The sequence below is a fragment of the Tenrec ecaudatus genome, chromosome 1 (assembly GCF_050624435.1).
Source record: "Tenrec ecaudatus isolate mTenEca1 chromosome 1, mTenEca1.hap1, whole genome shotgun sequence".
Lineage (NCBI taxonomy): Eukaryota > Metazoa > Chordata > Mammalia > Afrosoricida > Tenrecidae > Tenrec > Tenrec ecaudatus.
The window spans coordinates 71571404-71715582 of NC_134530.1; the positions used below are offsets into that span (position 1 = coordinate 71571404).

The 144179-nt window shown below is 44.5% G+C and overlaps 3 protein-coding genes and 1 pseudogene across 5 annotated transcripts; 1 reads left to right on the forward strand and 3 right to left on the reverse strand.

Annotated features, from left to right (window-relative positions):
* Positions 1–1337: 1337 nt before the first annotated feature.
* Positions 1338–51457, reverse strand: ATPAF1 (ATP synthase mitochondrial F1 complex assembly factor 1). 2 transcript variants are annotated; one of them, XM_075555768.1, is made up of 9 exons: positions 51132–51457; positions 48008–48116; positions 43880–43930; positions 42613–42675; positions 40870–40920; positions 39966–40013; positions 36002–36097; positions 32523–32630; positions 1338–1474 (listed from the first exon to the last, which is right to left on the reverse strand). In XM_075555768.1, exons 1-9 carry the CDS (start codon positions 51455–51457, stop codon positions 1439–1441), a joined length of 888 nt encoding a protein of 295 aa, XP_075411883.1. In that variant the 3' UTR covers positions 1338–1438. The 2 variants fall into 2 exon arrangements, with proteins under 2 accessions (XP_075411883.1, XP_075411878.1); XM_075555763.1 differs by lacking the exon at positions 1338–1474 and adding an exon at positions 11495–14289.
* A 6068-nt stretch (positions 51458–57525) lies between these two features.
* TEX38 (testis expressed 38) lies at positions 57526–58339 on the forward strand. Its single transcript, XM_075539718.1, has one exon. The coding sequence runs from the start codon at positions 57647–57649 to the stop codon at positions 58124–58126; it is 480 nt and encodes a 159-aa protein (XP_075395833.1). The 5' UTR covers positions 57526–57646; the 3' UTR covers positions 58127–58339.
* A 3101-nt stretch (positions 58340–61440) lies between these two features.
* EFCAB14 (EF-hand calcium binding domain 14) lies at positions 61441–106839 on the reverse strand. 2 transcript variants are annotated; one of them, XM_075555772.1, is made up of 11 exons: positions 105647–106839; positions 102373–102521; positions 96510–96655; positions 83770–83868; positions 80164–80274; positions 78196–78300; positions 76984–77175; positions 75229–75282; positions 72247–72358; positions 70902–71027; positions 61441–64875 (listed from the first exon to the last, which is right to left on the reverse strand). In XM_075555772.1, the coding sequence occupies exons 1-11, from the start codon at positions 105826–105828 to the stop codon at positions 64700–64702; spliced, it is 1452 nt and encodes a 483-aa protein (XP_075411887.1). In that variant the 5' UTR covers positions 105829–106839; the 3' UTR covers positions 61441–64699. The 2 variants fall into 2 exon arrangements, with proteins under 2 accessions (XP_075411887.1, XP_075411893.1); XM_075555778.1 differs by lacking the exon at positions 75229–75282 and having other exon boundaries at positions 105647–106838.
* A 30631-nt stretch (positions 106840–137470) lies between these two features.
* Positions 137471–139561, reverse strand: LOC142426422 (peptidyl-prolyl cis-trans isomerase FKBP3 pseudogene; annotated as a pseudogene).
* Positions 139562–144179: the final 4618 nt, after the last annotated feature.

Genomic DNA, 144179 nt, shown 5'->3' on the forward strand with positions numbered 1-144179 from the left:
TAGACCACCACTGAGAGATCCAAGGTTTCTCTGGCCTTGACTGCGACTCTTTCCCGGCAGGAACTGCTCGGAGGACATAGTGCTGGCTATGAGACAAACTGAGAAGGGTGAGCAAGTTACAGCACATCAACAACGCCAGCTCCCATGGAGTGAGTCGACCAACTGCGCTGAGGCTGAGTTCCCATCCACCCCCCTGCGCCCTGCCGGTCCGCCCTCCACCCCCAGAGTGCTCAGCACAGGCGAAAACGAGTGCACACAGGACAGATGGAGAACTTCAGTCTGCACAGGCAGCTCACAATTCTCCAGGCAGCTGAAGGGGCCGGGCACAGATCATCCGGAGTAACAAATAATCCATCATTTGGCTCCGGGGGGCCATGAATTTGGGGAAGGTTCACTCCTCAAAATCAAACAAGGAAGTCTTCCCAGAACCCAGGAACCTGGGAAGGGCTGTGCTTTCTTTTGGCCCACAGAAGGCCCCACCCAAAACAAGCTAGGAATTTGGCAATATCATCCCAGAAGACTTGCCTAGAGCCAGGAAACAATTAAACAAAGAAAACAAACCAAACTGTTGCCATAGAGTAATTCTGACTCAAGGCTGTCGACTGCACGTGTTAGAGTAGAACTATGCTCCACGGGGCTGCTTGTCCTGTAATCATTATAGAAGCAGATGACCAGGACTTTCTTCTGCAGTGCTGTTGAGTAAATTCACACTGCCAACTTCTAAGTGAGGCAGGCAGTCCCTCGATCTCAGTCCCTGAGACCTGTTCCTGTGTCTTTTTGGGAAATGGGTAGGTGAGTCAAAACAGGTGCATACAGTTCTTATTTAGCCTTTCCACATGAACAAGGGGAGGTGATTGTGGTGCAGAATTTGTTGTGAGGGGCTGGTCTGTGAACCTGCTCGGTTGGGATCCCAAATGTCAGCAGTTCGAAACCACCAGCTGCTCCACAGGAGAAAGACGGGGCTTTGTACTCCTATAAACAGTCTTGGAAACTCCAAGGGTCAGCTCTACCTTGCCCTAGCCTAGAGGGTCACTCTGAGTCAGTGTCTACTCGACGGCAGTGAGTTTGGCTTTCGAGAGGGGCAAGTTTCCCTAACATTAAAGGACAAGTAGGAATTGTCCCTAACCGGAGACTGCCTGTAGTTGAGCATAAAACAATCTGTGTTCCTCAGGGCCCAGACAATCAACAGATCATTCCTGGTGTCTACCTGTGGGATTGCCTGGGATCAATGTGCGAAGAGAAGTTGGAACAATAACAAAAATAATGTGGCCACCAATACTATGTGACCTCAGGGAGGTCACTTTAGCTGGTTTGGGGACTTTTCCTCAGTCGCAAAATAAAAGCAAAACCAGTAATTTATTGCAGGGATTCCAAGGCCAGGACAAGCCCCAGAATTACCTGGAGAGATCTTTCTTTTTTTAAAATAGTTTTCCAGACTTCATCCAGCTCCAACAGAATCCTCAGTGGTAGGGTCCTAGAATGAACAATTTGGCCATCTCAGGTATTTCTGGTGACCATTGGTGTTGGTCTATTTAAGCTTAAAATTTTTATCTCTAATGAGCTAATGAGGAACAAAATAAGTTGAGGTCTGTATTGAGGGCGACTTTCTTTCAGCTAAAACAAAACAAACACAAAACTCAAGTTCACTGCCAGAGTGGATGTCGGCCAAGTAAAACTGCTCCTTTGAGTTTCAAGGCTGTCACTCTCTCTGGGAGTGCACACCTTGCAGTCAGCGGCCCAATGCATTACCTCTATGCTACTAAGGCTCCTCTATCACGGTTAAGGTGCCCACAAACTATCAGGGGGGTATTACACCTTGTCTCAGACCCAGCTGTCAGCTCCTCAGCTCCCTGAGGTGTGGGCACAGGGACCCGTCACTGGTGACTGAGAAGAGAGATGGTGCTCAGTCCAAATTTATGATTGAGTCTGGGCTCATTCCAGCCTACCCCTCCTCACTCCCATCTCTAGTTTGTGAAACCAGTCTTGAGACTTCCACACTGCTAATCCCTAACCCAGCGCTTCTCAATCTGTGGGTCGCAACCCCTTTGGGGTTCAATGACCCTTTCACAGGTGTCACCTAATATATCCTGCATATCAGATATTTACATTATGATTCATAACAATAGCAAAATTACAGTTATGAAGTAGCAATGAAAATAATTTTATGGTTGGGGGTCACCACAAAATGAAGAACTGTATTAAAGGGTCTTGGCATTAGGAAGGTTGAGAACCACTGACCTAACCGATGGTCTGGCAGGATCACTCCCATTTAAGCTGCCTTAAATTCCTGTCAGAGAATTTCTGAAAATGGCAACTTTGCGCAGAAAAGTATCAACATAAAAACCTGTGTTCTAATGATCGCTGAAGACAAAGCAGGCTCATAAGCAAATGTGGTGAAGAAAGCTGATGGTACCCGGCTATCAAAAGACATAGCGTCTGGGGTCTTAAAGGCTTGAAGGCAAACAAGCGGCCATCTAGCTCAGAAGCAACAAAGCCCACATAGAAGAAGCAAGGTGTCGAAGGGATCAAGTATCAGGCATCAAAGAACAAAAATCTTATCATTGTAAATGAGGGGGAGTGCAGAGTGGACACCCACAGCCCATCTGTAGACAACTGGACACCCCCTTACAGAAGGGTCACGGGAGGAGACGAGCCAGTCAGGGTGCAGTGTAGCAACGATGAAACATACAACTTTCCTCTAGTTCTTAAATGCTTCCTCCCCACCACTATCATGATCCCAATTCTACCTTAAAAATCCGACTAGACCAGAGCTGTACACTGGTACAGATAGGAACTGGAAACACAGGGAATCTAGGACAGGCGATCCCTCCAGGACCAGTGGTGAGAGTGGCGATACCGGGAGGGTGGAGGGAAGGTCGGGTTGAAAGGGGGAAACGATAATAAGGATCTACATATCATCTCCTCCTTGGGGGATGGACAACAGGGAAATGGGTGAAGGGAGATGGCGGACAGTGTAAGAGATGACAAAATAATAATAGTTTATAAATTATCAAGGGTTCATGAGGGAGTGGGAACGGGGAGGGAAGGGTGAAAATGAGGAGCTGATACCAAGGGCTCAAGTAGAAAGCAAATGTTTTGAGAATGATGAAGGCAACAAATGTACAAATGTGCTTGACATACAATGAATGGATGTATGCATTGTGATGAGTTATATGAGCCCCCCCAAAATTGATTAAAAAAAACCCCCAAAACCTGTGTTGTAGAAGGTCCTCATTTGAGTCCCACCTCCACTTAAGCTTTGTGCACCTTGAAAAGGTACTTAAACTGTTTGGTCTTTTATTATGTATGAGGCATAGTGCTGAACAGGCTAGATAACATTTCATCCTTAACTTTTGAGATAGGACTATTCCTATTTTATTTAAAGATGAGAATATAGAGACTGAGATATTAAATTAACTTGTCCAAATCAAAAAGAAAAGCATTGGAATTCTAATTTAGATTTTGCTTTTATTTTATTTATTTAATCATTTTATTGGAAGCTCTTTTAAAAAAGTCATTTTATTGGGGCTCGTACAACTCTTATCACAATCCATCCATACATCCATTGTGTCAAGCACATTGGTACATTTGTTGCCATCGTCATTCTCAAAACATTTTCTTGCTACTTGAGCCCTTGTATCAGCTCTTTATTTTTCCTCCCTCCCTCCTCAATGGAAGCTCTTACAGATATAACATTCCATAGTTTAATCACATCAAGGAATGTTGTAAAATTGCTACCACAATCAGTTTCAAAACATTTTCTTTCTTCTTGAACTCCTTGATATCCGCTCCCCTTTGTCCCCTCCCTCCCCGACCATAGCCCCCAGGAACCCCTATTATTTATTTATTTTTGCCATATCTTACACATCCAAGATATTCATTCAATCCCATAGAGTGGAGATATACAGTCATTAATACTATCAGCTTCCTATTCCCCCCTTCTCTTCCCGGAAGCTCAGGGAACTGTTACTCCTGTTACTGTTTCTGAGGGGTTATCTCTCTTGGCTTTCATGTATTTAATGATCTTAAATATACAGATGAACTTACACAAATCTGACATGAGTAATGAGATAAAGCAAATAAAAATCATAATAGTAAGGGGAGGAAATATTAAAGAACTAGAGGATAGTTATGTGGTTCATCAGTGTTATACCACACCCTGGAATTATCATCCCTTCTGTGTGGCCTTTCTGATAGGGACAGTCCAATTATCTTACAGGTGTGTTTTGGGTCTCCACATCAATGCCCCTTTACACCAATTTGGTTGCTTGGTTCTGAATTTCTGAAAGCCTTTCCCGTCAACACCTTATCACACAGGCTGGCATTGCTTCTTCCATGAGGGCTTTATTGATTCCCTGTTAGATGGCCACTTGTCAGACTATAAGCCTTTAAGATCCCAGATGCTATATCTTTTAATAGCTGGGTACCATCAGCTTTCTTTACCACATTTGCTTATGGACCCATTTTGTCTGCAGCGATCATGTCAGGAATGTATCATCATACAATGCCATATTATTAGAATAAAGTCCATCTGCTTCCTTGTTGTATTTGCATATATAGCCATATATATATTTTTTTCTTTCCTCATTTTTCCCCTCCTGCCTCTCAATCATGTTTACTCATCATTTACCTATCAGTAATTCCTTTCAGATATAATTTGATTGATCAACCATGACCAGAAAATCTGCACCCTCCTTGCTATCAATTTTAGAATCCTTGCTATTCCCCTGTACCTGTCATTTTGGCTCACTGCCCACCTCCCCCCACTTTCTCCTTTCCCATGCCCCCCTAGACTTGGCTTTTAAAATCAACTATGCTGTCCACCTCCCACCCATCTGTCAGAGCGTCAGAAGGCGTGGTGGTGCACATGGATTACAATATGCTGGAAGAGATGACACCAAGATTCCAAGCACCTGCAGGGTTACCATGGTGGGTAGGTGTCAGTGGAGCTTCCAGACTAAGATAGACTAGGAAGAAAGCCCTTTTCCTGAACATGAAAAAGCTATAGATAACAAGGGGAGTCCTAGTGGCACACTGCTACCTGAAAGGTCAGTGGTTCAAACCCACCAGTTGCTCTACAGGAGGAAGAAGTGGCTCTCTGCTTTTGCAAAGATTTTAGCTTCAGAAGGCCTCTGGGTCAGTCCTAGTCTGTCCAACAGGGATGATATGAGCTGGAATCAAGCTAATGGCAATGGGTTTTATTTTTATAGTTCACAATACGGTCTGTTAGGCTGCAGAAGATGAGTCTCCAGTGGCCGAGATCATGGCTACCAACGCTCACAACTAGGGCACTGGCCCAGGGAGGGTCTCATTCTGATATCCAGGAAGCCAACCTCAGTTGGAGCCAACTTGACAATAACTAACAACATGCCTCCTCCCCAGTGTCCTCATCTGTCAAATTGCCCTCATGGTATGGCTATAAAGATACATAGTGGAAGTGAACATCTCAGAATCTGCTGGGGGTCTTACACTGAGTGAGGCTCAGTAAAACACCTCTCTATTGCCGCCCTTTGCAAAACCAGCGTCAAGATATAAGCTCTGCCAGCCACTTCACAAGGCCAGAGGCCATCAAAACTGGGAGAATGGATGTGAGTTGAAGGAATGAGAATGCAAAGTGGGGATGCATGCCAAATCATGAATGGAGTAACACTAACAAAAAGTGATTTAAGTCAAACATGAACCAGAAGTAATGTTTCACCACGCCACAAGGCAGGGAGTTTTACTTTTCTTTAGGGGAACACGAGCTTGAAGGGGGATCATTTTCCTTCAAAGGAACAAAGTTCCTCTGGCTACTGTCATGGCAGATGTAGAAGTAAAAGAAGTAAAAACCCCATCCATGGGGAGTGATACGAGTTCTGGGCAACAGAGTCACGATTCAAGTCACAATGTGAGAATACTGGGCTGAAACCAGCCCGATGGAAGAGAATAGGGATACATGTAGAGCCCCAAATTGTAAAATTCCTCATAAAAATAATTAAATTAAAAGTTTGGAAACAGATCATGGGAAGATGGCATTTGAGAACAAGTAAAATAACCACTGCTTCGGGCCGAGACATAATCATCATGTGTTTGCCAGGCTGGATCAGGTTGTGTAAGGAAGGGATGCTTGCAGACTAATGTGGTCTGCGTTAAATAGCTCATCTCTCTGTCGGGCTTCATGCTGCACACTGGGAACGCAGTGTCTGATAAGAGAGGACTCTTGTCTCCAAAGAGTGTCTAGTCCTGTGGGGAAAATAGCTTTGGTGCTTCCTTAAGCCTTAGCCCAAGATGCTATGGAAAATGAGAAGGGGGCATGGCCCCAGCAAGAACAGTGGGGAGGGAGAGCCACGTAGGTGTCAGAATGCTTTCGGCAGAGATGTTTCAGGAGATCTTTGAAGGGCAAATGAGCACTAACTTGTTGAATGGGGATGTGTCAGGGGAAGCCAGCCCCTAACACATCATTACGGGTCCGGTAGGCACAATTGTACAGCGATAATAAGTAAAGATCATAGTAAAGTCATAGAGAGCATGAGAGATAGAAGAGAAGTATTGTAATAAATGGAGTCAGACACGATTCATGGTAGCATGCTCACCTCAGTCCCGCTTGGTGGTCCACGTGGAGGGAGAGAGAGCGATCTTTAATGTTAGCCCAGGCTTTTTATATTCTCTGGGGACATGCAAGCCCCCTAATTACAGGTGAGGACATACATCACAGGAAGGGGTTGTGCCATAGGTAATACAGTAATGAGAGGGGGTGGTTTAGGGACATACATGCAATAGGAAGAGGAGGGATTGGGGGTATACATGTGACAAGATGGGCGGATTCTAGATATAGGATGGCAACTTTGGATGTCACAGAGCCAGCTTTGCCTGTTCCCTGGCTCAACTGATAGAGACCATTATTGGTAGGGTGTGAATGCTTGTTCGTGGGCCTCAGGGAGGAATAGTTTATTGTCCCCGCAGCAGGGAGAGGCCTACCCTATAGTCTGGTGACTAACTGCCCTCGGGGAGGATGTCTGTAAGCCTCTGACCTCCCCCCACAGGGGCAGGCCAAAATAGCTGAAAAGGTAGCAACAGAGATAGGAAGAGCCTGCGATTGTGAAGTGTTGAAGGAATCAGGTATTAGGCATCATCAGAACAAAAAATCCTATCATAGTGCATGAGGGGGGAGAGCAGAGTGGAGACCCAAAGCCCATTTGTGGGCCACAGGACATCCCCTTAGAGAACGGTCTCGGGGAGGAGACGAGCCAGTCAGGGTGCAGTGTAGCAATGATGAAAAATACAACTTTCCTCCAGTTCCTAAATGCTTCCTACCCCGCCACTATCATGATCCCAATTCTACCTTATAAATCTGGCTAGACCAGAGGATGTACACTGGTACAGATAGGAACTGGAAACGCAGGGAATTAAGGGTAGATGATCCCTTCAGGACCAGTGGTGAGAGTGGCAATACTGGGAGGGTGGGGTTAGAAAGGGGAAACCCATTACAAGGATCTATATGTGACCTCCTCCCTGGGGGATGGACAACAGAAAAGAAGCTAAAGGGAGACATTGGACAGGGCAAGATATGACGAAATAATAATTTATAAATTATCAAGGGTTCATGAGGGAGGCGGGAGCAGGGAGGGAGGGGCAAAAATGAGGAGCTGATGCCAGGGGCTTAAGTGGAGAGCAAATGTTTTGAGACTGATGAGGGCAATGAATGTACAAATGTGCTTTACATAATTGATGTATGTATGGATTGTGAGAAGAGTTGTATGAGCCCCTAATAAACCAGGTAACTACTGCCGGTCATCCAGATGCCTAGAACCGAGGAGGGGAAGGCGGGTAGCATGAGCTGCTACCTGAAGCTCTTGTGAGGTGATGAAAAGGTTCTGATTCTGTCGTAGTCCGAGTGCTCTGGCAACCCACACGTGGTTTGAACCAACTTTTCTGGTAAGCACTCCAGTTCCTGAGGCCCGAAGAGCGCAGCCGTAGCTGTGGCAGTGAACGTGAGGGATGGGCCCACGTATTTATTATACTTGGTTCTAGGAAGTCTAGAACTTGAAGTTGCCTCCTGTTCCTGACCTGGCTTCCGATCCAAGTAGCAGCCTTCATCAAGCCATCTCTCCCCTTTGAGTGTTCCAGGTCTTTCCTTTGACAGAACAGTGATAAAAACATGGACGCAACCCACCGACTCATTCCAGCGGAGTGGCCAAGACCCACATGCTCCCAGTGCCATAACACACGGAGTGCAGCCGCCGTTCCTCACTAGAATGTGATGCCTTTCGAACGAATGTTTGGAGGCATCAGAAATGGGTGAAGCATATATTTTGTTCTCTAAATGCCAGAAAGAAAATGGGCAGACGTGTCTCCCAGAGCAAGGGCTAGTTCAAAACATGTGTCTTTTTAAGGCTTGGGAGCTGGGGTATAGGCCGACTCTGAGAGCAGGGCTGCGTTGAGCACAGGTCTCACCCGATTCTTCCTGACCTCAGAGGGGTGTTGGAAGGACTCCGTGAGACCATGCACGTCATGAACTTAGCCCGGCGCCTGGCATATGGCAACCCCTCAGTAAATGTTCATGGATGATTAACGTGCATATTGTGAAGCCTACTGCGAACCTGCATGGGACACTAACCCTTGAGGCTTTAGTACAGGTTATTATTTGACCTTTGCCTCGCTGAACTGCAGGTTTCTCCAGGGTAAGAAAGAACCCTTAAAGCTGCCCAGAAACGGCATGCATAGCTTGGCCTTGCCTTACAGCTTTTGCACTTGCTGTTCCCCTTGTGACAGCTAGGTTTTGTCAACTTGGCTGGGTCAGGATTCTAAGTGGGTTGGCAGTTAAAACTGCGTAACCCCACGTGTGACAGAATACAATGCAATCCAGAACAATTCTTTTTCTTTTTTTTCTTACAGATAAACCCTTCAGGACCAACAGGAGAGCAGCAATACTGGGAGGATAAGGGTGGGGGGTGGTGTAAGGGGGACCCACAATGATCGACGTATGGTCCCCGTCCCAGGGGGATGGACAGCAGAAAAGTGGGTGAAATGAGACAGCAGTTGGTATAAGGCAGGGGGGTAAAAAAACCCAATATTTTATAAAATATCATGGGAGCATGGAGGAGGAGGGGTAAAAAATGAGGAGCTGGTGCCAGGGGCTCATGAGAAAGGTGATGACAATATATGTACAGAAGTGTTTGACAAAATGAATCTATGTATGGATTGTGGTAAGAGCTGTACGAGGCCCCCAATAAAAAATAAATAAAATGAAAACCTTTACCAAAAAAGTAAAAAAAAAAAACCAAACCAATGTAATCAACTCCATAATGGGATCGGCTGTGAGCAATCAGTTGTGAGATTGGGATGAGGGCCAGAGCGCAGGTCACAGCCCTGAAGCAAGTGAAAAGGAAGGTTCTTGGAGGTGTGGTCGAATTCCTAACTAAGTGGAGAGGCCAGCTTGCTTCTTCCTGGGTGTGGATCCTGGAGCTGGCTCTCTGTCCTCTGGTTCTTTGCACTTGAGCCAACCGCCTGCCATATTGCCTCACATCTGGCCTGCCGACCTTGGATTCCTTAGACTCTGCAGCCACAAGTCTGACCTGCTGACCTTGGGTTCATCCACCTCTGCATCAACCAGCCTATGGTCTTCCTGATTCATTTCCTTGCTTGTCTGACCCTGAAGCCACAAGCCTCCATGAAATTGAACTGGACTCAGCCACTTATGCCACTATGTGGGCCATTTTCTTGATATAAATTTCTCTTTATGTATATGTGTGTGATACATGCACGTGGGAGCAGACTGTCTTAAGATGGACTCTTAAGGAAAGGAATTCCCAGACTTCCGAGTAACAGAGTGCATTTCCGGGACAGTTTGAACTTCATTTCCTTCTTCACGTAAGACAGGACCACCGCATTGCACGGTTTAGGCAAGGCTGTGGGAGACAGCTGACAGCTCAACACAAGATGCTGAGGCCCTGGATGGTCTGACCTTCAACTAAGATCCGGCCGACTGTCTCTCCTGTCCCCCGAGAAATCGCTGAAACACAGCATTCTGTAGGTGGGTTATCTCCCCCTCTGGACCACAGACAGATGACTGAAATGTTCTTCCTTCTTTGTTTTGCCTTCAAAGAAATTGTCAACAGTCAATCCCTTGTGTGAGAACTTGCCACGGAATGTAGGTACTAGTCTTTCCACCTTGAGCCCTCTGTGCCTCGAGGTCTCGTTTTTGCTTTCAATTCTATTTTCTCAACTGCAACCATGTCCCTCTTGATCCTGGTTTGATTTGCGTGTGCGCACCCCACCCCCACCCCGCTCCACCCACGCACGCCCACACACACACCACTGGTTTTGCTTCTCTAGAAAACTCAGTCCAACACCCTCCTTTCCTTGGGACTTCTACCTTTGCTCACGTTTTACCCCTTCAGGGGCAGGTGTCCTGACCATCAAATTATCGTCTCTGTTCCACAAACTGTCACATTATGTCCCCAGCCCCTCTGACAGCCTCACCGGTATGTGGAGTACGCATTGATTTATATTTGTTGTAGCCACAAGGATTTGGTCTCCATGAGTTCAAGGGCCTTAACTGTCCTGTTCACTGCTGCATTCCTCATCTGCCTCTAACGATGGGCGAGCAGCTACTGGGTGCTCAGTAGATGTAAACCGAAGGATGCCGGCATAATAATCAAATCATCGGGGGACTAGGTACTTGTATCCCTTCTCTAAGACCGAGCAGAGGGTTAGTACTGCAAAAGAATGCAGCAAAAGCAAAACAAGACAAAGCAGAACATGTGGCTCTTATCTCCAAGCTGGCTAAAGAAAGAACTTCCAGCAAACGCACCCTGCGAACAAGACAAGGCAAAATGACTCTGAGGCAGAGTGAGAAGCCAGAGACAAGTGGGAGCCGAGAGCCTGAGGGCAGGGATCATGTGAGCCAACTCATCAAGGTAACGCCACCGTGCTAGCTGAAATATACTTTGTGTATAATTCTGTATTTTGTTAGCAGGAATATTTGCAAACCAAATGTTGAATCTATGTGAAAGAAGAGATTCTTCCCCCTCATGGAATCGCTACTCCCACTACTGTTCCTGAGTGTTTATCTGTCCTGGATTCCCTGTGTTGAGAGCTCTTCTCTGTACTATGTGCGTACTTGGTCTAGCCAGATTTGTAAGGTAGAAGTGGGTCATGATAGTGGGGGGGTGGGGGGTGGGGGAACCGTGAGGAATTAGAGGAATGTTGTGTGTTTTTGGTGCTGTACTGCACCCTGGCTGACTCGCCCCTTCCTGGTGGCCCTTTTGTGAGGGAATGTCCAACTATCTACAGATGGGCTTTGGGTCTCCACTCCGACCCCCCTCGTTCACATCCATATAGTTTTTTGTTTGGGATCTGTTAATATATGTTTGTGGACAAAATTTTGAGGTGGAGGGCATGTCATCCGAGTTTTGTATTCATAAACACTAAAATGCAATAAAACCATGAAAAAAAGAGAGATTCTCTTAAACCCAAAGTATTTAAATATAACCACACATACAAGAACTCAATAATGTTTTGGCTAAAACTCATGCCATTTATTTACTCAGCCAACAGTTGAACAGTTTTCTAAGTTCCAGGCCATGCCTTTGGCACTAGAGGGTGGAGCTAGACCCTGACTCTCAGGGAGCTCACAATCTAGTGGGGGAGAAGACATAAACAAACACAATGTCCTTGGATTCTGCAATCACATGGGAGGTACAGAGCAGAGAAACTGCAATCCTAGACACTGCCGGGAAGAAAGACCTGGTCACTGGGCATTTCTGTGAAACAAATAAGGCAAGGATTCTCAAGGGCTGGCTACATTACCCGCACCAGACACAGCTGGGGTGCAGGCTACACTGCAGGCTCCCAGCACACTCTTTAGAGATTCTGATTCAGTAGGTTAGGAGTGAGGCCTGAGGATCTGTATTTTAAAGTCTATGAGGTGATTCTACTGCAAGCTAAAGTCTGAGAACTAGTGGGAGAAGTGTTCTCTTGGAAGTGGAATGAAGGAGGGCCTGCACATCTGAGATGCTAATCTGTGTTGGTCTTTAATAGAAGATGCAGGGGACCGGCGAGAAGAGCATGTTAACAGTGATTGAGCATTACTTTAATCTCAGTTGATTTAAGTCTCACAAAAGTCCTATGAGGTAGACACTATCATCCCTGTGTTGTAGGTGAAGACCCAGAATGGGAGTTTATATAACTTTTCAATCCAGTAGCGCTAATGAATAGCCATGCTGTCATTTGAACCAAGATTTACTTAACTTTAAGGACTGTCTATTTTCCATAACACTGTGCTGACACCAGGGGACAAGTACGCTGAAGCTACAGTTTTCAGTTCTTTGCCAGATCTCTCTAAACAAATATAAACAACAGCCAGAAGGTACTCTGGTCATGATCTATAGATATACTCCCCCCTCTTTTTTTGCATATAGGGACTTAGGGCAAAGCTGGGACAAACAATGACATGAATGACCACTTCATTTACTCACCCTTTGGTGGACGTGTCATAGATGGAGGTTTCCCTCCATCTGGAGGGAAAAGCAAACAGATTGGAAAATCACGAAAGCAACCCCACCTGCTATCAAAGATTCATGGGCCTCAAAGAATTAGGACGGTCAGTGGGCATTTAAGGAAGATGGCATGACTGATAGGACCAAAATGTCTGAAAAGACGAACTGCCACGTTCAGAGGTAGGTCCAGAATTTTCATTAGCAATTACCTCAACCTTTACAGAAATGATGAAAGGTTAGCAGCTTCTCCAGGCTAAACACTGTCTTTCTCTACAGACGCAGGGGTACAACAAAACAGATATTTCTCAGAATATAAAGGCAAATCCAATTCCATCGAAAGAGCTTGGAGACCAGCACCGACTCTAAAAACTCCTCTCTTAACAAGCACACACACACACAAACTGCAAACACTGGTTGCACCCCATGCACCACATGTGGTGCCACCAACCAGAACCTGGACAGGAGGCGCCCTTGAGGAGGAGCATGCTGCCCCCAAACAAGAACGGCAGACAATAATGTGATGGGCCCCGGGGGCCTGGGTTCAGAAGGCTGGATGTAACCAGCATCCTTTTCTATCGCTGAGCTTTTAGTCACAGCAGTGAAATTATGGACCAAACGTGGACTCCAACTCTGGAGAGCTCCCTTCTCATTCTTAGCATTTCAAGAATCTGCTCTGAGTCTCAAGCCTGGTCTTGATGAAATCAGCCCACAGACTGACACCTGGGACAGCACAGGCTTCGATTTCACGGTTTTGTGTAACAAAGATTGTAAGCTAGGCTTGATTTTATTGCTATATTTCCCCCATGCTCAGTCTGGGAACATTTGCTTCCACCTACTATTTTATGTAACAATGGCACTGCTTGGAATTGCTTTAAATAAAATCATGCAAATCGGGATTGATCTTCCCCTTACAAAGCTGTTGATTTATTTACACTATTGATGTATCCCCTTCAGACACACCGTTTCTAAGCGGCTGAGTTAGAGGAGCAAGTGCCACCTGATACATGATAATAACATGCAGGCACGGTCCTCGGGCATCTAATTATACCAGAAGTCTGTTGACACCTCACACCAGCTACACTAAAGGCCAAGCTGGGGACATCTGGATGGAATCTTTATCCCAATGGGAATATCCGGTTATTCTAGACTCTAAATAAGGATATCCAGGTTATATCTTTGGATGGCCCAGGAGGGTAGGGAAGAGGACCTACTAGCTTACATCTGACTAGAGCTGGACTCTCAGCTCATGATTCTGTCACAAGTTCACACGGCAGAAAGCTGATAGTGTGGGTGCTGGGAGGTCAAAGGGACAACACATGACACGCACTGGTGCATTAGGTCGAGCCAGGTAAACACCCTGTGGCTCCTTCACTAGCTCTTGCGTTGACTAGTCTCTTAGAAGGAAGTCTCCAGTACGCTGGCAAGTCTTATCAGAAAGTTTGGGTTCCTTGGCTCGGAATATCAAGAAGCGGGGCTCACCTCCTGCAGCAAGCACACAGGGCGACTCATTAGAGACCACTCAGGATTACAAACTGCGTTCTTTGTAGTTCAAGTGGGTGGGCTATAGATTACCCAGGGTTAATCAGACCCTGCGTGGAGCCAATGCTTAGAAGTTCTAAGTCTTATCCTGGTTCTGGGCACATTTCAGTTTTGCTGCAAGTCCACTTTGCTCCAATTCAGCGATGACAGACATGTATTTGAACTCATTTGGTCTGAGGTTAAAGGTCTCCACTAACCCGTAGGTTTCTTTCCGGTCAGTGGCGTAGAAGAGCTGAACTTGGTTGGCAATGCACTGTGCTTCAGCAACATTCTGAAAGGCAAAAAGAGCAGTGAGGTCTTTCTTTGCTCACAACATTTGCGTCCTGGTGCCAGCGGGGTTGACACGTGGAAGTCACTACCCCAGAGAGCTCCCGGATCATCTGAGCTAGGTAAGGCGCCCTTGTCTGTCTATCCAAACTGTGATGCCTACCCGTACACTGATCCCATTATCCTCTACGATCTTTTTCTTCCTTACGACCAGCTTTTCAAATATTCATCATTGCTTGTTTTGAATATAGTGTCTACAGCAGTATCTGCAAATGGGATGTGGCACATTTTTATGCACATATTCACCATTTCCCTCTTTGTTCAGTTCTTTAATAACTATTAGATATATCTCACGAAGGAAAAAAAGACCTATATTCACCCAGCTTTAAGAACCAGTCTATGAGGAGCTCTATGGACTAACCATATATATATATATATATAATCGGCTGCTCATTTTCCCCCCTCCCTCCCCACTCCTTCAGGAACCCTTCATAATTCATAATTATTATTTTGTCATATGTCACACTGTCCGACATCTCCCCCCGCCCTCTTCTCTCTGTCCATTCCCCAGGGAGGAGGCTATATGTAGATTCTTGTAATCGGTTCCCCCTTTCCACCCCACATTCCCTCCACCCTCCAGGCATTGGCACTCTCACCACTGGTTCTGGAGGAGTCATCTGTCCTGGATTCCCTGTGTTTCCAGTTGCTACCTGTACCAATGTACATCCTCTGGACTAGCCAGATTTGTAAGGTAGAATTGGGATCATGATAGTGGGGAGGGGAAGGGGAGAGAAAGCATTTAAGAACTAGAGGAAAGTTGAAGTTGTATGTTTCATCGTTGTTACCCTGCACTCTGACTTGCTCGTCTCCTTCCCAAGACCCTTCAGTAAGGGGGTATCCAGTTACCTACCGATGGACTTTGAGCCTCCACTCTGCACTCACCCTTTACAATGATTTGATTTTTTGTTCTTTGATGCTTGATACCTGATCTCTTTGACACCTCGTGGCCACACAGGCTGGTGTACTTCTTCCATGTGGGCTTTGTTGCTTCTGAACTAGATGGCCACTTGTTTACCTTCAAGCCTTTAAGACCCCAGACGCTATATCTTTTGATAGATGGGCACCATCAGCTTTCTTCACCACATTTGCTTATGCACACGTTTGTCTTCAGTGATCTTATCAGAGAGGTGGGCACCCACTGATATGATTTTTAGTTCTTTGATGTCTGATAACTAGTCCCTTCTACACCTCGTGGTCAGACAGACTGGTGTGCTTCTTTCATGTGGGTTTTGATGCTTCTCAGCTAGATGGTCGCTTGTTTATCTTCGAGCCTTCAAGACCCCAGACACTGTATCTTTTGATAGCCGGGCACCATTAGCTTTCTTTACCACATTTGCTTATGCACACATTTTTCTTCAGCAATCGTGTCAGGAAGGTGTGCATCCTGGAATGGCAATTTAATAGAACGACATGTTCTTGCATTGAGTAACTGCTTGAGTGGAGGCCCAATGTCCATCTGCTGCCTTAATACTAAACCTATAAATATATGCATGTAGATGTTTCCCCACACTTATATAAATATATTTACATATGTACATTCCAGTCCTTAGACCTCTATAAATACCCTTTGTCACCAAGTTCTTTCCTCTATTTCCTTCTACTTTCCTCTTGTCCCACTATTATGCTCTGTCTTCATTTGGGTTTCAGTAATTTCTCTTGGTTACATTGCCCTTGCTGAATCCCTACCAGGCCTCTCACAACCTCCTCGACACTGACTTTGGATCATTTATTGCTCCTCTGTCCCTGGGTTGGTCAGCACCACCTCCTTACCCCCTCCTCCCTCTCTCCCATGTCCTCCCGGAACCATTGGTCCCGTTATTTTCTCCTCCAGACTATTCATCCAGTCTGTCTTATCTAGATAGGAATTACTGTATATACTCGTGTGTAAGCTGAGTTTGGGGTTCGGCTTATACACAGCTCAGTGGTACCCCAGCAAAGTGCAACATCTCGCGGGTGACTGCCGTTCCTCCGCTGTTCATTCAAAGCCCTGCTGACACTGCAGGGCTTTCAATGTTTGTTTACTCACATCTAGCCAATCAGAGCCGTCCTATGACGTATATCTTTGAATAAGCCTTTTAAGGACCGTGTGCAAAGGATGTGGCATGAATGGATGTCATCTGGTCAAGCCTGACTAACAAAAGTAATGAAGCCTGACATAGAGTTAATAGTAAAGTGGGTTCGAGGTTCATGGGAAGACATTCCAGAAGACACGGTGTGATGTGCCTTCTAGAAATGTAGTCTTAGTAATGCCCTTCAAGCTACAACAAGGCAGTGCTCTGGGCCCTGAGGTGGCGGGCCCTCCACCTCCGGCTTTCGCACGTTAAGACTGCATTGAAGGGCTCATCTCATTATCATTTTCCTTTTTCTGAGTTCAGCTTTGGAGTTAATTTCTTTTTATTATTATTTAAAAAATCATTTTACTGGGGGCTTGTACAACTCTTTTTTTTTTAGCTTGTACAACTCTTATCACAATCCATACATCCATCCATTGTGTCAAGCACATTTGTACATTTGTGGCTCTCATCAAAACATTTGCTTTTTACTTGAGTCCTTGGTATCAGCTCATTTCCCCTCCCTCCCTGTACCCCCCCATGAACCCTTGATAACTTTATTTTGAACCCTTGATAATTTATAAATTATTATTTTGTCATGTCTTACACTGTCCTCCTTTCACCCACTTTTCTATTGTCCGTTCCCCTGGGAGACAGTTATATGTAGGCACTTATAATCGGTTCCCCTTTCTATCCCCCTTTCCCTCCACCCTCCCGGTATCACCCCTCTCACCACTGGTCTTGAGGGGTTCATCTGTTCTGGATTCCATGTGTTTCCAGTTGCTATCTGTACCAGTGTACATGCTCTGGTCTAGCCAGATTTGTAAGGTAGAATAGGGATCATGATAGTGGGCGGAGAGGAATCATTTAAGAACTAAAGGAAAGTTGTATGTTTCATTGTTGCTACCCTGCACCCTGACTGGCTCATCTCCTCCCTGTGACCCTTCTGTAAAGGAATGTCCAGTTGTCTACAGACGAGCTTGGGGTCTCCACTCTGTACTCCCCCTCATTCACAATGATATATTTTGTTCTTTGATGCCTGATACCTGATCTCATCGACACCTTGTGATCACATCATCTCATTATTTTAAAAAGAAGTCTGAAGACTGCTAGTTTGGTGGCTGGGGAGTTTCAACACAAGAAATATGCCCATCTACCCGGCTCTCCTGGAGGACAAGGTCCCTCTCCTCACTCCCTGCCTTTTGTTCTCTTGACTCAACATGGAACAGTAGTCTCGTCTCTTTCCCAAACTTAAGGAGATAAACACACTAGTTTCCCACATTGCTTGATCAAGTCTATTAACAAACCTAGCTCCTTCCTCTATTTCAATCTTCAGATCTACGACCAATTTCCTAATCCCGGCCTATTTCCCCTCCATGTTGCTGGCATCATTCTCGCCCCTGTTCCTGTTCTCCCTGCTTTTGTCAGGTCAACTCTCTTGCCTAGACAATTGCAAGATCACACCGGCCAGGCTGGAACTGCTGAATGAATAAGAAGCAAAATTAATTAAGGATAATGATTTTAAAATCCAACTGACTGGGTCATCCTTGTTCAAAATCCTTTAATGATTCTTTTGTGCCCTCAGGATAAATAAAGTAAAACCTTTAAACACAACCCACAAAACCTTTTTTCTTTTTTAAAGCACAACGACACCTAAGTCATTTCATGCCCTCTATGGGGCAGTGTTTCATTCCATTGCACATAAAGTCACTATGAGTCAGAACAGCACCTAGCCCAGCACCACTTACTCACACAGCCTTGCACTACCCTACCCAGCAACTTGGCAACATGCTTCTCTAATACTAAGAGCGCCCCCCCACCCCCCAGGAGGCTATTCTGTCATATGGGGTTGATGTGAGTTGAAATTCAACTGAGTGGCACCCAATAAGAAAGCATTGACCGAAGCTATTTCCTCTGCCTGACACATTCTTTCCCTCTTTCCCTGGCTAACCTCCTGCTCGTCTTGAAAGGTTCAGCCCAGGTATCCTCTCTAGTATACCTTCTCCTTCCTTTGGGCAAGACCCTTCTTCAAAACATGCATGCAAGTCACCACCTCAGCACTAACCCTAGCATTCCAGTGAGTCCTCTGCTGACACAGACGCAGAACCAAGCAAAGCTTGGCTTTGGACTATTCTACCAAATCTCCAGCATTACAGCTCATTAGTTCAGAAGAAGCCTCTCGCTTTAGCTCTCTCTACCCATTTGAGACCAATGCTCTGCTGTATTTGGATATCCTATGCTCAAAGTGCACATTTCAGCATGATAATGAGTGGGGTGGGGAGGTGTCATATGTTAATATGACCCTTCTGGGTTTCCCACTTCTCCATCTGACAGAAATGTGCAGGGTTTTCTTCTGTACCACAGGAAAGCTCACAACCTTGTTGAGTTATACAAGGCAGAAGTATTTTGTCTGGTATGCTGCAGAACATTCGAAGACTAGGAAGCACATTTTAATGACGACCAGGACTATGCAGCGATTGGAGACCACTGCAGTGAGGTGGTAAACAAGACAAAGGAAAAATCACTCTTCTGACCTCTAGAGTCCACCTTTACCACGGTTACATGCTGTGCAGAAGTACAGTCGTTCACTCCCGTGGTCCAGCCTTAACCTTGTCGTTATTGGTAACTATACCCCCAAACACCAAACCCGTTGCCCTCAAAAGGGGTCTGCGTCACGGATACCCCACAGGAAAGGGCAGAACTGCCCCGCAGCATTTCCAGGTTGTAAAGCTTTATGGACGACGACGGCCACCTCTTTCTTGTGCACTCGTGTACTGGTGGGTGCGAACCACTGACCTATCAGTCAGTCAACCAAGCCCTCTTTACCACTGCACCGCCACCCCTCCAAATTCCAACTTCGGACAGTCGCAGTTTCTACCTGTTTAGCTCACGCCCAACTCCAGCAATCTTTCAACCCCACTCATTCAACCCATTCCTTTTACTGTCCTCTAACTTCTTAGGTTTCATGTCTCTGCTCTGCTTCCCTTCCAGGGTCGATAATTATAATCACTCCTTTGCATTCACATCTAACTTTCTGGCGCTTCTCTCCCCTCCTTATGCCACTTGGCTAAAATATAACTCTAGTGAAATCCCACCCTCTGTCTTTCTACCTGCACAGCCATTTTCTCGATGGTTTGGCAAATATTTTTTGTAAAGGGCCAGGCAGTAAGTCCTTTAGGCTCTGGGGGCCATCTAGTCTTGGTTGCAACTACTCAGCTCGGCTGCGGTAGTGTAAAAATACAGACAATACGTAAAAGAATGAGTGTAGCTGTGTTCCATAAATTTTTATCTGCAGACACTGGAACTTGTATTTCATACACTTTTCCTGTATCACAAAATAGTACTTAGGTTTTTCCCCCAACTACTTAAAAATGTAGAAAACATTCTTAACTCAAGGCCATATAAAACTGACAGAGGGCTAAATTTGACCCACGGGGTGTAATATGCCAACCCCTGAACTAAAAAAATTCCATACATTCTCTTTAACAACTTAAATGTCCAGCACCTATTTTTACATCCTCACTCTCAGCTGATGATCTTACTTTCTTTCCTTTAAGCAACCAGAAGAGAACATCCACAAGTTACTACCATCTCTCTCCATTTAGCTGTATCTGTGTCCTGTTACCAAGATTTTTCTCCTGAAAACGGAAAACTATTTAGACACCTGGCAAAGGTCAACATTTAGGCCTGGACTTGTTGGCTCAAAATGATTGGTTGGTTGGTTCTCCCTCATTTTTTCCTGCATTATATTTCCTTCTTTATTGGATCTTTCCATCAGTATACAAATATAATGTTGTTCCCCCATATTTCATGGGGGAACAAAGAGTACTCTTGCCCCAATTCTCCCTCTCTAGCTAATACCTCAATCTCTCTTCCTTCATAGAAACATCCCTTGAAAAGGTTATGCTTACTCTCCCTAATTTATTTCCATTATCTCTTAAATCCATGTAATTGTGCATTGCTCCATCATTTCTTTGAAACTGTTCTTAGAAATGTCCATCCGCCTCTCCCCTTGCACAAGGATTTCTTGTGAAATTAAATAAAATTTCAGTCTTCATCTCATTTGCACCACTGGCAAACGAGATCTGCCTGATTCAGCACTCCTGAAACAGCCTTTCCCCCTAGCTTCCAGGCAGTCTACCACCTTATTTTCCTACCTACACCATTGGTTTTCTTAATATCTTTTTTTAAAAAACATTTTATTAGGGGCTCATACAACTCTTATCACAATCCATACATATACATATATCAATTGAATAAAGCACATCTGTACATTCTTTGCCCTAATCATTTTCTTTTTTTCACATTTTATTAGGGGCTCATACAACTCTTATCACAATCCATACATATACATACATCAATTGTATAAGGCACATCTGTACATTCTTTGCCCTCATTATTTTCAAAGCATTTTCTCTCCACTTAAGCCCTTTGCATCAGGTTCTCTTTTTTCCCCTCCCTCCCTGCTCCCCCCTCTTAATATCTTTTGCTGATTCTTTGCCGTCTCTTCAATGGTCAGAACTTAAGACAGTAGGATGTTTCTAACTTCACCACTATCTTAGTGCTAACCCTCAGCTCCATGGTTCTACACATAGTTTACACATTGACAACTCCAATAGTTTTACCACCAGCTTGGATCTTGCCCTGGAACTCCAGGCACCTAGACCTAATGGCCTACTACTCTGACGTTTCAGAATTCCTTGTCCAAAATTGAACTTCCGATCTTCCCTTTAAAGCCGTTCCTTCCACAATCTGTTTGTCTCACTTAATGTCCATTTCACTCTTCTGGATAATTTTGGGTGACTCCCAGTTGAGTGTGATGGATGGAAAGTTTTAAGAGAAAGAAAAATGAGAAATGAAACTAAACAGTTTCATAAATAACATACCGGGAAGTAATCTCTCCACTGTGCTCTAAGTTGGGGCCTACTCAGATACTAGCTGAATGCTATCACTTTGCCCTTCCCTTGATGTCGCTGGTAAGAAGGGGAGGGAAAAGAAGTGGGTACAATAATGGAGAACCTCAGGGGAAGAGGCACTAAATGCGCAACTATTCTGAGGACAACATGAACTTAAACCTTGCCAGATAAGTAAGACGGAAATGAGCAAGGCCTAGACAAACAAGGGCATACAGTAATCATGAAATGCGCCTGGCACTTGATATACTGAGAAAACAAATATGATTCACGTCATTAGCTATGTACATATGGCATGTTCTCTACCTCAGGATTCTCAGCTGGGGAAGTGAACTCTGGAAAAAGATAAGAGATTATGAACTAGTCTACAGCTCTTGATCCAAGGGTTTTAAGAAAAAAAAAATAAACCCCCAAAACCAAAAAAAGAAAAACCCAAACAAAAAGAATTAGTCTAGACCTTGAACACTGCTCTACAGTGAAGAGGCCATTTACACCTCCATAATCTCTTACCTAAAACCTCTAGGGACAAATGTGTCTTGGATTCAGACTTAGTTTTAGAGAAGTGCAGAGTAGCTAACTGTCTGTTATGCACAATCAAGTACATTGTTATTTCTTAGTAAAGTGCATCCATCACTTGTCTGTCAGTTTGTCATACTGTACTGGCTTGCATGGTATGCTGCAATGCTAAAAGGGTATCCACCAGTATTTCAAATACCAGCAGGGTCTTCCTGGATGGACAAGTTTCAGCAGAATTTCTAGACCAAGAAGCTCTAAGACTAAGACTAGGAAGAAAGACCTGGTGATTTAATTAAGAAAAAAAAGGGCCAGTGAAAACCTTCAGAATAACAGTGGAATACTGTCAGATATAAACCCCACAGGTTGGAAGGCACTCAAAGTACAACTGGGGAAAACCTGCCTCTTCAAAGCAGCGTTGACCTTAATGACTATCCAATTTAATGGAGTGAGGGAGCATTCTCGGACCTACATTTGTAGATGTGGCAAGACTCAAAATGAGAAGACACAGGGGGAAACACGCACTACTAATCAAAATAGGGCATGCATGATGTATGAATGAGATGGAATGCAGAAGGATCAATATCCTAGGCACCAGCAGAGAGCTCAAGTGGACTGGTGTGGGCCATTCTGAATCAGACAATCTGATGGTTTACTACGGCAGGACTGAAACATTGAAGAGCAACAGTATTGCATTCCTTGTCAAAAAGAAAACGTCAAGATTTATCCTGAAGCACAATGTTGTCAGCGATGGGGTAACATCCATACCCCAACAAGGGCTCAAAATATCAGCAGCTAAAATGAGACCCACGGACAACTATGGAACAGACTCACAGCCAACTATGGAATCGCTCATATGCAAGTTCAGGTTGAAGCTCAAGAAAATTAACAAATCCACAGAATAAAATATGACCTTGAGTCTATCCTAGCTGAATTTTGTGAACATCTCGAACACTAACAACAGAAAATTTATTGAGCTGTGGAACGAGATCAAGAACATCATACACAAAGAAAGCAAAAAATGGTCATTAAAAAGAAATTAAAAAAATCAAAGTAGATGTCAAAGAGACACTGAACTTTTCTCTTAATCATAGAGTAGTTAAAACAAATGGAAGATGGGATAAGAGTTGTATGAGCCCCTAATAAAATGTTTAAAAAAAATGGAAGAAATAATGAAGTCCAAGAGCTGCACAGAAAATTTCAAAGGGCAGCTCGATAAGATAAAGTAAAATATAGTAATGAAATGTGCAAAGACCTAGAGTGAGAAAACCAAAAGGGAAGAGCATGCTCAGCATATCTTAAACTGAAAGAACTCAGGAAAAAATTCAAGCCTTAATTTGAAATACTGAAAGATTCTATAGTCAAAATACCTAATCATGTAGGAAGCATCGGAAGAATATGGAATGAACACATAGAGTCACTGTAACAAAAGAACCTGTCAACATTCAACCATTTCAAGAGAGGTAGCACATGCTCAAGAACCAATGTCACTGAAAGAAGGCGTCTACACCAACATAAAGAAGGCGAAAAGAGGGGCTGGGGAGACAAGGAAAAAAAGGGAGGGGTGAGAGAAGAAAGCATTGCAGGGAACAGGGCACTAATCCACCACGGGGAGGGTACTGTTTATGTCACCACAGGAATGGGAGGGAGGGACTGGACCTCAATCTGGTGTGCCAAGCCTTCAGGGCAATATACTGGCACGAAGCAGTGAACTAACAGAGCTCTGCAATGCCGGCCTGGCCCCTATTCCACCTATGTCAACCCCCCTTGTGTTAGTCTGGGTACTTTAGAAAAACAAATCCACAGAAACACATGTATAAAAGAGAGTTTTATATGAAGGTTGAGTGCACATCAAGAAAACATCTCAACCCAGTGCTGCCCAAGCCCACAAGTCCAACATTAACCCATATGTCCAACACCAATCCACAAAGTCCTCCTCCAGCTCACAAAACACATGCAATGACGTTGACTGCAGGACGAAAGCCCAGTCAGTGAATGTGTAAGCATCTCAGCGCTGGCAGGGGTCTCCACACGGCTGCTTCAGCACCCAGGGCTGCATCGGGGTAGGTCCATGCGGCTTCTCCTCAGGGATCTCTTGCAGGAAGTGAGCCTTGCCAGCTGAAGCAGGGAACTGACTAAGGCAGCTGCACCCTGGTCTAACCATCAGAAAGCAAGAGACCCGAGAACTAGAAAGGCGAGGCTCACCGAGCCATTTATCTCTCTACCCTTCAATTAACCCCACATGTGTTTATCAGACAGGTTGGCACAATAAACCTTCACTCTCTCACCCTTCCCCAGAGGAATGCACTGAAGAGGACAGCACTGAAGATACAGCCTGTGGAGAGTGGCAGGTCTGCCCAGACCACGGGAACAAACTAAGAGGGAGAGAGAAAGAGAACAGCAGCATCCTGGTCCACCAAGCTCGAAGATGACATTCCTGCTTGGAGCAGCCAATGCACAGAGAGGATCATGGGGTTGGCCTCACCGCAAGACACTACGTCCCCTTACTCACCCATCACACTATAGGGGGCAGCACCAGAGATACAGTGAGGGAATTGTGTTTGGTCTGACCCCTGCCACACCAGGGCGTAAAACGAAGGGAGCGTAACAGAGCAGCAAGGGGAGCACAGCAACAAAGTCCCCGGGGAATTCTGAAAATGGACTTGGGACTCAGGGGACAGGGCTTGGCACTGCATCAGACCCGATCGGAAAACATTCATGAGGGTTAGCAGACAGACCCAGAACTCTTCATAGGCTATTTTCCTTTTTTTCATGTCTATCTATATAAGATAAACAATCCCAAGGAGAAAACAATGGAACAAGGAAACAACAAGAGATCTAAAATCGATGTCTGGTGGGGTTCAATCAAGTGTAATGTAGCTGAGAGGAAGTACAGAGCTGAATGAAGGTCGACCATGATAGTGGAGCAGGAGGAAAGTAAAAGTAAATAGAGGAAAGAACTAGGAGGCAAAGGACATTTATAGAGGTATAAACATAGGCATGTACATATGTAAATATATTAATATATAACTATAGGTCTATCTATGTACATATATTAAATATTAAGGTAACAGACGGACATTAGGCCTCTACTCAAGTCCTCCCTAAACACAAGAACACTTTGTTTTAATAACCTGGCATTCCGTGGTGCTCATCTTCTGGACACGATTGCTTTAGATAAAATGGGTGCATAAGCTAATGTGATGAAGAAAGCTGATGGTGCCCCGCTATTATTAGATAGAGCATCTGGGGTCTTAAAGGCTTGAAGTTAAACAAGCAGCCATCTAGCAGGGAAGCAGCAAACCCCACATGGAAGAAGCACACCAATCCGTGTGATCATGAGATGTTGATGGCATCAGGTATCAGAAGACCCAAAACAACCATTTCAATGTGAATGAGAATGAGGGGCATTGGAATGGAGTTCCAAAGTCCATCTGTAGACAATTGGGCATCCCCTCACAGAAGGGTCACAGGGAAGAGATGAGTTAGCCAGGTTGCAGTATAGCACCTAGTTCTTCAATGCTTCCTCCCCCCACTATCATGGTCCCAGCTCTATTTTACAAATCTGGCTAGACCAGAGCATGTACACTGGTACAGAGAAGAGCTCTCAACACACAGAATCCAGAACAGATAAATCCCTCAGGACCAATAATGAGAGTAGCAATACCTGAGGGTAGGGGGAAGGTGGAGGAATAGAGGGGGAACCAATTACAATGATCGACATATAACCCCCTCCTAGGGGGACGGACAACAGAAAAGTGGGTGAAGGGAGATCACGGTCAATATAAGACATGAAAAAATAATTTATAATAATTTATAAATTATCAAGGATTCATGAGGGAGGGAGCGGGAGGGGAGAAAATGAGCTGATACCAAGGACTCATGTAGAAAGAAAATGTTTTTAAAATGATGAGGGCAACAGATGTACAAATGTGCTTGACACAATGGATGGATGTATGGATTGTGAAAAGAACTGTAAGAGCCCCAATAAAATGATTAAAAGAAAATGTTTTAGAAGTGATGATGGTGATATATGTACAAATGTGCTTGATTTAACTGATATATGGATATTATAAGAGCTATAAGAGCTCCTGATAAAATGACTTATTGAAATTTTAAAAAAGGAATTACTGTATATACTTGTGTATACGCCGAGTTTTTCAGCACAAAAAATGTGCTGAAAAACTGGGATTCAGCTTATACACAGGTCAGTGGTACCCCAGCGAGGTATAACATCTCGCGGGTGATTGCCATTTCTCTGCTGTTCATTCAAAGCCCCGCTGACACTGCAGGGCTTTGAATGTTTGTTTACTCACATCTAACCAATCAGAGCCATCCTATGACATGGACGGCTCCAATTCTCAGAAGCACCCATAGTGATTCACTTACGCCAGCAGCTGAACTGGTAAGGATGTGTCTGTGGCTGCGCTCTTCTCTCCCCTCTGGTCTCTGTGTTAATTCACATTCTGCATTTCCCACCCTAGGCTTATACTCGAGTCAATGAGTTTTCCTGGTTTCCCAAGTAATAATTAGGTACCTCGGCTTATACTCGGGTTGTCTTATATTTGAGTATATAGGGTAGTAAAAAACAAGGCTTCAGGAATTGATGGAATGCCAATGGAAATGTTTCAACAAATTGACTATGCACTGGAAGCATTCACTTGAAATTTGAAAAACAGCTGCCTGGCCAGTTGCCTGGAAGAGATCTGTATTTGTAGCCATTCCAAAGAAAGGGGACCCGACAGAATGCTCACATTACAGAACAGTATCACATGTAAGTAAAATTTTGCTGAAGATCATTCAACAATGCTTGCAACAGTACATTGACCGGGAGCTACTAGAAATTCAGGGTTCAGAAGAGAAAGTGGAAGAAGAGATGTCATTGCTGATGTCAGATGGAGCTTAGCTCAAAGCAAAGATAGCAGCAAGATGTTTTCTTGCATGTCATTGACTGTGCCAAGGCATCTGACTGTGTGGACCATCATAAACTATGGGTGGCCTTGAGAAGAGTGGGAATTCCAGAACACTTCATTGTGCTCACGTGGAATCTGGATTTCTATCAAGAGGCAGTTGTTTGAACAGAACAAAGGAATATTACATGACTTAAGATAAAGAAAGGTGGAAACAACTAGGGATCTAAAATCGATGGTGAAGGAGTAGAAATCCTGGTGGTGGTGGAGTAGCCATAATCTAGCTGGAGGAATTACTGAGAGGCAAATGAGGGTGACCACGATAGTCGGACAGGGAGAAGGTAAAAGGGAATAGAGGAAAGAACTAGGAAGCAAAACTATTCATCAAGGTACAAACATAGATGTGTACATATGTAAACATATTAATGCATAACAATAGGGATATTGGCCTATGTACACATATACGTGTGTGGCAATATTTTGAGGCAGTGGGAGGTCTCTGGGCCTCTACTTAAGTATTCCCTCAACACGAGCACTTGGTTATAATAATGTGGCACTGGGTGATGCCCACTGCCCCAACACAATTGCTTAAGACAAACTACGTGCATAAACAAACGTGGTGAAGAAAGCAGATGGTGCCAGGCTATTAAAAGATATAGCAAAGGAGGAGCTAATACCAAGGGCTAACGATGGCAAGATATGTACAAATGAGTTTGATACAAGTGATGTATTGATTGTTATAAGAGCTGCAAGAGCCCCCAATAAAATGATTTTAAAAAAAAGATACAGCGCCTGGGGTCTTAAAAGCTTGAGGCCAAACATGCGGCCATTTAACAAGGTAGCAACAAAGCCCACATGGAAGAAGCACATCAGCATGTGTGATCATGAGGTGTTGACGGGAACAGATATTAGAATTCTAAAAATAAACCACCTCATTGAGGTGATGGAGAGGGGTCAAGCTAGAGACCCAGAGCCCATTGTGGATGATTGGACATCCCTGTGCAGAAGGGCTGCACAGAGGGGAAAATGCATCCAGGGGGCAGCCTAGCACCGATGAAATACACAAAACTCCTCTAGTTCTTTAATTCTTCCTCCCCCCACCATCATGACTACTTCAGTCTAATCTCACAATTCCCGCTAGACTGGTTTGGAGACAGTGGCATAGATGAGAGCCTTCAATATATGGAATTCAGGAAAGACACCCCTCAGAAACAGCAATGGAAGCAACAATTGCAGGAAGATAGGGGAAGGGAAGGGGGAAGGAGAGGGAAGAGAAAATGGATAGCAATGAGGGCAGACCAACCCCCGCAGGGGAAGAATAACAGGATAGCAGGGGAAGGGATAGTTTGGGCAGTGTGAGATAGATATAAATAATAACAACAATACATAATACATTAAGGGTTGAGGGGGTGGCAGGGGAGGGGAGGGAGGGAAAAAAGGAGTTGATATCAAAGGGTTCAAGAAGAAAGATAATGTTTAGAAAGCATTGATGACAATAATTGAACAGGTCTGCTTAAGATAATGGATATATGGTTTGTTATAATATATGTAAGAGCCCCTAATAAAATTCTTTATTAAAATTATAAATATTTATAATATAAATATATTGTTTATAATATTTATATTATATTATAAAGTGTATATCAGGGTTGTAGCCTCTCATCATACTTGTTAAATCAATATACTGAGCAAATCATCAGAGAAACTGAATTATACAAAGACCCTGGCATCAGAACTGGAGGACAGATGACACAATTTTGCTTGCTGAAAGTGAGGACTTGAAGCACTTGCTGAAGATCAAGGGCTGCAGACTTCAATATGGGTTATAAGTCAATGTAAAGAAGATCCAAATTCTCACAAGTGGACCAGTAGGTATCATGATAAACAGAGAAAAGATTGAAGTTGCTAAGAATTTTGTCTTGCTTGTATCCACAATCAATGCTCATGGAATGTGTTTGCACTGGGAGAATCTGTTGCACAAGACCATTTTGAAGTGTTGAAAGCAAGGAGGTTACTTTGAGGACTAAAGCGTGCCTGCCCCAAGTCATGGTATCTTCAATTGCCTCATATGCATGGACACTGAATAAGGAAGACCAAAGAAGAATCAACACATTTCAATTATCGTGCTGCTGCGCAAAGGATATGGAAAGTACCACGGACTGCCCAAAGCACAGATAAATGTGTCGTAGAAGAGGCACAGCCAGCATGCTCCGTAGAGGCAAGGGTGGTAAGTCCTTGTCTTATGTACATTAGATAGGATGTCAGCAGAGACCAGTTCCTGGAAAAGGGCATAACGTCACAGAGTGGAGGGGAAGCGAAAAGAGGAAGACCTTTGACATGCTAGAGTGATAAAGTGGCTGCAATAATGGGCTCAAATATGCCAATAATTGTGAGGACAGTGCAGGACTGTATAGTGTTTCACTGTATTGTACAAAATCAGAACCAACTTGATAGCACCTAACAACAATGACAAGAAAGACCAGTTAATATGAAAATGCCTGTAATCTATAAGCCAACCACCAATGCTAAAGATGAAGAAATGGAAGATTTCAACAACTTCTGCAGTCTGAAATTGAGCAAACATGCCATCAAGATGCATAGATAATTACTGATGACTCAGAAGTTGAAAATTATGGCCTTGGTAATAGAAATGATGCTGGAGATTGAATGACGGAATTTTGTAAGACCAATGACTTGTTCGTTGAAAACAACAAATGCACAGTGACTCAGCCCCTTAAGGTATTTGATTCTGCGTACAGAAGGGCAGAGTTACAGCAACGTTTCAGTCAGAATCAAAAACCTCAGGGACAGAGTCTCTGTGCTTGCGGGCTTAGGACTATGGTTTTGGAGGACAGGTAGGTCAATTGGCATAACATAGTCCATAAAGACAACATTCTCTATCCTACTTTGGTGAGTCATGACTAGGGTCTTAAAAATTTGTGAGAGGCCAACTAAGACAGAACTATTGATTTGGTCTCTTCTTACCTAGAGCAAAGAACACTGAAGCCAATCAAAGACTCTTGGAAACAATTAATCCAATGGGTTAATGGACCCCATGAACCACATAGCTTGGTTATCACTACTGAACCCTCTGATAGGGGTCACAATTAATTACAAGGTCCTAGAAAGAAAGGGAGAAATAGATAGAAAACATTTAAAATTAGATTTCAGTCAAATAGGTCTATACAGTGAATAAAAAACCTATGTGTAATATGCTTCTCAGAACAATGACCCATATAAGACCCAAATGGCAGCATTTGATGACATAGTTCAGAACCTAGGAAGTGGCAGAAAGACGGGCAGGTGAAAACAGAGAACACAGGGAGAATGTGGGAAGAATGTTGTTACACTGAGGGGACTGTAGCTAATGTCACCAAACAAAATGTGTACACATTTCTGAAAAGGAAACTGATTTGATTTCTAAAGTTTTACCCAAAAAAGAGCAAAAAGTTAAAAAAAACAGGGCAGAAGGAGCACACAGAGACTGTCCCAAAAATAAATGGTTGGCGTTCAACCGTTTCAGGAGGTGGCGGATGATCAAGAGCTGATGGTAATGAAGGAAGAGTCTAGGCTGCACTGAAGTCACTGGTGAAAAACAAGGGTCCAGGAACTGCTGAAATATCAATTGAGAGGTTTCAACAAAGGGATCCAATATTAGAAGTGCTCAATTATTTATGCCAAGAAATCTGGGTGATAGCTACCTGACCAACTAATGGGAGGAAATTTATATCTGTACTTCATTTTGAAGAAAGGTGATCCAACAGAATGAGGAAATTATCAAACGGTACCATATGTAAGTAAAATTTTGCTGAAGGGACCAGTGGTGAAAGAGGTGATACTGGGAGGGTGGAGGGAGGGTGGGGTAGAAAGGGGGAATCGATTATAAGGATTTACATATAACCTCCTCCCTGGGGGACGGACAACAGAAAAGTGGGTGAAGGGAGATGTTGAACAGTGTAAGATATGACAAAATAATAATTTATAAATTATCAATGGTTCATGAAGGAGTGGGTAGCAGGGAGGGAGGGGGAAAAATGAAGAACTGATGCCAGGGGCTTACGTGGAGAGCAAATGTTTTGAGAATGATGAGGGTAACGAATGTACAAATATGCTTTACACAACTGATGTATGTATGGATTATGATAAGAGTTGTAATGTGCCCCTAATTAAACGATTAAAAAAATGTTGCTGAAGGCAATTCAAAATGGAGCAGGACATCAACAGGGAGCTGCCAAAAATTCAAGCCAGATTCGGGAGAGGGTGTTGATGCCAGATGAGATCTTAGCTTGGCAGCAGAGTACCAGAAATATGTTACCTGTGTTTTATGGATTATGCAAATGTAGTTGTCTATGTGGATCATAGTAAATTATGGATAACATTGCTAAAATGGGAATTCCAGAACACTTGTGCTCCAATTGAACTTAAACCAAATGAGAATATTACATGTCTTAAAATGAGGAAAGTTGTGTATTAGGGGTATCCTTTCACTATTATTTGTATACTCTGTTGAGCAAATAAGCTATGAGGCTGGACCAGATGCAGAAAAACATGGCCCCAGGATTTGGGGAAGACTCATTAACAATCTTTCATTATGCAGAGGACACAGTTTTGCTTATCGAAAGTGAAGACTTGAAGCACTTACTGATGACCATCAGAGACTATGGCCTTCGGTATGGATTATACGACGATATAAAGCAACACTCCTCACAACTGGATCAATAAGCAACATCATGAGAAGCAGAGGTCAATGATTCTTTTTACTTGGATTCGCAATCAACACCCGTGCGAAGAGCAGCAAGCAAGGTGCTGCGTTGGGAAAGCATGCTCCTGAAGTGTGACAAAGTAAAGCTGTAGCCGTGAGGACTATGATGCTCCTGACCAACCTGTGCATTTCCAATGACCTCCTATGCATGCAAAAACTGGACAACACACAATCAATACGGAAGCCGGAAGCAAACCGGATGCCTTTGGATTATGGTGTTGGTAAAGAATCTTGACCACACATCGACTGCAGAGAAGAAGCACATCTGTCTTGGAAGCACAGCCAGATGTTCGTTAAGAGCATGGACTTTGGACATGTAAAAGAAGGGGCCAGGACCTGGTAAAGCAGCGGTTCTCAACTTCCTCGTGCCATGACCCTTTCACACAGCTCCTCATGTGGTGGTGACCCCCCAGCCATAACATGATTTTCGTTGCTACTTCATCACTGTCATTGTGCTACTGCTATGAATCGGGGGACCCCAGATCGAGCCCACTGTGGTCAAGTAAATGATCAGTGAAAAGAAGACCCTCAGCGTGCTGGACCGTCAGGTGGTTACAACCCTGGGCTCAAACAGGAACACACGTGAGGACGGGGCGGGACGGGCAGGGTTTGTTCTGCATCAAGGTGAGCTGCAAGGTGGGACAGACTCAGCAGCACTGAGCAACCATGGAGAAATGCACGCATAGCTCACATCAAGTGGGATTCATAAAGACTCCAAGTGGCTTCACCTGAATTTAAATGAAATTTTAATTACCAAATGAGTTCAGGTCAGACAGGTTTTGTGGCCAAATGAGTTAGGGGGAAAAAAAGTTTCTTAGGGCTCTTTAGATTCGATGAATGTGAAAACGCAGCCGAGGATCCATACTAAAATCAACCTGGAAGAACTTCAGCAAGACAAAATGATAGCTCACTTGAGAGTATGTAAGAAACTAGAATTTTCTGCAATTTTACCACTTGTAAGGTTTGGTAGAAAAATGGGACCTTCAGGGCCACCAGGTAAAACCACAGAGACGAAGGCCAATTCTTACCAGAAACGTGGAGTCCATTTCTGCCGTGAGCAGCACTATTCCCTTTTCTTCCTTCAGTTCAGGGTAGTGGTACAAGACCAGCTGGCTGGCCGCAGCTGCCCCTCGGGTCTGCCAAGAGGAGCACAGAGCAAACTCAGTAAGGTGCACCGCACAACGAAGTGTAATTCCAGAGCAGTAGAGTCCAGGGGAAGTTGTGGCTCCTGACAGCCCCGGGGTGGCTCGGGAGTCAGAGGATTGTTATGTGGAGGGAAGATCATGGCTATCAAAGTGTGGTGCAACTGACAGCTTGCATGGTGTTATTTGTGTCTTCAATTGCAAAAGGCTTGGCTTTCTTCCCAGAAAATGTTTACAGTAGGCAGTGAATCCTTCATCATAGCCATACATTTAAAAACAAAACGGCACAAGCAGCTACCAAATCAAGTGCTAAAGAAAGCACTGTACCTGTGCAATTGCCACTTTTATGGGCCAGTGCATTTCACCGTTGAATCTACTCCCCTTGGCTAGCTCTGAGGACAGAGTACTTCTAAGCTGTAGCAAACAGCTGGAGAGTTTGCACATGGGCCAGATTTGTAATGTGCAGCTTTAAAATATAATCTGGGGAGAGGTGGTAAAGAACTAGACATCATAATTTCTGGTAGAATGGACAGGTTAATAGACCTCCAGTCTAGACTAGAAGAGCATGGCGTCAGATGCCCAGGATCAAAGCTAAAGGCCTCACACAGCTAAGGAAGATAAACCATACATTCCGAGAGAGACAGAGACAGAGACAGAGACAGAGACAGAGACAGAGACAGAGAGAGACAGAGAGAGACAGAGAGAGAGAGAGAGAGAGAGAGAGAGAGAGAGAGAGAGAGAGAGAGAGACAGAGACAGACAGAGAGAGACAGAGAGAGAGAGAGAGAGAGAGAGAGAGAGAGAGAGAGAGAGAGAGAGAGACAGAGACAGAGACAGAGACAGAGAGAGAGAGAGAGAGAGAGAGAGAGAGAGAGAGAGAGAGAGAGAGACAGAGACAGACAGAGAGAGACAGAGAGAGAGAGACAGAGAGAGAGAGAGAGAGAGAGAGAGAGAGAGAGAGAGACAGAGACAGAGAGAGACAGAGAGAGAGAGAGAGAGAGAGAGAGAGAGAGAGAGAGAGACAGAGACAGAGAGAGACAGAGAGAGAGAGAGAGAGAGAGAGAGAGAGAGAGAGAGAGAGAGAGACAGAGACAGAGAGAGACAGAGAGAGAGAGAGAGAGAGAGAGAGAGAGAGAGAGAGAGAGAGAGAGAGAGAGAGAGAGAGAGAGAGAGAGAGAGAGAGAGAGAGAGAGAGAGAGAGAGAGAGAGAGAGAGACAGAGAGAGAGAGAGAGAGAGAGAGAGAGAGAGAGAGAGAGAGAGAGAGACAGAGACAGAGAGAGACAGAGAGAGACAGAGAGAGAGAGAGAGAGAGAGAGAGAGAGAGAGAGAGAGAGAGAGAGAGAGAGAGAACGAGAGAGAACGACCCAACTGTAGATGGGGTATTCTTAGTTACTTCAGCCTCTCGGGTCTCTAACGCATACTTCCAAAACTATGCTGATGACTTTGATCAGTGATGTGTCTGGCTATTTCTCCTGTACTTGAGCGTACAGGACAGGGACCTTGTCTGACAGATCTTCAGGTTCCTAGCACAATGGTTTAAGTAGCAAGCCCACAGGATTTGGAGTCCGATGACTGAGGCTTGACCCAGCACTAGCACTTTCTTTTCTGTAAACAGAAATAATAGTAAGTATCGCAAAGGACCCTTGTGAGGATTAAAGGACATAATGAATATAAAACATCTGTCATTTAATACAGTACGTACATCGAATGTTGGTTACAAGGGCTGAATAACGGATTGTTAAACACACTATAAAATAACAAACCGAAGTTGCTCCCTTATTATTTTGTACCCTCTTTCCCTCAGTGTCAATATCATCATACAGGGTTGATTTTGCTATATTTGGTCCCCTGAAATAAAAGACCAATTTCAACCATGATCTGATTTTTTGTATTTTTATTTAAAAGGTGAGACTACTTTGAACCTAGTTTATTCTTCTAAATATTTAATTTTTGGTGAAAGGAACTAATCCGTTAATCTAGTATTTGGAATGAATAAAAAAGAAGGAAGTTAATACAACAGCATCTATTGAATGAAACTATGCATTTAGCAGATTGGAAAGTGTTGCCTTGGTTAATAAAACATGTAGGATATTAGGCCTTCCTCTGGCAGCTACTTTGTCACTTTGAAGATGTATGAAAGCGTGGGGTGGAATCCAACCTGTCAATCAAGTCACAGCCTGATGATGGCCTGGTTCCTGATCTCTGTCCCTCCACCTTCCTACCTGCTGGAACTCTGCCTGCTCCCGGGTTCACCCCGTGTGGGCTGCCTGACCCTGAGAGCTGTCGGAGGCCCTGCCATGTTTCCACTGATCGTGGATCCACTTGACCCTGCACTCATCAGCTTGTGATCTTCCTGCTTCACTTTTCTGTGTCACCAGTCTGCAGCCACCTGAGTGTGATGAAGGACTTATGGACCAGCATCGGACGTACGGACTTGAGTTGAGCTGCGATACCTTCTTGGTAGATAATTATTTCTCTACATAAAGCTCCTTCTTATACAGAGATGAGTATCCCTGGTTTTATTTTTCTAGACAACCGGCTGGCCTAACACACTTTGTTAAGGCGCGTATAGCTTGGGCAAGAAACCGATCACAACTCTTTTACGTTTGGTAAGTGAGGCGCAGGAGTAAGCACCAGGAAAAGGCGTCTGGGGAAGAGACAAGAAAGAGCCAGAAGTAATCAGCGGTGATTTGGGGTCTTTTTCAACGTCTAGGCAATAAGCCAGCAGTGCAGCCAGAATGCTCCTGGAAGGCAAGGCTAGTGGAACTTTGTATCACACACTGTGGACATGTTGTCGGGAGAGACCAGTTCCTGGAGAAGGGCATCGTGCTTGGTAAAGTCGAGGGGCAGGGAAAGAGGAAGGGCCTCGACAAGAGGGACTGACAGTGGCTGCCACGATGAGCTCAGGCACAAGGGCCACGAGGAGGGCGCAGGACTGGGCAATGCTTCATTCTGTTGCACACAGAGGCGCTGTGAGTCAGAACCGACTCTGAGGCACCTAACAAGAACAAGAGGAAAGCTAGAAGCCTGACAACAAGTCCACACACAGAGATGCCCACTCACTGGTGCCACAGCAAGTCCTGCTGGGCTTGGTAGAAAGTCTGTGCCCCTCGTCAGGGCTTCCTCTAAGGGTAGTAATTTCCCAAAGTGGGCAATACCGCCCCCTGGAGGGAGTGCTGGGGTGATGGGGGTGGTGGGGCTGGGTTAGCAAAAGAAGAGAGCTGCACTTTATCCTGGATTATGGACGATGGTACAAAAGTTTTTAATTGCCAGGGGGTGCTGAGTAATCTTTTTTCTGAAAAAGGGGCAGTAAGCCAAAAAAATCTGGGAAACCATGTTCTAGGGGAAGAGCACAAGCTACCTACCTGAATATTTATCAGTGCAGTGAAGTGGAGTTCAGTACCTGTCCACTGTCCTACAAAGAATTCATAACCTTCCCTTCTTGGTAGAGCACACAGAAACTGGAAAAGAGACACACAGTGAGACAGATGAGTAGCTGAAATCATTTGCTTTGTGCCAGATCACATGCATCAATCCCTCTATTTCTTCAATGCTTGATTTAATTTTTTTTTTAACGTTATGAAATTCTTAAGCGATAACAAACACTCAAGTACTGCCTAACCTGCCTAGGAAAGCACGAGACACGACCCAAGCTTCCTCTGGTCTCTGTCACTCCACCCATAGTACTTATAGGTGGAATGACGGTGGCCAAAGGAACCAGAGGTACCTTTGCGCATAACCACAAATAAGAAGCAATACTGTTAGAATGCTTAAAACCAAATAAATACTATTAAACTGCATGTATCCTTTTGCAACTTATTTTTTTCACTTCACAATATGCTTTGAAATTTACTCATGCTGATAAATTTACCTCTAACACATTTATTCGGTTGTCTGGAATTCTATTGTGGACCTACACCGTAATTTATCTACTGTTGCTCATCATCTCTTGGGAAACATTCGGATCTTTTCCAATTTCTAAACTTTCTAATGCTGCCGAGTTAACTTTTGTTCCAATGATCTTAATTACTTCATATTCTGTCAGCTGGGACTGACACTGGAGCATGGCTCTAGACTTAACAGCAAGATATGATTAGTTTTTATGCTTGAGTTTTATAAATTGAAGATGAATGAAGATAATAGAATCCAAAGTACAGTAGTCCAATGTACATTAGACATGGAATTGTCTTCTTATTGCCAGACACACAGGCTCTGTTTTTTCCATCATTTGATGAGGTAACCTTAGTGCCTCTCTAACAGCTGAAGCCTTGACAAGGTAAAGATATATTTTTTAGAATCTTATTGAGGTATACCTGAAGTGCAAGACATTGCACACATACTAAGTGTGTAATTTGATGTTTCTGTGAAATCATCCCTGCTGTGAGGTGCTGCCGAGTAGGTTCCAACTCATAGTGGCCCGTGCACAACAGAACAAACCGCCGCTCATTCCCGTGCCATCTGCGCAGTACCGCTGCTCTCAACACAGCCCCCCTCCCCCAAATATTCACTTTCCCCTCTGTCATTCACTCTGCTCTCCCCAACCTTCCTCAGGCAACCAGTGATTTGCTTGCTAATCAGCCTGCATTTTCTAGAATTTTATGTAAATGGAACCATAGAATATATATATATATGTCTGGCCTTTTTCACTCAGCATAATTACTTAGTGATTTACTCATGTTGTTTGTTGCATGTCCACTTGTTTTTCATTGCTGAATGTCATTGCATTGCATGCGCATATATGTGTAAATGCACGCATTACTTCCCTCTTCATTCACCTATGATAGGCATTTTCAGGTCTCCACAGGTTTGGATATCACACATAAAGCTGCTATAAACGTACAAGGAATTATATGGAGGTATGTTTTCATTTCTCTTAGGAAAAAACTTAGGATGAAATGGTTGGACAGTATGGTTGGTACATCACTTAACTTTTAAAGAAAACAACAAACCGTTCTCTAAAGCGACTATATCGTTTTACATTTACCACTGTGTTTGAGACTTTCAGTGGCTCGACATCTTAGCAGCACTTAGCATGACTCGTCCTTTGAAGCGGAGCCACTGGAGTGGCAGTGTAACCATGGAGACACCCCTAACTCCATGGTGACCCTGGTGACCCTGTAAGGCAGAGTGGAACTGCTCCACAGGACTCCAGGGTCATCAATCTGTATGGAAGCAGATGGCCTTAGCTATCTCCCAGGAATGGCCTGCTGGGTTCAAACCACTGATCTTTTGGTTAGCAGATGAGTGCTTAACCACTGCACTACCAGGGATCCTTAGTGACACTACAGGAATAGCTTAAGGCGCCTGGTAGCACAAAAGGTCAGCAGTTGAAATCCACCAGCAACTCTGCAGGAGAAAGACATGCTCTATAAAGATTACAGCCTAGAAAACCACATGGGGCAGGTCTACTCATCAAATGGGGTCACTATAAGGTGAAATGGACTCAACGGTCGGTATTTGACGAGAGTGTCATGGCGTGGCTTAGTTTGCATTTCCCTTATGACTACTGACACTGAATATCTTTTCATGTGCTTAGATGCCAGCCCACTTCTCTGGTGAAACGTCTGTTCATAGTTTCACCCATTTAAATTGGGCTATCTCATTATTATTGAGGTATAGATGTCTTCATGTATTCTAGATTCAAGTCCTTTGTGAATATGCTTTGCAAGTATTTTCTTCCAGTGTATGGCCTTTTTTATAAAAATGCCTTTTGAAAAACAAACTTTTCATTTTGATGAAATTAGATTTTTCTTCTTTTACAGTTACATTTAGATTGTGTGATGCATGCTGAGTTGATGTTCTTGTTTTTAGGTCTCATTTTATAATTCACTGTTCAAGCAATACTGTATACAAGAAGAAAGAAATGCTGGGAAAGAAGAAATAATAAGGAAAAGGAAGCAAACAAGTTGTTAAGTGTTTGTTGTTCTTTTTTGCAGTGAAAGGATCATCTAAACCAGTGGTTCTCAACCTTTCTAATGCTGCGACCCTTTAATACAGTTCCTCATTGTGGTGACCCCCCAACCATAAAATTATTTCATTGCTACTTCATAACTGTAAATTTGCTACTGTTATGAATCAGGCGAGACCCCTGTGAAAGGGTCGTTCAACCCCCAAAGGGATCGCGGCCCACAGGTTGAGAACCGCTGAAAACTAACGAGGGGCTTCAGTTACTGGGAAATATGTGTCCATACACTGATCGACCTGCTAAAAAGGGAGGCAAAATAAAGGAAGGAAAAAAAGAAAAGGATCGTAGACATGGCTCACTGATTTTCTCATGGACTAGAAATGCCAATCCTTATTGCTAGGGACAATCCAAAAGCGGGGTTATACTGCAGGTGACAAAATGCCAATGTCATCTTCCTCTTCTTCACTGTACGAGTAATTTCTTTGATTTGTGTATTTCTGTAATGCATGTATTAACCTGTAAGTTTATATGTAATGTTTCCAGCCCCCAAAGTTGAAGATTGAATTTATAAAGATTCAATAAAGGGGATTAATAAAGAGGATTAATAATAAATACAAGAACAACAGAAAAATGGGAGGGGGAAAAAAGAGGACTTGATGCAAAGGGCTTAAGTGGAGAGCAAATGCTTTGGGCAAAGAATGTACAGATGTGCTTTATACAATTGATGTATGTATATGTATGGATTGTGATAAGAGTTGTATGAGTTCCTAATAAAATGTTAAAAAAAAAGGAACAGAAAAATGAAGTTCTAATTTACATCGGAAGAAAAATGGCAAGCCGTCCTACGTTGGGGGGGAAGAAGGGAAATGCGACCACTTGCCTTTGCGTTGACTTTGACTCAGGGCAAGCGCGGGTGTGCCAGAGCACACCTATGCCCCAGAGCGAGTTCAACGGTAGGACTTGGGGAAGCAGCTTACCAGGCCTTTCTTCTGAGGAACCTCTGGGCAAGTTCAAATTTGAACATTTAGTTAACAGCAGAGCCAATAAACCACTTCCTGTGAGACATCCCTGAGGAGAAACCACATGGCCCTATCCTGATGCAGCCCTGGTGCTGGAGCAGCCGCGTGGAGACCCCTGCAGCGCTGAGATGCTTACAAGCTCACTGACTTGGCTTTCCTCCTGCAGTCGGCGTCACTGTGTGTTCTTTGTGAGATGGAGGAGGACTTTGTGGATCAGTGGCGGACATACGGACTAATGTCGGACTTGTGGGCTTGAACAGCACTGGGTTCGGATGCTTTCTTAGTGTGCACTTACCCTTTATAGAAAACGCTCTCTTCCATACATAGGAGTTTCTGTGGACTTGTTTTTCTAGTCTACCCAGACAACCTTGATAACCAATCCTCATACAGTCACTGGGTACTTACTGTTGGGCAGGACTGAGCACGGTTCCAGATCAAATCAAACTTTTCTCCCTGTAGGGCAGAAAATAATAGACTCAACTCACAAACAACAACAACAAAAATACAAAAGGTCACCAACCCAAACCAAATCCATTCTCACCAAGTCAATTTCAAGTCATAGGAACCCCATAGAGCATGTATGCCCAGTATATATTTGTGGTTGATATATACATAACTTAAGCTCCAATATAACAGTAATTGTGAGGAGGTACAGAACTGGGTAGTGTTACCTTCTGGTGAACAGAGGGCTGATATGAATCAGAACCGACTCAACAATCGCAAGCTACTTCTTTAGGGAAGATCTAGCTAATAAGCTATAACTTCCGATGCCTTACGATGCTGGAGGTCAGCAGAGGGAAAGCCAGTGGCAGCCCTTCCCAGTTACAGCTCTCAGTGGTCAAGCAATGGCTAGTGCCTCTGAGACAGTAATTTTAGGAAAAACCAAGAGAATCCCACTTGCTCACAGGAAAGGCCAGAAAAATACTAATAGGCTCCGAGTCAGTTCAGGCCTAAGTCACTCAGAGGGAAAAAAAGCCATGCGAGAGGCCATCTCTTTTGGAAACCACCACAAAGCAATAAAAGACATCTGGAAATTGCTCGGTAACAAGAACTTACACCATGCTCCCTTGTCAGAGACTTGACTCAAAGAGACATTTCTAAACCAGAAAGAGGAAAAACAAGAGCCATAAATATACCATATGGGGCTTCCAGTCTTTGGTGCTGAGGGCATAATAAAACCCCTCAGAGCTGTAATATACAAGCTCTCAGGAGGCAATAAACCTAGGAAAAGTAAAGGCAACTGCCTGCTAGGGTTACAGTATTGACCCTCCTATTACAACACTTTCATTTTCCTCTCCAAACTACTTACAGGAATAACTGCGTAGACTGTATCTTTTGCTGCAAAATATTGCTGCCAAATCTGTACAAAAAAGAGAGAAGGTGTCTGTGACATATGGGTAATCTTGCAACCTATGCTATTACAAGTCTATGATTATAATAAAGATTTAATATCATCCATTCTTTCTGTATGATTACTGTAATTCTTGACAACAAACTCCTGCCAGAGAATTTGATTCTAAGACCTTGTTAATCATTCTGCTTAAGATATGCCTTGCGTACGACAATCTTTTTTTCCCCTCCCATATCTTTTCACTTCCTTCTCGAAACTCAAACTTCCCCAGCATCTTAGAGACCTCAGAGACCAAGCCAGCAGACAGAGGCCAGAGTCTGACGTCAGGTGGAGCTGGGTATAAATCTCAGTTCCAATCATTGGTTGGAAAATCACCCAAACTCTCTAAATCAGTGGTTCTCAACTCGCCTCATGCCGTGACCTTTAATACAATCATGTAGTGGTGACCCCCAACCATGAAATTATTTTCCTTGCTACTTCATAACTGTCATTTTGCCACTGTTATGAATCGGAAGACCCCTGTGAAAGGGTCGTTTGACCCCCAACGCTTGAGAACCGCTGCTCTAAACCACACCAGAAAATGGCAATAATGACCTCATGGGATTATTGTGAGGACTAACCTACAGTACATAGGTTATTCTAGGCACAGGGTAAGCACTAAAAATAGATGGCAGCTTTTATCCGCTAGCACTGCCTTTGTGCAGGCAGTTCTTAAACTCCTGTGTCCAGAGAGTCTTCCACGGGAAGAATAGACTCTGTTGGACCAGACGTTCTACCTCAGCTTCGTATCCAAGAATCACAGTTGATCTTCATCATGAAAATACCAAAAGGTAGGAAACATCCTCAATCAATTATTCACCAATCAGCATACATTCTTCTAAGCATTTTTTGGGTTACAAAGAATTGGGGACAAAACAGAGAGAGGCTCTGTTTGCAGGGGACTTGCTAACTAGTGAAAGAGATAAAGCCCTAAGTAAACATTACTATGAAGCAATGTAGCCTGGGCATCTTGTAAGAGGCAAAGTGTAAAAGCAGTTTCTAGGATAACTTGAGTGATATAAATGGTCATGGGAGACTACATGGAAGAAGAAGCATATAAACTCATCCTTAGAAGACAGGCAGTGTTCTGGGACAACCAGATGGGAAGATAACAACTTCCTGGTCAGACATAATAGCACATGTGATGCTGTGTCTTGCTTTTTCATCATTTCCGCATCCCATCTATCACATGCATGCTGTGCTCATGGTTTTCATGGCCATCGCTCCTATCGTCCTCCATGCCTTTGCACATGCGGCTTTACCGTCCGTCTTCCCAGCAATAGGCTATGCTTCCCCACAATGACAGAAAGCAGAACTTTTAATGGGATGTGAGTGATGAGGAGTTGATGTAAGTGGAGCGGGAGCAGGGAACCCGATTTAGAGCTAGTGCTGTAATTCAGGATGGCAGTCTGATGGTTTTAAACAAGATGCAGGCAGTAGGGATAAAGAAGGCGAGGGGAAACGTGAGTGGTCAGGTGTACACGGGTGAGACCACAAAAAGACGTTTTCTTATGCCACTATTCATGTAATTCTTCAGCTTGGCTTTTCTGACATTTTGTCCAGAAAGAGGTGTCAAGAAATGGATGCTCCCTTTTACACTCAGATTTGGCTCAAAGAGCACCTATTTTCTGAAAGCCTGCCAATCCATTTTCATTCATTTACCTGTTTTATTTCTTCTGCAGTCTTATCTTTCACCATTTCAATGTTAAAGATTGAACTGAGAGTCTGAAAGAAAATAAAAAGCAACTAACATCCAGAATTTAAACAAACAATTAACTTGATTTTCACTCTCAAGAAGCACGGTGTCAGGAAAGTGAAGCAGGGGTGCATTAAGTAGAAAACAAGTGTAAGAAAACTTGCCTCCTCAGAGGGAGTGAGCAGTCAAGCCCAGCGGGTTTTGCACAGTTCTATTCCTGGAGAGTATTTATAGGTCACGATGTGGTTTCCACCACCGCCCACCTGTCAGGTTGCTGTACTGTGGCGGCTTTCATGTGGCTGCGATGCTGGGAGTTATGCCAACAGTAAATATCAGCATGGTCACCAAGGTGGGCAGGGTTTGGCAGAAAGACCTAGCATTCTACCTCTGAAAACCAGCTAACACAAACCCTAAGGATCACAAGAGATTACTGTCCCATGTGGTATTGCCAGGTGAGCCCATGAGCTTGGAAGCCATCAAAACACAGAGTGGCCACATTAATGGACTCAGCACCCTGTGATCATGAAAATGACACAGGACAGGAACGTTTCATTCTGTTGTACTTGGGGCCCCAAGGAATCAAAACGGACTCAATGGCAATGAACATCACCTAATACATTAGAAACTTCACAAGCCAAGGACTTCACCGTTTGCCGTACCCTCACCAGTCACCACCCTGCTGCTGCAAGAGGAGAAAACTTGGATGTTTCTTGTTTTTTTTAAAACCATTTTGAATGGGGAGGCTTACAGCTCTTCTCACAATGCATCCATCCATCCATTGTGTCAAGCACATTTGTACATATGTGACCACCATATGGTAACATCATTTTTTAAGAAATCATTTTATTGGCAGCTCATACAACTCATCACAATCCATACATACACTTGGATGTTACTTTTGTTTTTTTGGATGTTACTTTTAATTTAACTGCTATTCTATCAAGAGTGGCTCCTTTTTACAAATTATTCACAGAGAAAATATATTTTTATTTGGTGTTAAGGCTACTCCCCAAAGAAACAAAGGGTGTCATGCCATTTTCTTCACATTTCTTCTACTGCCCCAGGACTCAAACTATTCTAGGGGTCATGTCAACAACAAGTCTAAGAAAGACCTCTCATCGCTACAGCTGGAAACAAAACACCACGGTATGTTCACACAGTATGTTCACATTTGCAGCCTGTGGGAATACTCCACGTGACTTCAGAATCAGAGCTGTTTAATTGAAAACCTACCTTGTCCTTAGTGAAGCCTCTGCTCAAAGACTGTTTCCCCACGGTGTCGGTCTGAAACACACGATGAGACAAGGGCATGACTTTCCAGTACACTAGTGGGGCACCCCGCTTCTCCCGCAGTGATTTTACACCTGAGAACTCAGTTCTCCCCACTCTGGCTATCTGGTACACACTGCTCTAAGAATGCTGACTTGGGGCTCACTCTCCTTTAGAGTATTTTCTACCGGTGACTGAGATTCTGAGACACAGAGATAAGAAAGCCATCCATCTCCCGGTACTGAAAGTCATTCCCCCATCCACCAGGACTGAGAGCCCATCCCATATTTGTCACTGTGGGCCCGGAGCCGCCTCTCCGGAGTGAGCTCCGGCTGCCCTCTGGTGCGCTCGCCACTGAGCTGCAGCACAGGTGAGAAACTTGAGGATGGACTTCAACAGCTTCCTGTTGGCCTCTGACATCCCTTCTGATGGCAACTGCCCTCAGCCGCCCAGTCTTGTTTGTTTTCTCCTTAGAAATCAGTTTTAATATTCTCTCCTCAAATTAGACTTCCCCCTTGAAAAAGGCCAAGAACTGAAGGTGATTCTTTGCCCTCCTCAAGCCTGCCATCACTGAGTAAAGCACTCCCAGGAAGTTCCGTGTGTGTCTCTAATAGCCTTAGTGGTAGGGTTGGGCTGTTGCAAATCATCCTCACAGTCCATAACCAAGCAGCTCAGAACAGAGAAGAGCGTACAGGCTAAACCTGGGATCTGGAGGCTGAAAGTCTTCTGGCATAAAGCTCTGCCTTTTGTTGCTGTGCTTTAACAAATTGAGACATGTGAGAAATGGTGTCCCACAGAACATGTAAGGACAAAGCCGATAAAAACCTACAGGGGCACACCCCGATCTTTTAGGCCACCTTCCTAATGCAGCCTCAGCATCATGTGTAAACTATCCAAAGGAAATGGGCTCCTTTTCATTTCATCTGCCTATCTTGATCCTCACGTGTACCATGAAAACAAAACCAAACTCTTCATTTACACATCTGCTTCACCCTTTAATCACCAAGCCCCATGTATTCTTTCCCTACATTGTCCCTCCAATCCATTTTTAGTTTCCATTTTCTTTTTCAGAATTAAACAATTTAAGCCATCACGGCATAAGCTTAGTATTGTATTCAACCAAGTCTAAACCACCACTGATTTAAGACAATTTCACATGCCAAAAATATGTCAGTTAAATAATAACAAAACCTTCCTGTCGATTTTAAGGCAAAAAAAATTTAAAGTGTGGGTTTTAGGATAGATGAAAATAATAGTAAATAAACAATAAGTCATAAAATAAATAAATAATACGTCATAAAAATTAGAGTTGAAACTGCACACCAAGGTATCAAGAGAGCAGTGTTTTCCCATGAGCGTAGTTGGAGGGCTAGGAAGGGAGGATGAATGTTAACAAACACCGGAGGAAGTGAAATAAGGGACGTTACAGTGTGGGGAGTGCCATCAGTGACATGAGTGGAACACTGACTTGCTCTGTAAACCTTCACTCAATTCACTATAAAGTGTCAAGGACAGTAGGTGTATTATTGCCCCTTAGGGATGCTTTGGAAGTCTGTGGGGCAACTTTTGGTGGTTGTCACATAAATGAACTGGACAGTGATACTTGCATTGATGGGAGGGTCAGAGGGACAGGGGAAGAACCACCAAATGCTAGGTGGGCTGCAGAATGCAGATGAGTTCTACAAAACAAAGAATATTTTCCTCATCCTGCATAACTTTTCAATGTCTAGGCAGACAAGTCTGACAAATAAAAACTTTTTTGATAATTACCAGGGCCTAGAATCTGTTTTCTTCCCTTAAAAAATATCAATACACGAGTTCAGTAAACACTGTCTTTTCCAGAATTGCAACTCCTGCGCAATGGAGAGGAGTCCACATTGCAGAAACTAAGGTCACTCACTGGTAACTCTGCTCGTGGTTTAAGTCACCATCACCAGCTCCCTGTATATTCAGCATCTGCTGCTGACGTGTCCATGGTGAGTTCACACGCAGGCAAAGGGGTCTGATCACATTGTTCTCACAGGAATGTTGCACTCAATAATTTCCATACTCAAACACAGACTGGATTTGAAAACACTTTCCTTTATATTATGATTAGGGTATTACAGATTACTCCCACTCCTCAAATTCTGTGTAGATTATATTTTCTTTTAAAATTTATTTTTATTTTTTTAGATTATATTTTCTAGATTTAATTTCAGCACAGAAAAATGGGAGTGAAAAGAAATGTATTATGTTGCGTCTAATGTGATAAGAAACCAATGATTAAAAATACAGAAAAGGCTTTGGGAATGATGCCTAAAGGACCAGTCTAGCTAGTAAGCAAATCATGTCCCAAGAGTTATCATAATTTAAAATGAACTCTCTAGTCTGCATCTTATCATCACAGAGTGGAATTTTCTAGTCTGTTTTCAATAAGAGGGCAACGAACTTTCTTACACAATATTGAAAGTTTGTAATACAGCAATATTTCTTAGGGTGATTAACTTGAAACCTTGATAGAACGAATGTCTATTAAAGGAAATTGCATTTGATAAAATATTTGAAGTAAAGTTGTTTGTTCCCAAAGAGTTGTAAATGATGTTTGTCACAGGAGGTTGAATTTGCTCACCCAGCTTGTGATCATTAACCCATTGAGTACTGACTGTGTTCTAATTAACTCAATCTATTATTAAAAGTGCCTTTTCAAGTAAATCTTTCTAAATCGCCTTCAACACAGAATCCCAGTTTTCCACTCTCACTACCTTAGTCCAGGCTGTCAGCAGCCCACACCTGGACCGTTGCACATTCTCCCTGGTCCCAGCATCTCCCATTCCACTTAGCTGGGACACCACCACACATTAGTGCTTCCTATCATAGGCTGTGAAATCAATTTAGGAGATTGTGGTCCGAGTTTTTGAAAAGATAAAAAGCGATGGGAAAATAAAGATTACATTGCACACAGTAAAACTAAGTACTGCTTTGCAGGAGACAATATAATTCTAACGTATGTGTGTTGTGAGTTGTAATATAAAACACATTTTTTACTATGAGTCACGGTCAACTATTTGAGAAACAGCGCATTAATCTTTCTATATAAGGTTTTCAGCATGCCTTCCTGCAGCTTTTGTTCTTACGTAAGGATAAGAATGATTGACATGAATGAAATTCTTATGTACCAGACTTGCTAAAGCGCTTTACACGTAATTAGCTCATTCTGTTACCAACACGTGTATGAGGTAGCTACAGTTGTAACTCTTTCTGTCAGGTAAGCAAATTGAGGCGCAGAGAAGCTCACATGTGACCAGACTCATCAACCAGTAAGTGAAAGAGCTGGGTCGGCACCTGGCTCCAGGAAGTGTTCTCTTCGCACCCAGGCTATCTTGCTTCCACTCCTTAAGCCCAATACTCCCAGCTTGGAGGTGAATGACTAATCTGATTGTTTAGCTCCAATACTTTTCTCCCCATTTTAACCAGGCAAGCTGTTGTACTTTCTCCTGAGCTCACCTTTACTTTCAGAGTTCTTCCATCTACATTAGTGGTTGGCAAACTAAATCCAAACTTCCATTTATTTATTTCCCCCACTGCTTTTGTAAATGAAGTTTTACTGGAGCATAGCATTGTCCAATCATTCCCTCTTGCGTTGGGCCGCTTTTATACTACCACAGTAGAGCCAAGTAGTTACAAGGGGATTAAAATAGCCCACAAAAACTAAAGTATTTATTATCTGGCTCTTTACAGAAAAAGCTTCTAGTCACTGCTCTATATTGAAGCCCCACCGCATCCTTCCTAGCCTAGACCAGGCCCTACCTCCCAGGGAAATATCTCTGATTCCTACAGCTCACTTCATCTGGGCCTTGTGTCAGTCTGCCAGATGATTCCGCAGGGGAGCAGGGACTACCTTTGCCCTCCCTTTTTTATGCCACAGCATCTGATCCAGAAAGAGCAGGATACAGGGCACACATTTGTGGATGAAGACTGAGCCCAGTAGAAAGGCTATGTTTCATCCAGTTGGCCCATCAATAAGCCCATGCCAGGAATGAGAGGTAGGGGGCTGGGAAGAGGGTGGAGATCTGATGAGTCAACTATTCAAACAGAAGGGGCAGGCCTTACCTTTTGTTCCACACACTTGATAAAGTCACCTTGCCTGGAGTGCCCTACTGGCTGCTTCTGAAACTCACTGCGCTTCTCCAGGCGAGACTCAAAGGCAGTGGGGTCAGACCTGATTAACGATAAACCAAACATTAAACCACCAGGGCTGTGTTGGATTTTGAAATAATGAAGCATTATATTCTGCCTTCACAGAGAGGATACAGAGCTGAAGGGCTTGCCTCCAGTTACTCAAAACAGAGCAGAGGCCTCCAGACAAGGCATAGAAATCAAGAAAATGAAAAAGAAAATCCAGTTATAAAACTACTGACAACTCTTAAAATGTGTCCTGTTATCCCCTTGCAGATTCATTCTCTAAGTCGATCCGTACAGATTACAGAGGTACTTAGAATCCTTTGGGCAGGAAAGGGTACTTTTGAGGCCTATTTCTAGGCTACCTCCTTAGGCAGGAATCCCACAGCATCCCTCCTAGTATCAAGCGTTTCCTTGAATACGTCCAGTTCTTGGACACCTATGATTAGCAAAACATTCGGAACCAAAATCTCAGTAACTTTCACCCTCAGGAACAAGAGAATACATCTCATTCCTTCTACATGATTACTTGAAATGGCCAATATGTGACCTCCTAGAAGACCTCATTCTGAGAGGTGAATCCGACATTTTTCTTCTCTCGGGCAAGTTTTCTTTGATTTTTCAGCCCCATCTGCTATATCCTTGGTAAATTTTTCTCACTGTGGGCCTGCTGTCTGGGTACTCTGTTTACCCACACCCTTGTGTGTGCCTGGAGCTGGACCAACCCTGCCCGTTCACCAAAGTAGAGTGTGATGTGGAAACCCAGATACTGGACTGGAAATGGGACAGGAGGGAACAGTGCGGTCTGCCACTAGCTCACACCAAACTGGTGGTGGGTCCTTAGAGCCGTTATAAATATGCTTCGATTCATGAGTATAACCAATTAGGACTGTACTTCTCTTTGAAGTATCTCATGGTATCCTACCTACTGGGTCCAGAACCTAAGACCAGGGCTTGCCTTGTCCCTTCCTTCCCTTAATCTGGCCCAGGCTCTCGATCCTTACTTTGGTTCTTCTACCTCAACTTCATGTTATTCTTTCTGAATTCAGTCAGCAGTCCTTCCCGCCCCCCCCCCCTATTCTTGTCTCATTCAGCTTCTTTTATGACTTACTTTATCCCCTCTTTTTCATTATACAACAAACTTCACTTTGTTATATTGCCTTTTGGTTATCTTGCTAGGCTCTGGGGATACATGAGTGAACAAGACAGTCTCTAAGTCTAGGAGCTTACTATCTGTTGAGAGAGGTAGGGATGCAAAGCAAGAGCAGTAGAAAGCTACAGGTATGATGAAAATTTGTTCAAACTTGCCCAAATGGTTGAGATGGTTTCATAAACCTTCACCTAGGCTGCTACTACCCCTCCCTCACTCCTTGGTGTTCGAGCATAGTGCCCAAAGGACATTTAGGTAGGCTGTGAATGTTAGGTAGTTTAGCTTAGGGACTGGGGTGTCCATTACGCATGCTCAGAGGTCCGAGCTACTGGCCCATGAAGGTGTGGTACTAAGCCTGCTCAGAGGCTCAGGTTTCCGGCCAGGAAGGCGTGGTAGAGCTGGGTAGGCGCTGCACCTGGATTGGCCCACCTAGGCCAAGTAAATTCAATTCAGCCAATGGGGTTGACCGGGGTCATCCACCACGCCTCTTTGTGGGATAATTAAAAAAGGCGTGAGCCAGGAGCCAACCTTGTGACTTTCCAGGCAGACTGCATGAGGTGAGGGGCCCTGCGGGTGCCTGTATAAACCTGAAACTTCTTCCCTCATAAATCTCACTTGGATCACAAGCCAGGCTTCGGTGTGAATTCTTTCTCGCGCGGAGCCAAGGACCAAGGTATATCTCTACCCTGAGAGATCTAACATGAACACTAAGTGATGTGGGACATTATCCAGAGGCCAATGGAGTGGCTCGGAAGGCTCCTGCTTCAGGAGATAAAGGGTCTGTAAAAATGTTGATGGGATGGTCTAGCAGGGAAGGAGGGCCAAGCCATCCATTCATTTGCTCACCAGGATGAGTGCCTGGGAACTGATGAAGTGTTCATTCAGAGTGTGCATAGACAATTCTGGGATGCTTGGTTGTGAACAGGCTCATAGAGAGAAGCCTGGGAAGGAATTCATGCAGGGCAAGGGAAGATTCTAAAGATGGCAGATACAGCAGCATACCTGAATGCTATCAGAAGGAAAACAGAAATACACATTTATCCCAACATTCCTTCAAAAAGCAAGAGCTCACTAAAGCAATAATGGAATGGACTAGGCTGAAGGGGCCCAAGACCAGAGGTGGGGAAGACCGGTTGGGGGATGCCTGAAACAGCTCAGGCTGAAGATGAGGAAGGAGACAGAACTCAAAGTTACTGTACTCATTGGCTACCTCTCGTTGGACAAGGGCCTGCCCTCCCTGCCAAATCCTCTCCAAGCTCCTTTCATTTCACCTTTGACCTTCACTTCTTCCTACTGACCCCTGCAGGTCCTCCACTCTCCAGATCCCTGGAATCTGAAGGGTAGAGTGGCAGGAAGCCTGGATTCGGAGTCAGGCCCCCTAAGTTCAGTTCTACATCTCAGCCAGCGTTGTGACCTTTAGCAAACCTCTCAACTTCCCTCATTGGCCCAGGATTCAGTTCACGATCCCACTGAGGTACTTTTAGTCTTGGACCTTCTCTATACTCCCACTCTGTCAAACGGGGACCTCAGAGAGGTGCTAGGAATCCCCGGTCTGCGCCAGGCCACAGTCAACTCAGCAATGTGACCTTGAGCAAGTCAAGTTTGAACCCTAAAAAGGCTCCCGTTTTCCCATTTCTAGAATGGGGGCAGCAAGGTGTTCTGAGCTGCCTGCCTCCCCGGGCGGGCTGCCAAGAAAAGAGGCTTCTCTGCGTTCTGAGAACTAAACCACGAAGACAGAAACTGGGGGAAATGCCAGTTCGGGCACGAACCAGCTGTGTGACCTCAAGGTGGTGACTTAGCCTCTCTGAGCCTCATCTACATCCTCTGCCGGGGCCGAAAGGGCCCGAACGCGGGGGCCAGCCAGGTGCTGCTCCTCCCCCACCCCCACGCCGCCCCGGCCCGCACCTGCGCAGCTGCTGGATCTTGTCGCGGTAGCGGTCGTAGAAGGGGTTGGCTTCCAGCTCAGCCGCGACCCCGTCGCCGTCGCCGCCCCCCGCGGGCCGGCCGGAGCTGCGGCGCACCGAGAACACGCGCAGCTGCGCGGGGGACACGAGCCCCAGGCCCAGCGCGCGGCTGCGCACGGTGCACAGCCCCCGGTAGAGGCCCGCCACCTGCAGGACGGCCGGGCCCGCGCCCCCCGCCAGAGCCGCCATGGCCGCCCCCTGCCCCTCCCCCTCCTCCTCCTCCTCGCGCGCGCCGGCCTCCGCCGGCCGCTCGCGCGCTCCCTCCATCGCCCTCCGGGTCCGCTGCGCCCGCGCCGCGGCACCCAGGTTCCGCCTGCCCAACGTTCCGGGGAGAGGCGGGCGCGAGGGGGGCGTCGCTTCGGCCCTGCCCCGCGCGTCCACGCGCCCCGCAGCCCGCCCCGCGCCCTCGGCGGGACCGGCAGCCTCTGCGCTCTCCGCCAAGCCCGCGCGCGCGGGCCTCCAGCCCTCCCCGGCGGCCCCGGCCCAGCGGTGTCGCGCTGGCTGTCGTGCACGGCCGTCCGGCCGTCCGTCCGCAACAAGGCTGCCTTGGTAATCGCAGCAGCAACTCTCTCTTTACTGAGCGTCTCCACAGGCAGGCACTTCGTGGCCGGCGGGCGGTGTGCTCCTCAATTTGCCGCGAAGGAAACTGTCATTTGTCGTTGAAGGGACTAGTTCATGTGTTAGGCAAGGGCTGAACTCCTTCAGGATGCCAGCGACGCCGCCACCTTTCTCTCCAACCGTCTTGGCTCGCTCGGCTCCCGGACATCCACCTTCCGCTTCAACTACGTTGAACTACACGCCTCTCTTGAAGGCCAGCAGCCAGGCGCTATGGGATCGGCCATGTGAGCCACAGCGTTTTCATTTATCTTCTGAGGTGACTGACCGCCAAGTCCTAGTTCATCCTTGTGGTCTGGAAGCTTTACTGAAGTGCCCGGCATCATAGCGACTGGCAAGCCTCACTGACACGTGGTGATGGCAGTGCTTGAGGCTATGCGTTGGCCAGGAACTGAACCTGCCAGTGATAAACAGTAGTGGCGGTGGATATACCTGACAACTCCCACCGCACCCCCGCTACCCTATTGCCAAAATATGCCTCCACGATCCATCTTTGGGTACCTTCTGACACCAGCTGTACCCCCCACACCGCCTGACATCTATGCTGGGTTCCATAATGCATTGCAGTGGCCACACCGAACTCACAGGCAACACTCACAATTAAGGGGGGTTGTTAGGGAAGTCAGTCTACTCACTCCCTACCATCAATTGATACCAACTCATAGCGACCCTATAGGTCAGGGTAGACCTGCCCTGTGAGTTTCTGAGACTCTTTTTGGGAGTAGAAAGCCCTGTCTTTCTCCCATGGAGTGGTTGGTCGTTTAGACTTGCTGACCTTGCAGGTCATAGCCCAATGCATAACCATTATGCCACCTTCAGGGACGTCCATAGGTTATCACAAGTCAGGACCTGCAAATAATGATAGTCATTGGTCTCAGCCAGCTGCCAAGTCTTGCTCAGGTTCTTAGTCTCTCAACCACGTGGTCCTTTAGCCTCGGTGTCCTTGCGCCAGGCAGCTAGCCTGCCTGACACTGTTTCACAGTTCCACAGTCTCGGCGCTGCTTCTGAGTCTCTACTACACTGTGCTGTAGCTGCTCTCTGTGACCTCTGCCACTTTAGACAGAGATTTTGAACATTCTCTTCCAAGGGTCTCTGAGTTTCTCCCTTCTCTCTGCTTCAAAGATAGCTCAATTAAAATTTTTTTTTCTTTGATAGCTCAATTTTATAGCTGGGGTGGGTGGCAGTGGGTGCAGATGTTAGGGTTAGTCATGAAAGCTGACCAATCCGTTTCACTAGTGTCACACAGGCCCTGTTTGCATAACCGCCCCCCGCCCCAGTCATTTGGAGGGAGTTACAGAGACTTGGCCATCAAGTCAATGCTGACTCACAGTGACCCTTCGAGTTTCTGAGACTAACTCTAACTGCTGTTATGGTCAACATGTCATCATTGCGCCCGCAGGGCTCCTGAGACTTGGGTAGAAGAGTCATTTAAGGAATGTCAGTCACTCCATCATTCCAGGTCTCCTATATGGAAGGCGAGAATTCTCTAATAGAACCACCTTGCACCTCTCTTCGCCTCAATTACAGTCACGGCCGCCGAGTCAGTGCTGCCTCATCGAGAAGCCCGTGGATTTCTGAAACTAACTTTAAGGGAGTAGAAAGCCCAGTCTTTCTCCCTCAGAGCAGCTGGTGGTTTCGAACTGAACTTGAGGACCACAGCCCAGCGCGTAGCAACTATACCACCGGGCTCCATCTTCTAACTAGATACCAGGATTTGTCTTTGACAAGCCTTTATACAGGCGGTTTCTAATCTTTTAAATACTGTCTCGTCCTCTCACTCAGGAGTGAATTCCTAGCACTGTGAGCTCTTGAGGTCTGGGACAGTGACATCAACACCTGTGTCTTGCCTGATCCCAGCACAGGGTCAGGTTTGGAGTAGACCCTCTGCACAGGCACTGATCAGTTGTTCTTGCATGGAAGCCCTCGCTGGGCTTTGACCTAAAGCATAGCGCCACCCCTTCTCCAGGTATTGTAGATTTCTCAAAGGCCTGGGCAGATCCTTCAACCCCATTCAATCCAACCTACAGACTTCTGGAGCTCAGCCCTGGGATCTGCCCTATGCTGGTAACAGTGTGGTAGACGCTGAGTCCTACAAATGTGCATGTCTCAGGGTCCCTGCACTTGCTCACTCTGCGAAGATCCACACGTGGCTGCCCCATATCAGTTAGAGCAGTGGTTGTCAACCTTCCTCATGCCGTGACCCTTTCATACAGTTCCTCATGTTGTGGTGACCCCCAAATCATAAATTATTTTTGTTGCTACTTCATCACTGTCATTTTGCTACTCTTATGAATCGGGCAACCCCTGTGGAAGGGTTGTTCGACCTCCAAAGGGGTTGCGACCCACAGGTTGAGAACTGCTGAGTTAGAGCTTAGTTCACAGGTCAGCACCTCAATGAGAGCTTTCTTGATGCGCCTTTATCCACTCAAGTGACAGTGGTAGAAAAGCCGTCAGATTCCGGGTATCTTTGAAGCAGAGCCAGACTAATGGAATGAATGAGTGGAGTCAAAGGTAGTTTACAAGATGCTTGGCATGAACAACTGGAAGGAAGAGCTGTCATTTATAGGAGGGAGGCTACACTGGAGGAAGTTTGGGAGGGTGATTATGCGTTTGGCTTTGGATGTTTTCGCTTGAGATATTGGCAGAATTTTCACTAGTCTCATCCGCATGCAACAGCTGGACGATGAACAAGCCAAATCAAAGAACTGATGCCTTTGGATGAGGCGCTGATCAAGACGGAGAAGTACATCAGGGGCTGTGGAGCATGGCACCTTGGGTTGCTAGCTGCCAGGCCAGCAATTTGAGCCCACAGCCTGGCTCGCTGAAGGTGAGGAGGACTTGAAGCATTTGGTGATGAAGATCAAGCACTGCAGCCTTCAGTACAGATGACACTCACCATCAAGAAAACCCCACGACAGGCGGGACTTGTCAAGGGGATCATTTGGCTTGGATCTACAATGAATGCACGTGGAAGTGGCGATTAAGAAATCAAAATGACATACTCTAGTGGCCAAATATGCTGCACGAGACCTTCTTAAAGTATTGAAGAGCAAGGATGTCCCTCTGAGGACGAAGGTGCACCTGACCCAAGCATGGCATTTTCAATCACTTCATATTCATATAACAGTTGGACAATGAATAAGGAAGAAGAGTTGATGCACTTGAATTATGGTGTTGGTGGAGAACATTGAAAGTACTGTGGACTGCCAGGAGAAATAACAAATCTGTTTTGAAGAAGTACAGCCAGACTGCTTCTTAGAAGTGAGGAGGGTGAAACTTGTCTCACATCCTTTGGACATGTTATCAGGACAAGCCAGCCCTTGGAAAAGAACATCATCTGGTAGAGGGCAGTGGAAAAGAGGAAGACCCTCAGGGAAATGGACTGTCATAATGGCTCCAGAGAGGGGCTCAAACACACAATTGTGAGGATGGCGCAGGACCAGGCAGTGTTTTGTTCTGTGGTACAAAAAAGGTCACTGAATCAATGACACCTAATAACAACAATAGCAGCAGCAACAACAAATGGCTAAGCATAATGCATCCGGCAGGCAGGCTGATGGGGCCAAGGACAGGGCTTTCTAACCGAGCTGCCCAGCAATACATCAAACTGCCTCAGGTCTCTCTGATCCAAGCAAGTCCTAGAGGGATTGTTACTACTGTGTTGGGTATCTACCTCAAAGACCCAAGTATCTGATGGGGGTTCCACCAGACAACCAAACTCGTAAGGTCTTTTAAAACCGAAAGATGCAATTCTGAGAAGCTAACGGAAGTGATTGTCACGGAGTAGGGGGTTGAGCTAAGCTTGAAAGAAAAGTCAGTGTTCAGTGAGGAGGGGCACTCCTGGGCAAATGAGCAGAGTGAGTATGGCTTCACAGGGGTAAGATCTGTGATAGAGTCAGGCCTGGCTGAAGAGAAAGGTGTGGGAAGAGTGGGGAAGCAGATGAGGCTGGAAAGGGATGAAGGGCCAGATGGTGACATTCCCACAGGGCCTGATGCCTACGAAACCCCTGTCAACATTTGCTGAAGTAGCCATTCTGGGAAGGTAAGGGGAAGGTGGGGGGAGAAAGGAGGAACCGATCACAATGATCTACATATCACCCCCTCCCAGGGGGATGAACAATAGAAAAGTGGGCGAAGGGCGACATCGGTCAGTGTAAGACATGAAAAAATAATAATTTATAAATTATCAAGGGTTTGTGAGGAAGGGGAGTGGGGAGGGGGGAAAATGAGGAGCTGATACCAAGGGCTCAAGTAAAAAGAAAATGTTCTGAGAATGATGGTGGCAACAAATGTACAAATGTGCTCGACACAATGGATGTTTGGATGTATTGTGTTAAGAATTGTACGAGCCCCCAATAAAATAATTTTTTTTTTAAAAAAGGAAGATAACCATCCAAGAGAGAGACTGGAGGAACCCAGGAAGGAGGGGGTTACGTTGCTCCCTTGAGCAGAATTTTTCCTGACAACTTGGTCGTCGACTTCAGGAGGCAGGGACTGCCAACACTGTGTGCTTCCTGCCACTCCTCTCGAGGTATCCATGATCTCCTTCCTGAAGATTAGGTACACAGCTAAGCCCCAGAGGGACGTGGGGCCCTTTCCTGGGGGAACTGCTTTGTGGATTGACCACAAGAGTAGTCAGCCTGTTAGAGCAGAGAAATACTAGATCCCAAAGATCCTACTGAATGAAGCGCTTCCTTTCACTAGCCCAGGACTCCTCCATAAGCACTGGCCCCTGGAATGCTCAGTGCTTAGAACCCAGTGACCTCTCCCTTAGGGAACAATGGGCTGGACATTCTGGGGTGTCCCATTGGTTCGACTTAGGCAAGTGGGTAAATTCTTTCTCTTCGGAGTAACCAGTTGGTATCAAGGCTCAACCCATGGATCCCCCAGAGCAGGATCTGAGCCTGCCTGGCGGTAAATGCTCCTCTGATCCCTGCCCCTTGTCTTGTGCCCTTGGGTTTAGGCACACTTAGGAAAGACCCTTTGCATGGGTGGGATGGTAGCTGCCTGGATGGAGGGGCGACGATATGCACTTAGATATGCCTTCCTAACGCTCAGGCTTTCTTGAGGGCAGAGTCCGCGTTTCCCTTCCCAACCAGAGGGGGCGCCCCAGGTCCATCACAGCTAGAATGGTGAAAGAGTATGGGGGAATGCTATGAAAGATGGGTACCTCCAATTCCTGGTGAACTCTCACCTCCTCCATGAGCCTTGCCTTTAGTGAGGGTTCTCGGTGCAATGGATTGGGTGAACCATGGAGGTGTGGTGGTTACAGGTTGGGCTGGTAACCATAAGGTCAGCAGTTCAAAATCACCAGCTTCTCTGCAGGAGAAATATGAGGTTCTCTACTCCCATGAAGAGTTACAGTCTTGGAAACTCACAAGGGTAGTTCTCTCGGTCCTGCAGAGTCACGATGAGTCGAAACTGACTTGATGGCAGGATTTTGTTCTTTCTTTCCCCCTCATTTTGGGGCTTGGGAACCAGAAATTTGCTTGTCGGAGCCAAGACAGGTCATGCCCCAGCTAGACCTCTCTTTCTTTAAGCCCTCTGAACATCTAGAAAGTGGATTTATTATTTGAAATCAATAATTAACCTACTGATTTAAATAATGATGAGGTTAAGGAGAAAAGCAAGGGTGATTCATGAATGGGAGAGAAATAGGAAAGCGCTTATGCGCTAAGCCAATCAGCCAGCCTTCTGCTTATGTTTTCTTACTCAGTGTGGATCTCCCTGTATTTTGGATTCCTGGGGCTGTGCTCTGTGCTAGCTGGCGGCTGCATTCTCTTTCTGCACTGGCGGAAGAACTTGCGGCGAGAAGAGCGTGCCCAGGAGTGGGTGGATGTGATGAGAACGGCCACGTTCACCTATAGCCCGCTGTTGTATTGGATTAACAAGCGACGGAAGTATGGCATGAACGCAGCCATCAACATGGGCCCTCCCCCTGCTGTCACCAAGACTGAGACTGAGGCCCCAAACCCAGATCCTCTGTGGGAGTTGGATGTTCCCGAAGGCAGGAACCATACTGTCCAAGGCAGTAGCCCCAAAGTTGAGGTCCCCATCACCCTGAAACCTGCACTGCAGCTGATACACCATCCCCTCCCCTCCCCAAGGCCGCAGCCTCAGGCCAGCGCCTCACTCCCCATAACGATCTTTGAGGAGGTGCCCTTTGCTTCATCCCTGTGCAACCTCCCTCCCATGGTGAGCCATTCGGTCTCCTACCCGCTGGCCATCTCTCCTGAGAAGAACAACCACTTTCATTCTCTCCCCACACTGGCCCGAGGTGACCACCGTGCTAATGCCAAGCCTATTGCTTCAGAATTGTAGACTCCTCTCACTGGAAGCTGCAGACATTGGGGACAGAGTAGGAAATGAAACTAACCTCAGAGAGATGTATTAGGTACATCTCTGGTACAGAGAGTCAGGGCTTATCTGGATGTCACTAATGAAAGATTAAAAAAAGAAAAAAAGCCTAAGGTTCCTTTGTGTCTCATTTTGCTGTTAGGAGGGCAATGTCTTTCCCCTCTTTGATAGGGACACTTAGCAAACCAAGCTGCAGGTCATCAAGTCTCACCAACACAGTTGGGAAGAAAACCAGCAGGGTGGACTGGCTCAACATCTCCCCATCGAGGATTTATTAAAGACCAGTAATGTGAGGCAGGCCCTGGGCTAGGTCCCCAAAGGGGCTGTGCTTCTGTTGGACTTAAGTCAGCTGCCCACCAGAGTGTAAGCTGCGAAGGCTGCATGAACCACGGCAGCTCACAGTGACCAAGCTGCAGGCCAAGTCCCCATCAAGCTGATGAATACACGGAGCCGCACGGACTGCATTCCTTGTGAACAGATTCTATATTGGGTTTTGAGATATATTGGGTTTTCAGACCACTGACAAATGTGTAACATAATCCCCTTCTTAAATGAAGAAAATCAGGTTCAACGGAAATTTTGTTTTAAATGATTCAGGGGCAGGACTTAAATCTGCTTGATTTTTGCACTGTACACCATGGTGTTTCTTTCCAAGTATATCTTGTTAGAAAACACTGTACCCCCACATAAATGCTGTTGGGTGCCAGTTGCAATTAACTGAGTTCATAGAGTGGCTTGGGGAAACGGTTGGCTAATGAATCTCCTAAAATGACACAGAAATGTATCCATCAAAGTGTTTGTTGTTGTTAGGTGCCTATGTTCAGCAGAATGAAACATTGCCCCGTCCTATGCCATCACAATCATTGCTATGTTTGAATCCCCCGTGTCAGTTTGTCCTCTTTTCCCCCATCGACTTTAACAAGCGAGATGTCCTTCTCCAGAACCGGCGGCACCTGATGACAAGTCTAAAGGATGAGACTAAGTCTTGCCACGACAACCTTATACTCACAAGCATTCCGCTGTACGCCCAAGACAGCTGTTGGGACCCAGGGCCCTCCAAAGTTAAGGTCTACTACATGGGAGTACGAATAGCGTGTATTTTCTAGAAATGACCTTAGAAGGAGAAACAGACTTAATACTAGGCTATTTGTTCCCAGGTTAAATATAACAAAGTATAGCTCTGCTTCAGGGTATATTTCTCTCTTCCACTTTGGGAATGAGCAAATGCTTCCCACTCATATTTTTAAATGAGATAAGCAAGTCGTCTTGAGCAGGGAGAGCCACCCTAGATTTATTTTTGGGGGGAGGGGTGGGGAGGGCGTGAGAGATTCCAAATTTAGCCAAATGTGTATGAAAAAGCCCCAGTCCCTGAACAACAATTCCCTAGCATTGGATTTCAAGGCTTTTTATTTTCAAAAGATACACTTTGAAAACATGCTCTTATATTGACTCTCAAAATATAAAACAGGCTTAAATGGCGCTCTTCTGTTAAGGTAAACCAGGATGCACTCCTCCCTCACACATCCCGCCGGCCATGGCCCTGCAGGTGCCTATTTCTGAGCCTGTGGCCTTTCTGTGCTTGTCCAGGCTAAATGTGATTCTGAAGGTAAATTCTGGAACATTGTGCCCATCATCTGTTAAGTAAGTCTTGGCTTTTTTCCCCCCCAAAGCTATGTATTTAATTAAAAAAAACAACAACTTTATCACTTTCAAAGTATTCTCCATTCCACTTAATATATTTGTGAAATCTGCTGTTGCATTGGAAACATTTTTCAAAGTCATCTGTTTGGATGTCTAACAGCACCTCTCTCGTGTTTTTGATTTTAAAAATCATTTTATTAGGGGCTCATACAACTCTGATAACAATCCATACATACATCAATTGTGTAAAGCACATTTGTACATTCATTGCCCTCATCATTTTAAAAATATTTGCTCTCCACTTAAGTCCCTGGCATCAGCTCATTTCCCCCTCCCTCCCCCCTTCCCCTCCCTCATGAACCCTCGATAATTTAAAAATTATTTAGTCATATCTTTCACTGTCCAATGTCTCCCTTCACCCATTTTTCTGTTGTCTGTCCCCCAGGGAGGAGGTTATATGTAGATCCTTGTAATCAGTTCCCCCTTTCCGCCCCACCCTCTCCGTATTGCCACTCTCACCACTGGTCCTGAAGGGATCATCTGCCCTAGACTCCCTGTTTCCAGTTCCTATCTGCACATCCTCTGGTCTAGCTAGATTTTTAAGGCAGAACTGGGATCATGATAGTGGGGGGGCGGGGGCAGAGGCGGGCCAGGAAGCATCTAGGAACCAGAGGAAAGCTGTATGCTTCATCGTTGCTACACTGCACCCTGACTGGCTCATTTCCTCCCTGCGACCCTTCCGTAGAGATGTCCAACTGCCCACAGATGGGCTTTGGTTCCCCACTCCGTACTCCCCCTCATTCACAATGATGATTCTTTGTTCTGATGATGCCTGAACCCTGATCCCTTTGACACCTCGTGATCGCACAGGCTGATGTGCTTCTTCCGTGTGGGCTTTGTTGCTTCTGAGCTACATGGCCGCTTGTTTGCCCTCTAGCCTTTAAGACCCCAGATGCTATATCTTTTGATAGCTGGGCACCATCAACTTTCTTCACCACATTTGCTTATGTACCTGCTTTGTCTTCCATGATTGTGTCAGGAAGGTGAGTATCATGGAATGCCAGCTTAATAGAACAAAGTATTCTTGCATTGAGGGAGTACTTGAGTGGAGGCCCAATGTCCATCTGTGATCTTAATACTTAACCTGTAAATATGTGCACATAAATCTATTTCTACATCCTCATATATATTTACATATGGGCATGCCTTTATTTAGACCTATTTAAATGCCCTTTACCTCCTAGCTCTTTCCTCTATTTCCTTTGACTTTCCTCCTGTCCCAGTATCATGCTCAGTCCCCACCAGGGTTTCACCAATTCCTCTTGGTTACATTACCCTTGATCACACCTTACCAGGCCTCCCACACCCTCCTCACCACCGATTTGGATCACTTGTTGTTCCCTTGTCCCTGGGTTTGTTAATACCACTTCCTCCGCCTCTCCCCCTAGGTCCCCCGGCACTGTCGGCCTGCTGTTTTCTCCTCCAGATGTTCATCCAGCCTGTCTTATTCGGACAGAGCTGACAGTCTCGGCTTTCAAGAGGAGGAAGGACTGTATAAAAATAAGGAAGGTAGATTTCCCCCCCCCCCCTAACTTTAGCAGTCCAGGGAGAGGGTTTTATTCATAGACACAGTGAGAGAGAAAGGGGAAATGCTTTATTTAGATAAATTAAAATGGCTGTATTACTGATATGAAATAAGCAAAGCTCAAATCAAGTCATGGACGTCAGTCCCTAAAGAGAACTGAAATTGCTTATACATTACCAAAAAATAGCTTCGCTAAAATAAAGCAGATTTACATTTCTTAATATGAGAAAACAAGGTAGGCTAGGTTCGTATAACAAACAATACACGCTCTATAAAGTCTCAGGAATACCCAATTGTGTTCTGGCTTGGGTATGAAAGAAGGGAGCCCATCTAGCTGGCCTTGGTAAGCAAGCCAATGAGGTGTGTAGCAAACAAACTCCGTCACTAAAAACAACTCAACGGCAAGCCATTATGAGTACAAGCCCATTCGAGTCAAAATCCTCAACTGTGACCAGCAGGACCAGCAAGGGGGTTACGCCCGCAACGCCAATGGAAAGAACAGCCTCCTCGTGGCAGCTGAAGGGTGTCTGCTCTCCAGCTCTGTTCTATGGGACCCACTCCTCTCTGCCCTTCAGATGACATTGCCATCGTGTACTCTCTTCTTTTGGTTCTTTCCTTCTGACACCACCTTTTGCCTCTCTGTTTTTATGGGAAGGCGCTTTAAATAAAAGCAATGGTAGGCAGTACAAGGAAAAAGGAAAAAAAGCACAGGGGTGGGGGGATGGGACGGGGACCCTCGGCTTTGGATAACTTAGGAAAGCAGCACTGCATCCTCCTGCAGTTCAAAGGAAAACGAGATGCAAGCTCAAACCCACCACCACCACCACACCACCCAACCTTTCCTCTGAGAGCTGAGGCATGTGGTAGGAGAGGCTAAAATGACAGGCAAAGAATAAGCCCAAATCAAACACTGAAGCTTAGGGGGCTCTTAAGGCAGCCAGCCTGCCAAACTTGACCAAGGAGCGCACACACGCTGTCCCAGTTGTGCCTGGTACTTCCTCAAGCAGTATGCGGAGGGCCTTCACAGGCCCAGGAGTGCAGCCGAACATCTTTCAGCAGACTCGGTAGGGCGAGGGGATGGCATCACACAACTGGCTCAGGTCAACAAGTTGAAGGTAGGAAGGGCATAAGCTACACTCAAAAAACCTGTCTTAAGGAAGGCTTCTCCATTTCTAGCTACCTGATGCAAAAGAAAAGCTCATGCCACAAAGAGTTAAGGTGTCCTCAAAGCATCTGCCTATGAATAAGAATTCGAAACTAAAAAGGACAAGCTACATTACCCTCAAGTATATTTCATATAAATCAGTTTTCAAAAAAAATACCTTCCAGATACAGGCATACTATTTATGGTACAGTATATACAAATATAGTAATATAATTCAATTTATTGCTAGAATTTTATTTGGTTGTTACAAAATCTGTAAGGGTGCATATATATATTAAAAAAAGAGGGGGGCATGGAAGGCAGCCAGCAAGAGTAAAAGTCACCTGAAGTAGCAAGCAAATTTCATACTCTATTTTAACTTTTCTAAGAAAGTGCACTAGCTCAGATGGGCAAGGATCTTTTTTTTGAAATTGAGAGGCATAAGCCAGAATGAGGTAAGCTGACACATTCATGGTTAAAACAAATAAACAAACCCCTTTACTTTGCATTAATTAAAATTTAATACTTCTTGAAAAGAAAAGTTCAGTTAGCCAACACCAGGTGGGCCATCAACATCCAAGGGTGCTGGGCGGCACCTCCTCCACCCCCCCCCCCCAGCTCTGACGGGCACTTGAGATAGCAAACATGGAAATGAGCTCGATCACAGCAGGTGCTCTGAAAGCATCTCTTGTTTCTCCCTCACCTGAGCTGTGACAAAGTTGAGTTTTGTAGGTTTTTTGGGGTTCCTTTTTGGGTTGCCCAAAGGCCTGCTTCTGGAAACCACACACAAATCAAGCTCAATAAACAGGAGACAGGAATGTATTAGTCCTTCCAGCCCCTGCACCACCCAGCGGCAGCCCCAGGCGTTTTCAGAGGCGAGACACTGCACTCCCTTGTGCTAGGTTTGAGGACACTTGCTACCATCCTATGAACGCCCTGCCCTGGCTCCAGGCCGCCTGCTTGGGACAGAAGGGCTTTGGCAACGTTTACACAGAAAGCCTTTAGCTACTGCAGAGCTGAGAGTGGCCAGGAAACAGACTATGGGTTTCCATGTGGTTTGTTTTGTTTCATTTCCCCACCCTCCTTTTTGGCTTTGGTCAGCCCAGAGAGACAAACACTGGCTTCTTGGGTAACTAACTGTAAGGTAAAAATCTCAAGGGGTGAAATTTCCTGCATCAAGTCAAGGTTAGAAGCATAGCTGCCCGCTGCAGCTCCCACTGGCCCGGCTGAGAGTAACTGCGGGGACTAGACCTGGCCACTCAGAATAGAGGCTGAGGGGAGAGCAGAAGTGGGAGCCAGCTACAGCTCTAAAACAGATCACCAAGTGGGGTCATGTAGCTCCCCACTGGACCTTTAATGCTCAGACACCCTGACATTCGGCTAAAAACAGGCAGGTGCGGGGAGGAGGAGGAATCTCAATGAGACATCTCTGATTCATACACTGAGATTAGCTGAGGGAATAGGAAGAATTCGAGTCCTACTCTTCGGAGCCCAGAGTTGGCACTGTCCACAGTGTCCACTCTCCAGACTCCCCGAGTCACCAGGCTATATTCCAGGGCAGCAGCTAGGCCTTCAAGGGATGCCTGAAGGAGATGAGGGCACAGCTTCAGCTGCTAGTGAGAGCAGATTAGGGAGTCTTAGGAGCAAGCCATTTCTTCAGATCCTTTAAGCCTCTCTTCTCACTCCCACAGTATATGCACAATTCTTATTTTAACTATTTACAAACAGAAAAGGCCCATCTTTTAAAGAAAAGACATTTTCTGAGTCTCTATAAAGTGCAACTAATTTAAGGCAAATTTATGTGAAATATAAAAAGTGGCTTAGTCTCTCTCTATATACATTTTTAAAAGATAAGGTCTCTTCTCAGAAAGGAAAAAAATGGAGAAAAAAAGGGGGGCTTGCCTTTTTGTCTGGAAACTTTAAAAGGTAAGATTTTTCTGGTTTCAGAAAAAAATCAGAAGCTTCTGAATATCATATTATAAGTAGGCTGATCTCTTTCTTAAAAAAATAACTTTTATATAGCTTCTTCAAACCAGTGAAAGGGTGGCAATGTGTCTGCCCCAGAGGGCTACGTTGACGGGGTAAGGGAAAGGGCTGGTTTTGATAGGCGAGTAGGTTATTAGGTAGTCCAGTGTGTATATTCATTTTCAAAACATGCCTGAGAAGGCTAGAGGCCTACAGCCACTCTTAGCTCCAGGAATGAGTATCTTCCATCTCCATCAGAGTCAAACACTCTCAAGCTCGTTGGTTCTGGCGCAGCAGAACCTAAGGAGTGCCAGATTTCCTGATAGGTCAGCTCCCCATCCATGTCCTGGTCAGTCTTTTGGAATAAATCCTGGAGATCTGTCACAAAGGAATTATAAAAACCAAAATGTTTATGTCTGCACACATCTAGATTTAACAAACACTTAAAATATAGCCCTTAACAGCGTTCAAAGCACTAAAAGATAAAGTACTTCCTAGGTTTTGTTCCCAAAGATAAAATTTCAGATCTCACCAAATCATTCAGATTATAATTTTTTCCTTTTTATTTTTTAACCTTTTTATTGTGATTTGAAAGTTTACAGATAATACTGGTTTTCTACCCAACAATTTACACACATTCTGTTTTATGGTCCTGACTGTAGACCCTACAATACCAGCACCATTTGCATTCATCCTTTCTTCTGATCCATTCCTGCCTTCTGAGTTTTACCCCTTGGCAAAGGCTGCCCTTTGATCTCACACTGATTGTTCTAAGGTGTGTGTGCCTCTCTGGTATTGCTGCTCATTTCCTAAGCCTGCCTCTTGTTTGGCTGAGAGCTGAACCATGGGGGTGAGCTCAGTTCCAGGCTTGAAGGGTGAGTAAAGGTCATCATGTTGGGGGTTCCACCAGTCTCTAGCAGACCAGTAAGCCTGGTCTTTAAAAGAACCTTTTTTGGTTCTAAATAATTTTATTGGGGGCTCACACAACTCTTATCACAATCCATCCATCCACCCATCCATTGTGTCGAGCACATTTGTACATTTGTTACCATCATCACTCTCAAAAAATTTGCTGTCTACTTGAGCCCTTGGTATCAGCTCATTTTTCCACTCCCTCCCCCATGAACCCTTGATAATTTATAATTATTTTGTCATGTCTTACACTGACTTCACCCATCATCTACTTTTCTGTAAAACATTAAAATTATTTTTTTATGATTTTGAGTTTTCCATATTTTTCTCCTATCTTCTCCAGGATCCTTCATCAGATTCCATTTCAGAGTGGTGGAGCACCCCCTGTTCTTCCGGTCTCAGGGTCTCGATCCATTTAGAACGAGAGGAATACTGTATGCTGTCATCCCCCAAAGCATATGCAGTGACAGACAACCGCAGGAGAAACGCTAGGACTGGTTCTCTCTGTTCACAGACTTCTTTTTAGGTTTTGTCGATTTTTTTAACATGTTGAAGAGGGAGAAAAGAATGGCAGAGGGGCCTCATGAGCCAGCAGTGACTCGAGGGCAGGAAGTTTCCCCCCGAAAGTTACTTCGGAGTCCTTGGCGAGAACAAGTGATTAAGTGCTGGACTACTAAACAGAAGGCTGGCCACGCAAACCACCCGAGGTTCCTCAGAAATAAGGCCTGTCATCTGCTCCCGAAAGGTCACGGGCTTGACAGTAACACATTGCACACATGATGTCACCATGAATCAGCAATCAACCCAAGGACAACTAGGAGTGAGCATACTGTGCCATTCCGTAGGATTTCTGGAATGGTTAAGTGAGGATCAGAGTTTCTTGGAAGTCCTTACAGAGCAATCAGTGCAGACATTCCTACAGGTTGGATAGGAAACCAAACAAGGAAGTACCATATATACTCGGGTATAAGCCGAATTTCACAGCACATTAAAAAAAAAATCAAAGAGGGAACCGATTACAAGGGTCTACATGTGACCTCCTCCCTGGGGGACTGACAGTGAAGGGAGATGTTGGACAGGGCAAGATATGACAAAATAATTTATAAACTATCAAGGGTTCATGAGGGAGGGGGGAGTGGGGAGGGAGGGGAAAAAAAGAGGACCGGATGCAAAGTGGAGAGCAAATGCTTTGAAAATGATGAGGGCAATGAATGTACAGATATGCTTTACATAATTGATGTATGTATGGACTGTGATAAGTTTTATGAGCCCCTAATAAAACGTTTTAAAAATCATTTTATTGGGGGCGCATACAACTCATCAAAATTCATCCATGCATCCATTGTCTCAGCACATTTTTTTTTAACAATTTATTGGGGCTCATACAATTCTTATCACAGTTCATACATATACATACATCAATTGTATAAAGCACATCTGTACAGTCTTTGCCCTAATCATTTTTTTCTCCTCTTTTCTTTTTTTACATTTTATTAGGGACTCATACAACTCTTTTTTTTTAAAATTTTTTTATTTTAACAATTTATTGGGGCTGATACAATTCTTTTCACAGTTCATACATATACATACATCAATTGTATAAAGCACATCTGTACAGTCTTTGCCCTAATCAAAGGACTCATACAACTCTTATCACCATCCATACATATACATACATCAATTGTATAAAGCACATCCATACATTCCCTGCCCCAATCATTCTCAAGGCATTTGCTCTCCACTTAAGCCCCTTGCATCAGGTCCTCTTTTTCCCTCCCCCTCCCTCCCCTTTCCCCCCTCCCTCATGTGCCCTTGGTAATTTATACATCGTTATTTTGTCATATCTTGCCCTATCCGGAGTCTCCCTTCCCCCCCTTCTCTGATGTCCCTCTCCCAGGGAAGAGGTCACATGTGGATCCTTGTAATCAGTTCCCCCTTTCCAACCCACTCACCCTCCACTCTCCCAGCATCGTCCCTCACACCCTTGGTCCTCAGCACATTTTTAATGCAATTTTTGTGATAAAATTAGGTGCGTCGGCTGATGTTTGGGTCGGCTTATACTTGAGTATATAGGTCATATAATCTTTAAGGAGTTAAATGTGGATCAGAATACAGGCTTTCTTATTTTCAAATTTAGTCTTCCTTTTACCACATGCTATTATCTTTTTGGATTCAGAAACCAAGTGGCGTAAGAGCCAAGGACTCAGGACCACAAGACAGCACTTCATGTCCATTAAGATATAAAAAAATAACCAGGTTGGAGCAGCTGTGGAGAAATTGGAACCCTCACATTCCATGAGCGGGGATATAAAATGGTACAGCTGCTTTAGAAACCAGTTTAGCAGTTTCTCAAAAAGCTAAATTGAGAGTTCCCAAAGGACTCAACCATCCCATTCTAAGGTATTTATCCAAGAGACATCAAAACTTATGTCTATACAAAAACATGGAAAATTCATGATAGCATTAGTTATATTAGCTAAATAAGTAGAAACACCCTCAATGCCCATCAGCATAAACTGGTTAACGATGGCTATCCACACAATGAAGTATTATTCACCCATAAAAAGGCATGGGCCATGAACACATGAAATGCTACGACACAGACTTGAAATAACATGCTACGTAAAAGGGGAAAAACATAGATAACCACAATTACATGCTTCTACCCAAAACAGGCTAGTCCACAAAGACAAACAGTACTGTTGCCAGGGCTGGGGATAATAGCTTAATGGGGACAGGTTTTCTTTTGGGGGAAATACTAACATTCTGAAATCAGATAATGGTGATGGTTTCGTAATTTTGTGAACATACTAAAACCCACTTTGAAAGAGTAAATGTTACCACATGTGAATTATACCTCAATTAACAAGGGAGAAGAACCGGAACACTCTCTGTTCTTTCAAAGTATAATTTTGGGGGGTGGTATTTAAGAGGTAGAAATACCAATAGTTGATCTATATTGTCTTCTTTATTTCTAAGACCCTATTTATGCCAAAAGAATTCGAGAATTTCTGTCAGTAGTCTCTTCTGGTATTTTCTCCAGGGCGATGTAAGACACTTTCGAGGTCAATTACTTATCTCACATTTTTAGCAGCTTTGATTGTGTCTGTAGAGTGATGCAGTTAAAAGACTTACGCTTTCAAGCCCAAAGATGGTCATGTGGCTTATTCTTTAGCATCTTCTCAAATGCCTTTCTTCTCTCTATTTGCTCAATTTCATATCTAGATTTAGTCAGCCTCCTCCTGCTTTTGGTATTTAGTAAGAAAGGAACTGGCCTGTAATTCAGGGGAACAGCTGCAGTATGAGGGGTTCTTGGGAGACAGGCTTCTGAGTATGGCCCTAGTTTCACTCCTAAGAAGGCCCAGCAATCCAGGCAGACCTCATTTTATGCCGCTTTGCTCTCTTACCTCTGCAGCAGACACGGAATTTCTAATAAGACGAAGGCTGGTGGCAAGCGATGCGCAGCATGTGCTCACGGTGTCTGTTGCACTCTGGTAATCCTCGCAATAGTCCCACCCTTTCACTGCACACTTAGTAGGACTGCATATAGCAGAAACCGGAACTTTGTGTGTACTAGGTAACAACCACCACCGAAACACCATCATGTGACTTGTTTTATTGCAACATTCCCTTTGTTGCTGTGGTCTGGATCTGAATCCGAATCTCTGAGATATGCCTGGATAGCTAACAAAACCTCCAAAGTTCTCTGAAAGCCAAAATAGTCGGGTGGGGGGCGGGGGAAGAAATGCTATTCCTAATGCCTGCCACCAAGTGGCTAGCTGAAACATAGTGCTTAAAAATCTGTGTGCCCGTGTTTATTTATTTATTTACCAGTGGTGTGAGCTTATACAATATACCATGTACTTGGTAGCAGCATTAAAATAAAAATCCTATTTTTGCTTCTCCCAAAACCTCATTGCCATTAAGTCAGTTCCGACTCAGCGACTCTAGAGAATGGAGTAAAATGACCCCTTAGGGTTTTAAAAGCTGTAAATATTTCCAGACGTAAACTGCCACTTTTCTCCTGTCGAACAGCTCCTGGGTTCCAACTGCTGGCCTCTTCTTTAGCAGCCCAGTGCTTAACCACTGTGCCACCTGGGCTCCTACGATTACTGCTGCAGGTCTTTCTAAAAGGGCACTCACTCATTCCGGCGCTTAAGGCCTGTGTTCGCGGCTGCAGCTATTTCTTAATTGCTCTAATAGTCTTTTTTCCTATCCAGTCTCATCAATCTCAATAATTATGGAAAGTGAGAAGAGGCAATACTCAATATTCACCCTCCTCCTCAGGAAACACAGATGGACCTCCCCTCTGCCCCAAAAACCCCAAACCCACCACCACCACCAAACAACAAGATAGAGAAAAGTGGTAAAAACCCTTGAATGACTATATAATTTAAGTCTTTAAGCATTAAGTTGTACCCAATAGGCAACAAATATTCCCATGGATTAGGCACTGAGCTAGGGGCTTGGCACACTAGCCTGAATAAGATATACATGGTCCTAACTAATAAGAAGTTAAGGGGTGGGGAAGAAAGAAGTTAAATGTTTATCTGCCCCAGGATATTGCAAACAGACAGCTACCAAACACCGGCAAACATAAAGCATGCCAGCCTGCAGGGAGGGCGGCTCCAGTCACGGGGCAGGCAAAGCTACGTTTCTGGGAGGAGTGGCACTAAGCGAGGTGGAGAGCCACGCCAAGGTGCGTGGACAAGAACACGGCGATTTTCCAAACAGACAGCAAATGCGAAACCGAGAGAAGACAGACTGTTGGAACCAAGGCAACCCCATTTTTCAAGAATCCTATCTTCCCCATTAATGGTCATCTGCTGCTTCTCAGGACAAGAGCCCATCACTTACGGGCAGCCCTAACAAGCAGGGTCAAAGTTCACGTTGCTAATCGCACAGTATTGTGTTTGCTGCATGCTCTCTACACGAGACGCTAATATCCTCCAGGAAGGCAAGACAATAGGTGTACAGTATTCTCATTGCTTTTACGTGGGTCTAATTATGCACTCAGTGGATGAATGAAAAAGCTAAGAACGTAGGCAGGCTGCCAATCAGTAAAATGGGTCCAGAGACATGTGTTCATAGAACTGTTGCCAAGAGTACATGCTTCGTTGCCGTCATGGCAATAAAAGTGCTTGACACAATGGATGGAAGTGTGGGTTGTGATAAGAGCTGTACGAGCCCCCAATAAAATGATAAAAAAAATGAGAAAGTAAATGTCTAGAAAATAATGATGGCAAAAAAATGGTTATCATATATACTCGTGTATAAGCCAGGTTTTCCAGCACATTTTAAATGCAGTTTTTGTGGTCAAGTTAGGAGCCTCGGCTGATATTCGGGTCAGCTTATACTCGAGTATATACGGTATATGATTCTAAGGCACATAAAAAACGCAATCAATATAAGCTGTAGTTTTTTTCAGGTTAAAAAACATTGAAAAGCTATTACTTTTAGCATTTCTACTACTCCAGTGGATAAACATTTACCTTTGATGCTTGAAATTCCTGGTAGGGAGAGAGGTCTTAGTTGGGCAGCTTTATCCATTTGGTCTCCAAGAGATTGTGAAAATTTTGGTGGGGTTGATGGTTCTGATGTGAAATTCTGTACTTGTTCTGTAACAAAAAAGACAGTTTCAGCATTACAGAGCCTGATGCTAAATAAAGCCGGCAATGAAGGTCACCTTTAAGGGAACTTGCGTAGGTATTGAACTACTCAAAGTGAAACAGCAAGGAATTAAATAGTAGTGGCTATGTGAAACCAAGGGCTTGGACTGAGATATGATTTGTGGCAAATGACGATCCATCTGTATTACATTAAGGCTTAAAGCAGTAGCCCTACTGGAAGATTTTACAGGGTTTAAGCTGAAAAGGAGAATTACAATAGCTGGGTATGAAAGACCTGTTTAACGTCCTAGGAGCTTTGCCATAAGCCAGGCTGGGATACGTGCCACCACTCGAACACGTCCAGAGGATTTACATCGTAAGGCATTGGGGAGAACGCCTACTGCAGTGCTATCTCCAGCTCCTAAGAGAACTCAAGAGGTTGCACTGCTTTCCCCAAAATGAAGACTTCTCGAATGCGGTGCTACGGGGTGAGAGGGTGTCCAAGCCAACAGAGCCTAGCATCTTGGTCTTCATAAGGCCTAAATCAGTGGAAGCTGGTGCATCTGCTTGTACTGATTCGACATGTCCCCGCCAAAAGCCACGGGTCCTTCCAACACAATAATCCCAACGTTGGTTTTTTTTCCTTTCTTTTTTTATATTTTATTAGGGGCTCATACAACTCTTATCACAATCCACACATATACATACTTCAATTGTATAAAGCACATCCGTACATTCTTTGCCCTAATCACTCTCAACGCATTTGCTCTCCACTTAAGCCCTCTGCATCAGGTCCTTTTCCCCCCCCCCTCCCTCCCCACTCCCCCCTCCAATGTTGTTTTCTAATGATTTTTCCAAAGGACCAACATTTATTTTTAAGTAATTCTTAAGCACTTACAGAAATGAAGACGCCCATAAACAACATTTAGGGCTGGTTTGATATAAGCTAGGACAGTAGCATTTTTGCCTATAATTGGATGCAGACAGCATGGAGAAGTCTATTTCCAGCTAAACATTACCCATTTTCCCCTTAATAGAGTCGAGTACAAATCATGCACAAAATGGGCTTTCTCTAAATGAAAGCAAAGTGTAGCTGCTTCATCTGGGTGCGCTCAGGCAACATTCACACGACTCGATCAGGACACAGGGACACCTTTCCCGGCTCCCTGTGTGGGAGGCAAGCTGCCCAAGCCTGCGTGACACATTCAGAAGCCGGGCCTGCTCTCACCTTTACTGGAGGTCTCTGGAGGCTTGTTGCTCTCAGGTTTGCTTGTGAGAGCACTGATCAGCTGCAGTTTTTCTCTTAGCTTGGATACCTGAGAATCTGAACTATCTTCTTTCTGCCCAAAAGAAAGATCACAGGAGGTTGAAGGTGGGAGGCAGAACTCCTTTGACTCTTTACTCTCTTCCTAGAGCAGCGGTTCTCAACCTGTGGGTCCCGACCCCTTTTGGGGTCGAATGATCCTTTCACAAGGGTCACCCGATTCATAACAGTAGCAAAATTAGTTATGAAGTAGCAACGAAAAGAATTTTTTAATTAAAAAATATTTTTATTTAATTTTTTTATTTTAAAAGATTTTATTGAGGCAGGGAAAGAACTCCCTGGAGGGAAGAGAGAGCAGAGAAAGGCACGGGGGTACAAGACCCCGGGCGGTCCCAAGACCCAATGAGTTAGGTCAGGAGACTTGGCTATTTAATTTTTAATGTTGAAGGTACAATTAGCAAAACATATACCAATTCAAAATGTCTTCACGTACAATTCAGTGACAGTTTTAGATTCTCCAAGGTGGGCAACCACGCTTATCTTCCTTTTCTGAATTTCTCTACTAGCATTAACATAAACTCGTTGTGCAACAAAAATAATTCGTTGGGGGGTGTGGTGTCACCACAAAATGAAGAACTGTATTAAAGGGTGGCGGCATTGGGAAGGTTGAGAACCGCTGTCCTGGAGCCTAATGAACACGTGGTGCCCGACCCGCCGTAGGTCCTCTTCAAAGGTAATGCAGGAATTGACACACACGGGAGAGGTCTTTGATACTCAGCGTTGCTAAGAGCCTCGCTGGCTCTGAGAGTAGACCATTAAAGGAACATTATGCCACAGACGATCTGATTCACCGTGGACATTCAGCTGTCGGAGGTATGCAGGCGTCAGCAGGAGAGGGAATGCGCCCTTGCTCAGGTGCCTGTGCGACCCGCATTTCCTAAATGCGTAGGGGCTTTTTCCTGCTAACGAAATAATTTTGTTCAATATCTTACTTCATCTGGGACTAGGATCACTTTCAGGGGTAATAAACCTTAAGGAACAAAAAAAGAAGCAACCGAACAATGAAAACCTGCAATATTTCTAATCTACAGTTTTATGTGTGTGTGCGCGCGTGTGTGTGTGAGATCTACGTCCTCTTTGATTCTCAGCTGGCATTAGAGTAGCACATAAAAATTCACTTAATTATAAAATAAGCCAGATCTGGTTTCTACGAGGCCACTAGAACTATTCAAACTCAATTCACTGCCATGGGGCGGGCACTGACTCACTGTGACCCTAGAGGACAGGGTAGAACTGCCCCTTTGAGTTTCCGAGACTGTAACTGTTTACAGGAGTAGAAAGGCCCGACTTTCTCCCACACAGAGGCTAGTGATTTTGAACGCCTGCCCTTGCGTGGAGAAATAATGGTAAGTAGAAACTGCATCGGGCTAAGATACTTAGTTGAGGCAGGGCAAGAGAGCTAATACCTGGAGAGGGCAGTTAAAAATAACAAGGGCCTCAAAGTAAAGCCAAGAAATTTAGACAAAAATGTGTGCTTGTTGCGCTTTGTTCTGATAAGGACTTGCCAACATTTGAATTGTGCTAACATCACCACTTTCCAGTAGGAACCACCTACTTTTTAGTCTGTGTGTTGCCGAGGTGAGCAAAACACCTACGTTTTGTGTTAAACAGTTATAAATGGTTCCTAAATTTTTATTGTCATTTTCCAGGAGAGGCGTTTTCTTTTTGTTTTTAAATAAACTAGCTGTAACAGCATCAGCCAGAAAACTTAACAAAGCCTAGTTTATGAAGTTAAAAGTATAATGTATGTGGTTTTAGCTAGATAATATAATGAACTGTAAGGAACAATACATTAAGATGGATTCTGTTTTGTCAAAAGTTATCTATACTATGGTTGTTTACTGTAGTACAAGGTCATTTCCTCTGAATCTCATACCCTCCCTCTGAACTGCTTAAATGCCAGGTGCAACCTGAGAAGGTACCTTAGCTACTCAGTCACAATCTTTTTGGATTTTTCTTTATTTTAACCCAGAGCTTATAATAATACCAAACAACACTCTAATCGCTAAGAATGTTACAGTAATTTTTTCCCCCTGGGTAATTCTGGGTTACTGCAGATGGTTTGGTTTATCTGGGGGAGATTTTTTTTTTTAAAGGGAAGGTACAAGGTAGAAGTAGCTGAAGTTTTTTATTTTTTGTAGCTGAAGTTTTAATGAACTGTGTATATACTGAGATTGCAGCCTAAAAATAAGACATGGTTTTAGGCTAGCCACTATTTAAAAAAATAATTTATGCTCTGTTCCCTATCATCAGTACAGATAACTAACTATCACAGCTTAAAAGCCACTGCCTTGGGGAAGCCTTCTGTCAGGGACCCCATCACACGCTATACTTTTCCTCTGTAGCACTCATCATACTTGAGATTCAATTACCTGTTCAATTATGTTAATAATTTTCCGACTGATGGACTTTGAACTCCACCAGAATAGGGGTCACGTGTCTAGCCTGCTCACTGTGGTCACCCCTCTCCCCCTTCCACTGCTATTGGTTGATTCTGATTCATAGTGACTATGGGATGTAGCAGAATTTTCCTTTTGGGTTTCCAAGAATGTAAATTTCTACAGGAGCAGACAGCCTCAGCTTTTTCCCATGGAGCAGCTGATGTGTCAGAACTGCTAACCTTGCGGTCACCCTAGCACCTAGCACAGAAGTAGTGCTTGCACTGGTGAGATGCTCCCATACATATTTCAGCCTAGGAAATCGGTCATTTTTATCCTTTCACACGGGGTCACTATGAGTCAGAATCGACTCCACACCACATAACAACAACACTCTAATTTTCGAATTAATTTTCACATTTTAGTAAATGAGGTCAACTTGCTTCATTAAGAAGCAGCAGAGCCCAGAGATACTGGTATATTTATTTTTGCTTCAGGGTAAACTTACTGTTAGGAGCCCTGGCTGAAGCGGTGGTTGAGGTTGGTTGCTAACGGAGCTGCTCTGTGGGAAAAGGATGCGGCCGTCAGTTTTATGGAGGTCACAGCCTAGGAAACCCTGTAAGGCAGTTCTACTCGGTCCTGGAGGGTTGTTATGGATCGTCATTGACTGGATAGCATTGCGCTCAGCTTTTTCTTTTTTTATTAAGCCTCCTGCTATTTGCTTTTATGCTTGGGGTTTTTAGTGACTCTGTTCCGTTGGTCATTTGATCCAGATACTCTTTTCAGAAGGGCAGTCCTCTCACTCACCTCCAAGGTCTAGTAAGGAGAATGAGTAGGGAAGGTTCAAGGCAAATATTACATCTTTCACATCCAGCCCCTTCCAAAAGAACGGATCAAACTTAGAGAAAGCGTCTCAGAACTCTTTCGAGGGCACTGCCAGAGGACTGGGATAAGAGAGGCGACAGGGAGACCGAGCAGAGATAGCAGGTGGAGACCAGTGCCTCTGGCTGTCTCAGCCATACACATTAACACGCTGCGGTATGAAGGCGAGAAACTTTTACCCAGGACCATGCTGGGCATACTGTTGGAAGCAATAGTTGGGCAGATGGATACCATTACAGATTTTCTTTGCTAGAGAAAAATAAAAGAGACAGAGGCAACTAAGGGAGTTTGGAGGTGGTAAGTCTTCACAATTAAGGCCTTGAAAACCTTCAAGGCATAATATTAATCAAATCATCTGAAATTCCAAGGCTCTACTTAGCAGCACTGAATTCAAAAGGTCTTTTACAACCAGGCTCCTTTAATCTTCACAGCTTTGTCGTAAATTAGACACCCCTGTAAAGCAGGATGGGGAGCCAAGGAAGTGAGGCAATTTGCCAAAACTCCACTGTGGCAGTCAGTTCAAACGCTGCTTTCTGTGTTTCGGAATTCAGCTTTGTGGGCCTCCTTCCAGCTTTGGTGCTTGCTTGAATTTTTAGTACAATTTCCTGTATTTGTTTTCTATTTCTTTATACACATCTGTGTCTTTGCTGAATGTTTAAAGGGTGGAGCCTGAAGCTAATAAGAACAAATCCACATGGATCCCAGCATAACATATATGGAAAGGGGAAAAACCAACCAACCAACCAAGGTACATCTCATTCACGGTCTAGTGAAAAGCAGTCAACCACACTGACGACCAGCATCAGTGACTTGGGAACCTTACGTTTCCTCATCTGTATAGGGAGAGGTTGGGCTCCATGGCCTCCGAAGTGGCTGCCAAACTTGACTGGCAGGAAAGAGCTGGTATGACTTCAGGGGTTTTACGTAGCTTTCCTTGTATCATATGCAAAAATGTCCCTCTAATTTGTAGACAGAAGCGGGATAAATCTGAAAGCCAAGTTCAGCCTTGGGGTGGCTGGCAAAATATTTCCCCCACTCGTCATAACTTAAAAACGAGAAGATAAAGAGACTTCACGCGGAGCTATGCGTCAGAGTCCTCCTACCAGACGGCTCACTGGCAACGCGGCAGAGGCTTGTCATCTCTGCCAACTTGAGGAGAGGCCGTGGTTAGCCACGCACCCTCTCCACCCCTTTGCCAAAGGACCACTAGCACCGCCTGTGGCATCCACATCAAAGAGCTGGTATGCGAATTAAGACAAAGATTAAATACAATGCAAATGGATAGCCCTGAATTATGCCAGAAGAGGAGGCATGTCCCCCAGGTACAGACCAAACACACATTGCAGCTCAGACCTTGTGAGAAGAGGCTGGAAAGGCTTACCATGCTGAAGGGCAGGTTCGCTCTCTTTTCGACTTTGCTCACAGCCACCAGATCACTTTCTATTAGGTTGACTCTCTGGGTGAGATTACTGACTGTCTCATTCATCCCCTCGAGTTTAAGATCATTCTGTCTCTGGTACCCCGCTAGGGCACTGTTTACCTCCTCTACAGAGTTGTGAAGGTGCAGGATGTCCTGGAGTGAAAATAAATCAAGTTGAGGAATATAGCTAAAGATGGTATACCAGGCAAGCAGGCCAGGAGCACCTAGCAACCATTATAATGTCAAGTTCACTGAAGTAAACTCCTTTTCTTGGTTAATCATTAATTGCTCTGTCTTTTCTCTGTCCCTCCCATTTTAAATTGTTCCCAGTTTACTCCCTTTGGAATTGTTTGACCTCAGTCAGGCTGGAGGGGGAAAGAGGACTACCTACATGATTCACCCTCTGGTCCCAGAAGCGCAGAGCTTGCGAATTGATTTGCCAATGTTTAACCTCACCTGCTGGCAGGAAAGCTTGCCGGGTTATTAACTGAAAAGGCCATTAACCTAATTTGTCAGAACAAAACTACCTCAGGAACAATACCAATTACTGAATTGGCTCATGTAACAAAACCATAACAAGTAGTGCATTATTTAGTACAAGATTCAATGATTTTTATTGGCATACGCTGGTACTGATTGCTACTTAAAAAGGAATTATGGCTATAGGTTTTAAAGGGCATTAAACTCGAGGCAGGAATTCTTCTTACGTGAAGATTTCCTTTATTCATTCTCTTTACTTAATGTGATTCTGAACCTGATAACCCTTTCCCCCAACTCTTGCCTTTGCATTCCTGATTTTCAAGGACATGCTTTATAACACGCTTAGAATTTACTACGGCTCAAAAGAACCTGCTCTCCGTTCCTCTTTAACAGGCCCCGCTTGCTAATATTTCATAGTTTCCGGATAATCTGGCCATCCTATGTCGGAAAACCTGAAAAGGAGTTTACTCCACTGACTGACATGCAAGGGGTTAAAAAAAGGCAGAGTGTCAAAGAGGAGCTAGGACAGCATTTTGGGTCCCTGAGGTCCAACATACACATCACTCTCTGCTCAGATCTTAGACGGGCAAATAAAGCGTGCGATGCCCCCAAAGCCCCTCTAACACGGTGTGTGCCCACCCAGCTCAGGCTGCCTCCATGGTCCCAGCAAGTTAAGCCAGACACAAAAAGTACCTGTTTCAAACTCTCTCTGTGAGCTTTATTGTCAAGCTCTGATGTAACTGAAGGGGATGGGGCAAGCTGGTTGCTTCCATTGGTCCCCTTTAAGAGGTGCTGATTCTGAAAGAGAAATGGAGGTTAGCACAGAGATCGAGTCTACTTAACCACCTACAATGGTTTTGGAACATTCTGGTCACCCCCTGGAGCACTCATAAATTAATTATTTCCCAGTAATCTACAGGGTGACCAGCCTGGTGGGAGGCTCTGAGGAGTCCTGTATCTTTTGAGATACCTGCCTGAAACAGGGGCTGGACCATGAAACATGGCCAGGCTGCCGTGTGCTCAGGACGAACGAGGCTGAGGTACTCAGAGAGCAACAGTCAGCCATGCAGCCACTGGCTTTGGGGCCTTGAGCACAATCGGCCATGCACATTAGCCTTTTCCCATCAGCAGATGCCAAGATGCATGTTTGAGGGCTACCTTTCCCCCAGTGCACGTCTCTTTTTGGCAGAGAATAAAACAGGCAACGTGCTTATATACACTTTCTCCTTTAGTGGAAAAAACTTTGCCTGGCTTACTCCTTTCCAGGCTGTCAACACACTGATTCAGTATGGAATGTGCCGGTGGGGCACTGCTACTGGCAGTCATGGGACCGTAAAGGAGGCAGATAATGAAATTAGAATGTGATTGGTGGAAAGAAATGGTCTTCCTTGAAATATGAAACCCTGCTAGTAAGAAACAAAAGGCAAGAGTAAAGAGAAGGCTAGGAGGGGTAAAATCACAGGCCAAGATTTCTGAGTCAGGAAGATATTGGAAATAACTTAAAAATGCTCATGTTATTAAAGTAATAATCACAGAAGAATTGCTGAGCTAGAGGTTTTAATTATCAACTCAATTCAACGTTGCCCAAGGGCATTCAGTTACTCAGCAGCGGAGGTGAAATTAGATCCAGGTGCCTGGGCCCTCTGCCGCCAGGCTTACTACATAGCAGTGAAGAGGACTGGTTCTATAGAAACGGAAAGCCCCTCCCTGCTAGAGTTCCCTAATACAGTCCAGGTCTCCCTGTACAAATCGCCCAACTCAAATCTGGAATGCCAACGCTTGGGAGGAGTATGTGGGCCACCACTAGAATTACATTAGCGGCATGTCCGGGGAATTTGTGTGTGCCTTAGTCGCGATTTCGTGTACATATTAACTCTTCTCTCCATCAAGGCAGTTGAGGACACACCATCCTTTGTCCCCTCTATAAACTCTTCAAGGTGCTGGATACCGGCTAAGTGATTAAGACTCTTGAATGGCTGTAAACGGACGGCATCTGCGGCAGCAGAGGGAGGTGCAGAGGCATTTGAAAACAACTGCTAGGCACTGCAGAGATCTGTTTTCTGTCAGTCACCTGTTGCTGCAGAACTTATCATCTCAAACTTTGAGGCTTAAAACAACAATTTTAAAAAATAAGTTTTCAACCGTGGGTTGACTGGACTTAGTTGGGTGGTTCTTCTGCTCCACAAGGTAAGGGTCACGCACATGACCACATATATGGGCCACATTTAGCTGGAGCTTGACTGGGCCTGGACATCAGAATGGCCTATCGAGCGATCTCAAGCACTCTTCTCATCATTTTCTAAGAGTCTTGCCCACAGAATAGTGACAAATAATAACTTGTGTTTTAAGCTACTGGGTTTTGGGGTGGTTTTGTTAAGTAGCAAACTTTCCATTTTCCTTCCTACCACTCCACACTCGGAAACTGTATCTTAATAAACTGTATCGTAACTGTATCTCCTCTAGTGTGACATTTGCAGAAAAGCTCATTTACCTTACCGGGCAAATAATAATCAATAAATACTACTTATACCTTTAAAAAAGGTTCATAGTAGGGCCTGTTGGCTTAATGGAAACTTGGTATGGCTAGTGTTACACAGTAAAGGGCACGCAGGTGCACGCCAAGGCTTTCTGTTGCATCATCGCCCTTGTAGATCTCCTTACCACATCACTCGGCAGCGTTTCCATGGCCTGTTTGTGCTCGTCCACAGTTTTCTGTATTGCCTCCATAGCAAGTTGGACACTGTTTAAAGTGTTGCCAATGGAAGCTACACTCTGAACAAAACCAAAAAAAGATGAATAGGTCAGTGTTTTTTCTTTTAAAAAATTTTGATAGCTTCACTGAGATATAACTGACACACATAAACTGTACATATTTAAAATATATAACTGATAAACTTGGTATATACTTACAGCCATGAATCCACTCTACACTCAGGACAACAAACAACTATCGCCCTTAAAAGTTTCCTCATGCCCCTGCATACTTTCTCTGGATCTATCGCCTGGCAACCATTGATTTGCCTCCTGTCATCACACATCAATTTGCATCACCTAGAATTGTGTATAAATAGAACCAGCATGCACTTGTTTTCTGGTGTAGCTTCTTTCATTCAGAATAATTACTTTGAGATTCCTCTATGTTGTAGTTACTTAGCCTGTTGCTGAATAGATATATTGGATAGGTATATTAAAGTCGACGGACATTTGGGTTATTTTCATTATTTGAGTGTCACAAATAAAAGCGGTATAAAAAGTCCTGTACAAGTCTTTATATGGACATATGCTTCTATTTTTCTTTATCATATATTTTCTCATCATCACACTTTAAAAACTGTCCAACTGCTCCAAAATATTTGTACTATTTTCAGTTCCCACCAGTAGTTTATGAAAGAGTGTTTCAGTTATTCTCTAGCTTCAAAAACACTGGTAAAGACAAGCTTTTTAATTTTAGTCATTCTAGTCAGAGTGTAGTGGGATAGTGTGCTGTTAATTTGTAATAAACAATGACTTAATGAAGGTCCTTGTAATTATTTTAAATGCCTTCAAACTATGAATTTTGTGTCGCAGATACTGACAAGATTAATAGGAATCAATCTAGCTATTGATTTATCTAAATAACAGGAAAATTTCCCAACTTAAAGGACTCTTCCTTGAAGAAAACAGTTACTTTTCCTAACGACACGGATTTACATATCTGGGACATACATATAATGAGGCTCTTGCACAAAGTACCTTTGTCAAGCCGTGCTGTAGGTGGCCCACAGCCAGAACTAATGTTGCAAGATTGCTATTTGTGAAATGAGTAAATGATGAATTTTGAATGAAAATAAGTGGGGACTATTTTTGGCTCTAGGAAACCCAGTGCAAAAAGGAAGTATAAAATTCCACGTGGCAGCATATGCCCCCCCGCCCCACTGTGGAATCCTGTCAGCAGGGAGGGGTCTGAGAAAGAGCCAGATGCTTACTTTGCTTACATGAAGCCTTAAAAAACTCAAGTGGGTTGGGGACTTGGGGGCATGATTCAGCAACTATCGTTTCATAATGGCTTGTCTTAAAAATGGCAACATCCACAAGAATACTGCTATTTGGTGATTTAATCTTTTATTAATATGCGTTGAAGTTTTTTGGTACCATGTTAGTATCTTTACCTAAGATGATTCTTATAATAAGATCTAAAAGTATGAGAGAGTGACATTTTTCAAAATTAAAAAAATAAAACTGGCATGCAATACATTTAAACCAGTTATTTGGGATGGCCTACGATTTTGAAACTGAGCCATTTGTAATAAAAGCTTTGTCTGGTATTAGAAACACACCGATTTGCAAAAAGACCACACCAGATAAAATCCTCTAAGCTGGGATGCTACCGGTGTAAGCACTGCTGTTACAAAAGCCACAGGCAGGCCTCCAAAGACACCTACTGCTGGCGAACCCAGGCCGGCTGGATGTATGAGCACAGCAGGGTGCAAGGAGATAGCAGCTGTTGTTGAAGGATCTTTTTCTGGTTTTAAAGCAGCAGCTGACAGGGCCACGTGAACTCTGGAAGGAAAACTGAAACTAGTCTTCCTGCCCACTGTGCCTGGCGCATCCTGGGGAAAGCTCCACAGTGCTTGTAGGAATTCATGAATGAATGCAACAACAAACAACTTACTTTTTTCTAACGTAAGACTAACAATCTGCACTGATAGCTACCTTTTCCCCATTTGGCCCTTGGGAACAATGACCAGAACTTGGCCTCATCTAAGATGCTTCTGTTTTTTTTACAGTTGTAAGTACATGACTCTGTTGGACAAGAAGCAAATCATGGAGACTGAGCACACCCAGGTGGTGTACCCATAAAAGAGCAAGTTTGTTTTTGCCTTCATGGAATTTCTCACTCATCTGAGGAAACAATTTATGTGTAAATGTTTATAGTATATAATCAAATGTATCACATGCTGACTTTTAAAAGGCCCAGGGGCCTAGATTTGATATTCCCATATTTGGGATCCTTTCTCCTGAATCCCGTCCATTTGCTGCTGCACAGGCTGATGCTCTTTGTGTTCCAATTAGGCATCTCCCGCTCCCTTCCAGTGAGGGTGGGCAGGACAGCCTTCGCGCGCTCAGCTGTGGAATGAAAAGCTGGTCATCTGAAGTCACTAGCCACTCTGCTACAGAAAGGTGGGGCCGTCTGCGGGGTAAGTACTACTCTGTTCTAAGGGTCACGATGGGTCAGCAGCGGGTCTGGTCGGGCTTAGGGGCTCCCTTCCTACTTGTACCTACCCCCCTGCTCTAGCTCTAAGCATCCTTGCGTTATCTTCAGCTGGTCGGTCCCCATCTCCTGTTCTAGGCTTGAGTCCTCGAGATTAATAGAAACTCTGAACTGTTATTTGTCTGAGTTTTGGAGCCTGGGGTGACGATATAATGAGTAGTGAATTTCTTGGAAGATGTCACAATGTTACAAAATAATATCAAATTGTATCTGAAAGTTTCCTGTGTTGTACATCCTTATTGTTTCCTGACTTTTTGTTTTTGTTTTTTTTACATTTCCCCAAAGCTTTTTAGAAAGAAAACTCTTTGCAACCACAGAAAATAATAGTTTTAGAATCATCTTCAGGCATAACTGGCTTGCTTTTCCAAAGACATTATGAAAGATGAATTGAAAAGGTATGTGATGAAAAAAAACAAAACAAAAAACAAAACCCAATCATTTGTTAACATGCAAGCGTCAGTGGAGTAATTCCAGGGCTCATACAACCAAATTAAAAGGTGTGAACTCATCTCAGCCGCGGTTAATGTAACCTGCTACAAATGTAATGCCCAACTCCGAAGATCAAAGGAGCCCTGGAAGCACAGTGGTCACACGCTGGTCAGCGAGGCTGCAAGGTGACGGAAAGGCAAGCAGGTGGAAAACATCCTGATAGAAAGACAAGCGGCTTTCTACTCCCATAGAGAGTTCTAGTCTTGGAAACCCACAAGGGCAGTTCTACCCTCTTATACAGGGTTGCTATGAGTTGGAATTGATTCAATGGCAGTGAGTTGGTCCTTGTTTTTAGAAAAAAATCAAAACAAAGTGATCCCTCATACAGTCCACATCACCCTCTTCAAATAGCTGATTTCAAATGTTGGGCTGAAAAACAAGAAAAACACCGAACGACAACAACAACAACAAACCCCTTTAAAGAAGAAATCCCAATAAAATGATTTTTAAAAATGAAAAAAAAAACAACCAGCAGCAGCGAGAATTATAGAAGTAGGTTAATCTCAGTGCCCACGTATAGTACTTACCTTCTGAAGTCCCTCTACAGTGGCAGGCAGGCTAATTAAATCAGAAGCAGATTTAACATTGGCTTTGAGGTGGTTTACTGCAGAAGTCAAGAGCGTAATCTGAAAGGAAATCAAACAATAGAGAATTTGTAGAGTGCAAGCTTTCTCCACAGATGATGTCAAAGAACCTTGAACTTCACACTTTTCTATGATCCAGATGTTATACCCTGCCAGCTCAGGGAAGAGGTACTATAGCACTTTGGACAGACTTGAGATCCGGGCGTCAACAATAATACCCCCTTCCCTGCTCAACTTAAACACTAGTGCCAGCGAGGAAAGGGAAGTATTTTATTTTCCTGGCCCTGGCAGTTATGAGATCCAAAAATCTTAAATTACCCAGAAGCTGCAATGATCACAATACAATCCTCCAGCAATTGGACAGGAAAGAAGCGAATGATCAAGGACCACTACAACATTTCATTTTGGTAAAAAATAACACCTCAGTTATTTACTGAACTTTTGTTCCTGCCCGAGCGGGAACAAATGCTATAAGGTAAAAGTCCATCCTCACAAAACACAGTCCACAAGGACTGCATCCTGACAGCCGGAACAGCACTTTTGACTACCGGGGATTTAACAATGTGATTAATATTTCAAACTCAATAGCTCAACCAAAGTACTATTTTGTACCCTGAAGGGGCTCAGTAAATACCACTGACTCACTGACTGATGCAATAAATGTATTAAAATAGGAATTGAATAAAAAATAAAATGTGGCTTCTCTTCTGCTGTTTAGGAGTAAAATTCTAAATAGCTAGACTTGCAGCAATGAAAAATGTTAGAATATGCAGGCTGAATTCTTGGCATGTGAATGAGGAAGGAGAGGTTCAGACAGATCTGGAAAACCAAAGAGAGAAAAACACACACCTATTTATACTAATTCAAATACCAGACAATGCTCCCCTGCTTTCATTAGGGTTTCAGTGCCTACTTTTTCCAGACTGCCTCTCTCTCGCTCTTCCTAGTCTGTCTTGGTCTAGAAGCTCTGCGGAAACCTGTCTACCACGGGTGACCTTGTTGCTGTAGTTGAAATACTGGTGGTACAGCTTCTAGCAGCACACAACAACTATGCTAAGACAAACTGATAAGGAAGGCGTGGCCAGGTACAGGAGAACCTAACAATAAGGCAATCTAGCAGAAATCAAAAGTCTTCTTTTGATGAAGACTAAGTGGCACCTGTATAACCCCTCGTTCTGAGTGTACGTGTGAGCATGCGTGGGCAGGTGCCATCACGTTGGTTCAAACGCATCGATCTTTGGTTTTCCTTACTTGCTGTCCTACTTTCCCATGCATCTAGAGTGGCTTAACTACCAGGGCTTGGCTCAGGCGCACCTTAGTTCTCGAAGTGACATCACTGCTCTTCAAGACTTAAGGCTTACACAGAAGATCTGTTCAGTGCAATATGTCCTTTGATTTCTTGACTTCTGCTGCTTCCATGAGCATTGATTGTGGATCTAAGAAAAATCCAATCTGTGGCCACTTTAATTTTTCTCCATTCATCATGTTGCTTATTGGTCCCGTTGTGAAAAATTTTTTGTTTTCTTTACATTAAGCTGCAAGGTTCAAGTGTTCTTCCTTTCAGCAAGCAAGGTTGTGACATCTGCATTATCAGAGGTTGCTAATAAGCCTTCCTCCAATCCTGATGCATGTTCTTCTTCATATAATCCAGTTTCTTGGATTATTTGATCAGCAAACAGATTACGTACGGTGATAAGATACAACTCTGACACACCTTTTTAAAATTTTAAACCACTCTGTACTTCCTGGTTCTGATGGACCGAAGAAGGGTTCTTTGTCCATGTACAGGTTCTTTGTGGGCACAATGAAGTATTCCGGAATTCTCATTCCTTGTAATGCTACCCACAGCTCCGTGTGAGCCACACAATCGAATGCCTCTACATAGTTAACGAAACACGAGTAAGTATCTTTTTGGTAGTCTCTGCTTTCAGTCAAGAGCCAGCTGATGCCAGCAATGCTATTGATTCCGTTCCGTATCACCTTTGACAGCGCATTCTTCCTTTTCTGTATTCTAGTTCCAGGGCTTTGTACATTTTATTCTAATATTCGATTTTGTCTTCACACGCTGCCCTTTGGAATTTTCTGTTTAGTTCTTTCACTTCATCACTGTTTTCATTCCTTTTAGCTAATCTATGCTTAAGAGGGAATGTCAGTGTCTTTTGACATCTGTATTGGTCTTTTCTTTCTTTTCTTGGATTTTAGTGACCCTTTGCTTCCTTCATGTATGTTGTTCTTCAAACAACTCATCACACCTTCAGTCATTCGTGCTCAATGCATTAAATTTATTCTTGAGATGTTCTCTAAATTCAGGTGCGATATACTCAGTCTTATTTTGCTTCTTGTGACCTTAATTTTCATCAGCCTCAATTTTCCTGTGAGCCACTGATGGTCTGTACCACAGGCAACGCTTCACCTTTTTTGTCTGATGTTATTGGCTTCCCCATTGTCTCTTCCCACGGATGTAGTCAATTCAATTTCTATGTATTCCATTCAGAGGGTCCATGTTTATAGCTGTTATTTATGTTGTGGTACAAGGTAATTGCAACAAAGAAGTTCTTGGTTTGGCAACATTGCATCATGTGATCTCCAGCTTTGTTTCTATCACCCAAATCCTATTTTCCAACTACTGATTCTTCCTCTTTGTTGTATTCCAATTCCTAGTAATTATCAAGCCATCTCGAGCGCATGCTTGATGAATTTCAAGTTGGCTGAGTTCTTTAATCTCTTCATCAGTAACTTCAGTGGTTGGAGCATAAATGTGTATTATCTGGCCTTCTTTGTAGTGGTACAGATATTATACTATCACAGACGGCGCTGTACTTCCAAGATAGATTTTGAAATCTCCTTTTTGACAATGAATGTGACAGGAATCCTCTTGAATCTGTCGTTCCTGGCATAGTCAACCAGAAGACTTGCGGACTCAAAATGGCCAATATAGATTTATTTCAGTTCACTAATGCATTCCATTTAATCTTGGACACTTTCTAATTTTCCTAGATTATTTAGCATCTTCCATGTTCGCTCATCAATGGATGCTTGCAGCGGTTTCCTCTCATTTGGGGCGGCGCCCCCTTTGCTCCACCCACAGCATAAAGGCTATGCCCCAGATGTGAGGGCTCACCTGCTGGCAAAGTCACACAATGTTCTGCTACTATTCGTAAGGTTTGCAGCGGCTAATCTCCCGGAAGTGAACAGCCCATGCCTTCTTTCTAGTCTGTTCTGAGTCTGGAAGCTCCGTTGAAACCTGTTTGCGATGAGAGCCCCTGCTGTTATTTTAAATACCGGTGGACAGCTTTCTACATGACAGCAACGTGCAAGCAACAACAGACAGACAGGTAAGTCATGGAGGCACTGTGGAGACAATGGCCAACAAGACCAAGAGGTTCTGCTCGTATGGAGCTTATATTCTAGTAGAAGGTGACAGAAAAAGAAAGAATCAATGCATCGGATAGAAATAAGTACTGTCAAGAGAATTAAAATAGGATTCTTGGAATGAACAGCAGTTTGGTCTCAACAAGAAAATCCAATGAGGAGCCTGGAAACTCAAGTTCTTTTCCCCTGCTTTCCTTTTAGGTGGGCTACCTTCAAGGCTTAAGACCATTTTCCCAATCATTCACTAATGCAATAAGTATTTATTGAGCTCTATTATGCCAGGGGCTATTACATGGCCAGAACACAGGTACCAGTGGGATATTACATGGCTAAAGATGTCTCCTGTGGAAACAGGGAGACCAGTAAGAAGGCTACTTTGGCAGTCTGGCAATGGACAGTGAAGCCTTAGACATGGTGGTAGAAGACATAGGCAACAAAGTAGAGATAATATAATTTCCTGGGGAACTGAATGTGAAGGGTGAGGAGCGGGGGGAAAACTAAATGAAGTTTTTAAGTTCTTAGATTTTTTTCTCCAACTTCTTCGATTTTTTTCAATAAAGTTGAGAGAACTAACAAAAAGGAACAAGTATTAAAAGGGAGAATGAATACAGTTTAAACAAAAGGATACTCGTTTGCAAGCTGGAAGTGACACACTTCATTTATGTAGGGCTCAAATTAGCTTCTGATGGAGAAATGACATTTTACACATCAACATCTAGCAGGAAGTCTTTGTAGGTTAAACAGCTTCCTCTTTATGATCTCTAGGACCATTCACTTTGGAGAAGCAAGCTGCCACGTTGTGAGTATGCTCCGGAAGCCTCGGGTAGAAGGGACTGGGGCTCCTGCCACTGTGAGGAAAGCCCCTCCAAGCCCAGGATGCAGCCCTGGAAAACACTTCACTGCAACTGGAGAGACCCCGAGGCTGGAACCACTCAGCCAAGCTGCTCTTGAATCTGGAGCCACAACCTAGGGGATGCTACGTGTTTAATGTATTAAGCCATTACGTTTGGGGATAATGTGTATCATCCGATGACTCATACAGAGTTTGAGGATTAAATGAGCTAAATCTCTTAGCATAGTACCTTTTACCAAATAAATAACCCCCCAAATGCAATAAACAGTAGGTCTTTAATAATACAATTTAATACTGCTTTAATACTACCACTTAATAAGCACCTAATCATCAACTCGTAAGGGTTCTAACATGTCTAGATTAGCATAATCATTTCAATGATATCCATTAAGCTTTTTTAAAATGGGTGAGAAACTTCAGCCCACAAGTGTGCTCTCAGCAAACTACTAACCTCTTAAGAACAGCACTTTTCCCAAGGAGGTTTTCAACCAGGCCTTTACGAAGCTCCAGGTGTAATATCAAGGTTGGGAAAGTATCTAGGGAAACCAGTATTCTCATGTCTTGTTCCTGGGAGTGTTAACTGGAGGGGCCTTGTTAGAAGGCTACTGTTATGGCTTGAGTTGTGTAACCCAAAACATGTTGAGTTGGTTCCAACGCAGAGTGACCCTGGGGACAACAGAATGAAAGGCCGCCCGGCCCGGCACCATGCTCACAGCTGTTCCTATGTCTGAGCCCACTGATGCAGCCACAGGGTCAGTCCGTCTCGTCGAGGGCCTTCCTCATCGTTGCTGCCCCTCCACTTGACCAAGCACGATGGCCTCCAGACACTAATCTCTCTTGATAGCATTTCTACAGTACATGAAATAAAGTCTTTTCAGACTTACTCTCATGTAATTATCTTCCACTATGTGATCTAATTATCCTACCCTAAGCCCGATGTTGTAGTTACGTTAATGAGGCAGGATATAACCTATAGCATTGGTTCTCCAACTTATCTGGCTTACTGTCCCCTTTTCAGAAAAAAATTTCTCAGTGTTATCCTGGCAATGAAGAACTTGCGTACTATAGTCCATAATCCAGGACAAAGTAGAGGCATCTGCTTTTGCAGCCCCCCCCCGATTGTTCCAGCTGCTCCATAGGATTAGGTTGTACTTTGAAGCAATCTCTTTTGAGATATAAGAGATTAAATGAGAGAGCAGAGATCAGAGGGACCTCAGGACCACCAAGAAATAAGAGTCGGAAATAGGACATAGCTTTTGGACACAGGGCCCCTGGCCTGAGGACCTCCTGGACCCAGGTGCTGAGTGACACACGGAGACACATGAAGATTCTCCAGGGGACGTCATACTCAAAATGCTGCAAGAACAGAAGGACCGGAGGCTGGCCCCAGAACCATAAATTAAGTGGATTCCTGCCCCTCCCCCAAAAAGAATTTGTTCCAAAGGACATTGACTCTGCAGCCCCGGGAGATGAACATATCTGATCAGAGCACACGGGAGAAGATGAAGGGGCAGGAGGAGAGAGTGGAGCACAGCCTGGCCCACCAGGCCGTGATGATGATGTTCCTGAGTAGAGCAGCCAGTCCACAGAGAGAACAACATGGCTGGCCCCACTATGAGACATGATGCAAATCAGTGACTAAGGGCGATAAAGGGGACAGCACCGGAGACACAGTGTGGGAATTGCACCTGACCTGATCCCACCACACCGAGGCAAATCACTGGGGGAGTGCAGCGGAACAGCAAGGGAATGGAGTGGCAAGGTCCCCAGGGAATGCTGAAAGTGGACTTTGGGGCCAGGGCGTGGTGCCCCAACAGACTGGACTGAAAAACGCTCCTAAGGGCCAACAAACGATCCCTGAACTAACTACAAGCTTTTCTCTTGTGAACTGTTTTGTTCTGTTCTGTTCTTTGTCAGTGGTTTGTTTTGTTGTCTGGTTGTATACTATTGCTTTGTTTTCCTCTGTCTTGTTTTCGTGCATGTTAGTGTCTCCACAGGTCTGTCTGAATAGGACAGGCTGGATGAACTATCTGGAGGAAAAACAACGGGACCGACAGTTCCAGGGGGACTTGGGGTGGGGGGGTAGGGGGGGTAAGGAAGTGGTGTTAACAAACCCAGGGACACGGGAAAAGCATGGGACCCCAAATGGTAGAGAAGGGGGAGTGGCAGGCCTGGTGGGAAATGATCAAGGGTAAGGTTGCTTAGAGAAGAGGTATACTCTAGCCCAGGTGGCGACGAAGCATGGTAGTAGGGCAGGAGGAAAGTCAAGGGAGATGGAGGAAAGAGCTAGGAGTCAAAGGGAATTCATGGAGGTCTAGACAAAGACATGTACATGCAAATATATATAGGAGGATGGGGAAATAGATCTATGTGTCTATATTTATAGGTCAAGTATTGAGGTGGCGGAAGGACCTTGGGCCTCTACTCAAACACTCCCTGAATGCATGAATACCTTCTTTTATTAAATTGGAATTCTATGATGCTCACTCTCCCGACACAACGGCTGGAGCCAAAGTGGGTGAACAAGTAAATGTGGTGAAGAAAGCTGATGGTGCTCGGCTATCAAAAGAGATAGTGACTGGGGTCTTAAAGGCTTGAAGATAAACAAGCGGCCATCTAGCTCAGAAGCAACAAAGTCCACATGGAAGAACACACCAGCCTGTGTGATCAAGTGGTCCCGAAGGGATCAGTTACCAGGCATCAAAGAACAAAAAAATCATATCATTGACTGCACACCTCCATGACAGGATCGCTGAAGACAAATGGGTGCATAAGCAAATGTGGTGAAGAAAACTGATGGTGCCCGGCTATCAAAAGAGATAGTGTCTGGGGTCTTAAAGGCTTGAAGGTGAACAAGCGGCCATCTAGCACAGAAGCAAAAAAGCCCACATGGAAGAAGCACACCAGCCAGTGCGTTCACGAGGTGCCAAGGGACCAGGTATAAGGCATCATGCAAAAAAAAGATGTAAGTGTGTGTATGTATGTGTATATGTATATATGTATGTGTATATATGTATATATACCATATTAAATGAAGGGGGAAGTGCAGAGTGGAGACCCAAGGCCCAAGTGTTGGCCAATGGATAGAGGGGTTTAGGAGAGGAGATGGGTTAATTAGGGTGTGAGGTAGTACCTATGAAGAACACAGCTTTCCCCCAGATCCTGGATGCTTCCTCCCCCTAACTACCATGATCCGAATTCTACCTTGCAGGGCTGGATAGGACAGAGGCTGTACACTGGTACATATGAGGGCTGGAGGTACAGGGAATCCAGGGTGGATGATACCTTCAGGACCAAGGGTGTGAGGGACGATGCTGGGAGAGTGGAGGGTGAGTGGGTTGGAAAGGGGGAACTGATTACAAGGATCCACATGTGACCTCCTCCCTGGGAGAGGGACAGCAGAGAAGGGGGGAAGGGAGACTCCGGATAGGGCAAGATATGACAAAATAACGATGTATAAATTACCAAGGGCACATGAGGGAGGGGGGAAAGGGGAGGGAGGGGAAAAAAAAAAGAGGACCTGATGCAAGGGGCTTAAGTGGAGAGCAAATGCCTTGAGAATGATTGGGGCAGGGAATGTATGGATGTGCTTTATACAATTGATGTATGTATATGTATGGATGGTGATAGGAGTTGTATGAGTCCCTATTAAAATTTAAAAAAAGAAAAGAGGAGGAAAACAATGATTAGGGCAAAGACTGTACAGATGTGCTTCATACAATTGATGTATGTATATGTATGGACTGTGGTAAGAATTGTATGAGCCCCAATAAATTGATTAAAAAACAAAAAGAAGAGAAGGACCTTCCTCCAGTCAGCACAGAGGAAAAGCCTTCCCCCCGGAGCTGCCACCTTGAATCTACGTTTCTGGTCTCCTGAATTGTGAAAGAATACAGTCCTGTTTGTTAAAGCCACCCACGTGTGGTATTTCTGCTAGAGCAACATTAGATAACTAAAACAGTGACCTAGAGGTACCTGTTCAAATGTGAAATGCTTCTCTCTTTACCTCAGTCATTTCTCTCCGAGAAATCTATCCTGATTCCTTGCTCAGGTGCACAACACGTATGCATGCGGATAGTCACTGCTTCCTGACTTGTATTAGTAAGACACTAGGAACGATCTAAATGTCCCTGGTTAAGTGCGTAGATGGATTCTAAGCAAGCTGTAGAAGACAAACAAGGGGGTAACCAAAAAAACCCTGGAATTGTGCTGGGTGGAGTGGAGCTTTTGCAGTACGCATTTTTCCTGCTAGGTGAGGATCCAGCAACTTGCTGTGAATCAGTGCCCCCAGTGGCGCAGCCTGGAAAGGTTTTCTCTGGACACAGTGATTTTTTTTTGTAAAAGCAGTTTTGCTCAAACCTTGTTTTTTGTGACGGCCAATTTAAGAGAACAGCATACGACTGTGAAATTGTTTCCTGCTCGAGAAAAATGCTGCAGAAATTGTTGTGATGTTGAACACAACTTACAAGGACAGCGCTATTGGGAAAAACTCAAGTGTACGAGTGGTTTTCTCATTTCAAGCAAGGTAAAATGTGGATTGATGACAAAACTACTTCTGGACGTCTGTCAACTTCCCGAACAGATGAAAATTTCGACGAGCAGTGCATTTGGAGTTTGTTTCACCAGGTCAGACTGTTCATCAAGCATTCTGTGTAGAGGTTCTGAAAAGACCGTGTACTGTGTGCAACCAGAAAGGCCTGATTTGTGGCAGATGAGGGACTGGTTTTGCCACCACGACAATGCACCTGCTCATGCCGTCATCTCTGTGCCCCAGTTTGTGCCAATAAACAGCATGCCTCTCTTGCCTCAGCACCTGACTCACCTGACCTTGCTTTGTCAGATTTCTTTTTGCTTCCATGAAAGAAGAGGGACACGAAAGGACTGCCTACGTAGAAGAGGTGAAGAAAGGAATGAGGGAGGCGCTGTCAGCCATCCAGACACATGAGTTTGAAAGATGTTTCCAAGAACGGAATCACAGATTTGACAAATGTATTAAGTGTAACGGAGAGTACTTTGAAGGTAATAAGTTTGTTTTGTAAAAATATTTAAATACATAGCTTTGGGAAAAAAATCTGGTTTTTTTTGGTACCTTTCATATTGAATGATCCTATTTATTTACACACATCTAGCCATAAATTAGTTACTATTAGAAATTATTCTGAGCTTGTAAATTATATAGAAAGGGGACTGAAAGGATGCAGCTAGATTACTGACAGCTTCACACCTCTGGGGACAGGGAAAATGAGAGAGGGAGGGAGGGGAGAAGGGAGAGAGAGAGAGAATGAGAATGGAAGAAGGGTTGAAAGGGGAATTTTCATAGACATCCTATATGTACTTTATTGTTTAAATCTTATACAATAAGAATACATCCAGGCATTGTGGGATTTTAACAAGATAAGAGGTGGGCAAGCTATAGGAGAAACCATCATGTACCTTGGATGGGGGTGGACGGGTTGCCATCACTGGCTTTTTCTTCATACCCTCCTCCACTGGGCCTTCCCAGACGCTGGAACACATAGTCATAAAGCGCTAGGAAGGGACGCCTCCTCCGGGACCGTTTAATTAGTGCCCCAAGGTATGTGCACAGTTGACTCAAGACCAATTTGATGGGCAAGAATATAGTTATCCATTGCCCTACTCATTACGTCAGCAGTTCTCAACCTGTGGGTCACAACCCTTTGGGGGTCGAAGAACCCTTTCACAGGGGTCGCCTGATTCATAACAGTAGCAAAATGACAGTGATGAAGTAGCAACAAAAATAATGTGATGGTTGGGGGGGGGAGGGGCTCACCACCACTCGAGGAATTGTATCAAAGGACCGCGGCATGAGGGAGGTGGAGAACTGCTGTACTACGTGGGACAAAGCTGCTCCCATTGACAGCTGCCCGGATTTTAACGGGACAACAAGGTGTGCAGTGGAGTGATCGGAGCTGGAGCTCTTCTCCCGGGCACTGCAATGTCCTGGAGCTATGACAGAGCTCAGGGCTAATCTTTTCTCTTTTTAAAATTCCACAATATCTGCATGTATTCTCATTGTTTAAGATTTAAACAATAAAATACAGAGAGCCTTTATGAAAATTCCATCTCAGCTTCCCTTCTCTTCTTCGTCCCCCTTCCTCTCTCTCACCTCCCTCCTTCTCTGCCCTTCTCCCTGTCCTGTAGGTGCTAACTATCACCAGCCTGGGCTGCTTTCTTCCAGTCACTCCCCTTCCACACATTAATTTATAGCTAGGTGTGTCTACACCAGATACGTACTTCTAAATGTTTGCACAGTACACATTTGGACCTGCTTTTTGTTGCTTGTCAGTCTGTTTTGCAGTTGTTTATTTTTCTACCTCATCTATTTGACTGTAAGATCCCAGAGGGCAGAGATCACACTTTTTTTGGTTTTCAGTCCAAGGCCTACCCACAGTAAGCATTTGTTGAATTAATGATCTCCAAAGAAGGGGAGGAGATTCCCTAGAACAGGTGATAGGGAATAGGTAAAAAAATCGGGTTTCATGAATGAAATGTAAAAGGGATTTCAATGACTAATTGAAGCATTTTCCAGGTAAAATTAGATTTTAACTCTTTAAACTGATGCTTTCCCTCCCCGCCACTCACAACCGCATTAACTTACACTCACAGTGGGATAAGGGTGGTTCTGGTTAAGTGACATTATTTTGATAGTGCCATGTTGAGTTGCTTTTTCTGTCACTAGAAACATCCTAATAGAGCTGCCCTTACATATAAAACATGGTGAAATACGAAACTTGTTTTCATACCTATTTTGGTTCGAGACAAATGCCTAAGTGAAGAAACCATCAGCGACATGTCACATTAATTTTAGAAAACCACTCCGAGTGATGCACTCCCTTTGGAGAACCAGAAACCTCGATGACACCACCTGCCACCTGGATGGTTGCAGAGAATGCCTCTGCACTGGGTTCCTTTCCGCAGACCCGTCATCTTTGAATGCTTAGTGACGCTGATGGAAAACATCTCCATTTTGATCTCTCCCAGCTTTTAGTACAGAGCCTTAACACTGAAATACACTTTCCTGATGCCCCCCTTCTCAGGCATGTCTTTCATTAAATACAATGGCCAAGTCAAGAAGAAAACGATTAGTCTGCTCCTGGATTCCTGGATAAAAAAGAACTCAGAACTCCAATTTGAGTATGTACTAGCTCTCTGAAAATCTGTGTCCTCTCAATCTGGGTACCAACTTCCCCCGACTCTTCCTAGATGACGCGGCTGCCTCGCCTCACCCCAAGAGATTTCGTGTTCATCTCAGGAGAGCAAACTCCACAACTGGCTGTCCATCTGGAATCCATGCTTTGCCCAGTGAGCGATGCTAACGAGTTCTACTTTCACCTGGATGTAGCCTCTGGTCAAACGGCCCATATGCTCAGCAGATGCAAGTCAAGCTGTATTGGTTTTCAAGAAAGGGTGAGTGCTTGCTTTCCTTTAATTGCTGAGAATCAAAAGATAATGGACTACTAGTAAATACTAAGTGTGTACACCTCAATTATTTCACAAGTAATTACAAAAGTGAAATAAAACTGAAAAAGTCGAAGTCATTATCACATTATTAAACAGTAAGCAACTGTTTTCAGAGACTTTCATTTCATGCTACATGTGCATGTACGCTGCAGGTAAAGATGTAAGACATTTCTCACTGTGAGTTACAGGTAAACGTTTGAAAGTCACTACCCAGATCCCTCACTGATCTTTGGGGTTTGGCGCGAGATTGCCTCCCACTCCCTCATCACTGTCAAAAGGAGAGGGTAGCTGCAGAAACATTTGTGAGCACGCTTGCCAAGGACAGTGCTCTCTGCCAATGGCTGACTCTGGGTTTTGTAATACCTTCTTAGCCTCTGGAAGAAAGTACACATGTACTGTTCACTTGGTAGTGCTTAGCTCCCCCCAGCCCTCTACCAGGGGCTGTGTTCTCAGTAATTATTACACTGAGGGAAGGGCTTAAAGTCACCCCGTGATAACCATAGCATTGTACACACAGGAGATGCTCAGTCAAATAGCCTTTGAACAGCTTCTTTCCTGTGGTGGGGTCCCTCTTTTAGAATCAACCCCTACGACCTCTGGCTAGTGCAGGGACTGAACATTTTTGTTCTAGACTTGTTTACCTGGCTAAGGTATTTAACCAACTTTGTCAGCTGCTCTGACACTAGTCTAGAACGAGGATTAACTGATAATGATGCTGCACTTCAAGGCTGCTTCGGTTTAAGTTTGCTAATGCCACCATCCAAGAAGCTCTCATTAGCTGACAAAAATATGGAGCCTGACAAAGCTTGGGGCAAACTGTCATTATCTTTGATTCCAAAGTTCTGGGATTATAGCATGGCAGAGACCATTTAAAAAATAAAACAATCTGAATTCAAATTTATACCATTAACAAAAAAACAAGAAATAAAAACAAAACTAAATATTCATGGCTCACAGAGAAATATACTTTTGCTACCTGCTTATTCATTTCTGTGATGTTTATCCAGACTTTGTTCAAACCCAGTTCTCCAGATTCAATTTTCTCAAGTTGCTTCTGTTGGTCAAGTAGTTCTTCATTAAGTTTGGGTATTTCTTGGAATGAGCTTTTCTGATTAGATTCCACTAAAAGCAAAATAAATAAATAAATAAATAAGAGCACTCATAAATAGTCCCTCATGGTTCCAACATGAAAAAAAAAAAACAATTGTAGACTATGAAGATGATGGCTAATAAAAGGTAATTCTATTGATTTTATGAAATGCCAATAAAACTGCTGGGGGAAAAAAAGGTAATTCCAGAGTAGATAATTGTGTGTGTGTGTGTACAACAGAGCAGAACTGTCGTTGGTATTCCCAAGGCTACACATCTTTACAGAAGTAGGCTGCACATCTCACATCTTTCTACCATGAACAGTTGGTGGATTCGAACCACCAACCTTTCAGTTGGCAGCTGAGTGTCTAACCACTTTTACACCTGGGACCCAAACTCTACCAGGCACTTAATACATTATGCTTCAACTCTTGTTTTATCTCTTCGCCAGTCTAACAGTGAACTGTTTGAGGACATGGACCAGGTCTTTACTTGATCATGCATTCCTAGGGCCCCGCATCGTGTCAGCTACACAGGAACCCTCACATACTCATGAAGTAAAATGAATGTTCCTTTAAGTTAAACAAACAAAAACTTCAACAAAAAATCCTACAAACTCGGAAGTGGTGATGGCAATAAATAGAAAGGTATCTTTACTTCAATTAAGTTACATACGACTCATGACCATATACAGTTGGGTTACTGAGATTTTAAAACTTTAGGGGAGCAGACAGCCTCATTTTTCTTCTACAGAATGGCTGGTGGGTTCAAACCACTGACTTTGTGGCTAGCAGTTCAATGTGTAACCAAGGCAAGACATTACGTTTTTATTTATTAAAAATACATATTTTCTAAAGGATTTCTTAATTTTTTTCAAAATGGTTTTATTGGGCTAATTTAATATAGAGATGTCATTCCATAGTTCAATCACATCAAGCAGTATCGTACAAGTGCTACTACAATCAGTTTCAAACCAGTCTTTCCCGCCTGAGCTCCTTACATCAGTTCCCTTTTACTCCAGCCCCCTGGCCCTTCCCCACCACTGTACCCCCCAAAACCCTTATTCTGCTAGTTGTCCCTATAGGTTCATCAGTCCTGGTTTTCATATACTGAAAAAGAAAACAAAATTTCAAGCAGGTGACCCCCAATGACACACAGTACACCTGAGATAAATCCCAATATGAACAAAAACCAGAAAAAATACAGAAAATGTTGAAACCAGCTCAGGCCTAACATGCATCAGAAGTGGCACTCAAGTCAGGTTTATCCCTTGGATCGTCTATAGTCATCTCTCCAATGCACCCTGTTTAGTAACCACTCTCCTCCCATCTATCGCTTATGGAGAGAGGGAAATCCACTGGATGCTGATATCCTGTGTAGCTCCCACAAATGAATCGTGGGCTCCCACTGTCCTCCACAGCCTGCTGCACATCGGATTCTCACAATTTAGGCTCACATACTATTTCCTCCAACTTCGGATTGCATGATTTACAATCCTTTGGTGACTGCTGTTGGTGTGCTTCTTCCATGTGGACTTGGTTGACATCTCACGTAGATGGCTGCTTATTTGGCAAGAGCCTGCTAAAGGATTTCTTCATAAATTATAGACTTCCCTAAGTGCTTCTAATGTAATGTTTGGTTTGCGCATATAGGAACACATCCCGTACAGTAAGACTATTTTAAGTTAATGCAGCACTTTGCATCTTACTGAGTTTTGTGCACATTGTCAGTTATGATGTAAAGAAAAACTCATTCGACATCTGCAGTTCTCAGGAGGTCAGACGTCCCTGCGGAGGAGGAGCATCTCTTCATTCCTACAGCCTACACCTATTAAGTAGAGGGGCTACGTAGAAGAGGAAATAAGAGGAGCACATAAATAACCCGGACAATTACTAATAAATACATGAAGCTGACACGCACTGAAGGCACTCTGGGTCCTAGGGATGGTCAGAGCCCGGCGAGGATCATAATCATTATCTGACTTGGGGATTTTTTTTTTAGGAAACAGCCAAGTAGAGAAGTGGTGCAAACAACTTATGATTATTAATTTATGTTCCTTCGATGGAGAGCAACTTATTTAAAATTTAGTATGCTAATACTGAAAATAACCCACCTAGTAGCTCTTTTCCTGATCTTTGAGATCAGTAAATGAAGATGTCAGCACACACTGATTTTGATAGAACACACACTGCCAATAGCAATATTTCGTATTTAGACAATGCTTTTGTGGTGTGTAATGAGTCTTTATGTATTATCCAACAGTTAGATATGGTGCCTTTCCTATGGCCCAAGGCTGCAGCAGGCACTAGCACACAAAGACCCAGCGCTCTCAGTCTGATGCGAGTGAGGCTGCAGCTACTATACAGGGTAGCGGCTCTCAGGGCCCCCGGTGGTGCAGTGGTGAACTCCTTGGGAGAAGACGCGGCATAAAGCTCCGCAGCCTCGGAGACCATGCAGCGAGGTTCTGCTCTGTACTATGAGGGTGCTATGCGCTGGAGTCAACTCTGCAGCAGTGGATTCGTTTCGGGGTTTGATGAGGAACGCCCCAAATCTTCTCGTGACACAAATACATCTGTGCATTTTTGGATGGGAAAATGGAGACTCAAAGACTCAGTGACTTGTTCCAAGTTTACAGCTAGTATTGCTGATAGGTGTCGAGTTGGCACAGAAGAGCTCAGGGACACCTAATGTCAAGCCAGCTTAGAGACGACCAAGGTCAAGCTGCCATCTTAACTCTAGAACCCACCCATCTTGTTATGTCGTCATGGGCATGTCCCTAGCATGTCACCTTCGTGCTACATGCATGCCTCTAACGACACGCATCCCCTTCCTGTTAGGTATGTGTAGCATGCGGCTTGCATGCCTGGGATTATATAAGCTTGTGAGAGAATACATGTGCGCACTCTCTCAATCCTGCTATTGGAAGAGGTGAGCCCTTGTATAAGTCTTGTCTGATGTTTCTTTAATTTATTCTTCAATTACACAACTGCCCCTTGGACCCATTTGCATGTGAAGGCTGGTCCCCCAAGAGACTATTATGACTCCAAGCCCATGTTTTACCCTATCTGGATAAGATGTCTTTGCTTTGTCCTATTTAAGACTATAATAAATGCTCTATAAGACAAAACAGCCCTACAACCAATTTGAGGATCATTAAACCAATTTAATGAATGAAAATATAATAAAATCCATCTGGTATTATGGGGTTAAAAAAAACCCTCCAAACTTTAGAATATGTGTTTGAGTTCTTTTGTGACCTAGTTCTGGGAAAAGAACTGAGCTAGATTCTCATAGTCAGTCAGTACTTTTAGCATAAGGATCGAGTTACTCCTACACTGCACAGAAAAATACCCAGCCTAACTGCTTTGCTTTCTGTGTCTGATATTTAAGTGATTTTCCTCCTTTTCTCATAAGTGTCTTGAAGAATTTATTGAGAAGGGGCTCTGAATACTTCAAAAAGGTGTTAACGTTGGACAAGCAATTTATTTGAGTCAGTGACTTCTACTGTCTTCTTGAAAAACAAGATACCAGAATAAATTTACTGAAATACATTCAAAGTAGAAGTATAATTCAAAGAAAATCATTTAAATGTAGTATGAATGACCTGGTCTAGGACAAACACTCATTGTCAAGTGGCCCACAATGGTTCAGGCTGTGGGCTTTGTTTCAGTCCTACCCCCTTCCTTTGTCAGGAAGTCTCACTTACAGACGGTACAGGCGCTGGCATTTCCATTGTAGCAAAACCACACCAACACGCAGCTGGACGGACACTTGCAAATCCGCTCCATTCACTTGGCTGACCGAGGCAGTCAGAGTACCAGGGGCATGCTGGGCAGTGGCAGTGAGCAGGTCTCACAGCCAGGGAAAAATGCCAGACATCTTCTGAATACTTTGCTTCCAGGGATTGCTAGGAACAGGTGCTCCATAAACGTGTGTGGATCGATTTGGCTGCTAGGCCTATTCCATGAACTACATTGAAAAGATGGGTTGCTAAACAGAGCCATTTCTCTGCAACACTCGGTTAAGGTATGAATTATGCGAGTTTCCTGTGAACACAGCACAGAGCAGAGAAAGAATTCTCTGGAGGCAAGAATTGACTAATGTTTTGAAGTTTATAAATTGATGGCTATATGTAATCAAAATAAGCGAGCGCATAAGCTTAGAGAACCAACTAATTAGAGAGATAATGGCACGGGCAGGTCTGCAGGGGTTATTTACAAGTTAAGCCCTGTTTCCAGGACTTCATTCCCAACTTGTCATCCCTGCTATTTACATTATAAAGAAAACACCGTGCAATAATACTAAAGAGAGTCACCAAAGAGGAAAAATAGAGGACAAATACCATTCTTTCTTATTCTGCACTCTTATTAGATCAGTTGGCAGAACATACAGGTCAGGAGGATTCTGGGAGAGAATGGTGACTTACTTAGTTTCATCCCCTAAACCAGAAACCAAGCCAAGAAAAGGAAACTAAAGTTAGTATTTCAACAACTTTTTCAAGCAACACCACCTGGACATTAACTAAGGATTAGCTGTTCCTAGGTCAGGCTTAGAACTTGAATAACCGTCGACCGCAATGGAAGGTGGGGTGAAGGAAAGCTAGTATTCTGTGATCTCCTAGGCTTAGGAAGAGAAATAAGGAAAACAATCCTAATTTCAATTCTGGAGCCAGATTTTTTTTATGACCTTGAGAGAGCCTTTCAGCCATGCCAGTGCTGTTCAGGTGCAGGGCTTCTCATGGCCGCCGGGTGTTTTTGCCCCATTTTGTTTTTACTCAAAATAAGATATGTGCAAGTATGCATAGGAAACTGTTCATGGATTTTTAAAAAAACTATAGTCCGGCCCTCCAACGGGTCTGAGGGACAGTGAACTGGCCCCCTGGGTAAACAGTTTGAGGGCCCTGGGTTAGGGTATTTGTTATTATGTTGACACTGGTTCCTGAGCTTAGAATATTAACCTAGAAACCGAGAATCAAAGATTTCTGTGTCACCACAGAAAGATATTTCGATTACACCTGATTGACGCTCCAATGCAAATAGAGCTTTCATAAAAGAGTAGATTGGATGGTAAAACACAATTTAGAATAAAAACAAAAATAGACCCCTGGGATAGTTATGTACTTTTATGTCAACTTGAAGGTATCTGGAAGTGTAGGGGTGGGATTCAAGCTGTCAGTCAGGTTCCCTGGGCCCTCTTTCTGAGAAGGCCATGACTACAGGGAGGCACCATGCCCTGAAGGAGGGCATCATTGGACAGATCTGCCCACATTCTTTCTTAAGTCTTGGGACAGGCCAGGATTTCACTGTCACTTTATCCTTGGAGATTACCCACGGCTCTGGGCTGCTGGACTACAGCGCTCCCCTCCTGCACCCCGCACCATGATTTCAGATGCGATATGTCCCGTGGTGCATAAGCACTGTTTTGCTTGTGGGCTTTTTTTCCCCAACATGAGCCATTTTTAGTATACTTACCTTTGGGGGTCTTTTCCCATGCCATTTTTTCTTACATAACACATAGTTCTATAAATACAAGTTTCTAGTCGTTACTTAACACGTTGTCCAAATAGCTATGTCCACGGTTTGCGGGTTTTAGGAGCGGCCACAGCATTCAATCGGGCAGCTAAGAAAGAGCATGGCAGGTGCATTGTTGCGCTACTGGCTATGCGAAATGCTCACGCTTCAGTGTGGTTCACTGAGTCGGAGAGGTTGGAGGAGACTCCACGCTCACCTTCGGAAAGGGTAACCACTTACTTGTTCGGAACTTTTCCTTGAGGGCATCCAGATCCTCCTTGAGAGCAACTTGCATCCACACCAAACCAACACAGGCCACCACGCAGGCCGCGAGGATGACGGAAGCACAGAGGGGGTAACAGATCTTGCAGCATCGTAAATAGTCTCCCCTGGTCACAAGAACAAATTCATCCATGAGGGCAGGCATGATGAGGATCGTCTGATCACAAATAGTATGCAAGGGGTCAGGCACCCATCTTGATTAACCTTCCTGGGAGATGGAAGGAAACGTACTGAAGTCTGAACTGCAGATTGGAAATGACTAAAGAGTGATCTGGGAAGAATTCAACCATTCAGTACAAAGGTTTCAACTTCACACGAAACTGGAGTTCCTGTGGGCACGGCAGCTCGGTGTCACCATCACCAATTTAGGAGAGAGCTCTCTGGTGATAAGCCCGGATCAGAAAAGTGTAAAAACTAGTGCTTCCAGGTACTGTAATTTACCTATCTCCTCATTTCACCCTCTAAAACATACACTCACACCAGTAAACTTTGTTCAGTAAACGATCAGTTTACTGAAACTTCATAAAATCTTGAGCAAGCTTTTTTTTGTAAACAGAAGGATAGAAACAAGATCTGTTGCTTAAGTGGACACCTGGTACATTCTAGCTTATTGGCTCAGAAGGAAGGAAACACAGAAAGCGGCTACATTTCACACCACACTCCAGTCAACACTGGAGGTCTGAACTAACCCAGGAGGATAACGTACAGGATGAAAGCTTCTTTCCTTTTAAATTCTAAGCCCAGGATGGGCCTTAACTACCTAAAAAGCAAACTTTTCATTTAATGAAATGAAAGGACAGTAATTCTAAACAGCAAAAATACCTCAAGTAAAGGATTTTAGCACCCCAACTTAAAAAAAAATCATTTTATTAGGGGCTCATACAATTCTTATCTCAATGCATACATACATCCACTGCCTTCATCATTCTCAAATCATTTGCTCTCCACCTAAGCCCCTGGCATCAGCTCATTTTCCCCCTCCCTCATCGCTCCCCTCTCTCCCCTCCCTCATGAACCCTTGATAATTTATACATTATTATTTTGTCTTATCTTGCCCTGTCCGATGTCTCCCTTCACCCACTTTTCTGTTGTCCATCCCCCAGGGAGGAGGTCACATGTAGATCCTTGTAAACAGTTCCCCCTTTCCAACCCACCCTCCCTCTACCCTCCTAGTATCGCCACTCACATCACTGGTTCTAAAGGGATCATCTGCCCTGGATTCCCTGTGTTTCCAGTTCCTATCTGTACCAGTGTACATCCTCTTGTCTAGCCATATTTGTACAGTAGAATTGGGATTGTGATAGTGGGGGAGGAGGAAGCATTTAGGAACTAGAGGAAAGTTGTATGTTTCATTGTTGCTATATTGCACCCTGACTGGCTCATCTCCTCCCTGAGACTCTTCTGTAAGGGGATGTCCAGTTGCCTACAAATGGACTTTGGGTCTCCACTCCGCACTCTCCCCCCTCATTCACGATAAGATTTTTTGCTCTGATGATGCCTGATACCTGATCTCTTTGACACCTTGTGATAGCCCAGGCTGGTGTTCTTCTACCATGTGGGCTTTGTTGCTTCTGAGCTAGATGGCCGCTTGTTTACCTTCAAACTTTTAAGACCCCAGACGCTTTATCTTTTGATAACTGGGCACCATCAGCTTTCTTCACATTTGCTTATTCACCTGCTTTGTCTTCAGTGGTTGAGACGGGAAGGTGAACATCATGGAATGCCAATTTAATATAAGAAAATATTCTTGCATTGAGGGAGTACTTGACTGGAGGCCCAATGTCCTTCTGCTCCCTTAATACTAAACTTATACATATATGCACATAGATCTATTTCCCTATCCTCATATATAAATATATTTGCATATGTACATGCCTTTATTTAGACCTCTATAAATGCCCTTTACCTCCAAGCTCTTTCCTCTATTTCCCTTGACTTTCCTCTTGTCCCACTATCATGCTCAGTCTTCATTTGGGTTGCAGTAATTCCTCTTGGTTACATTACCCTTGATCACACCCTACCAGGCCTCCTACACCCTCCTCACCACAGATTTGGATCACTTGTTCCCTTGTCCCTGGGTTTGTTAATACCACTACCTCTCCCCCCACCTTCCCCGCTCCCATGTCCCCCCGACACTGTCGATCCCGTTGTTTTCTCCTCCAGATTGTTTATCCAGCCTATCTTATTTAGACAGACCTGTGGAGATAATAACATACACAAAAACAAGACAGAGCAAAACCAGCAACAATATAAAACAAAACAACAATAACAAACCAATGGCAGAAAACAAAACACAAGAAAGAAAAGCTTGTAGTTAGCTCAAGGACTGTTTGTTGGCCTTTAGGAGTGTTTTCCAGTCCAGTCTATTGCCCATGCCCTGACCCCAAAGTCCACCTTCAGCATTACCTGGGGACCTTGCCAGTCCATTCCCTTGCTGTTCTGTTGCACCCCCTTAGTGTTTTGCCTCGGTGTGGTGGGATCAGATTGGGCTCAATTCCCACACTGGGTCTCTGGTGTTGTCCCCTGTAAAGCTATGGGTCAGTGAGGGAGCACACCAACTTTCTGTCTCATTTTTGCTTCTATGTCCTCAGCAGAATCCAATTTCCCCCCGCGTCCTGCTGGATAGGGTTCAAGGGCACCTTCAAGGCTCCCTTCAGCTCTTTCCCCCATTAAGTCCAAATCCTAAAGTCCTCGAAGCGCACCACTACTTGATTTATCCAGTGTCCATTCCATCTAAAAGTGGGGAAAATGCTGCGTCGTCTTCTGACCCCACCCTCCACCTACCCTCAAGGCTCAGACTTCTACTCTATCTGGCATCCTATTTTCCCACCTCCAGGATTCAGATTCATTAAGAGTGCAAAAATAAAGTAATTTGCAGTCTGAAGGTCCCTCACCTACATTTTTCTTAGAGGTTTGACACCAAAGCCCACCTGCCTTTATTTCACAGTTCTTGGCATGTCTTCTACTTCCACTGTAGTCTCCTTGTGCTCTGGGCCTATCTCCCAAATCCACACTTCCACCCTAGGTCCTAAGCTGGACCCCCACTTCTTGCACCCCCCCAACTTACAGATCCCTAACCTAGCCTTCATTCAACATCTGTATTTGTCTTCTACATAACACCTTAACCCCCCTCTGTGTCTTTCAAGGTCACGATCAGATTTTCTTTCCTTAAATTTATCCTGCTATTGCAAGATATCTTCCCCATCCCGCCCCTCAACACAGCATAACTCACTTGACAAAACGAGAGCGACTTCCAATGACACCAAATTCCTCTTCTTCCTCAGAGCTGGACTCGGAATCGGAATCAGGAGGCTCAGTACGAAGTAGGCGGTGGCCTGACCCTTTCTTGGGCTTCTTTCTCCGACTGTCCCCAGCCAGGCCGATCAATGCATTGAGTTCTTTGCGTTTTTTCATCTTCTTGTGTGGGGTGAGTGGAGCACCTACTCCTGAGCTGCCAGGTTCGTACCCGACGCCCAGTTCTCTAGCTGCCTTGGAGCTGCCTTCCAGGGTGGGGATTTCTGGGCTGGAGCCCCCTCTGGTCACTCCCACCCAGAGGTGGGGCTGACCAGATCCGTTGGGAGCGAGATGTTGGAGTCCAGAGGAAATTGGAACTCAGGTGGGTGGGGGAAGTCACATAGAGAGGTACCCAGGGAGCTGGTGATTCAAATGCACAAGGTCCTGGGGGCAATTAGTTAAAAGGCTGGAAAGTGAGCAACTTTTTATCTCCCCAAAACCAACGGGGGAGAAAAGGCCAAGTCAAGAGTGATTCTTAACTCTGATAAGTGCTTGCATTTCTAATAGTGCTCCAGGTGCTGGGGAAGGGCCTGTTTTGGATCTCCAGTGCAGGATTTCCAATTGAGGGAGAAAAGAAACTTGCTTCTAAGTGGAGAAGAGAGCGTAGAAGGGGACCGTGGGAGCACGCTAGCCCCTCTCTGGCCGGACAAGCGGCAGCAGAAGGGGACTCCTAGTCGCAGCTATTCAGACACAACCTTGGGGACCAGAAAACTGTACGAGCCAGAAAGCCCTGGTCTCGGATGATCACTGCTTGCCGGGGGCCCCACGTCCTGAGTTTGAAGGGAGCCAGTGACAAAACCCAGAGGACAGCTCGGGGAGGGGACCGGCCTGGGAGGAGCCAGTCCCACACCTGCGGAGACGCAGTCCAGCTGCCTGGTCCTGGGGGGCGCGGTGCTGAGGGGCGGCTCCGGTTCCGACCACCTGAAGCGCTCCCGCTCAGAGTTTGAGATGTCCCTGCACCGGCGCCTCTGGGTAACTCACACGCGCCGTCCCCACTCCAGCTGCGACTCCGGCCCCAGCCCAGGCGCAGGTCGCGGCTGCTCCCAACGCGCTGGTGGCGGCAGCCGCTGCCGCGGGCGCCAGACCCGGGCCATAGCTTTGGCCCCAGTTTACTTCCTCCTTGGCAGCAGCCGCCGGCGCCGCCTGCCAGTAAACCGCGTTTCCATTGGTAGCCCGCTTGTGTGACGTCATCCACGGGGACGCAGGAGGCGGCGAGGAGGTGGGGCGTTAAAGGGGCCCTGGCCCTGGTGAGGTCTGGGCCCCGCTCACTGGGTCGACGAGGCCCCGCCCTTCGAGGGCCACCAAGGTCGCGCCGCCCACCCGAGAGGAGGCGGAGTTTGGTTTCTTGGAGAGGAGGCGGAGTTTGGTTTCTTGGAGAGGAGGCGGGGTTTGGCCGTTTCTTGGAGAGGAGGCGGGGTTTGGTTATTTGGAGAGAAGGCGGCGTTTGGTTATTTGGAGAGGAGGCTGGGTTTGGTTTTTTGGAGAGGAGGCTGGGTTTGGTTTCTTGGAGAGGAGGCGGGGTTTGGCCGTTTCTTGGAGAGGAGGCGGGGTTTGGTTATTTGGAGAGAAGGCGGCGTTTGGTTATTTGGAGAGGAGGCTGGGTTTGGTTTTTTGGAGAGGAGGCGGGGTTTGGTTGTTTCTTGAAGAGGAGGCGGGGTTTGGTTATTTGGAGAGGAGGCGGAGTTTGGTTGTTTCTTGGAGAGGAGGCGGGGTTTAGTTTCTTGGAGAGGAGGTGGGGTTTGATTTTTTCTTGGAGAGAAGGCGGGGTAGGCAAAACACCAGCTGCTGGGCCAGCTGGGGAAACTGCATCCCTGCAAAGTGAGCTGGGCTATCCCTCTGACTCTGAGGCTCCACCCCTCTGACTCGCAGGGTTTATTGAAAGTTGAGGCGTGTTTCAATTTCTGAAACACTGTAAGCATTCCTGGAGGAAGATGTGGCGGTGGGCTTCCTGAACGATTTAAAGTGTCGGAAATCCCAAGGGGCAGTTCTAATCTGTCCTGTAGGTCGCGATGAGTAGGGGCTGACCCCATGGCCGTGGATTTCGGATTTTTGGGTGCTCATTCATTCCATGTCTCTTGAAAATTTACATCTTTTAAAAAAGGAAAAGGTTCACTGAGAGCTCACTAGGTGCCAGGAACTATTCTGATTCCAGCACTGGAGATACAGCAATAGACAAAAACACCCAGTCCCTCAGTCTTTCTTCATAGGGTACCAGATTACACAGAATGCAGGACATTCAGAAGTTTGAGTTTCAGATAAACGACCTTATTTATCTCACGAAATACTTAGGGCAGATACAAAGAAGTTATCTGCTGTTTATGTGACATTTCAAGGACATGGGCATTTCCTCACTAACCCCACACTCTAGTGGAAGGGGAGCGAGAGCCAGCAAACATATTAAATGAATCCACCGAGGGCCTTAAGCTGAGAGATGTGGTCTAGCTCAGGGTTGCTCCCATAAATGTTACAGCCTAGAGAACCCTGTGAGGCAGTTTTCCTCTGTTGCATAGGTTTTCTAATGAGTTGGCGTCACACCAAAACACATACGTGGGGTGAGTGGAGTTTTGGAATCCAAAGGTCAGGGGTTACAGAAAGCCTCTACCATCTGCTAGCTCTGCCAATTTGGAAGCCATTGAGTTAACTTCTCAGCCTCTGCTTCATTCCTCTTTTAAGAGTAAATATGCCCATCTCACAGGACAGAAAAACAAAGGCTTGCAGAAGTGCTTTTGTAACCCTAAATGATGGCGCAGTTGTTCCATTTGTCTTGCCTCTGCTTGTCTGCAGCAGCAGTATCTATATATAAAGCCACTAGCCATATACCGTAACTTAAATGCACGTTTAACTTAATTAAAATTAGATAGAGTTGGACATTTAGTTCCTCAGTGGCCACATTTCAAGTGCTTTAGTGCCCTGCAAATAGAAGTTTCTCTTATCTATCACGACCAGTGTTATGGGGCTGCTCTGTAGGAGAGCTTCTGGGAAGGCCTGGGAAGGACAGGAGAGGGAGTGGTTTCAGGTGAGAGGTAAGAGATGGCCACAGGGAAGTGGGTGGGAGCTTCTGTGCTAAGGTCATAGTCACATCTGTTCTGAAGGCTTTGAGGAAGTGAACTTTAAAAAGGGCTCATTATGTTGACGATTTAGCACTTCTAGGGCGGTTTGTTTGGCTCTGTACCTTGACTTCAGCACAAATATCTTGGCCACCAGAAACCCAGGTCAAAGAGGGGGCCTCGAAGGGCAGCCCCTCCCATTGCTGGGAAAACTCCATGTGTGGGTTGGGATGTGGTCCTCTTGAGTCAAGACACCAGCTCCTCCCTGAGGGAACTGTGGGCTGAGGAATCCAGGGCAGTGGGGGCAGGATCAAGGATGCACCATCCAGCTGTTGCTAGCTAGAGCCTGGCCTCTCCGCAACTGGAGGCCTCTCCCCAACTTGCTCGTGGGCTCTTCATGGGTGGGGAAGCTGGAGGAGTGGAGTTGAGAGCTAAGAGGATGCTCTGCTGGCTCTGGCTCTTGGTTCCTCCTCCCCAGCTGTTTGTTCATAGGCCCCCAGATGTCATCCGTCTTATCTTGGGTAAACATCTCCCAGGATGTTGCTTCACCCTTTGAAAGCTATGAGGCAGGTGTTCCACTTTTAGGAGCCTGTGCCCTCCTTCCTCAGACCTGGAACCCCCAAATTCAGGGATTGGATCAAGCCTCCCAGACCTGGGGTCCTTCAGTTGTGAGGCTTAGGTTGCCTGTGGCTCTTCAGACAAAGGTGTGACCCAGATGTCCTCAAACTATGGCCGCAGGCTACATGTAGTGCCCCACCCCCCAGGACATTTATCCGGCCCTCCCGGTGTTTTTGCCCCGTTTGTACTTTTACTTCAAAATAAGATATGTGCAGTGTGCATAGGAATTTGTTCATAGTTTTTTTTTTTTAAAAAAAACAACTATAGTCCGGCCCTCCAATGGTCTGAGGGACAGTGACCTGGCCCCTGTTTAAAAAGTGTGAGGAGCCCTGTCCTTGTGGCCACTGTCTTGGCGTTCTAGTGCTGCTGTGACACACATACCACACGTGGGTGGCTTTAGTAGACAGAAATGTGGTTTCTCACAGTTTAGGAGGCTAGGAGTCTGAATTGAGAGGGCTGGCCCTAGGGGGTTTCTCTCTGTTGGCCCTGGAGGAAGGTCCTTATTTCTCCAATTTCTGCTTCCCGTTCCTTGGAATCTATGTATCTTGGAATCTTATCTTACCCCATCTCCCCTTGCTTGTTTATTTTTTTTTAATACTTCAAAAGATATTAACAAGTAAAGACAGTCTCTTCCCATATGGGATTATAACCCCAGGTGTAACTGAAACAAACCCACTGCCACCAAGTCGATTCTGATTATAGAGACCCTAGATGGCAAAGTTGTATGGCTCCACAGATTTTCCCAGGCTATAACTCTTTACAGGAGCAGACCCCTTCGTTTTTCTCCAGAGGAGTGGCTGGTGGTTTTGAACTGCTGACCTTGTGGTTAGTAGCCCAACCCTTAACCCACTATGCTACTAGGCCTCCTTAGCACATAGTAAGTGCCCAATAGATGTCAGCTGTTCTGTTAAATGTTTTGGCTAATGATTCACTGGGCCTTATTACAGATTTAGTAAATGTGACATTGACGATGGATGACTTTTCTTGCGGGAAGAGATCTTCATCTCCCCAGTAGAAAACCGTGCTTCCGTGCTCTACGAGAATCTTCTTTGCCATCACCTCCTGGTGCTTTTGTGGTTCAAGCCGGATCTGGTTCATGGTGACCCTAGATACAGGGGAACGAAGCCCTGAATAGTCCTTCCCCATCTCCATACCGGCTGGGACCACAGATTGATCCCTGTAGGATTTTCATTGCTGAATTTCAGAAGTCAATCACTAGGCCTTTCTGCAATTTTTACAGAACAGACGAGCACCGTCTTTTCCCCAAGGAGCAGCAGGTAGAATCAAACCTCTGACCACTTCATTAGCAGCCGAGTGTTTAATCACTGTGCTCTAGGGGTATTCCGTTGGTGCTCAGCTCTGGTTAAAGGAGGATACAGGAGAATGGAAATTAATAAGCATTTTTAAAAAATTGTGAATTAGGGGAAGGTTTACAGAGCTGATCGTCAGTTTTACATTCAACGATTCCTACATATTGTGAATGAACCCATCCATTGCAACCCCTCAGTGGACCATCCAGTATCCTGCTTCCTCCCTGATCCCAGTCCTCCTCTTTTCTTAACTCCTGAAACTTGGACCTTGGGTAAATACTGCCCCTTTGATCCTCAATAATTGGTTATTCTAACACAGAGGTGAGCTCAGTTTCAGACCTGCAGGCTAAAGGTACCAGTCCTGGGGCTCCCCAGTCTCCAGCCAGCCAGTAAGCCTGGTCTCTCATGCTTTTGACTCCGGCTCTACACTTTTCTCCCACTCTGTCTGGGCCCTTCAGACCTGATCTGTCGTCCAGCACCATCTGGTCCTCCTGGTCTTAGGGCCGTGGAGCCTGATGCTTGTGTGGTCCATCAGTCCACTGGAGGAATGGTTTTCTGTAGATATTTTATCAGGAATGTAAGCATGTAAGTATCAGACATTTTGTGTTCATCCTTCCTGTCCTAACTGCAAAGGAAACCGATGCTCAGAGAGTGAGCAAGACTTGCCCAGGACACAGAAGGAATCACTGGCAGATGCTGGGGCTGAGTGGGGGGGTCTGTCTACCTCTGAAGCCCGAGTTCTGTGTCTGGTGCTTGGTGCCTGGTGACATGCTGCTGGAGCCTGCTGTTCAGGACCATTGTAGCTCATCTGGGAAGGAATTCTCAACGGAAGCATCCCACATCTTTAGGAATGCCCTCATCAGCTTCCCCCTGCCCTCTCTTCATTCTTTCTGCTGTGGTGCCGGCAGCTGCATCCTGTACCTTGGTGAGGGGTCCATGAACAATGGGAAGACTGGTGGTAGGAATGGGCCCTGCACCAAGCTGAACAATGGTGTCTCTCCCAGTGGGTCTTAAGCAGCCAGAAACAGCAACTAGTTCTCAGCATTATTGTGGTAGGGGTGGGGTGCTACCCTGATGGAATTCCCCTTCTATTCTTGGTGCAGCCACCATTGGGTTGCTACATGGTTTGATGCCTCTTCTGTACAGTAACCGCAGTGTTCTCATCTTAAACTGTGTCTCCAGTGCCCAGAGCAGGTCCAGAACTGAGAACACCTCAGGGTCTGCTTGCGGGATTAAATTATTGGAGGAGTAGATGAGAGTCTGGAGGTGTTAGACAGGGTCCTTCATCTTTTGGTGACTCATTCCATCATCATTTATCCACCCATTCCACTCATTTATCCATTTATTTATTCATCAAACAAACCTACCCTAGTGAACCCCTACTCTGTGCGGGGTTCTGTCCAAGGCTCTGCGGTACACCAACATACTCAGACTCCATCCTGCACAATGGTCCCCAGGGGGAAATACCACAGAAGAGTTTCATCCTGGGGTGGGTAAGGGAGTTAAGGGAAGAGTTTCAAGTGGGTGGGGGAGGGGGAAGGAAAGTTTCAAGTGATTGGCTTAGTGTTGGATGAGAATAACCATCCAGGGAAGAAAGCTCTTGGGCTCTGTATGACCTGTAGTCCACTTATCCTTACACTTCCTCCTGCCCTTGTCTTCCAGGGTTTGAGCTCTGCAGGACCCCTAGTTAGCACCTCGGAGTGTGAACCTCAGCCTTTCCCTCCTACCTATGTGACCTTAGGCTTGTGCTTTTTCTTCTCAGACCCCATTTCCTCGTCTGTAAATGGGAACCAACAGTGCTCCCTTCCCAGTGTGCCGGTGGTAAAATGACAATGGTGGGCATTAAAAGACTTCAAGGAGAACCCTGGAAAGGAGGCTACTTGCAGGAGTGGACCTCTGAAAAATCCCATTTGAACCAGGGAGCTTAAAGAGCACAGCCTGAGAGACAGGCGATGAGATAGTGATGGGTCCTTCTAACTGAAGGGCTGCTAGGCGACATGACAGGTGGTGTGTGTGTGTGTGTGTGTGTGTGTGTGTTTGTGCGTGCGCGCACGTGTGTATCTTCTCTAAGAGAGGCTGCTTGGGGCCTCTTGAGTTTCTTCCTATGGGACAAAACACTGACTGTGTTTAAGTCAGCCCTACACTGCAGCTCTCGCCACATACCAACTCCTTACATGAGAAAACTGGAACCCGAAAACCAGTCAGGTAATCCATGGTCCTGTACTGCCCTCTGCTGGTTATATGGGTAAATGCATTTCTTAAACTCACTGCCGTTGCATTGATTCTGATCCAGAGACACCCTGTAGACTCATCTTTCTCCTTCAGAGTGGCTGTTGGTTTTCAACAGTTTATCTTGCGACCTTGTGGTCAGCAGTGCACTTTGTAACCCACTGTGTCACCAAGAGGATACTTCTATATCCAGGTATACTTCTGGGTGGTGTCATAAGTTTTAATTTCAGGTTGTTGTTGACTGTTATGTGTTCTCTTTCTAAAAACTCCCCTTGGAAATTTTTATAACATTGGCCTCGCTGTTACAAATCCCTTTAATTTCTCTTTATCTAGAAATGTCCTCGTTTCACTGTTGTAGTTGAGGGGAAAACGTGCTGGGTATCTGATTCCTGGCTGGGAGTTTTCATTTGCTTTCCTTTTAGAGTTCTACGTATGTCATCGCATTGCTTTCTTGCCTGCATGGCTTCTCCTGAGAATCAGAGCTTAGTCTTACTGGTTCTCCTCTGTAGTAACTTTTCACCCCCCCTCCCCCCATTGATTTCTCAGGATTATGTTTTTGTCTTTAGAAAGTTATGATATTATGATATGCTATGGTGATTTCCTCTTGGGTTCTATTCTATGTGGGATTTGTACAGCTTCTTGAATGCATATCTTCTTTTTTATCATTAATCATTTTATTGGGGGGATCTTACAAATCTTATAATAATCTAGCATTCAGTCATATTAAGCACACTTGTACAAATGTTTCCATCAACATTTCCCAAACATTTTCTTTCTACTTGAGCCCTTGGAATCAGCTCTTCTTTCCCCTCCCTCCCTGGCTCTCCCACCCTTGTGAAAATCCTTGATCAATTATATATTATTATGTGTCTTACACTGTCCATTGTTTCCCTTCACCCACATTTCTGTTATTTGTCTTCCTGGGAGGGGCATGGGCTATAATCCAACCTGGTGATGTATTCCCCCTTCCTCCCCTTACCCCCACCCCCAAGCGTATCTTCTTGACTTTCATGATGTAATGGACGTTTTCCCCAACAACTGTCTGACAATTTTCTCTCAGTATTGACCTTCTGGATTTCTATTTGCTGTTTGTGTGTGGTTCTAATGTTTCATTTATTCTTTTCAGTTTATTCTTGTATTGTTTTCCTGAATTCTCAGGAAGTTGTTTCCTGTGTTTTTCTTGGTTGTGTTGACCATTCCCTCAGTCTGTTGAAGGATTCCAAATGCCATTCCTTTGACTCTCTGGTCAGAGACTTCCAGTGCATTTTCTTCCTGAAACAGGTCTCCCGACTCTGTAGATTGGTCACTTGTTTGAGCCACTTGGTTTTGTTCTTTATGGGAACTGAAATTGTTTGTTGTTTCTAAGGCAGCACTGTGTTGTATTGATGATTATATGTTGTTGAGACTTTAGCTACTCCCTGCTTGCTTCCTGGTGGACGTCCTAGAGATGTGAGGGTGTGTGCAGTTCTGTGTTTGCTGTTCATGTAGCACAGGAGAGGGCATGCTTGGTGTGTGCTTTTGACTATTTCTCGATGATCAGGTGGCACAGGAGTAGGGAATGGGACTTCCCCAGGAGATGTGGCTGTAGGAGGTATGGATTCTGCTCAGTTATGTGGGCACAGTTGTTGTCTCTAGCTGGGTGGGACAAGGGAAAAATAAAAACACCACAAGAGGTGAAAATAAAAACAAACAGCAGCCAAATAGGAAAGTGAGATAGTTAAGGTTTATTGTGCCAACCTGGACTATAAACACATGTGGGGTTAATTGAAGGGCGGAGAGATAAATGACTCAGTGAGCCTCACCTTCTAGTTCTCAGCTCTCTTGCTTTCTGATGCTTGGACCAGGATGCAGCTGCCTTAGACAGTTACCTACTTTAGCTGGCAAGGCTCACAGTCCTGGGTGCTGGAGCAGCCGTGTGGAGACCCCTGCCAGTGCTGAGATGCTTACATGCTCACTGATTCAGCTTTCCTCCTGCAGTTGACGTCATTACCTGTGTTTTGTGAGATTGAGGAGGACTTTGTAGACTGGTGTCAGACATATGGGCTCATGTCGGACTTATGGGCTTGGACAGCACTGGGTGGGGATGCTTTCTTAATGTACATTACTCTTTATATAAAACTCTTTCACATACACATGAGTTTCTGTGGATTTGTTTCTCTAGTTTACCCAGACTAACACAGAAAGTAATTTTAAAAATAAAAACATTTTTAAAAAGCAGGGGAAAGCAAGCAAAAATAATAGTGAGAACTAAAAAGGTAAAAATAGGGGTTAAGAAAAAGAAAACAACCACAACAAGCAAAACTAGGGCAGGGGAAGTAGAAAAGTGGAAAAGAAAAGAGAATAGCAAGGAAAAAACACAACCAAGAGAAAAGAAAAAAGAGGGAAAGAAGGAAAGAGAAAAGAGAAGCAAAAGAAAGGAGACAGGAAGGCAGGGGAAGAAGGAACTAAAGCTCAGGAACATGAGAAAGAAAGCAAAGTCGCAAACGGACAGGAACAGGACCCAGGAAAGAGGAAAGAGGACATCGGAGGGCTGAGCTACCCAGGACGGCAAGACCTCACGGGGATGTGGTGGGCAGGGTGAAGGAGTGGAAGACCCATCCCCACCCCCTCCAGTGGCTCACCTGGGGTCAAGCACCTGATGCAGAAGTCGTTCACACAGGCTCCGAACATCTGTGCCTTTCCACACTTTAAAGGGATCTTTTGCAGCAGATTTGTCCAATGCAGTATTTCTTGATGTCTTCTTTCATGCACATTGATAGTTGATCCAAGTAGAATGAAGTTATTCAATTCCTTTGTCATCTACCATAATGTTGTCTATTGGTCCCGTTAGGAGGAGTTTTATCATCATAACCAGGTATACCATACTGAAGACTCTAGTCTTTGATCTTCATTAGTAAATGCTTTAAGTCATTTTCACGTTTGCAAGCCGGGTCATGCCATCTATCTACTCTCGGTTGCATATGCGTTTTCCTCCATCTCTGATGCCGTATTCTCCATCTAGTCCAGCTTTGTGGACTGTGCGTTTGGCAGATGTATTGAGTATATAGGATGGAAGGATAGAACCCTGTCACCTGTCCTCCCTAAGTGTACAACTTAGAAGTCCCTCGTTTGATTCGCATGGCATTCCTCTTGCTCCAGGAACAAGTTTGCATGAGCACAATTAAGTGTTCTGAAGTTCCCATCTTGATCATGTTTTCCATAATTTGTTATGATCTTTGCATAGTTGATAAAACACAAGGAAACATCTTTCTGGTATTTTCTACTTTTGGTCAAGATCCACCTAACCTCATTCCATGTCGTTTGAACCCAGTCTGAACTTCTGATAGTTTCTTGTTGTTCGAATTAGTTGGAAAAATAAATGATATTGCTTGATACTTTCTGCATTCTGTTTGATCACCTTTCTTAGGACTATGTATGAATATGAGTCTCTTCCAGTTGGTTGGCCAAGTGCTTGCTTCCAAATTTCTTGATATAACCAAGTAAGCACTTTCAATAATGCATCTGTTTCAGCTATTTGTTGAAGCATCTCATTCGGTATTTGAGGGTGACCAGCCTCCATAACTGAATAGGTCCAAGGGGTCGGTTGTGTAATTGAGGGGGTAATTTAAAGAGACACCAGACAAGATAAAGCATGCAAGGACTTACCTCTTTCATGATGACCGGAACCAGAGCGAGACTGTATTCACTCACAGACTTATATAATCTTGTGAAAGCAAGCCAAGGTAAGCATATATGTAAGGCTGTACAAGAGGCATACACGTAACAGGAAGGGGACCAGGAAGGGGTGTACACGCAATAGGAAGGATTACACTAGGGAAGTGGTTCTCAACCTGTGGGTTGTGACCCCTTTGGGGGTCAAACGACGCTTTCACCGGGGTTGCCTAAGACCATGGGAAAACACATAAATATTTCACAGTATATAATTACATATTGTTTTTTGATTAATTACTATGCTTTCATTATGTTTAATTATGTTCAATTTGTAACAATGAAAATACATCCTGCATATCAGATATTATTCATAAGAGTAGCAAAATTATAGTTATGAAGTAGCAATGAAAATAAAATTATTTTAAACTAATTTTGTGGTTGGAGGTTCACCACCACATGAGGAACTGTGTTAAAGGGTCGCGTCATTAGGAGTGTTGAGAACCACTGTACTAGGGGCATATATATATATATATATATATATATATATATATATATATATATATATATATATATAAAACAATATGTGAGCGTTCTAGAGTCAGGATGGCAGCCTAACCTTGGTCATCTCTGAGTTGGCTTAACCTTAGGTGCCTTTGAACAATTTTCCAGGGGAACAATCTATGATCCTTATCAGAAAGGAGTGGGTCCTACTTAGAGTGGGACAGAACATAGGGTCCGATTGCCTTTGATGGTAGACAGCCTTCAGGCAGATAGCCCTTAAGCAGTTGACCTTAAAGCACATATAAAGTAGTAACTATGTGCTTGCAAGTAGCACCTTAAAATTGGCATTATAATGGGGGACATCGTGGGGAATAACTTTACTTAGGAGAATGTGAATGGGATGCATCTCCACCCCACAAACATGAAGGTTTGTGGGAGGCCACAGGAGCCCTGGCCTCCCAGACTCCTTAATGTATGAATGTTGGGTTTGTCCACATATACTCTCTTCCCAGTTCTGTTTCCCACAGGTATTCCACCCATTTCAGAGTGGGCGCGTGTTTTTGTGAAAACCTGCAGTGCGGCCTGAGCCTCTTCCTTCAGCACCAGTGGTTATTCATCATATGCAGTCTCCTGAAAGGGTTGAACAGAGACCAGCTCTTTTTGGCACAATAAGAAGCCAGCAGTGCGCAAGCAGTTTAGTTAGTAGTAGAATTTTGCCTGTACTCAAGAGACGCAGCCTCAATTTCTGACTCATGAGGTCCAGTGTCCTCTTTGTAGGCAGCCCTGTAGAGTAGTGGTTACGCAGTTGGTTGCTAAGCCGAAGATCAGTGGTTTGAACCCACCAGTTGTGCCATGGGAGAAAGATGTGACATCAACAAAGATTACAGCTTCTGAAGCAGCTCGGCTCTGTTGTATGGGTCACCATGATTGGGAATTGACTTGGTGGCAGCAGGGTTTTGGAAGCAGTTTACAAAGATAGGAGAGAAGGAAAAGATAAAGGAGTGTCAGAAGAGACCCTGAATCTCGCTCAAGATTCCAGAGTGGCTCAAGCAAACAGAAGAATTGAAAAGTAAAGGAGCTAAATGGGAGATTTCAAAGAGTGCCTGAAAAAGACAAAATCCCCTGCCATGGAGTTGATTCTGAGTCACGGTGACCCTGTGGAGGAGGGAAGGGATGACTCCTTTTCTGAAACTATAAATCTTTACAGAATCAGACAGATTCATCTTTCTCCCACAGACAGGGAGGCAAGTTAAAGTGTAATGATGAAATGTACTAAGATTGAAGTTGGAAAAGCAAAAGGGAAGAACACGTTAGCTATCTCTCCAGCGGAAAGAAGAGAAAGCTCAAACCTCAAGTTTCAATATTGAAAGACTAAGGGAAAAGTAAAGAATCAAGCAAGATGTATCCAAAGAAGATACAAGGAAAACACAGAGTCACTGTGCCAAAAAGGAAAAGGAAAAATAAAAAACAAAAGAGCCCGATAATAGTAGGGCTAACCTGGCCTGAAAGACTACTCTAGAATCACCTTATTAAAGCATAAAAACATCTCTCAAAAGGATAAAATTGATTCACAAGTAGCTGTCTGCTAAAACAAAAGAAACATAAGACTCTTTAAAGAAAAGAAACAAAATTCAGGTCCTCCAGAATGGAACATTCATAATGTTCAAAATTCAATAAAAAAGCTTAGACACAGAAAGAAGTAGGACAATATGACTTCTAACTGAGACAAAATCATTCCCTAGAGGCACTCTGAAAGGACAGTGTGAAGAAACTGGCAGACACAGTGTTTGAAGCAGCTACTTGGAATCTAAAAGGACTTAAGGAAAACATGAATATAATGAGCAAAGAAGTGGGAAGTAAAAGATGGAAATTCTATAATTGAATCATGCACTATTTGGATAATAAATGCACTGCATAGAATATAAGCAGATTAGAAGAATAAAGCAATATTCTGAAGAGGAAAAATAATAGCCAGTGAACCCGAATTACTACATAGTAATAGAAAATACCCAAATGTGTCGGAGCCAGCCAACGAATTGAACAGTCCTGAAAGGGGGAGTGAGGATTAAGGAAAAAAAAGAGAAAGTATTGGGAGGGCAACAGTGAATATTGAAGCCCTGAGTTTATTCCACATTCTCCTTTTATCCATGAAGAAACAACCCGGGGTTATAATTATCTCATTGTTAAGCAAGCACATTTGATACACATCGCAACTCTGTCTTATGCCAAGCCAGGCATCCTTGAGAAAATTAAACAACCTATTTTTCCAGACCTTGCATACTTTCTTGTTCTTGACAGTCTGTTCAAAACATTAAGTCGCAGAAGAAATCAGCAAACACTGACACATAGGTCATGAGACTTCTCAGCCATTTCAAGGCTGAGTCTTAATGGCCTTCAACAAAATGATAGGACACAGAGGAAAAAAAGCTTTCATAAAAAAGAAAACCAGAGTATCGTCTCAGTGTCTGTGGGGCACTAACACATGCTCTAATGTATATATGTATACCTGGGTCACAGAAAGAGGAGGGGGCAGAAGAATGTTTGATAAATTAATCTCCTGCTGTCCTAGAGTCTATTTCAATTCATATAGAACAGAATAGAATGGCACCTGTGGATTTCCAGGACTGTAAATCTTTACAGATGTCGAAAGCCTCATCTTGTTCCCATGGAGCAGCTGATGGTTTTGAACAAAATGTGTAACCCACTCTGCTACAGGTGTTGCTTAATAAAATAATTGATGATGTTTTTATACAAAATTAATGAAGACTATAAACAATGACTCAAGAAGTTCAATAAAGCTTAATGAGGATAAACCCCAAGAAGACTATTCTATGGTCCATCATAATCAATTGACTAAAACAATTAGTGATAAAGAGAAAAATACTAAAATTAGTCAGAAAAGAAGACTCATATTATATAAGGGAATCATGGTAATTAATTTCTCATTACAAACAATGCAAGCCCAAACCAGACAAACAACATCTTTAAAGAGCTGGAAAAAAATCCTCAACCAAAACAAAACACTAAAATTCTACATCTAGTAAAAATAATCTTAAGAAAATGAAAGCAAAATAGGCATTTTCAGAAACCCAAACTGAGAGAACTTAATGCTAATGGCCCTACTATTATGGTCTTAGTTTTACTTCATTGATCTTGTTAGACCTGTGTATGTTCATTTGTATATTTAAGATAGTTTGATGCATGAAATCCAAGATAGATAAACCCTTCAGAAACAGTTACAGGAGTAATGATTCCTTGAGGGTATGGGAAGAGAGGGAGGGGAAAGAGGGAAAGGGAAACTGATAGCAGTGATGACTGTATAACCCCACTGGAGGGGAATGAATAACATAATTGTAGGTGAACAGATACATTGGATGGTGTAAGATATGGCCAAAGGGGGGAGGATATATAATATAAGGGTTCCTGGGGAGTAGGGTGAGAGAGGGAGGAGATAAAGGGGAGCTGATATTAAAGAGTTCAAGAAGAAAGAAAACGATGGTGGCAGCAATTGTACAATTTTACTTAACCTAATTGAGTTATGGATTGCTATAATGGATTGTTATAATATCCGTAAGCGCTCCCAATAAAATGATTAAAAAAAGAAGAAATAAATGCTAAATGCAATCAACATGCGTGAAAAAAAGAGGAGAAACCCAAAGTCAACACCATAACACAACACCTCCAACAACTAGAATAAGAGCAACAACATAAACACTCCAACAATCATAAAATTAGAGCAGGAACAAATGAACTGGAGAACAGAAAACCAATGGAAAAAATTAACAAGACAAGAACGTGGTACTTTAAAAGAATTAATAAAATTTCAAAATTGCTATAAAAGAAAAAGGAAAAGAAAAAAAGGAGAAGATACAAATATCCAGAATTGGAGATGAAAAGGGTGATGTCACAATGTGGAATTAAAAGGATAATAACTAAACAAAATAAAAAGAATAACAGCCCACTACTGTGAAAGACTGTATTGAAAGTTTGATAGCCCAGAGGAAATGGACAAATGTCTCGAAACATACCAGCTACTCAAATGAAGGCTGACAGGTGTAGGAAACCTTAAAAGACTCAAACTAAAGAAGAAATGGAGAAGCTCATCAAGAAACTCCCAACCAAGAAAAACCCAGGACCAGCTGGCTTCCCAGGGGAATTCTATCAAATATTCAGTGACGAGCTGCCATCAAGTCTATACAGACTGTTCCAGAATACATGAAGACAGCAAACTCCCAAACTCATTTTATGAAGCAAGCATAAACCTGCTATTAAAACCAAGCAATTTTTCTTCAGGACCAGGATTGTGAGTGGCGATTTTGGGAGGGTAGAGGGTGAGTGGGTTGAAAAGAGGGAACTGATTACAAGGATCTATATGTGACCTCCTCCCTGGGGGACAGACAACAGAAAAAGGGGTGAAGGAAGACGTCAGACAGGGCAAGATATGACAAAATAATAATTTATAAATTAACAAGGGCTCATGAGGAAGGGGGGAGCGGGGAGGGAGGAGTAAAAAAGAGGACCTGATGCAAAGGGCTTAAGTGGAGAGCAAATGTTTTGAAAATGATGAGGGCAATGAATGTACAAATGTGCTTTACACAATTGATGTATGTATGGATTGTGATAAGAGTTGTATGAACCCCTAATAAAATGTTTTAAAAAAAACAAAAACCAAGCAATTTTTCTTAGCATAATTGTCTTTCCTGGTTGCAGTAGTTTTTTTTTTTTTTTTTTTTTTTTAGCGAGAAGCTGGAAACAGCACAAATGCCCATCAGTAGAAAAGTAGATAGAGAAATTGTGAAAAACAAAAGAAAAAAGAAATTGTGGTACATACACACAATGTAATACTAGGCATCCTTAAAACACAGCGATGAAACCATGAAACACCATGACATGAATGGACCTGTAAACTCTTATACTGAGGAAAATCAGTCAATCGCCAAAGGACAAATATGGTATGAGTCCACTACTATAAGGATCAACACTGAGATAAAGTCAGACAGCTGTTCTTAGGTCATATCATCTTCAAATCTGGTCTCCCAAGCAACGGGGTGGTGTGCTTGCCAAATGCTCATGGTCTACATATCTCCCTCTTATTCGTACATCTTAAAAATTGCTTTGATTATTAAAAAATTACCTCAATGATGGAATGTTATAATATCTGTAAGAGCCCCCAATAAAATGTTAAATCTAAACAATAATGAGACTGGCACAAGAACGCACTTTTCTTGATTTTAGATGAGGCAGTATTCTCTTGTTCTGTTCACACAACTGCCTCTTGCTCCACGAACGAGTTGCGCATGAGCACAAGGAAGTGTTCTGGACTTCTTCTCAACATTCTTCTCAAGGCTAGTTTGTTGTGGTCCACACAGATGAGTGCATTTATGCAGTCACTAAAACAAAAGCACACACTTTCAGTCAGGAATCATCTGCTGTCAGCAATGGCGTCCCTTGTTCCACATCCTCTTCTGAATCCAGCCTGATATTTTTTGACAGCTCCCTGTCCATGTACTGTTGCAATTGTTGGGTGATCTTTAGCAAAGTTCTACTTGCAAGTGATATCCATGATATCGTTCTGTAATTTGTGCATTCTTTGGAACGGGTACAAATACAGATATTGTCCAGTCAGTTGTCCAGGTAGGCGTCTCCCTGATTTCTTGGCATAGATGGGTGAGTGCTTCCAGTGTTTCATTGGCTTGTTGAAACATTCAATTGACATTCCATCAATTCATGGAAACACGTTTGTGGCCAATGCCTTCAGGACAGCTTTTTCCTTCCGTACCATTGGTTCTTAATCATAGCTACCTCTTGGTGGAGGGTGAACTAGTTCTTTTTGGCACAGTGATTGTGTAGTCTTTCCATCTTCCGTCTTTGGCTGCTTCCTGCATCACAGGGTAGGTGATACAATTCCTATCTCTTCTATCCAGTAAGGTCTGTGTATAGCGTTGTCGCTTATGTTATTAAAAAGGAGTACTTGCAATGAATACATCATTAGCCTTGCAAAATTCTATCATGTGATTACCCTGTCAGTTCAATTGGCAAGGTTATGTTTTCCAATTATTGATCCTTCCTCTTTGTTTTCCAGTTTTCATGTTTCAATCACCAGCATTTATCAACACATCTTGATTGCATGTTTGATCAATTCCAGATTACAGAAGTTGGGAAAACTATATTCAATTTCTTCATCCTTGACCTTAGTGGTTGGTGCAGATGTTTGAGTATGTGTATTAACTGGTGCCCCATGGAGCAGTGTGTTGTTGTAGGTGAGACTCAGTCTGTTCTGACCAACAGCAACCTTATGCACAGCAGAATGAAACCCGCCTAGGCCTGCACCGTCCTCACAATTGGTCCTGTGCCCGAGCCCTTGGATGCAGCCTCTGTATCCGTCCCTCTCATCGAAGGCCTTCCTCTTTTTTGCTGCTCTTCCTCTTTACCAAACATGATGTCCTTCTCCAGGGACTGGTCTCTTCTCACAACGTGTCCAAAGTATGTGAGACAAAGTCTTGCCATCTTCGCCCCCAAGGAGCCTCTGGCCTTACTTCTTCTAAGACAGATTCTAGGTTTGTCCTTTAGCAGTCTATGGTCTTTTCAATATTCCCAGAACCACAACTCAAGTGTATCAATTCTCCTGGAATCTTCCTCATTCAATGTTCAACTTTCACGTGCATATGTGGAAATGCCATGTCTCGGGTCAGGCGCACCTTAATCCTCAAAGTAACATCCTTGCTCTTCAATATACTACAGAAATCTTCTGCAGCAGAGTTACCAAGGGCAACATATCACTTGACCTCTTGACTGCTGCATCCGTTCCATGAGCATTGATTGTGGATCCAAGCAAAATGAAATCCCTGGCAACTCTAACCTCTTCTATTGGTCCAGTGGTGAGGCTTTCGGTCTTCTTGACATTGGGGGGTAGTTCACACTGAGAAGTGCAGTTCTTGGTCTTCATCAGCAAGTGCTTCTAATCCTCATTTTGAGCAAGCACAGTTGTGTCATCTGCATCACCCAGGTTGCTCATAAGCCTTCCTCCAATCCTGATGCTGCCTTCTTCTTTATATAGTCTGGTTATTTCCTCAGCATACAGATTGAATAAGTACGGCGAGAGGACACACTCCTGACGCACACCTTTCCTGATTTTGAACCATGCAGCAGTCCCTTGCTCTGTTTGCACACCTGGCCTTTGATCCATTATGGGTTCTTGGGGAGCACAATTAAGTGTTCCCGTTTTTTACTATATATAGTTTGTTATGATCCACACAGTCGAATGCCTTTGCGTAGTCAAGAAAACAGAAGCGAACACTTTTCTGCTATGCTCTGCTTTCAGCCAAGATCCATGTGCAGTCATCAATGACATCCTTGCTCCTCCTCCTCCTCGTCTGAATCCAGCTCGAGTTTCTGGCGGCTCCTTGTCAATGGACTGCTGCTACCATCGTTGGCTGATCTTCAGCAACATTTCCACAGGGAGATAGCCGTCTGTGGTCTTAGATTCCTATGATTCTTGTTCCAGTGGACTATATACGCCTTGTCCAGCAGAGGGAACCAGTGGAACAGAACCTTCTAAAGCCCAGTTTTGGTGTAGGGTCACCTCTGCTTTGTATGATTAGAGCTTCACACAGTTGTAGGCAAAACACTTACTGAATGTGTGTGTGCAATTGAAACCATTTTTCATGTGGGGAAACTGACTCAAGAATCTTGCCTGAGGCTACAGGATTGGGAAGTGACATACCTGAGATTTGAAACAGGTCTCCTGGTTCTAAGGGATAGATAGGGCCCTCTCCCTTAGTGGGCCCAGGACAAATATTTCTTGATGAAACTTGTGGGATGAAGGCCGGGGCAGGTCCTCCTCCCCCCTTTCTGCTTCTCCAAGCCAGCACCACAGGGCTGAGGGTGGGTGTCTTGCCCATGGAGAAATCATGCTCTGCCTACCTCCTACCTCCAGATCCTTTCAAGGTTTCCCATGATACCTGCCTCTCTTTTTAACTCAGAGCTGAGATAGGAGCCAGGGGTTTAGAGCTAGAGTCCGGGACATTGGACTGGGCTGGATCCAGCTGCCCGACCTCCATCCTGGTTGTTTTTCCTATTCCGGACACTGCTAGTTCTGCAGCCAGAGAGTCCTCAGTGGCCACTGTCCTATAATCCAAGTCTCCCCCATCTCTTGCTACCCCTCATCACCGACCTCCCACCTTCCAGTCCCTTCTACTTCCCCATATTCATCCCACCTAACAGAGTCTTGCTGACAATGCTGCAATTCCCTTATGCCTCCCAGTTCTCCTCGTGGCCTCTAAGGCCAACTCCAACATCTCAGCATGGCCTAGAAGGTTGGGCACAATGTGGGCCTACTTTGACTTCTTAGCTTCCCCTGCCCCAGCTTCATCCAGTGGCTGGGAAGTTCTCTTTAGGCTGTGTGGTCTTGCCCACTCACATGGCTTCGTGAATACTTTCTTATCTTTCCGGATGAAGCTCCTCTTGTCTCTCTTCTGAGAAGGCCTTCCCCTCTCCTTTTCACATCTACCTGGAGCAGGCTCCTCCTCTCCTCTCCCCTTATGATCCTAGTGCGAAAAGCATTGGACTGTCTGCATTTGTTCCATAGCTTTCTCCCTGAGGGCAGGGACTATGTATAAAAGACTGTGTCCCCAGCCCCCAGCCCTGGGTCCAGCACCCAGTAGCAGCTTTGTGGGTGTCTGCTGAATGCATAGACAACCTCAGATGGCTTTGCTGCTCAGATTTATGGTTTCAGGATCTGGCTGCTTAAATCTTCCAGATGATAAGAAAAACTGCTTAGAGGCTTGGAAAAAGATCTGACTCAGGGTCCCTGATAATCAGGCTCCTCCATCCTTCTATCATTCGGGCACGTTGCCCACCATGTTCTCACTCTGGCCAGAGCGAGAGCCTGTCTTTGAGGTCTGCCTCGGCACATGCTCTGAGTCTTTGTGCCCCCTCTTTTCTCCTTCAGCCACTTCCCTCTCCAAAAGTCTGCCCACAAGTCTTTATAGAATCTCCGCGCAGATCCTGGCTTCCTGCATTACTCATCCCCTGTTGCTGTCATTTATTAGGGGAGCGGGAGCAGGAGAGGGTGAGGTTGGAGACAGGCTTGAGAGCGAAGGTGCAGAGGGTTCAGAGGGTGAGTAATGTCTTTATGTTCTAAGGGCTTCCATCTTCTCAGCAAAGTGGCAAGCACTGATTAAGCAGAAGTAATTCCTCCTCTTCAGCACTTGCTGCAGGGAAGGGAATGAATGATTTACTGCCAGGCACCTCAGCATGGCCCGCTGGGAGGGTCCTTGGAGGCAGCTGGAGCCTGCAAGCCCGAGGCATATGATCAGAGGCAAGGCACCTTCTCCTGAAGAGGTTTTAAAATTTCATTTTATCTCTTTGTCATCTTTTGTCAGAGCCGATTCACATGGTCTGCCCTTGTCTTGTCCTCCCCACGCACAGACAGGCATGGTTGCAATATGTACAGCCTGATCATGTTCTTATTAATCACGAACTGAGTTGTACAGGGACTCGCTTATCAAATTTCCTGTGCCGATTTTAATTGCCCACAGTTCTGGAGATCTGATTGCTGAAGGAGTCACCACCCATCTCTAGGGGTGTCCAGCAGAATTCTGGTTTAGTTTCCAGATGAATTCCAGACTCTCCTTCCCAAGCCTGCAAGTTGCCATACCCTCTCTTATAGTCGTGCTTCCTTGAGACTTTTGATAGGTTTCTCAGATTTTAATCAAACATGTGCACCCTGTAGAAATTAAAACCCTGAGCAGGGTGAGCTGGCCTGGGTTATTCGTTCGCCAGTGCAGTTAACCACACTGGGCAGAGGGTTTATTCTATAGTGGGTGTCAGGCAGGCAAGCAGGCTGCTGTCTTGAGTTCTCCAGATGACTCCAGTCTGCGGTGGATCGATGCGTGGCTACCCAGATCGGATCATCTGGGTGGGAACGACTCCAGGGGGCGCAGGGGGTGGGCGAGACATGCCACCCTCACAGTCATTTTTCAGTCTCCTGGTGATTTCTTGGTCTTTCTGGTGGTTCTTAACATTCCCATAAATTCTATGACATCATTCCCATCAAGAGGTGGAGTCCTTCCTGCAACCTGGGCTGGCCTTCCTGACTGACTTCTAATCAAGAGAATGAGGCCTAGGTGATTTCCTAGGCTCGCTTCTGCCAGGCTCTTTCTTCTCTCTCTCTGGGTGCTTGCTTTTGGAACCTAACTGCCGTGCTGCGAGGAAGCCTAGGTTGCATAGCTATGCCCGATGACTGCCTCAGAGAACCCAGACAGCACGGGAGCGGATGTTTGCGTCCACACGTGGGTGCAAGGGAAGCCTTGGAGAGTACTCTGACCCTGACCACCATCACTGTCACTGCTAACAGGCCCCGGGCCAGAACAGTCTAGCTGAACGCAAACAGCCCTAGAACTGAGAGAGACAATGAGAATAAACGTCACTGTTTCATGCCACTAGGTTTAGAGTAGCTTGTAAAACAGCTATGTTGTCGCTGTTGTTCTCACACATAGCGACTCCTCACAGCAGAGCAAAACATCACTGGGTCCTGTGCTGTCTCAGAACTGTTACATTGGAGTCTACTGTTGCAGTCAGGGTGTCAGTTCCTCTCATTGAGGATAAAGCAACAATGACAATAGCAACAATAAGAACTCACTGCCATCGAGTTGCTGCCGACTCATGAAGACACTATCGGACAGGGTAGAACTGCCTCCGGAGTTTCTGAGACTGTTAACGTGAGCAGAAAGCCTCTTCTTTCTCCCACAGAGCAGCTGGTGGTTTCAAACTGCTAACCTTGACGATCACAGCCCAACACATCACCACTGGGCCGCCAGGGCTCCTTCAGTGATGATAGAAGGCTGTAAAGTTCTGCTTTCCTCCTTGTTAGGGTCTCGTCCAGCGAGACCCTCACACGGTGACCCGGAGGGGCAACGAACCTGGATGGGAAAAAGAAAGAGAGACATGGGGCAAGACAAGTGCTGATCAAGCCCGTTTATTTTGCCAAAACTCTGGGTATATATTCACAACAGAGAAGGAAGTGGGAGGCGCATATTCCAATGAAGCACACTGTGTAACAACCGCACACTGTACAACAACCAATCAGCCACGTGTTCCCAATAAGGTACAAAGGGTGCGCAACAGTACTCAAAGACGTCCGTGGTGACGTCTGCATGCAAATCAAGGCTTACGGGGTGAGCTTCTCACGATGTTCCTAATACGGTATATCTGCAGTTCAATGGGTGCTCAGTACTTTGACTAATGGCAACAAGGTCAGTTATCAGAACTGCCCATGCTACAGTAGCTTGGAATGTGGGGGCGAAGTTGGGCAGGAAACAAAGCCTTGCTGTTAGAAAGCGGCCAAGTTTCTGCTACGTGTCTGAGGCCAGGGTCTTAATGGCTATCGGCTCCCAACACCTCCTTTCGCTGAATTGTTCTTTTCCACCAGACACTCTCTGTCCTGGAGTGCCAGCATTTTTACACCCCCTCTCTGCCTTCAGTCTTGCAAAGCACACGAACACAAGGGCTCTGTGTTCAACGGGTGCCACGGAAGGGCTGGGCCACGAAGGGGGATTGTAGCACAGCTTCTAGGACAGATAAGAATGTCCCTCTGAGCAGTGGGCAAAGTCTAGTGATGAGCGACAGGGACTCCCCACCCCTGGGGATTTCTTGCAGTCCTATTTGCTCTGGGCCTGCAGGTTTCTGACGTTGTCGTGTGGAGCCTCTACTCCTTCCCCGGCCGCCCTCCTTTCCTTTAGCTGCACCGATTCTTGTTTCTGTTTGCGGGACAATCCAATTTGTAGTCCAGGGTCATAAGAAATGAACTATTATTTCTCGACATTGAAAGGTGTCTTCTTTTTCTAGATTCTCTGTACTTGGCAGAAGTGTCTCTGTTCCTTCAGAGCCCCTGGGCCCCTTCTTGCTAGGGTCGTAGCAGCTCCAGAAGTCACTGTCACACTGGCAGGGCTAGGGCTCAGGATGACGCTCTCTGCCAGCATGCACCGAGCATACAGAGGTGGTTCTCATCCTTTGTTGTCCCTCTCCAGGGAGAGCTGCTGTGTCATCCTCACTCTCAACCTCAGGTCCGACCTCCCAGTTACCTCCGGAGTCCCATGTGGACCCCTTAATTGCTCCCATGCTGTGAACTGTTAAGATCCATCAGCCTAGAAGCATCCTGTGGCCCTTCCGCACCTCTTTCCATGTCAGGATGGACTTTACTGCCTGAGAATGAGCATGCATCTTTTGCACTCTGTGTTTCCAGCAGAGGTCATGCAAGGACCTGCTAAGAGTCTTGTCTTCTTCATCCCTGAATGTTTCCTCTCTGTTGCTCCCATTCAATGAAGCTCTGGTTTCTGTAGGAAAGTAGCCCGAATGTTGGTATCTTTCTCTCCGTCTGCTGTGTATGGTATAGAGTTTATGCTCCAAATCCTACCATAAGGAACTCAAACGTTTTGGATTTTGGCTTTGAATAATCCTTCAAAGGATTCTTCAAACGGCACCATGCATGTGGACTAGAGGGAGATGGGGCTGCCTAGAGGTAGTATGGAGTACTGGGAAGTACACGTATCACCACAATCAGTCTGCTCTTCTCATCGCGAACTTAGCACCAGGGCCATTTCATTACTTTTTATGGTTTTCTCTAACAAAGGAGCATTCTCTTCCTAAGAACAACTCTACTTTTTCCTTAGCCCGATTGACTGAGACAGCAGATGACTTTTAAAACCCAAATTTTACCCTTTCTGTTATACAGTGGAGGCCCTGGTGGTGTAGTGGCTATGCATTAGGCTAATTATCACATGGTTCAAAACCACCAGCAGCTCCACAGGAGAAAGATGAAGCTTGCTTTCTTTCTTTTAAAAATCATTTTATTGGGGGCTCTTACAGCTCTTACGCCAATCCATACATCAATTGTATCAAGCACATTTGTACATATGTTGCCGTCATCATTTCCCAAATCTTTTCTTCCTATTTGAACCTGTTTCTCCCCTCCCTCTCTCACCCTCCTCCCTTTAAGCCCTTGATGATGTATAAATTATTTTTATTTTCATATTTTACACCATCTACTATCTCCCTTCACCCACATTTCTGTTGTTTATCCCCCTGGGGGGTGTTTTATGTCCATAATTGTGATCAGTTCCCTGTTTCTCCCCCTTCTACCCCTACCTTCCCTCCACCCTCATGGTATTGGTACTCCCATTATTGTTCCCGAGGGCTTTGTCTGTCCTGGATTCCGTGTGTTGAGAGCTCTCATCTGTACCACTGCACATGCTCCAGTCTAGCTGGATTTGTAAGGTAGAGCTAGGGTCATGAGAGTGGGGGAGGGGCTGGGGAGGAAGCATTAACCTCCCTGGTGGTCTAATTATGTCAGTAATTTTGTTAAGAGACATCTCTGCAGTGTAATCCCGAGTGGTCGGGGTTACCGCTTCTGACAGTTAACATTTACCCTGAGCCACACTCGGGATTACCGCCAGGGAGGTTAAAGAACTAGAGGAATGTTGTGTGTTTTTTCAGTGCTATCCTGCACCCTGGCTGGCTCGTCCCTTCCTTGTAACCTTTCTGTGAGGGGATGTCCAATTGTCTACAGATGGGCTTTGGGTCTCCACTCAGACCCCCTCGTTCGCACTGATACGATTGTTTGTTTTGGGTCTTCTGATACCTGATCCTGTTGATACCTCATGATCACATAGGCTGGTGTGCATCTTCCATGTGGGCTTTGTTGCTTCCCTGCTAGATGGTCCTTAATACTTAACCTAGACATATATGTACATAGACCTATATCCCTATCATGAGATATCAGTATATTTACATATGTGTGTGCCTATGTTTAGACCTCTATAAATGTCTTTTACCTCCCAGTTCTTTCTTCTATTTTCTTTCACTTTCCGCAGAGGGGGCTTTCTATTCCCGCGAAGACTTTCTGTCTTGGAAACCCACAGGGAAGTTCTACCCTGGCTTCTAGCGTCCCTATGAGTTGGCATTGACTCAGTGGCAGTGAGTCTGGTTTCTGGTTTGGTTATATAGATTTTTAAAAAGTGTACCAGGAGCTATGGTAGAGATCAGTGTCGGGATAGAGAGTAGGGAGACAGTCTGCAAGGATGGGCCACAGAAAGTGTTCTGGAGAGATGCCGTGAGAACATTCCAGGAAGAGGGCAGAGGAAGAACAGAGCCATTGAGGTGTCCTGGGCATGGTGGGCAGATTAGGAGGGGACAAGAACTTGGCATGTAGGAATCAGCTTGTGCGTGGATTAAGAGGGAAAGGATTTGCCTTCTATCCCCAGGGAAGGATGGGAACAGTTGGGAGCCATATATCAAACAAGGATTTAATATCCAGAATATAATAGAAACTCCTAAAACTCAACAACAAAAAGATGAAGAGCTCCATTAAAAAGTGGGCAAACGTTAGGGGGCAGTGAGTGTGTGTTAGTGGCAGTAGAATAATCTGGAAAAAGAAAGGCATAGAGGTTGCACAATTTGAAAAATGTGATTAGGATGGGGGCTGGGGGGGACGAGCTGGTACCAAGGGCTCAAGTAGAAAAAAAATGTTTTGAAAATGATGATGGCAACATATGTACAAATGTGCTTGACACAATGGATGGATGTATGAATTGCGACAAGACTAGTCAGAGCCTCCAATAAAATGATTTTTTTAAAAAAGAAAAATGTAATTAATGTCATTGAATGTACATATAAAAACAGTTGCATTGCTGTATATTTTGTATGTATTCACCACAATGATGAAGAAAGGGAAACTGTCTTGAATAGGTATTTCACCAAAAAAGACACACAAATGACCTCTAGACACCTGAGTAGCCATCCAGTGTCATTAGTTGCTATAGAAATGCAGCTCAAAACCATAACGAAATACTACTTTGCAGCCACTAGGATGGCTCTCAGAAAAAAGAGGAAAAAGGAAAAATCACAAGTGCTGGTGAGAATGTGAAGGCATTATACCCCTCAGCCACAGCCCTGGGGCATTCCTTCCAGGTGAAGTCTGGCAGTTCCTCAAAAATGTAAATGTAGAACTAAACTCACGATTCAGTAGCTCCACTCATCACTATTATTGGGGAGATATGGTCCCAAACAAAATCTTCTCCCAATCCAGATAACTCTGGAGAAGAGATTATCTCCATAGAAGAGAAACAAGACACGTTTACCACTCAACAAACGTCCAACCAGAATCGATTCATCATAGCCCTTCTCCAGGAACGGGCCCATGTGAGGACATACATGTCAGGAGGAATTGCGACGAAGCCTCACCGCCCTCGCTTCTGAGGAGCATTCTGGCTCTACTTGTTCAAAGTCAGAGTTGTTTGTTATTCTGCTAGTCCATGCTAGATGTAGCATTCTTCACCACCACCACAATTCAAGGTCACCAAGTCTTCAGCCGTCTCCGGGTATGGTCCAGCTTCTACATGCGTGCATCGGAGGCAACTGAAAATGCCACAGCGTGGGCCAGCCTCACCTTAGTCCTGAAAGTGCCAATTTGGTTTATTAACACTGACAAGAGATCATTGCAGAGGATTTGTCCAGTGTGATACATTGTTTCATTGCTTAACTGCTGCTTCCATGCGTGCTGATTGTGAATCCACTGTAAAGGACATCTTTGACATCTTCAAACAATTTACCAGGATATTGCTTTCTGGGTCAGCTTTTGTTCTCTGTCTGTTGAGGTATAACCCACATGAAAGACTGTCATCTTTGACCCTCACCAATAAGCACTTCATGTCCTTTTTCAGCCCGCAAGGTTATGCCATCTGCATATTACAGTTTGTTGGCGTGTCTTCCTCCAATCCTGATACTGTTATTTTTTCATATAGTCCAGTTTCCCAGACGATTTGCTCAGTTTGAGGGAGAGTAGGTATGGTGAAAGGCTACAGCCCGACACACACATTTCCTGATTCTAAACCATGTGGAATCCCCACGTCCTGCTCCAACAGCTGCCTCTTGTGCTGTGTACAGGTTCTTGGTGAGCACCGTGAAGTGTTCTGGAATGCTCAGTCTTTGCAATGTTATTCAGAGCTTGTGACAGTCAACACTGTGAGGCCTTCACACAGTCAATAAACACGAATGAATAGCTTTCTTCTGGTACTCTCTGCTTTCACCCCAGCTCCACCTGATATCAGCAACGATATTCCTCCCTCCACATTCTCTTCTGAATCTGGCTTGAATTTCTGGAGAACTATTTTGGGCATTTTTGCATTAAGTGATCTAAAATAGTTTTGCATGCATTTGCAATGGAGTTTTGTAGTCTTAAATGTAGGAAAATAAAACTAATGTGCAAATCATCTAAGTATACTAAGATTCTGCAAACATATAAGGGCTGCTATTTAAAAAAATTAATAAATCATTTTATTGGGGGCTCTTACAGCTCATAACAATCCAAACATCAATTGTATCAAACACATTTGTACATATGTTGTCATCAGCATTTTCAAAACGTTTTCTTTCTGCTTGAGCCCTTGGTATCAGCTCCTCTTTTCCCCCTCCCTCCCCCATCCTTGTGGATCCCCGATAAATTATAAGTTATTATTTTCATATCTTACACCTTCCGCTGTCCCCCTTCTCCCCGTTTCTGTTGTTCATCCACCTGGGGCGGGGGCAGGTTATACAGTGATTATTGCAGTTGGGTCCCAGTTTCTTCCTTTTCTCCCTCCACCTTCCCCTACCCTCATGGTATCGCTACTCCCGTTACTGTTCTGAGGGGTTTATCTGTTCTGGATACTGTGTGTTGAGGCAGTGTACATGCTCGAGTCTAGCCAGATTTGTAGAACTGGGGTCATGATGGGAGGGGGTTGGGGGAGGAAGCATTAAAAAACTAAAGGAATGTTGTGTGTTCCATCGGTGCTGTGCTTCACCCTGGAATGTTCAATTGTCTACAGATGGACTTTGGATCTCCACTCTAAACCCCATCATTTGCATTGATATGATTGTTTTGAGTCTTCTGATGCCCGATACCTGATCCTATCTGCACTTCATGATCGCACTGACTGGTATGCTTCTTCTATGTGGACTTTGTTGCTTTCCTGCTAGATGGCCGCTTGTTTAACTTCAAGCCTTTAAGACCTCACACCCCGTATCTTTTAAGAGCAGGGCACCATCAGCTTTCTTCACCACATTAACTTATGCACCCATTTAGACTTCAGCCATCCTGGCGGGAAGGTGAGCGCCAGAGAATGCCAGGATATCAGAACACAGTGCTCTTGTGTGGAGAGTGCTCTTGACTAGAAACCCACTGCATAAGGACTGCTTTTAAAGATTTCCCTTCTCTATAAAAAACCCTGAACCTTAACCTTTGCTGCCAAATGTATGTATGCATGTATTGTGATAAGAGCTGTATGAGTCCCCAATAAAATGAATGATTAAAAACAAAACAAACCAAAAAAACCCTTTGCTGTCAATGGGTTTGTCTGTTTCAGTTATACTTGTGTTGAATTTGGATTTCATTGCAGAAAAGGTGAACTATTAAAAACTATGCCTTGGAATATAGATTAAATGAGAAAATGGAATGTTTGCATCTCTTAAAAAATGAAAATCATACTGAAAGTTTAATGCTATTTCAGGAGACTTGGCATTTAGACTATTTGTGTAAAACTTGTGAGCGAGCTTTCATTTTGATCAAACCGATCATCTTCATTTTTATAATAAAACTGAAGACTCATCCAGTAATTGTTTATGATTTTTTTGGGAGAGGATCACCTGATATTAACTTAATAAAGTTATTATTATTATGGTTTATTTGTTTTTGAAGTGCACTTTTCTGAAATTCGGGCTTTTAATGCTAACTCTCTTACTTTAATGTTTATATTTTCTGTCAAGCTCTTATGTATACTTTTGTCTTCTTGCTACATAGAAACAAATATTTTAAAGTTTCAGAGATGAGCATCCACACGGCAAATCCCCAATTCAGAGCATTTTTTTTCCTTTAACAAAAATCTATTCTGCCACTCTGTGGCTTTTTTTTTTTAAAGCACATTTGTACATTCATTGCCCTTATCACTCTAAAAACATTTGCTCTCCACTTAAACCCCTCGCATCGGCTCCTCATTTTTCCCCTCCCTCCCGTCTGCCCCCTCCCTCATGAACCCTTGATAATTTATAAATTATTATCTTGTCATATCTTGCCCTGTCCAATGTCTCCCTTTACCCACTTTTCTGTTGTCCATCCCCCAGGGAGGAGGTCACATGTAGATCCTTGTAAATAGTCCCCCCTTTCCAACCCACCCTCCCTTCACCCTCCTAGTATTACCACTCACACCACTGATCCTGAAGGGATCATTCGCCCTGGATTCCCTGTGTTTCCAGTTCCTATCTGTACCAGTGCACATCCTCTGGTCTAGCCATATTTGTAAGGTAGAATTGGGATCATGATAGTGTGTTGGGGGGGGGGGTGGCGGTGGCGGGGAAGGAAGCATTTATGAACTAGATGAATGTTGTATGTTTCATCGTTGCTACACTGCACCCTGACTGGCTCGTCTCCTCTCTGAGACTCTTCTGTAAGGGGATGTCCAGTGGCCGACAAATGGGCTTTGGGTCTCCACTCCGCACTCCCCTCCTTATTCACTATGATTTTTTGTTCTGATGATGCCTGATAACTGAGCTCTTCTATGCCTCGTGATCACACAGGCTGGTGTGCTTCTTCCATGTGGGCTTTGTTGCTTCTGAGCTAGATGGCCACTTGTTTACCTTCAAGCTTTTAAGACCTCAGATGTTATATCTTTTGATAGCTGGGCACCATCAGCTTTCTTCACCACATTTGGTTATGCACCCGCTTTGTCTTCAGCGGTTGTGTCGGGAAGGTGAGCATCATGGAATGCTAGTTTAATAGAAGAAAGTATTCTTGAATTGAGGGAGTACTTGAGTGGAGGTCCAATGTCCTTCTGCTACCTTAATACTAATCCTATAAATATATGCACATAGATCTATTTCTCCATCCTCCTATATAAATATGTTTGCATATGTACATGCCTTTATTTAAACCTCTATAAATGCCCTTTGACTCCTAGCTTTTTCCTCTATTTCCTTTGATTTTCCTCTTGTCACACTATCATGCTCAGTCTTCATTTGGGTTTCAGTAATTCCTCTTGGTTACATTGCCCTTGATCACACCCTACCAGGCTTCCTAAACCCTCCTCACCACCGATTTGTATCACTGTTGTTCTCTTGTCCCTGGGTTTGTTAATACCACTACCTTTCCTCCCACATCCCCCTCTCCCATGTCCCCCCGGAACTGTTGGTCCCGTTGTTTTCTCCTGCAGATTGCTCATCTAGCCAATCTTATTCAGACAGACCTGCGGAGATAATAACATGCACTAAAACAAGACAGAGCAAAACTAAGCAACAATATACAACAAAACAACAACAACAAACCAAATAAAACACAACAAGAAAGAAAAGCTTGTAGTTAGTTCAAGGACTGTTTGTTGGCCTTTAGGAGTGTTTTCCAGTCCAGTCTGTTGGGGCACCAAGCCCTGGCCCCAAAGTCCACCTTTGGCATTCCCTGGGGACCTTGCCGCTCCATTCCCTTGCTGTTCTGTTGCACCCCCTTAGTTTTTTGACTTGGTGTGGCAGGATCAGATTGGGCGCAATTCCCACACTGTGTCTCCAATGTTGTCCCCTGTAGGGTTATGGGTCAGTGAGGGTCCTCGTGTCTCATAGGGGGGCTGGCCATGTGGTCCTCTCTGTGGACTGGCTGCTCTAATGGGGAACATTGTCTTCAAGGCCTGGTGGGCCAGGATGTGCTTCACTCTCTCCTCATCCACCTTCATCTGCTCCCATGTACTCCGATCAAATATTCCCTCTCCCGGAGCTGCATATTTCATGCCATCCTTTGAAATAAATTCTTCTGGAGGGAGGGGTTTGAAATAAGTTTTTCTGGGGGGAGGGGCAGGTGTCCACGTAGTAGTTGGGTTGGGGCCGGACCCTTAGACCTCTCCACTGGTTCCCTACTTGACGCCGGCATGTTGCATTCACATCTTGGAGCACTGGGTTGAAGTCTGGTCCCTCTTTCCCTGTGGAGATATAAACAATACCCGCCCCTTGGGTGGGTTAGTGCCCTGTGTCCCCCACTACCCATGTCTTTTTTATTATTATTACTTTTCCTGTCCCCACCTCCTTTTTAGTTGGCTGCCATGTGTATCCCTGGAATTGGTCTGGTCCCTGTCGTACTGCCTGGTACCCTCTCATTGTATAGGTATGGCTCCCTAGGCCTGGTTAGCTTAATCAGAATAGTTAATTGTCTAGCACTGAACAAATCTGTCAGATCAAAATAGTGGATGTTTGTATAGAGCCTTTTGATTTACAACATGAGGTAAAAGGAAACCCGATTCTCTTGAACCAATATTTTACAGAGTTGTAGTGAAATATTTTGGATTTCAAGGACATGGGATTACATTGCTCCAAAGTCAGGGATCAAGTAAACGGGTTTTAACTTCTTAGCAATGGGCTCCTAACCTTAACAGCCACCAGCTCTAATTCGTGACATTTGGTTTCTTCAAGGGCAGCTCTTATCATTATTGCTGTTGTCTTCAGACTTGAAGTGCTGCCATCCCCAGCATTGTCCACTAATCCTACTTCAAATAAGTTTTGCATTGGTGGAATTTTGGCATCAGGCTGTCTTTTCTTCCAGTCCAGCCTCGAGTGGAGCCTTTTCTCTCTTACTCATAGCCAGGAGTGCTTCAGCCCCTCCTCTGATAAGTTTGCTAACTCCATTCTCAAAACTTTAAAGCATGGCATTTTTCTCTTCTTGGGACTTGTTTTAATGGTAATATCAAAAACAGCCCCGTCCTGTAGTGTTCCTGTAGACCAACAACGAACAGCACCACCCTTTTTGGGAAAGTTGATTTTATCTCCCTTTACTATTATCTTTATTTTATTTTATGATAAATCATTTTTACTGGGGCTCTTACAGCTCTTATAACAATCCATGCATCAATTGCATCAAGCACATTTGTACATATGTTGTCATACTCATTTTCAAAACTTTCTTTCTACTTGAGCCTCCTCTTTTTACCCTCCTTCTTCCACACTCCCAATTTTGTGACACCTTGATAAGTTATAAATTATTATTATTTTCACATCTTACACTGTCCACTGCCTTCATTCACCCACATTTTTGCTGTTTGCCCCCCCTGGTGGGGTGTTTTATGTCAGTAATTGCGATCAGTTCCCCTTTTCCCCCCTGACATTTCCCCTACCCTCATGGTATCGCTACTCCCATTATTGTTTCTGAGGGGTTTATCTGTCCTGAATTCCATGTGTCGAGAGTTCTTCTCTGTACCACTGTACAGCTGGTTTTGTAAAGTGGAACTGGGGTCGTGATAGTGGGAGGGAGCATTAAAGAACTAGAGGAATGTTGTGTGCTTTGTCAGTGCTATACTGCACCCTGGTTGGCTCGTCCCTTCCTAGTGACCATTCTGTGAGGGGATGTCCAATTGTCTACAGATAGGCTTTGGGTCTCCTCAGAAACCCCCTCATTCACATTGATATGGTTATGCATTTTGGGTCTTCTAATGCCTGATACTTGATAACGTCAACACTTGTGATCACACAGGCTGGTGGGCTTTGTTGCTTCCCTGCTAGGTGGTGCTTGTTTAGCTTCAAGCCTTTGCGGCCCCAGATACTCTGTCTTCTAATAGCTGGGAACCCTTTTATTTTATTACTCTTATTTTTTGGCTGGGCACGCTTTTTTTTTAAAAAAAAACAAACCCAACATTTTATTAGGGTTTCATACAACTCTAATCACAATCCATACATATACATACATTAATTGTATAAAGCACATCCGTACATTCTTTGTCCTAATCATTTTCAAAGCATCCGCTCTCCACTTAAGCCCTTTGCATCAGGTCCTCTTTTTTTCCCTTCCCTCCCTGTTCCCCAATCCCTCATGAGCCCTTGATAATTTATAGATTGTTATTTTGTCATATCTTGCCCTATCCAGAGCCTCCCTCCCTCCCCTTCTCTGCCGTCCATCTCCCAGGGAGGAGGTCACATGTGGATCCTTGTAATCAGTTCCCCCTTTCCAACCCACTCACCCTCCACCCTTCCAGCATCGCCCCTCACACCTGGGCACCCTTTTAAAGGACAGATTCTATGTATTTTAGTGGACCCTCTTCCAGAGTCTTCAGACTTGTTTTCTTTGGGTGTGTCGTCAGTAACTTTCACATTTTTCACCGACTCACACACTTTATTTATGCTTTTGGTGCCTTTGAAATGCTTAGTTTCAACAAGATGGTTATAGGCTGTAACCAAATGATCCTTGGTAGTTGTTTTAGCCACATTTTTTGATATTTCCCAATAGTTTATGTTCTGCAAGAAACGAGTTTGAACCACGATCCTGCAGAAATTTGATGTTTTTCTTAGGCAGCTGCTCGCGTGCAGCTGCTCCGTGGCACGAGCCTGCTGTAGAATACCTGCCAGCACCGTCCCCCGCTTGGCTTGAAGGCTTGGCACAGAATTCCTGCTGAAGAACGGTTGCAACCCGTTTTGAATGGGCTTTAGCATGACATTAATCATATTGCTTGATCATGTCTGCATTCGGTTGAATCCCCTTTCTTTGGTATTGGTACAGACACGGAGCGCTTCCTTTTAGTTGACAAGGTAGCCGTCTTCCAAATTTAGGGGCTCAGATGAGTGACAGCGTCCAGGGTTGCATTCCTTTGTTGAGAAACCTTAGTTCAGATTCTGTCAGGTTTGGGAGCTTTGTTTTTTGCCAAGGCCTTAGTGTGGCTTGGACTTTTTCCTCCAGCACTGTTGTTTCTTGATCACGTGCTATCTCCTCAAATGTTTGAATGCCGGCCACTTCTTTTTTTTTTTAAATTTCTGCTTCCCGCCCGCTCCTCTGTCCCTGTCTCCCCGCCCTCCCCGGCCACTTCTTTCTGGCATATTACTTTGTGATTTGTCTTTTACTTCTATCTTCTTTTTGGATGCTTCCTACAGTGTACAATATTTTACCCATGGGATTCTTTAATTATTGCAAATTAAAGCTTGGATGTTTTTCTTCAATTCTTAAAAAAATTATTATAAGATTTTATTGGGAGTACTTACAACTCATAATAACCCACATAGCATTCATATCAAGCATATTTGTACATAAGTTGCCATCATTATTTTCTAAACATTTACTTTCTATTAAGCCCTTGGTATCAGTTCCTCTCTCCCCCCTCCATGACCCTTTGATAAATTATTATTTTCATATCTAACACCAACTGCTGTCTCCCTTCCCCCACGGTTTCTGCTGTTCATCCCCGTGTGTGTGCGTGTGTGCGCGCGTGTGTGTGTGCGTGTGTCAATCATTGTGATCAGTTCACCTCCCCTCCTCTCTCTGGGCATGTTCTTTCATTTTGCCTTTCTAACTTTAGGTTTTGTGTATAATACATATGTTTAAAATCATTTTATTGGGGTCTCATATAACTCTTATCACAATCCACATATACATCAATTGTGTAAAGCACATTTGTACATTTGTGGCCCTCACCATTCTCAAAACATTTGCTCTCCATTTAAGCCCTTGGCATCAGCTCCTCCTTTTTCCCCTCCCTCCCCACTCCCCACTCCTTCATGGACCCTTGATAATTTATAAATTATTATTTTGTCATATCTTACACTGTCTGATGACTCCCTTCACCCACTTTTCTCTTGCCCATCCCCCAGGGAGGAGGTCACATGTAGATCCTTGTAACCGGTTTCCCCTTTCTTATGTATAATATTTTGTCTTCTCAAGGTGCCCTTTGAAATCTTCTGTGCAGCTCTTTTATGATCTTATTTTACATTTCTCTTCAGTTAGTTGACAGGTAGATAGCCTCAGTTTGGAACCAGGCACCTCTGTTCAACTCCCCTGGAGGTGGAAGATAGGGGCACTATCTTCTTTGATGTTTACATTTTGAAGTGATGACTCCTAGGTCGTAGAGAAAATATTCCGAGGTTAGACGACTGGTGAGAACTTTAATCATTGATGAAGACTTCTAGATAATTAAAAAAAAAACCGAGGAAGAATTTATATTGAAAAATGTTATAAGGAAACGTTCTAGAACAAAGAGAGGTGGGTTCTTTATGCCTTGTTTCACTGGGAAAAATTATGCATCCATAAATTTTTCTTTTTCATTTGTATTTACCCTTATAGCATATGCCCCAAAGGATTGAAAGCAGTAATGGAAACAAATACTAGTGTACTGGTGTGCATGACAACACTATTCACAACAGCTAAAAGCTGGGAACAACTCAAGTATCTATCAGCACATGAGTGGATGAGCACTTTGGTGCACACAGTTGAATATTTTGCAACCATAAAGAGAAATGAAGTTCTGTTACATATTACAACATTGATAAACCTTGAAAACATATGGTGAGTGGAATAAGTCAGACCCAAAAGAGCAGAAATTGTATGAGCCACTTATATGAAATATCCAGAATATGCAAATGCACAGAGACTGAAGCTCATTAGTGCTTATCTGGGGCAATTGGAAGGAGAAATGGGGAGTGGGTTATTGCTTAACCAAAGTAGAATTTTCATGAATGGTGATAAAAATGTGTAATGGTTGTTCGACATGGTGAATGTATTTAAAATCATTGGATTGAAAAAAGAAATTGGGTTGCTCAGGTAAAAATTATTGAAGTGTTTTGTTATGTACGAGGGGATATCCCCCAAAAAGGGAAATAACTCTGCTGGGCAAAGCCATCATAGTACGTGTTTTTCCAGAAACTTGCTCTTAGTTAGTGCACCCAGTGCCAACGCCTGGGAAGGTTCTCTGGTCACAGTGAATTTTTTCAAAAAAGCAGTTTCTGACAAACCTCAGTTCTTGCGATGGCTGATTTAAGACAACAGCATGGGGCTATGAAATTTTGTTTCCTGCCACAGAAACTGGTGTGATGTTGAACACAGCTTATAAGGACAGTGCTATAGGGAACGCTCATGTATAGGAGCAGTTTTCTCATTTCAAAAGCTGTGAAATGTCGATTGATGACAAACCTCATTCTGGATGTCCATCACGTTCCCGAACGGATGAAAATGTCGACTCATAGTGCATTTGGAGTTTGTTCTACCAGATCAGACTGCTAATCAAGCTTTCTATTTAGAGGTTCTGAAAAGATAGCATATCAGTGGCTGATAAAAAAAAGCCTGATTTGTAGCAGAAGGGGGACTAGTTTTGCCACCACCACCATGCACCTGCTCATGCAGCCATCTCAGTGCGCCAGTTTGGGGCAAACCCCAGCATGTCTCTCATGCCCTCCTGTGCCTCACTCACCTGACTGTACTCAGGGAGAGTGTTTCTGCAATGCAGAGGAACACAAAAGGACAGCGACCTGACTACCTAGAAGAGATGATGAAAAATTGGGTTATGAAACCCGAATCTTGGCATTAGTGAAGAAAAACAAACCAGGGAGACGCTGTCAGCTACCAAAGCAGATGGAGTTGAAAAATGTTTACAAGAATGGAATCACAGACTGACAAATGTATGAAGTGTAATGGGGAGTACTTTGAAAAGCGATACGGTTGTTTCGTAAGAAAGGTAAATACAAAGTTTTGGAGGGACAATTCCGTTTTTGGGGGGAGGGTACCCCTTAGTATATCTGACTACTGCAAAGAATTTTAACTAACAAGGGAAAGGCTCTGGAGAGGGCAGTAGCATGATTTAAATAGTTGTCTCTCTGCTCTCTGGCTGTTTGCGCATTCCAGTCACCCATGCCACCCTCTTCCTTAAGCGGGCAGGAGCTGGTTCTTTGCCAGCCTAGCACCCTACCTCCTGCCACTCTTCTCCTGAAAGCTGCCTCTAGTGGCACCTGCATTACAACTGCACTGAATGTGCAGTGTTCCCTATGCCCTCTTCTCTTGTCTGCCTCTAAGTCTCTCCTCTTGCTGTGTCCTCCACGGCAATGCCCTTCTCACTTGCCTCTCTCTGACTATCCCATACTCATCCCTCAGGTCTTGGCTTTCTAGTGGTCTCCCCAAATTGTATCAGCTCCCTCAGCTGAGCCAAAGGTCTCTCCTTGTGTATCCATAGACGTTTATGATCCACGTACAAAGGGACTTTAAGAAATTTGTGGGAAAATAGGATTAAAAGATAATGGAATTTTTCCACCAGCTTTTTGAAGCTGCCTTGTATTTTCTAGTGCCCCAAAGGTTGCCCCAGTCTAAAGCTTGAACTGCAGGTGCAGCCTCTAGCTCATACCTGCCTGGACAAGCTTGGGGAGTCACTCCCTGGGTGGCTTCCTTTGGCAGAAGGAGCAGAAAGGAGCAATGGGCACTCTCCCAAGCCCTGGAGTATATTTCTGATCCAAATCTCGGGGTACATAGTATATAACAAGGTTAATGGATAAGTAATTAGGCAACTAAATGTGAGGGTGTGACTCTAGGAAGGGGAACCAAACCTCAATTCAGGTGCTGTGGTCTCATGAGTCACAAGATGTCTTAACTTATCACCACTTGTGATTTGCTGTGCCACGCTGGGCAAGCGCCTTTCCTGCTCTTGAACTTCAGTGTCAGTGTTGCTATTGGTGAAATGGAAAGCTGAACCAGATGATCTGTCTCTGGTGTCCCCTCAACACATGTTTCTCATGCATGCCATGCTAGGTGGGCAGACGGGTTCCCGAGGAGGTGGAGATAAGCCAGGCCCCATTCCTGCCCTCATGGAGCATGGGGCAAGAGACGGGCATACACAGACTCAGCCTGTTCCAACATGGCGGTGAAATGCCCAGGGTGGACATTGCAGCAGTCTGGCCCGGCTGAGTCTTGGCTGAGTTCACCTCTCTAAGCCTCAGTTTCTCCTTCTGAAGAGGGAAGATGGTACTTCATGCTTATGCAGAGTGTGTTGTGAGATTTAAATGAAATAAAGATATTTAAAAAAACCCAATTCCAGGCATTAGTGTAGGAATTGTAATTGTCAAGAAAGTCCTGCCGAACTCTCAAGAGGGAGAGAGGAACTCACTCTGCTTGCGGTGGAGATGGACTGGGGAAGGCTCCGCACAGGGTGTATGTCCAAGCTGGGCCTTAAAACGTGAGGAAGATGCTCAGAGCAGCCAATGCACAGAGGGGACCACAGGGCTGACCCCACCCGGAGATAAGGCATCCTTCACTGACCCATATTACTACAGGGACAACACTGGAGGCACCGTGCAGGAATTGTGTCTGATCTGA

Excerpts from the sequence above, each read along its gene's own strand:
- ATPAF1 (XM_075555763.1), bottom strand. The coding sequence starts at position 51,457 with ATGGAGGGAGCGCGCGAGCGGCCGGCGGAGGCCGGCGCGCGCGAGGAG. Across the intron at positions 42,676-43,879 it reads GAGGCTTCACTAAGGACAAG|ACTCTCAGTTCAATCTTTAA; the intron begins GTAGGTTTTCAA and ends ATTTTCTTTCAG. Across the intron at positions 14,290-32,522 it reads AAATGGACTCCACGTTTCTG|AATGTTGCTGAAGCACAGTG; the intron begins GTAAGAATTGGC and ends TTTGCCTTTCAG.
- TEX38 (XM_075539718.1), top strand. The coding sequence starts at position 57,647 with ATGAGAACGGCCACGTTCACCTATAGCCCGCTGTTGTATTGGATTAAC.
- EFCAB14 (XM_075555772.1), bottom strand. The coding sequence starts at position 105,828 with ATGAAAAAACGCAAAGAACTCAATGCATTGATCGGCCTGGCTGGGGAC. Across the intron at positions 102,522-105,646 it reads AGTCGCTCTCGTTTTGTCAA|GGGAGACTATTTACGATGCT; the intron begins GTGAGTTATGCT and ends TCTTGTGACCAG. Across the intron at positions 80,275-83,769 it reads CTGTAGAGGGACTTCAGAAG|AGTGTAGCTTCCATTGGCAA; the intron begins GTAAGTACTATA and ends GGTTTTGTTCAG.